Source organism: Physcomitrium patens, chromosome 9 (assembly GCF_059467195.1).
Source record: "Physcomitrium patens ecotype Gransden chromosome 9, ASM5946719v1, whole genome shotgun sequence".
Classification (NCBI taxonomy): domain Eukaryota; kingdom Viridiplantae; phylum Streptophyta; class Bryopsida; order Funariales; family Funariaceae; genus Physcomitrium; species Physcomitrium patens.
Window position 1 is genome coordinate 8,243,730 of NC_143418.1, and position 126,148 is coordinate 8,369,877.

Genomic DNA, 126,148 nt, shown 5'->3' on the forward strand with positions numbered 1-126,148 from the left:
AAGGAATAGATATTTATTCAAAATTAATATAGTATTGAAATTCAAATGACTATTGCCAAAGATAAGAAGACTAGAAAGTCTTAAAATGAAACTAAGGACTAGAAAAACATTGACAAGAGTGAAAAAGGCTTTATTCTTTCCTCCATATATACTATCTAACTAGGAGCTACATGGTCATATTCTAAAAGACCTTCGACAAATATTCAATTTGTGAGATACATGTCTTAACTTACAATATAAGTTTTCTACATATATGCTACTTAATTAGCTTGTACTACAAGCTATCAACATATGCAACATGTGGCAAATTTATCAGCCAAGTTTCTATCATATCAATCAATTACAAACATATACAATGTCAAAGCTATGTCTACAAAGCTTCTCTATAAGATTTTATCAAATTCATCTACTTTAATCAATTTTTATCTATTCATATTATTTAAATAATTATTAGAATCAGTAACTCCTTCTTTTGGGAACAAGTTTGACAAAGAGCGGTAATTGCATGTTGATGAAATATAAGATGCAACAAATTATATTTGCTACATATTTTGATCTTTGTTTCCTTTAAAGATAGTTGATAGGTTCTCTTAGCCATTGATAGTGTTCCATTTTTAGGTAGAAAGACCACCTTATTATTTGATTATTCTTGAGGTCTTTATAACTTCTTTTAAATAAAATATTTATAATACTATTAGAAGTCATTCATACTTTTAGTAAAATCATCAAATATCAAGTATCTCTTTCAAGGTTGTGATATCAAATATGTCATATCTTGCCATCTATTCAAACAAGAATATGTCATTCTTGAAGGTCTTCATCTTTATTACGTCATCTTAGAGATTATATGTCATAAATATATATATATATATATATATATATATATATATATATATATTCATTTCAATAATTATCTATATGATTGAATAGAAGTAGGTAAAAATAAATTAATTTCATAATATCTTTTAGAAAAGCTTCCTAGAAGCTTTATAGATGGTACTTTGACTTTACATGTATTTATAATTAATTAATAGACTAAAAACTTAATCAACTAATTAGTCACATGACATGTGTATTAGTAGCTTGTGAAACAAGCTAACTATGTGACACGTATATAAATAACTTGCCTTATAAGTTAAACCATGTGTCTGGCAAAGTCAACGTATGTTGGAGATCCTATAAAATATTGCAATATAACTCTTAGTTAGAAAATATAGATGGAACTAAGAATAAAGCCTTCTTTACTTTTCTCAATGCCTTTCTAGTTCTTAATCTTATTTTAAGACTTTTTAGTCATCTTATTTTTGGCAATAGCCATTCCAGTTCAATATATTATTATCTTTGATTAATTTTTTAGTCTTTTTAAATGACACAAGAATATATTGAGATTTTCTTTCTTTAAGATTTATTTCTTTGATAATTTTATAAGAGTATTAATTTACTATTCTTGTATTATTTTAAAACATAATTATTTATTTTACTTCTATTATTATATTTTAAAGGTTACAAATTACCTACCTTTAAATAAATAGTTTAATTTTCTATCATTGATTTTTTTTGTAAATAGAGTAGATTATCTTTTTTAATTTAATTTTTGAATTTGTTTAAATTATCTATGAAAGGAAAGATTATAGATGCTATTTTCAATAAAAGTGAGAATAGATTTGTAACTATTGCAAATCTTTGCAAACTTGTTAATACTCTAAAAGTAAAAATTTAATATATTTTTAATACAAATTATAGAAATACTATTCCTATATATTTGGAAGAGGTCTAAAATCTATGTCAAATAGTTGTATAATTGAAGGAAGCAAATAGATCAGCCTCACAACCAAATTCAAGAAGTCTCTCTTCTACAAATATAAGAGAGTAAGCATTAGTATGCCTAAGAAGTTTAATAGAACAAAATCAAAATTTTGAAGATTTTTGCAACAAGTGAAGGTCTATTTAAGATTGCACCCTTTCCAATACTCCAATGGATTTATTCAAGTTAGATTCATATGTGCACTCATATCAGAAAGTGTTCTCTCTGGATTTGCATCTTTAATGAATTAAGATTCATGACTATTCTATGATTTAAATTTATTCTTAAAAGTATTTATGGCTAAATTTAGAAAAAAATGATCAAAAAAGAGTAGTAGAGACCAAATTCATATCACTATGATAAGGATCACATTTAGCCACTACATATGTTGCTGACTTCCAAAATCTTGCTTATAATGTGGATTGAAATGAAAAAGCCCTTATCAATAAATTTTGTTATAGATTAAAAGATGATATCAAAGATTTATTATTGACAATGCTAAGAGAAATTTTACTAGAGTAATTTATTACTTAAGCTATTGCATGTGATAATTGACTCTTTAAAAGATGCTAATAACAAAGATTTGATTAAAGAATTACAAATCAAGCCATATTAACACCTTTTAAGTTTTTGAGAGTTTACTTATCCATATCAAATCCTATATAAATTAACATGATATATTTTAAATCTCTTATCGAGCAAGAAAAGACTTATTGATGACAAAAAGATTTCTACTTATATTATGGAGAATCCAAGCATACTACTCAATATTATCCTGAGAAGTAATACAATCACAAAATAAGGAGCATGGTTGCAAAAGAAGAAAATGTGTTATAAAGTAAGTTTCTTCAACTATAATAAGAATTGTGCTGCTAAAATCTTGGGTGATTCCTAATAGAAGTCTTATTTTTTCTTTAATTACCTCATCTTATTTTATAATAGAAGTTTATTCAGGACCAAAATATCACAAAGTCTTAGCCTTATTAGATTTAGGAGCCTTAGCTTATTTTATAAACAAAGACTTTGTCAAAAATAAGTAATATTGTAAATCAAGAAAATTAAATCTATACATATAAAAGTCATATATGGTCATTTATTATCTTTTGGAGATATTACCTATGAGATTGTTCTTTTAGATATAGCAATTAAATATCATAATGGTATAGTAATATTTAATGTAATAAGATCTTTCTTCAATTTAATAATTTTAGGATTATTGTAATTAAAAAAGTATAACCCTCAAATAGATTGAATTCTCATAACCTTAATTTTTCTTATAGTTTGATCCAAAATTCCTTTAATAAAGTAAAAATATATAATTTTAATATGTCCAAATCCTTATTAATAAGTAAAAAAGCTTTTATGATTATGAAATAATAAAGATCATCTTTTGCTATATATGCCAAATCTATTTTTGATAGTAGAAAGATATCAAGTGATATTCTTAACTAGTATCAAGATTTTAAGGATATTTTTGAAAAGAAGAATGCATATATTATTTTAGAGTATTGACCTTATTATTATTCAATTGATTTATAAGAAAGAGCTCAACCACCATTTGGATCAATTTACAGCTTATTACAAAATAAATTCGATGCACTAAAAGATTACATTGATAAGAACTTTGCTAGAAACTTAATATGCCATTTGAAATCTCCAATAGGAGCTCCTATCTTATTTGTGAAGAAAAATAATAGATCTTTATGGATGTGCATAGACTATCAAAGACTTAAGAAGATCACCATCAAGAATAGATATTTCTTACATTTGATTTAAAGACTTCTTGACCAACTCAATAAAGCAAAGATCTACATAAAAATATATCTACAAGAATCATACAACCTAGTTTATATTAAAAAAAGAGATGAATAGAAGACTAATTTCTGAACTACATATGGACATTTTGAATATGTCATGTCTATTAAACTCAAAAATACACCAATTACTTTTTAACATCTAATGAATGATATTTCTTGATGATTTTGTTGTCTGTTATTTAGACAACATTCTAATTTATTCTAAGAATACAAAAAAACATGAAGTTCATGTTTGTCATGTGTTACATAAACTTAAAGATGAAAGATTGTATACTAAGATGAAAAAGTGTATATTCTACATTACTCAAGTTAACTTCTTAAGATACATTATTTCTAATGAAGGATTAATAATAGATCTAAAAAAGATTCAGACTATCATGGATTAAGAGATCTAAAAAATAATTAAAAATGAGTAATATTTTTTAAAATTTGCCAATTATTACAAAATCTTCATTAAGAATTTTTCTCAAGTTGTGGCTCTTCTTACTTTTTTGACATATAAAGAAAAACTTTAGTAGAATAAAAAATTGAAGCATCTTTTGAAGCCTTGAAGACATCATTTATTTCTACACCAATTTTATATTTTATTATTTTTTTAAAAGCATTCTGTATGAAAATAAATACATCACACTTTACTATAGGTGTTTTTTTTGTCACAAATAGGAATAGATAATAAGCTCCACTTAGTAGCTTTTTATTCCAAAAAAATTCTAATAGCTAAGATTAATTATAAAATCTATAACAAAGGATTTCTTACAATTTTGGATTCATTTAAAAAATGACATCATTATTTAGAAGATGCCTCAAGTCCAATTACTATATATATAGATTATAAGAACTTCAATAATTTCATGTTGGTACATGTTTTGAATCATTGCTAAGTTTATTAAAGCTTGTCTTTATCAAGATTTCATTTCAAAATTACTAATCAATTCAAATAATAACAAGTTTTGTCAAATATCATTTTTAAGATTCTAAAAGTAGATATAAAGCTCTCTTTGAATTTTTATCTTGAAAATAGTAGACAAATGAAACAAATGAATCAAGTTTTGCATTAATATTTGAGGTGTATCATCAACTATCATCAAGATGATTGAATAACTATTTTATCATTTGTAAAGTTTGTGTACAATATTTTGGTACATTCTTCAACTCAAAAAATATTTTTTTCTAATTATAGTTATCATCCACAACTTGATACTTTTGGTTTTTTAAAATTTGATAATCTTAAGACAAAAGATTTGGCAAATTATTTATTAGAGCTTGATCAAGAATAAAGATACAATTAAAGAAAGCTCAAGAACAACAAAAGATTAATGCGGATGCCTATAGCAAAGAAAAATTAAAAATCACCATAGGTCATAAGGTATGGATACTTTATTATAATATCAAGACTTCTTATTTTTGTGAAAAGCTAGACTTTTTAACTTTAAAAAAGTCAAAAGCATCAAATCATGGATGATAACCATAATTAACAAAGAAATATATTTTTTTCTTAGAAAAATATACCATGTTTCTATAAACAAATTCTACCAACGATAAAAAAGTTGTCTAATCATCTTGTTAGTAATTGATGGTACACTTCAAATACTGCTAAAAAACTTCGTTTATGCATTCCATTTGTCTATTGATTTAAAGATGAAGAGCCAAAGATAGTTTTATGTCCACCTTTAAAATCTTACAAAGAATTTTCTAAAATCTTAATACAAATTAAGTTTTTTAATCTAATATAATATCCTTGAATAATCCATAACAGTAATAAATATTATCAATAAAAAGCTTAATTGTTTCTTCACTTGTGATAGATTTTGTACATAATATAAAATATATCATCTTGATAAAATATTCTATTATTATAAATATAGAATCATATAAATTTAAGATTAGAAGATCCATAATAAAATCTTTAGAAACAGAAAACTATGGTTGTTTTAAAATAGGTAATGGTTGAAGAAGTCCATAAAGTTAATAATGAAGAGTTTTTTTTTTTTTTTTTTTTTTTTTTTTTTTTTTATTTTTATCTTGAACAAATTTAACATGATTTTACAAAGTCTTTGATTACCTTTCATATTTGAAACCACCAAAAATCTTTGAATATTAGCTCCAAAGTCTTCTTATATTCAAAATATCTAATCGCTAAAAAATTATGATATGCTTGAAAAACTTGTAATCATACTTTGGCATTAAATATTATTAAACTATTATAATTTTTAGTTGCTTCATCTAAAATAACTATTTCATGGATAATATCTCTAAAAAATAGCAAACAATCATTTATAACTTTTATATGAATGGATTTATTTTTCACAATAAAATATATTTCTTATTTTTTTATAAAGTTTTTGTTTGTGAAACAAATCAAGGCTCCTAAATCTAACAAGGCAACAACTTTGTGATTTTTTAATTATAATTAAAATTATATTATAAAATAAGATGAGAGATTTGAATAGAGAATGAAACCTTTACTGGATATTACACAAGAATCCAGATGTATAATATCTATTGTAACTAAAAACCTTATTATTTGATACATTGTCTTTTTTGGCAACTATGTTTCTTATTCTGTGATTAAATTGCTTTTTTGGACAATATTGAGTAGTGTGCTCAAGTTTTCTATGATATAAGTATAATCTTTTTTGACAACATTGAATCTTTTTTTGCTAAATAAGAGATTGAAACATATTTTTCAAATTTATATAGGTTCCAAATTTAATGAATAAGCTTCTAAAAACTTAGAAGTTATTGCCATAATCTGACTTATTATCAAGAATATAAATCTTGAAGAAAGAAAATCCTCAATTCACTCTTGTATTACTCAAAAGAACTAGAAAGTCATTCAAAGATTTACATGCTAATTCAATTATAAGTAACTCTTAATTGAGGCCATCTTGTAATTTGGGGTGAAGAAAAAATTTACCTTCACATATTTCAAAGAAGTTTGATGGAATAAGATTAAAATTTTGAAAATTTCTACAGTTAATGAAGTTTTATCTAAGATTGCATCTTTTCCAATATCTTGATGAATTTATTCAAATTAGATTCATAGGTGAATTTATATCCAAAAGTACTCTCTTTTGATTTGTATTTTTTATGAAAAAAGATTTACAATTCTTTTATGATTTAAATTCATTCTTATAAGTATTTATGGCTATATTTAGATGATATAATTAAAAGAAGATAAAAAGACAAATTTCTATTTTTATAATTTGAATCATATTTAGCCACCATATATGCTATAGAATTTCAAAAATTTACTTACAACATAGTTTTATTATTAACAATGCTAAGAACAAACTTATTAAAATAATTTATTATTCAAGCTATTACATGTGATAATAGATTCTATAATAGATATCAAGAACAAAGGTTTAATTGAATAGATACAAGTATTATGGATATATTTTAGAAAATACCTATATGATTAGATAGAAGTAAGTAAAAGTAGATAAAGTAGGGTAATTTTATAATACCTTCTAGAGAAGTTTTTTAGAAGCTTCATAAATGCTGCTTTGACTTTACATATGTTTATAATTGATTGATAGATTAGAAATTTTATCAACAAATTAACCACGTATTTATAACTTATAGAACAAGCTAATTATATGGCACACATATAGAAAACTTGCATGTTAATTATGTGTCTTGTAAAGTCAACATGTTTTAGAGATTCTATAGGACATCATCACATAACTCCTAATTAAGAGTATATATGGAGGCAAGAGTAAAGCCCTCTTCATTCTTCTCAACACCTTTCTAATCTTTAGTCTTGTTTCAAGACTTTCTAATTCTTTTCAGTGATACAAGAATGTATTGAAGATTTTCTTTCTTCAAGATTCATGTCCTTGATAGTTTGGCAAGAGTGATAATTTATTAATCTGTCTTGTTTTAAAAGTGAGTGTATTGTCCTACTTCTATTGTTGTGTTTTGAAGGTTGCAAACTATCCTCCTTTAAAAAATTAATCTTATTTTCTAACATTGATCTTTTTCTAAAAAAATGGAGATCATGCCTCTTTGTCATTTGATATTAGAGGTTGTGAATTACCTTCCTTTAGTTTAACTTTTTGAACTTGTTTGAGTTGTCTATGGAAGAAAAAATTATGGATGCTACCTCCACAAAATAGATTTGCAACTATTGCAAATCTTTATGAACTTGTCAATACTCTAAGAATAAAAATTTCATGTATTTCTAATAAGAATCATGGAGGTACTATTCTTATGCCTATACAAGAAGTTCAGAGTCTACAATAAAAAGTTGTGTAGTTGAAGGAAGTGAGTAGATCAATTTCACAACCAAATCTAGGGAATTTTGCTTCGACAAGTATGATAGGGATAAGGATTAATATGTTTGAGAAGCTTGATGGAATAAGATTAAAATTTTGAAGATTTTTGTAATAAGTCAAGTTCTATTTAAGATTACATTCCTTCCAATATCTTGATGGATTTACTCAAGTTAGATTCATAGAGGCACTTCTATTAGAAAGTGCTCTTTTTTAATTTACATCTTTAATATAAAAGAATTTACGATTCTTTCATCATTAGAATTCATTCATAGAAGTATTTATGGCCATATTCAGAGAAAGTGATTGAAAAAGAATAGTAGAGATCAAGCTCTTATTTTTATGGCAAGGATCATAGTTAGCCACCATATATATTGCTGAATTCTAAAACCTTGCTAGTGATGTGGACTGAAATGATAAAGCCTTTCTCAATCAATTTTGATATAAGATAAAAGACAATATCAAAGATTTTTTTACTGACAATGTAAAAGGCAAAATCTTTAGAATAATTTATTACTTAAGATATTGCATGCAACAATCAATTATTTAAAAGACATCAAGAACAAAGATTTAGTAAGAGAAGAATAAATCAAATAATGATAGCCCCTTCTAAGTTTTCAAAAACTCATTCATGAAAGCTAGAACCAATGTAAATTGATACAATACATTTTAAATTTTCTATGGAGCAGAAAAAGATTCAACAACCTGAAAAGAACTTATGTTTATATTATAGAGAAGCTAAATAAATCATTCAATAATGTCTAAAGAAACAACACAACCTCAAAATAAGTATGGTTGCCAAAGAAGATGATGTGTCAAAAAGAGAGTTTCTTCATGTACAATAGAGACTATTGTTATATGGTATGATTTTGAATCTAAGAATACATAAGGTATCTAGCTTTAAAAAGTTTATTTTTAACTTATTTTCTAAGCTCTAAGAAGTCATTTGTTCCATCTTTAACTTGTGTACAATGTCTTGGCTTACAATAACCTCTTTACTTTATATAAAATATCCAAATTCTAGTAAAATCTTTCAAAACATATTTTTTCTATAAAAGATTTTTTCTTCTTGAATTTTAGAAATTCATATTTTTTTAATCCAATTTTTTAGTTTCTTTCAAATTCTAGATAGTAAAGCACTTATTCTTAAGCTTTAACACAAAAAATAAATCATAAATTTACTACTGATCTTTGGGCATCTTAGAAACCCTAATCTACAAGCACTTAAGTACTATTTTCTTTATATCTTAAAAATACGAAATTCAATACCACAAAATTTATGCATAAAGTTTATTAACATGTTCATATATATTTTTGGAAATTTTGAGCCAAAAAATTCATCAAATTACTCAAGATATAGCTCAAAATATAACTACTAGTAAATTATGTCACTTACTATGCTTAGATTTGAAGTGCTAACTTCAACTTCCAATATCTCTTTTATTTGTACTTAGAATTCATCAAATAATATTTAAAATATTTAGCCAAATTTTTTTTCTCTCCAACTTTAGTTTCCAATCATATATTTCTTATTGTACGCGTATGTTATATTGAAAAGAGTCATAATAGGTACAAAATCATCACCTTAACTTTGAGCATCCATATGTCTTTTATATAAACTCCAATTCACACAAAATTTGTACTAAAATCATAGTAAAAAACCTAAACTTATTGATCCTAGCCTCTAAAGCTCGAATGACCTCGAAAGAGTAACCATAATACCTAATAAGGCCTTAAGAAGCCTCCTTGAAGCCCATTGGATATGATTTTTGGCCAATAGGAATAGAAATTTTCATCATCTATCTCTATTCATCCATATAGATGCCATAATTTTTCTTTTTGCTATGAAGATTCCTCTCTAAGCTTTTTTTTAATAAGATTTACATAATACATGCTTTGAATATTAAATAAAAGAAACAAAATAAGACTCTAAAGATCACCAATATGTAACAAATGTAATTTTAAATATATAATAATTACTATCAATTAAAATTAATCTTAAAAGCTACTATCAAAAGAAAATAAAGTTATATAAATTCTAATAGTAGTTATTTTAAACAACTTCCTTTTAAAATAGTAATCTAATTACATTCTACAACCAAATAAAATCTACTAATATGGCTCTTATCATGTTGCTTCATAAATTGTATATCAAACTTATAAACACAATATTTTCATATGGTAGCCAAACTACAACACAATACCATGCGGCTAGAATCTTGTGTAATTTCTACTAGAGGTTATATTCTTTCTTTAGTTCCCTGACCTTATTTTATAATAGAAGTTTATTTAAGACCAAAAAATCACAAAGTCTTAGCTTTGTTAGATTCAAGAGCCTCAGTGTGTTTTATAGACAAAGATTTTGTCAAAAAATAAGAAATATTTTTAGTCAATAAAACTAAATTTGTACATGTAAAAATCATAGATGGTCGTTTGTTATCTTTTGGAGATATTACATATAAGACTATTCTTTTAAATATAGAAATTAAAGATCATAATATCATAGCAATGTTAATTTAATAAGATTTCTATCTAATTTTATTGTTTTAGAATTATCTTAGTTAAAAAAATATAATTTTTAGATAAATTGGATTTTTTATAATTTTAATTTTTCTAATAATTTAACCCAAAATTCCATTAGTTAAATAAAAATACATAAGTTTAGTACATCCAAAAGGATTATATATAATATAATTAGGGCTAGCAATTTTGGCTAGTTTGTACAATTGATGTAGCATCTATAGTTCAAAATTTGATATTGTTTGGATTATTATGTGTGCTAAGTGTATACAAAATTTTGTAATAATCTAATAGTGTGGTTTAGAGATATCTGATTTTTAGCACAAGAAGGTTTTGAAAGTTGTCAGTTTGGAGTTGGATAGGATTTCTATGATATCTGGAGATCTACTAGTTGGATCAAGGTAAAATTTGGCATGGTCTTGAAGGACTTAAAGATCAAGCTACAGACCAATTTTGATTTAAAGTTAATGGTTGGAGAAGGAGAAATCACTACTGGGATTTTTGCTTCACTTTTCAAGTTAGCGGCCAAGTGATATTAGTGCAATTTTTGGAGGTTTTTTCACAATTTGTAACTTGGATTGGGCTAAAATTTCTTAAGCATATAAAAGACTTATATTAAAAATTTCTTGCAAAATTTTACATCAAGTGAATGGTCAAATTAGAAGTTATAGCTTGTTAAAGCTCATTGATTAGGATTGGGGCTTATAAGAAAAATCTAAATTACTTAAATATGAAAGTAACAAGGTAATTGACATCTATATATGATTAAGACTACTAAGAAGAGTGTTTTTTAGTACTAAAAATAACCTTGATTTTACAAAGTACTTACAAATTCATTACAAATTCAAATTATTCAAATCTAATGCTTAAAAAAATTTTATAAAGTCTTTTCTCAAATTTCACTCTTTTATTTCTAAAAGAATCCTAGAATTGCTATAGATATGTGATTTTGTGCCTTGGAATTTGATTTCAATCCTAGTTGGCAACCAATCCTTTTTGGATATCAATTTTTATTTTTTGAGATAATTTATTCTAAAATCAACTTTTAACTTCCTTGTACATATACCTACATTCTTTATTTTTCTAATCTATTTTTTATTGCCTTATTTATGGGCCTAAAAAGTAAGTAGAAGCCTACTTTATAAAAAGATAATATTTTTATTTTTAGTTTTAATATCTTTTGACTATTATTTATTTTTCTCAGATAATTTTTTATAATATTTTGAAATAGGATTTTTAATAATATAATAATTTTACATTCTTTCATTTGATAGCTATATTATAATATAACAATGGACTATCCACCTTTAAACTAATATTTTAATTTTCCAAAATTGATTTTTTTAAAAAAAAGTAGACTATTTTTTTTTGTAGAAACTTTTATTTGGTCTTAAAAGTTATAAACTACCTTCATAATATTTAACTTGTAAATTTAACTGAGTTGTTTATGGAAGAAAGAATTATAGATGCTACTTTGAGCAAAAGTGAGACTAGATTTGTAATTATAGCACATCTTCACAAGCTTGTGAATACTCTAAAGATCAAAATTTTATGTATTTTTAATGTGAATCATAGAAGTACTATTCCTACACATATGCAAAAAAGTCAATAATGAAGTTCAAACTCTATGCCAAAAATTTGTACAATTGAAAGAAGCAAGTAAATCAAGTTTATAATTGAATTTAAGAAATTTTTCTTCTATAAATATGAAGGAGACAATGATAAGTATGTTGTGAGTCCCACCAATGGATCTTAATTGGTGGATTGGTTAAAAATATAGTATTGAATCATTTAATGAGATAAATATTAAGTTTAGAGAGTCTTTTTGACTATTTACATATTTATTAGAATTTAGAAGTATTTATAAGTATAAAAGTCTTATTAGAAGAAAAGTTGCAAAAATGGAGTCTTAGTAAGTCTTGGAGGCAATTATCTTTTTTGGTTTAGTATTTTCACTCATTATTGAATATTAATAATTAGTAATTGAGACCAATTTCTATATTGGCCTCATATCTACATGTATTATTTATAAAAATCCTATCAATGATTAGTTAATAGCTAAAAAAATTATGAAAAAGAACTTCATGTCTTTTAAGTTATGTATATAGAAAATAGGATTTAAATTTATTTTATTACTATAAAAAAATCAAAAAAATAAAAAATAAAATCTTATATGTATATCAGTATTACATAAATATTATAAGATTTTTTAAGAATTTATTTATGATTTTTTATGAAGTTTTAGAGAAAATTTCAAGACCTTGGTAAAATTGAGTTTTACCACCTTGAGAGTCACTATGAAGAAATGAAGCAAGATTTGAAGACTATACAAGGTTTTTAGGCTAATTGGGTGTTTTTGAACACCATGGTGAAGTCAAACATGCAAAAAAAGTAGTTTTACTAATAGAAAATAGGAGGACCAGCAGCTAGTGTAATCCTTGTTGGAAGAGAGGTGCACAATTCCCACATGGGTTGTAGCACCTTGGGTATAGGTAGGAAAATAAGACTAAGGCCTCAAGGCTTCTTTGGGCGACCAATATACACTACTTGTAAGCCTTGGTGAGGCTCGAGCTCTTGATTTCATAAGCAAGTTATCCTTGAGATAAAAATTATTCACTTAATTTTTCTATTATTTACATTCTATCTTTAATCTATCATAACTTATTCATAGTCAATTGGAATTATATGAGTTTTATGTCATTGGAAAGATAAAAAAAATTATCTATATAAAAATATATTTTTTACTTTATAATTTTACTTTTTTTGGGTGAAAATCTAGTGAACAAACTGTGACTAGTTTTATAGTGTACAATTGTTGGATTGCACTTATTTCACTTGTTTTGCGTTGTTCTTCTTCTGTTCTTATTTATTACTACTTCTACTTCCCAAGTTATTTGTACATGAAAATTAAAATTAATCAGTTAATAAAATAAAGAGATATTGGTATTAAAAAATTGGCATTAGGATATCAAGGATATAAATCTTGAAGAACTAAAAGATCAAAATATTTTTTTATTACTCATAAAGACTAGATAATTACTCAAAGTTAATATAATATTAAAATAAAATGATTATTTTCAAAGAAAATAAGGCTAAAAAATCTTTAAATAAGACTAAAAACTAGAAAGGTGTTAATAAGAGTAAAGAAGGCTTCACTCTTGTTTCTATATACTATCTAATTAGGAGCTACATGGCAATGTTCTATATGACCTCTAACATATTTTGACTTAACAAGACATATGTTTTAACTTACAAGTCAAGTTTTTTATATACATGGTACATAGTTAGCTTATTCCATAAGCTATCAATACATGTAGCATGTGATTAACTTGTTGACTAAGTTTTTAACCTATCAATCAACTACAAACATGTATAAAGTCAAAATCATGTTATCATATGGCATGATTTATAATCTAAGAATACATAGATACCTTACTATAGAGAATTTAGTTTTAACTTATTAATTAATCTCCAATAAATATTATTTTTAATATAAAAGATAAATAATTATAATAAAATAAAAATTCTATTAATAAAAAACTTTTATATTTAAAAAGGTTTATACATAAGGCTTTTTAAATAATTTAGAAATTTCTTAACATCCTTTATTATACCAAATCATAAGTAACTATATGTTGGTAAGTTAGATTTTCAATAGTTTCAAAGAAAATCCATAATTTCCTTTCAAAATTCATCATTATATCAAAATTTTATTATAGCTTTAAATATCCATTTTTGGCATATACATAAAGTCTTAACTTCCAAAAATTTCTTTATCTTTCATAAAATACTCAAATTATAGCAAAATCCCTTCAAAACATTTTTTTCCACAAAAGTTTTTTTTTTTTTTTTTTTTTTTTTCCTTGAATTATAGAATTTTATATCTCTTGATCCAACCATTCATTTTTTTTCAAATTTTTAGATAATGTAGCATTTATCTTTAAGCTATATTATAAAAAGAATAAACCATAAATTTACTGTAGATTATTTGGCATCTTAGAAATCCTAGTATATGCTTTAAACTCCAATTTATAAGCATCCAAGTATTATTTTCTTCATATCTCAAAAATATAAAATTAAAATACTACAAAAACTTGTATATAGTCTAATAGCATGATAATACACATTTTTTAAAAATTTGAGCTAAAATCTTATCAAATTGCTTGAGATATAATTCAAAATACATCCGCTATCAAATCAAGTCATTTACTACCTTTAGATTCTAAATATTGACTTCAACTTCTAATATTTCCTTCATTCAAATTTAGAATTCATGAATTAATATATATAAAGTCTAATAAAAAAAGTACTTTCTTCAACTTCAATTACCAATCCTTCATTGTTTTTTGTATGCATGTATTATATCTAAAAGAGTAATAGTAGGTACAAAATCAATTTTGAACATCTATATTTCTTTCACAAAAATTCCAAATTGTACAAAATTTATACCAAAATCATATCCAAAATCTAAACTTACTAATCATAGCTTCTAATATTTGAATTATTTTAAAAGTGTAATCCAAATCCCTAATAAGGCCTCAATAGCTTCCTTGAAGTCCATTAAGTATGACTTGTGGCCAATAAGAATGGAGATTTTTATTATCCATCTCCATTTATTTTTATAGATGGTCTAATTACCTCTTTTGATATCAAAATATTTTTTTAATCCTTTTTTTTAATAAATTTTACATAATATGTGCTTTAAATACCATATAAAAGAAAAAAAATTAAGATTTCAAGAATCACCAATGTCTAATAAAGATGGCTTTAATATATGAAAACTGTTATCAACATAAAAATCAATCTCAATAGTAGTAATTTTATTCTAACTACTTCAAAATAATAATTTAATCACATATTATAATCAATTAAAATCTAACAACGTGGTTCTCACCACATTCTATTGTAAATTATATATATATATATATATATATATAATTTATAATATAATATATATATACCTTATTTTCACATGGTAGTCAAACCACAGGATTGATGACATCTATGAAGCTTTTAAGAAGCTTTTTTAGAAGATATTATGAAATTAATCTATATTTATCTAATTCTACCTGATCATATAAGTAATTATTGGAATGAATACATATGTTTTTGATACAGGATTAGAAAAAGAGACCAATCAATTTTGAAGCAAATTATAAGGTTCATCTATTATTTGGTAAGTTCAATTTTTTTTCAAATTACTTGTGCTTGTTTTCAAATAATTTATTAAAAAGTATAATAATTTTGAATTAAAATCAATAGTTAAATTTTTACTTATTAAATTTTTAATTTACCATAAGATTTTATTAGGATTTAATTTTAATTTGATTTAGAATTTGAGATTTGAGTTGGATTTAGGATTTATAATTTATAATTTAACTAAGGTTTGAAATTTAGATTTTGATTAAAATTTGGAATTTAGGATTTGGTTAAAATTTGATTAAATTTTGTTGAGAAATTTATAGAAATTTATAGAGATTTATAGAGATTTAAATAAGATTTGATTAGATTTTGATTGAAATTTATTTTAAGTACATTTAAAATAATTTAAATATAAATTAAAATACAATAAGAATTTTATAGGATTTTTTAAAATTTAATAACATGTACTTAAGATAATTGTAAGCTTACTTAGATTTTTTAAAGATTACAAAAGATGTTTTTAAATATCTTATGCATTATTTTGGATTGTAAATCAAAATTCCAGGTAAATTCAAATCCTTCTATAGTCAAATGCATAGTACATTCTCAAGTTAGTTTTTAAATATCATGACAATGTGCATAAATATTTTTGCTCATAAAATTAGGATTTGGTTATTTTAAACTTATGACCTATGGCTTACTTGGAAATATATTCTTAAATATGTTATAAAACAATCAAAGTTACAAAAGATTTAAGCTATTTAGAAGTTAAACTTTCTTAACAATGATTGATCTAAAAAAATAGATTAATAAAAGATTTAATGATATTAAAGATTATTAAAAATTTCTTATAATTTTTTACTATATTTAAAAAAATTTATGAATACATCTCTAAAAGAAAAGCATTGATAATTTATGAATTTTACATGTATTAATTTATTTTTTTTTCATTGATAGTATTTTTTTATTTTTAACAAATGATTCATCTAGAAAACAAATGAAATTTTCAAATGTAATAAAACAAAGACTTAATGATTTTTAGGTCCTAGATAATTATCTATAATAAAGCAAAGAAAGAATTCTTTATAAGATATTACACAAAATTTTAATTACACTATTTCTATTGTAATTGGACAAACTTATTTTTGTCCAAGTAAAGAAACAATTAAAATGTGTCTATAGTAGTTAGACACATTGTTCTAAGAAGAAATAAAACCACACAATAACAAGCATGGCTATTAAAAATACGACTAGCTCTATTATAATTAAACACATTTGTTTCTTTAATTGTCATACTTATTATTACGTGGTTGCTTTGCTTCTTAGAACAATGTTGAGTGGTGTGTTTAGGTTCTTTGTAATAAAAAGATAATTCTTTTAGATAGAAATAACCTTCTTTTAAGATTAAATATTTTTATTTTTATTTTTAATTTTTTAAAAGTTCAATATAATTTTAAATAAATTAATTATTTTCAATAATTTTATACTAGAAATATGTGAAGGATGTTTTTGAATTAAATGTAAAATTTATTTAATTTTGATAAACTACATAAATAAAGAAATTTATAAAAAAATAATATTTTTGAGTTTCTTATATTAATCTTTTATTAAAATTTACATAAAAAATATACTTTAAATACTTATTATTACTTAGAAAATCAATTTTAATAAATTTTTATTATTAAAAAAGAAATATTTAATTTTAAAAGATATATATATATATATCTTAAACTATAAATATAATTAATATTTTATAAAAATAATCTTAAGATTAAAAATAGTAAAAATAATTTAAAGAAGTTTTTTTAAAAAGTATTTTTATAAAACATATTATACTTATGAATGTGATTAAATATCAAAAATAAATTATATATCTTAATGGGATGATATTTTTAATACAATAAGACCTTAGAATTAATCTTTGGAGAATTTTAGTGTCTTCAAATGTAAAAGGCACTTAAAGACTTTTTACAATCATGTGATATTTTTTTAAGATCAAAAATTTCTTGTTTTTGATTTTATAGACTTCTTAATCCATCACTTATTATCAAATAATTATGGTCTTTATTTCTATAGATTTTATTACAAATCTTTTAATCTTAAATTTATATGATGTTATATTTTTTATATTAGATTATTTCATCAAAATAATTCATTTTTTATCATGTACAAAATCTATCATAAGTAAAGAAAGATCTAAATGTTTTTGATAATATTTAATATTATTATAGATTACAAAATTATATTATTTTAGATGGAAGGACTCAATTTGTATCTAAGTTTTGGAGAATAATTTTTAAAGATATTAGAGGTAGAGATAAAAATATCTTTAATTTTCTATCTTCAAATAAATAGACAAAAATATGCATGAATCAAGTTTTAAAGAAATATTTGAGGTGTACCATCAACTATCGTCAAGATAATTAGACAATTCTTTTGCCATTGGCAAAGTTTGCCTATAATAACATGATATATTTTTCTATTCAAAAAAATATATATATTTTTTAAATTATGGTTATTATTCATAGCTTAATATTTTTGACTTTTTAAAAGTTGAGAATGTTGTAGCAAAAAATTTGGAAAATCATTTATTAGAGCTATATTCAACAATAAAGATATGATAAAAGAAAATTTAAGAATGACAAAAGATCAATAGAGATGCTTGTTTCAAAGAAAAATTCAATTCTGTATTAAAGAAAAGTATAATTATTTTTTTTAATATCAAAATTAATTGCCATTACCATAAGTTGGATTATTATAGACTTGAGCCATTTATTTTTGTAATTAAAGTAAAATATATCTTAGTCTAATATTTTAATATAAATAAGTCTTGAAATTTTACATTTTAAATTTTATACAATAAATTATTTTAAAATTTCAAAAATAGTGAAAAATATATAAATATTAAAAAAATGATAAATTATAAATTTAGATAAAAATATAAAAATTATTCTAAAATGTTTTAATTTTTAAATATTACAAAATATTTTTATCATTTACACGTTAAATATTCATTTCTTATTTATTTATTGTTATATAATTTTCTATTTTACTTCTTATTTTTTAATTAATTAGACATAAAATTACATGTTTATTGAAAACTTAATATATCATAGATTTTTTTTTATTAAAATCTAAACTAACATATATACAAGACTGTTCTACTATGCTGAGCACTAGAGCTGCAAAGATCTTCAAACAAAAATTAAAAATTATCCTCAACAATTACCAAATATGACATACATTGTATTGAAGAGGTGGTGTTTGCTTCTCCTTTTGAATCCCATATAAGCATTGGAGTAATTAGTATACAAGCTTGCCATACTATATATGTGTATATATATATATATATATATATATAGATTATAATTCATCTTCAATTGTAAGAGGTAATTTATGCCTAAAATCCCACTTTTAGAGCCATGGTTTGAAAGCCATACCAAGGTCCCTACTTGATTGTTTTATTAAAAAAAAAAAAAAAAAAAAAAAAATCTTTGACAGCAATGACCTTTGGATATAATACAATTTAATGGTATTTAAATGTTTGAATGTTTAATGTGTGCATTGGACTCAATTATGCATACTCAAATTTCAAAATATAGATATGTAAGTATTTTGGCAATTAAACATTACAATAAGTTTAATACAACATTCTAATGAATCCTGAAGTTCCATGAACTATATCTTCAACTGCGCATATCTTTTTGATATGATTGCAAATTTAAAATTATAAACCTAGAGAAGCATTCAATGTAATGTAAGTCACACATTGCAATAATGGTGATATTAAAGTACAACCCAGCTTTATAGGGAGGATCAGAATTGGTTATATATGTATATCCTTACATGTATGAATATACGTATATATATATATATATATATATTGAATACATACTCAGCTCTTTCACCAATTCAAAATGGGGTAGTTCACCCACTTTGATTTAGGTTGCTAAAAGAATCATAAAGTAACCAAAACATGAAAATAGTTTGTGCAGCACAACAAGAGGGTTTCATTACAAGCCGTGGAACAATGACCCACAATCAGAAACACAAACTACTGTGTAAGTAGAAAGCATTTATTTCTGTAAAGAGCTGACAAGTGATGGAGAAAAGTAGCTCAAGGGCATGGTGGTGGTGGTGGTGGAAGTGAAGGAGAAGAGGAAAAAGGGGGTGTTCTGGTCAGCCTGAAAGGCAATGGCAGTTAGGCTGCAAAGTAGTCAGGTGTAGGAATGGAGTGCAAAGAGGGCAGCAGGCTTTTGGGGGTCATCTGAGGGTGTTGCAGAGCAGGAGCTTTGTGGCTGAGCTTGTAGCAGCAGCTGGGTCCATGATTCCATTTCAATTCAATTAAATTCATTTCATGGCATTGTCTGATCCCTCTTCTGTCTGTCCCATTCTTCTGGCTGCATGCACTTTGGCATGGACCTAGCGCAGCCACAACACAAAACCCGAGGCTCTGCTCCCACTCTCCAATCAATTCACACCTCTCTTTCTCACTGCAGATGTGTCTTTGGGCTACCTAGCAACACAAAACAAGTTCCCATTCTCCATCTTGTGCTGTTCTTTCATTCTCCACATCTGGAATTATTTATTTCCCTTATTCATATTCTTGGTTGCAAGTATGAATTGGGGGAGGGGGGTGCTGTTGGTGCCAAAATCATAGCTTGAAAAAGCTTTTTGCCATGTGTGGGACAAACCTTAAGAATTTGAAAATAATTTGAAAATAAAATTCAATAAAAGAAAATTCTGTTGATAAGAAACTTGGCAATGAGAGCTTCATGAAAAGATTGTTACAAAGCTTCATGTAAATTCTATTTCCAGACATTAACACTTTTCTTTTTGTTACATGGTTGCAAATAAGAAGGTGATTACATTTGTTTGAAGTCTTACAAAAGGTTGTTCTTGTAGGTATAAATAGTGTGTACTCAACTTAGATTGCAATTCAAGTTTGATAAATAATTATTTGGATAATAGAATTTATCTTAAAACACTTATAAAATGGAAGGATATAGTCTATTTTTTTTAAAAAAAAATAATAATTACTTCATATATATATATAATTGGATACATTACTCCCTCCATTAATTAATGATATCCAATGCATGAAAAAGTATTTATTATTCAAGGTTAGTAGTTGTTGTTCTCGTTGTGTTCAAGCTTCAATATACCAAAGCAATTGAACTAATAGAGGTGGGTTCGAACATGGAGAAAGACTGGTTATATGAATTGGGTCTATTAGTGTCACAATTGACTGTACTCTAGCTATTTAAAATCAATTATCAAACTACAAAACACCAAGGCTTACTACTTCCATCTTAATTCAACACATAATCCATTCTACGACTATCAATTCAACAATACTTCCATATTCTTATCAATTCATCTCCCACTTACTCTCTTTGTGGTTTATATATATTCAATTACTGATCTCTAGCTTACTTTTTATAATCAATTTCTCAATTCATCTTAGAGAATTCAATATCTTCACTTAACACAACACAATTCGATAATCTCAATTCTCAAGGTCACAGATTTTCTCCAAATCGGTCAGTCCAAAGTCATATTCCACAATATTTTAATTACAATTTCAACAATACTTCTCTCAATCATAATTCTTCATAAGAAAATAATAAAAGCAAAAAAAATAAAGAGGTAGTACCAAGCTTACCCCGACTTACGACTCTCACAGTCTGGCACTAATCTCCCTTTACTCAACCTCTTTATCCTACCAAAAGATGGACCATCGGCGAGCAGATTCCAAAAGTTATGACCCTTTGAATTCTTAACCATTTGTTCTACTAACAACCTACTATTACCAACTAAAGTACCTAACTATAAGTCTAATTCTCAAGGTTGTCAATAACCAACTAGTAACTTATCACAAAATTTATTTACCTATTCTACATATTCCCACTCCTAATTGTGCAGCACCCTTGCAAACATTATTTAGCCTCAACTTATAAAGATGTAGTAGTATTGGCTTCTTTAGTCAATGGCGTTGGCTTACCACCCTTTGAATTGGTAACCTTCTCTTCTGCTACATCTTCATCGTCTGCCTTGGTAATCGATGGTTTTTCATCCAAACGTGCCATCAAATCTTCATTCAACAAACCCAATTCCCATATCTGAGAGTCAAGATGGCAATTTGGTTGTCGCGCTCTTCCAACATCTTCTGCCATTCTTCTGTCGATTTCAAAGGTATCTTCGAAGGTGTTGTCATTGAAACTGGTATATTGATCAGCACTAAATCATTGGCCTCCTTCTCTAATGCGGCAAGATTAGTCTACAATATCGCAACCTCTACTTGCAGCCGCTCTTGCCGTTCCTTCCTTACTTTTTCAGACACCATGTTCACCATCTTCTCTTTTTCCACCATCTACTTATCCTTAACCACAAAAAAAAACATGATACTTGTCAAGAGCCTCCTTCCTACTTCTTACTATAGTCCAATTAAGACTCCTCCTTTTGTAACAGAAAACTCATCCTGGATTTATGTATAATAAAGTTTAAGCCGATTGTCATTGATCTATGTCTTAAATTTAATATCCATAAAATCTTCCAATTGTACTGAACTATTTGGAAATCCGTCAACAACTCGATATGGCCCATGCCATCAAACTTGAAATTTTTCTAGAAAACTTTTAAATTGACTATTATAAAGAAGTATCAAATCATTTGGCATAAAAGCCTTTGGTCTAAGCTTACTATCATAATAAGTCTTTCTTCATTTTTGTGTAGTTTCCATTATCATTAATACATTGGCTCTAGTTTCATCCAATTTTTTCAATTCTTCTAAATGGTGCCGTAATAAATCATGATCTTTCAATCTATTATCTATACCAATTCATAAACTTTGGACTTCCAATTCAATAGGTAATATTGCTTCCTGGCCATAAACCAATTGAAAAGGGGTAGCATTGGTAGTAACTTTATACGCAATATGGTATGCCCATAAAGCTGCAAATAACTTAGTGTCCCAATCTGTTCCCGCTCCTAAAACTGTTTTTGTTAAGATTTTACATAAAATTCCATTAGTCTTTTTCGTTTGTCCATTGGCTCTAGGGTGATACGGTATAGTCTTCTGATGTTTTATCTCATATTTAGCCGTAAGTGCTTCGATTGTACTATTTATAAAATGAGTTCCTCGATTACTAACCAATTCTCGTAGACAACCGAACCGTGTAATAATATTTTCATACAAAAAGGTTGCTACTGTACTTGCACTATCGATTTTTGTAGCTACGGCTTCAGTCCATTTTGTTACATAATCCGTTGCTACCAATATATACCATTTTTGTCCATTTCTCGAGGTTGGTACAATAGGTCCCACAAAATCAATTCCCCATTTTTCAAAAGGTTCTTGAACCAGAATTGGTATCAATGGCATTGTTGAAGTTCCAGTAGGTCGATTTGTTCTTTGACATGGATCACAATGACAGACAAATTGGTGGGCATCTACAAACATTGTTGGCCACTAATAAGCAGCCTGTAAAGCTTTACGAGCCATGCTATCTCCCCCAAAATATCCACTACAATTGTCCAAGTGGCAACCTTCCAATATAATACTCACTTCAGTTTGATAAATACAGCATTGTAAAACTCCATCCTTGCCTTGTTTATTAAAGCTTCACCAATCATCATATAAAGTGCACATTTTAATATTAAGCATTGTTTAAGCTTTTCATTGAAATAGGATGAAAAAGTTTGAAATGTCAAGTATTGAATTATTTCACTATACTCCGGAGTAATTACATCTACCGCAAACAGTTTCGCATCAGGTAGTGCATCATTAATGGGTTAATTATCTAATATATTGGATAACGGAGATAAATGGTCCGCATTGGAATGTGATTTTCTTGATATTACCTGAATAGTAAAGTCAAATTCTTGTAAGAGTAAAATCCATCGTATAATATGACCATTCAATTGAGGCTTATTAATCATATATTTTAAAGCATCATGGTCGATATGAAAACAAATTTATAACCAAGAAGATAATGTCGAAACTTTTGTATGGAATAAATCATCTCCAATGCTCCTCTTTCGGTTGTTGTATAATTTCTTTCAGCTACTATCAATTGACGACTAACATAATAAATAGGGTAATCAAAACCTCGGTAATCTTTCTGGCTTAACACAGAACCAATTGCGATATTAGATACATCCACATAAATTTGGAATGGTTTTGTCTAACAAGGTGCTGCCAATATTGGTACTGAAACTAATTTCTGTTTCAATTTTTTAAATGCAATTGTATATTCCTTTGTCTAAAATAGACTGGTCCCATCAATTAGTGGTTTTTTCAAAAGATTTGTCAAGGAAAGGCATATAACTACGAATAGATAGATAAATCACCGATAATAACTAACATGGTCAACAAATGCTCGAACACCCGCAATAGTGTCTGGTTGCTTTAATTCTACTATAATCTTTATTTTATCCAGATCTGTAGCAATGCTTGCCATCGAAACTATTTGATCCAATAGTTTACCAGAAGGCTCACCAAATTGGTACTTTTTTGAATTTAAAGAAATTCCATATTTGGCACATTGATTCAAATATTGACCTAGATATTCTAATTACTTGACTCTCATACTAAATGTACAGAAATCATCTAGAAATATTTCTATTGAAATTCATAGATAATCTTAGAATGCTTGCGTCATTACCCTTTGAAATGTAGCTGGTGCATTACAAAGTCCAAACGGCATAACCTTATAGGCAAAGGTCCACCAATCCATAGTAAAAGTAGTTTTTAATTGGTCTTTTTTTGCATTTTTACCTTGATTATAACCGGAGAATCCATCAAGAAATGAATAACATTCATATCTAGCGACAACATCCAATATACTATTCATAAATGATAAAAGAAAATAATCCTTCTTGGTAGCCGCATTTAATTTGCAGTGTCATGTTGTAACACAATTGTATGGTGAAAATATAAATAAAAAAGATATAATTAATATTTAGTCATCTTGGATGTTAGAAACAGTGGCCAATTCTAGTGCCAATATTCAGGGTCAGTTAATGTCATCCTACCGGAGTCATCAAACCAAGTACCCTTCGTACCAACGGGACAACAAGGATTATTTTCCAATCCTACATGGAACAAGCCTAGTAGGTATATACAGGTGGAGACACCCAATATGCATGATGGGGGTGCAAGAAGACCACTTCAACGTTTCCATTGCAGACAGGTTGGTCATTATGTTACTGAATGTTCCAATCACAAAGCTATAGTAGAAGTTATGATGCTAGAGTAGATGACGACTTTGGTAGAAGTATAGAAATAAGTGAATTTTGGGCTTCTGCCATTTTTACAATGCAAAAAAGAAAAATGCCTCAGAAAGTGTTATTGAGGACTACAGCTACAATAAGACGTGCAACAGGTTGAAAAGATCTTGTTGAGTCTCTTTTAGTTCATGCATATATTGCTAAGAGCCAATAGGAAGCTTTGATGGAAGAAAAGAAACGAGAGAATTTTGATGATATAAGAAAAGGAAATTCTTCTAAGAGGCAAACTCAAGGAAACGAGGCTCGTGAGGCACCTTCACAAGAATTGCCTATAAAAGATACTTCAGCATCGTTAAAAGAAAAAAAAAGAAAAAAAAAGAAAACTAAAAGATAAAGATAAATCAATTGCTTATAAGCTACTTTCTGATATTGAAGCGGCAACAAATTTAAAAGGGGTGTTGGAAGAACGTATATTAAATGCTAAGGTGGAATTCACATTGAAAGAAATTTTGGGAATTATAAAGAAGGAGTTTCATGATGTTATCATTGATAACATTAAGCAAAAGAGGCAATTAATGGACGAAGCTAGAATGAGGCATGCTATTGATATAGGATTATATAAAGATGAAGAAGAGGTTGATAATGGTTATAAGCAATCAATAAATGAAAAGAATGGATATAATCAACGAGTACATTTCAAAGATTATAGTGATAAGGAAATGGAAGCTTCAAGCCATTATACTCAAAAATATTGGGCAAGGACAACTATTGAAGTATTGGTGAAAGTAGGAGATATAGAAGAACCAATTGTTGCTTTAGTTGACTATGGTTTTGAAATAAATCTCATGTCTAAGGATCTTTATAAGAAGCGGAAATGGCCAATTGATATGGAACATGGATGGACAATACGAGCAGCTAATAACACACGGGGCAAATTATATGGAGCTTGTTCAGATGTCAAAATTGAGATTGGAGATGTTGCGACAGAATAATATTTCTTTATTCAAGATACAATGTCTTATCCATTGATTTTAGGACAACCTTATATTACAGCAACACGGATGGAAATAAAAGTACTTGACAATGGTTCTGCTAATACAATGATACGTAATGAAGATGGAAGAAAAGTTGTACAATTTCTGACAGTACCTCCTAATCATGAACAAAATTGAGATAGGTTGAGAGAGACACCATTGCCAAGGGTTGTTACAAGATTTAAGGATTTTCAGGAAGTACCACTATAAAGCAAGATTATAGAGATAAAAAAGAGGAGGTACTCTCGCAAGATGAAGGTACCTTTGATGCAATTTTTATTAGTATTTTTAAGAATGGAAATATTATGTATAAGAAAGTTGATGATTTTAAAAGAAAAAAAAAAGAAAAAAGATTATATAATATTGAAAAGAAATTATGCAAGTTAGGGACATTGGAAGATGATGAAAAGATTTTAGGTATTTATGAAGAAAATGGATTGGAAGATTCTTTAAAATTAATTGCATCTATTAGGTTAGAAGATAATGTATCACAGACATACTCATGTAAGCTAGTAATTACATATACAAATGGGTGGAAGTAAGTAAAAGTAAGTACAAGTAAGTTAATTCTATAGTATTTAATATGAAAGCTTCTTAAAAGCTTCATAGATGCTGCTTTGACTTCATACGTGTCTTTAATTGACTTTTTGGATTAAAAATATGGTCAACAAGTTGGCTATGTGCCACATATGTTGTTAGCTTGAAGATCAAGCTAACTATGTAGTCCACATGTAGAAAAACTTGCCTTGTAAGTCAAGACATGTGTCCTACAAAGTCAACACATATTAGAGGTCCTATAGAACGTCGCCACGTAGCCCCTAGTTAGATAGTATATATAGAGATAAGAATGAAGCCTTCTTCACTCTTGTCAACTCTTTTCTCGCTTCCAGTCTAGTTTCAAGGATCTCTAGTTTTTATCTTTTGGCAATAGCCATTCTAATTTCTCTTTCAATATACATACTTATTTATTTATATTTTGTTACCTTTCTTTGAGTGAAGGCTGACTTGTCTGAATTGCTTTTTCATTGAGTTCTTGTCCTTGACAGATTGACAAGAGTACACCTACAATATCAGAGCTTTGTCTAATCTTGATTAAGAATGGATTACCCCTTTTTTTTGATAAGATAAAAGCATATTAGAAGTTGCGGATTACCCTCTTCTAAACTGATATTGTCCTTATTATTTTCTTTGTTCCCAAGTCCTCTCTTCTATTTGTCTTGAGCGATATTAGACATCTTCTCTCTTCTAAGTGTTATCATAGCAGAACTTGTTGAAATGAAGAGTGCAATGGCACAAATGCAAGAGCAATTGAGGGAGTTAATGCTTACAATGCATCAACTCAATTTACCACCACAAGGAGCAACAAGATTGGCAGGAAGTGAAGATATAGAAATGGTTGGAGCTGCTCCAACATCTGCACCAAACCATGTCCTTTCTCCTATGGTGGAACGCCCTTCAAATGTTAGAGAACCAAGAATTGTCCTACCCGAGGAGTTTGATGGTACCAGATCTGAGTTTCAAGGATTTATCAATCAAGTGCAACTTGTGATTGAACTTCAACCCCAAAGCTATCCAACTCCAAGATCGCAAGTTACATTCATTGATACACTTCTTTCAAGTTCAGCACTATCGTGGTTTTTATCTTTTCTTGAATGACGAGATTCAATATTGGATAATCTAGAGGCTTTTCTAGTGGAATTTCGATCCATGTATGGAGAACATGATGCAATTCGTGTTGCAACCAATAAGATCCATATTTTATGACAAGGCAATCGATCAGTAACGTTGTATGCTTCACAATTTTGACAACTTGCAACTGATATCAAGTGGGATGATGCTGCACTTATTAACCAATTTCTCTATGGATTACAATATGAGGTAAAAAAATTAATGCTCAACTTACTTGATCCTCAAACATTGAGTCAAGCAATTGACTTTGCTGTGAAGTGCGACAATCGCCTTTTTGAATTTTGATCTGAGAACTGTACAAGTGAACCTCAACGTTACTATAATTCAATGGCAACACCAATACCTCTTCAACACATACATTCGGAAGTAGATGATATGCAAATTGATGCAATACATTTCAAACCTCTTACTGAGCAAGAAAAGACTCATTGTCATCAAGAAGGATTATGTTTATATTATGGAGAACCAAAGTACACTGCTCAACAGAAAAAAAAAAAAAAAAAAAAAAAAAAAAAAAAAAAAAAGAATCTTAAATAAAATTTAAATAATTTATAATAATTCAATCAAATTTTAATCTATCAAATATTTTTAAGGACACAAACCTCAAAAAACTAAAATATCAATATACTCTTATGTGATTGAAAAAGATTAAAAAAATACTCAGAGATGATATAGTATTAAATTTGAATGGCTATTTCCAAAGATAAGAAGACTAGAAAGTCCTGAAATAAGACTAAGGACTAAAAAGGCATTAATAAGAGTGAAGAAGGCTTTATTCTTCCCTCCATATATATTCTTAAGTAAAAGTTATGTGGCAACATCCTATAAGATCTCCAAAATATGTTGAATTTATAAGACACATATCTTAACTTCCAAAGCAAGTTTTCTATATATGCACCATATAGTTAACTTGTTCCACAAGCTACCAACATATGATTAACTTTTTGATCAAGTTTTTAACCTATCAATCAACTAAAAATACATATAAAGTTAAAGTAGCATCTATGAAGCTTCTAAAAAGCTCGTTTAAAAAATATTATGAAATAAATCTATTTTTATTTAGTTTTATTTAATCATATAAATAAATATTAGAGTAAGTATTTATATTTGTAATAAATTGTCACATGTAATGGCTTAAGTAATAAAATCTTCTTATGAGTTTGTTCTTAGCATCATTAATAGTAAATCTTTAATAATATTATTTAATCCATATTAAAATTTATTAATAAAAGCTTTATTATTTCAATCTATATTATAAGTAAGATTTTAGAATTTAACAAAATATATAATAGTTAAATATGATTTTTATTATAAAGATATAAGTTTGATCTCTATTATTCTTTTTTAATCACTTTTTCTAAAAATAGAAAAAAATACTTCTAAAAATGAATTTAAATCATAAAAAGTTATGAATCTTTTTTTTATCAAAGGTACAAATTAAGAGAGAGCACTTCCAGAGAGAAGTACACCTATGAATCCAACTTAAATACAACCATCAAAATATTGAGAAGGATACAAGCTTAGATAGAGCTTTATTTATTGTAGAAATCTTCAAATTTTTTATCTTACTCCATTGAAATTCTCATGCATAGTTATATCCCTGCCTCTCTCATATTTGAAGTAGCAAGACTTTTTGGATTTAATTGTGAGTTTGATTTAATTACTTCTCTCTATTGCATAACTTCTTCACCTAAACTTTAAACTTTATTATTGATCTCTTCTATAAGTGTCAAAGTACTATCGATGTGGTTGATATTAGAAATATGTGAAATTTCCACCTTTAGAGTATTGACAAGCTTATGAAGATCTACAATAGTTACAAACATATTTTCACTTCTACAAAGAATAGCATTCATAATTTTTTTTTCTATAAATAATTTAAAATAAATCTAAAATTTAAGTTAGATAAAGATATTATACAATCTCTAATATCAAATAAAATTTTTTATAAAAAAAGATAGTCTACTATCTTTAAAGAAAATAAATAGTATTAAAAAATTAAAGGTGAATTTTAAAGTACACAGTCTACAACCTTCAAAATACAATAATAGATGTGATATAATCTACTCATTTCTAATGCAAACCAAGGACAACAAGTTAGCAATCTTATCAAATTGTTGAGGACATGAATCTCAAAGAGCTAAAAGATCAATATACTTTTGTGTCACTTAAAAAAATTGGAGAATCACTCAAAGATGATATAATAATCAATTAGAATGGCTATTGGAAGAGACAAGAAGATTAAAAAGACTTGAAATAATACTAAGGAATTAGGGACATAATCCTTAGAACCTTCTAGAAACAAGTTTCTAGAACCTTCTAGAAGCAAGTCTCTGGAACCTTCTAGAAGCTTCTTAGTTAGTAGAAGATATTAGGGACATAGTCCTTAGAACCTTCTAGAGATAAGTTTGTACAACCTTCTAGAAGCAAGTCTCTGGAACCTTCCTAGAAGCTTCGAAGTTGCTAGAAGTTGCTTAAAAAGCTTCCTAAATAGAAGTATATATTGGAATCAAGGCAGAAGAGCTCTTCAGTCTCGACAACACATCTCTTGGAGCTCTAGCTCACCTCTCTAGTGTTGTTCTCATCTGATTAATCTATTTCTTGCCAGTTCTTTTTGAACTTCTTGTTAGATCTCGAGTCTATATTTCTTTGTCTGTGACAGTTTGTCGAGACTGCACTCACCTCATATATCAAAGCTAGTTTCTTCTTTGTTAGAGTGTGGATTACTCCTCTGCTTGGAAGTGTACTAGCATTTTAGAGGTTGCGGATTACCTTCCTCTAAACTGATACTTCTTTTGTTACAATATTGGAGTCTTATTCTTCTTGGAGAGAGTGGATTACTCCTTTTCTTGAAGCTCTTAAGGCATTTTAGAGGTTGCAGAGTATCCTCCTCTAAACCAATATTATCTTCTTATAGAGTCATGTCTGTCCTTCTCTTAGAATGGCCAAGGGCCAAGACATTAGTATGACGGAAAGTTCGAAGTCCAAGTTGGATGCTATCATGAATGCCCTCGCTACGTTATCGCAAAGAACTGTAGAGATTGAAGGAGTCGTGGCAAGGCTTCATAATGATGGAGCATCTTCGATGGCACAATCTAGGTTGTACTAGCCTCAAACTTCTGTACTTAGAGAAGCAATTTTGCCTCAAGTTCAACAAGCACCGCTGGTTCTACAACATAAAAAGCTCCGAGTTAGCCTTCCGGACAAGTTCGATGGTACGCATTCCAAGTTTCGAGGATTCGTCAATCAAATCAGGTTGATAATAGTTTTACAGCCCGAACGCTATCCAACGGAGGAGTCATGTGTTGGGCTTGTTGGAACCTTACTTATAGGGCAAGCTCTATCATGGTTTGCTCCTTTGTTTGAGAAATGATCGTCCATACTAAACAACTTTGAAACCTTTTTGAACGTGTTTGCATGAGCATTTGGTGAACACGACAAGGTTTGATGGGCTACAACAAAGATCCGATCACTACGACAAGGGATGCGCTCTACATCAGTCTATACATCGGACTTCAGGTAATTAGTATGCGACATCAATTGGGACGAAGAAGTGTTGATGAATCAATTCTATTGGGATTTAAGGAACGATGTGAAGGATTTGCTGTTAACTCTTTCTGATCTGCAAACGCTCAACGAAGCTATTAGCCAAGTTGTGAAGTGCGATAATCGCCTATTCCAACGTCGCCAAGACCAACGTTCAAGACAACATATGGTTCGCTACACCTCAATTATGTCGGCAAGCAGCGTGAATTCACATTCAAAGGTAGAAGACATACAAATTGATGCAGTACGTATCAAATCCCTTACTCTAGAAGAAAAAAAGCGACGTATGGAGGAAGGTCTATGCTTGTATTGCGGTGAAGAAGGCCACAAAGTTGGAAACTGCCCCAAGAAGCAAAATCGACGTATTGTTAGGACTAGGGGTGTGTTTATTCAGGAAAACGAGGATGCCCAGCCACAATAGGAACTGTGCAGCTAGACAGTGAAACATCGCAACAACAACCAGGTTCCTTTCTTTCCGCTCAACCTGCCCTTTGTTTTACAATCCCTTTACTTATTGGCCCTCAAAAATTGAGAACCTTAGCATTATTGGATTCAGGAGCATCTCCTTGTTTCTTAGACGAAGAATTTGCGAAGCATCATACGATCCCTTTAGTACAAAAATCCAAACCTGTTCACATTGAGGTCATAGATGGGCGACCTTTATTGTCTGGTAGTGTCACCCATGAATCAGAACCTATAGAAGTGACGTTTAAGGGCCATAGTAGTCATATTATTTTCAATATTATTAGAACTCCATCAAATCTTGTTATTCTTGGTCTTTCCTGGTTGAAAAAGCATAACCCATCCATAGATTGGAAGTTGCGAAAGATGACCTTTCCCACAAAACCACCCAAGAGTAAATCTAGTAGAAAACCCCGAATAGAGAAATCTTTATTCATTGAAGCAAGAGCGTTTATAAAATCATCCAAGGAAGGCACACTGTTTGTCATTTATGCGGCTCCAACTACCGGGAAGAAGATCTCGACAGCAAGTATACCAGAGCAATATAAGGATTTTAAAGACGTGTTTCAAAAGAAGAATGTCGACATGCTACCGGAACACCCACCATATGATTGTGCCATAGACTTACAGGAAGGAGCACAACCGCCTTTTGGTCCAATCTACAATCTATCGCAGATGGAGTTGGCGGAGTTGCGGAAGATCACCGACGAGAATCTAGCCAAGAACTTCATCCGTCATTCAAAATCGTCAACTGGAGCACCCATCTTATTTGTGAAGAAGAGAGATGGGTCATTGCGGATGTGCGTGGACTATGGAGGCTTCAATAAGGTAACAAAGAAGAATCGTTACTCGTTACCCTTGATTTTTGGTTTCTTAGAACAACTTGGACATGCAAGGATTTTTACAAAAATTGATCTAAGAGGAGTTTACAACCTCGTACGAATCAAGGAAGGAGATGAGTGGAAGACAGCATTCCGTACAAGGTATGGCCATTGTGAGTATAATGTCATGCCCTTTGGTCTTACCAATGCTTCAGTGGTCTTTCAACATATGATGAATGACATTTTTTGAGAGTACCTTGACGATTTTGTTGTCATCTATTTGGATGATATTCTGATATTCTCCAAAAATGACAAAGAGTATGAAAAGCACGTTCATTTGGTCTTGGAGAAACTATGCAAGCGAGGACTATATGTCAAGTTGGAGAAGTGTTTATTTCACCAAATAGAGATGGAGTTTTTGGGGTTCGTTGCGACTACGGAAGGCTTGAAGATGGACCCCAAGAAGGTGGAAGCAATCGTGTCCTGGGAGGTTTCGAAGACGGTGAGAGACGTACAGTACTTTCTTGGCTTTGCCAACTTCTAGCGGATCTTCATCAAGAATTACTCTCAAGTTGCTGCTCCTCTCACTCGGTTGACATGCAAGGATAAGTTGGAATGGGGACCTCTAGCAAAGAAGGCGTTTCAAGACCTTAAAATCGCATTTACTACGGCTCCAATCTTAGTACATCCAGACTTTACAAAGGCCTTTTATTTAGAAACTGATGCTTCAAATTTTGCTTTGGGAGTTGTACTTTCACAAATGGAAGAAGATAAGAAGCTCCATCCGATTGCATTCTATTTTCGAAAGTTCTCTGCTGCTGAAATCAATTATGAGATCCACGATAAGGAACTTCTTGCTATAATGGATTCTTTTCAAGAATGGCATCAATTTCTTGAAGGAGCTGCACACCCTATGATCATATACATAGATCACAAGAATTTGGAGTATTTCATGTCGGCTGGAGTTCTAAATCGACGTCAAGCTCAATGGAGTATATTGCTATCTAGGTTGAATTTTATTATTACTTATGGACCTGGAAAGCAGCAAACACTATCTGATGCCTTATCGAGGAGATCGTATCTTGTACCAAAGGCTGGAGAAGTAGTGTTTGATCAACAATGTACAACGTTATTGAAGCCAGAGCAATTTTGGCTTTGCGCTATTATTGTGCCAATTAATGCTGACTTCTTGAATCAGGTACGTGTTGCGACCATTAAAGATTCAGTAGCCATTGATATCAAGCAGCATGCCAATGACGACAAATTCAAGGTGGAGGGAGATCTTTTATACTTTGAGGAGCGGTTGTATATCCCAAAAGGACCAGCACGACTCCGAGTTCTTCAATTTTGCCATGATTTTCCAGCTGCGGGACATTTTGGATTCAACAAGACCTTGCAGCTTATTTCTCAAGATTTTTGGTGGCTCCAAATGTGGAAGGATGTGAAAGATTTTGTCCTCTCCTGCGACATTTGTTCAAGATCCAAGAATCCTCGGCATCGCCCTTATGGACTTCTACAGCCATTGCCGATTCTATGTCAACCATGGTCTTCAGTTTCCATGGACTTCATCACGGACCTTCCACCATCGAACTCATTTGACAATATCTTTGTCGTAGTAGATCGGCTTACAAAGATGGCGCACTTTGTTCCTTGCAAGAAGACATCGTCTAGTGAAGTCACAGCACGGCTCTTTCTCGATAATGTGTATCGATATCATGGACTACCAGAAGATATCGTATCAGATCGAGGAACCCAATTCGTATCAAAGTTTTAGAGATCTCTCTTTGAGATACTGAAGGTGGATATCAAACTTTCTTCGACTTTTCATCTTCAAATTGACGACCAAACAAAACGGGTAAACCAAGTCTTGGAACAATACTTACGATGCAGCATCAACTATCAGCAAGACGATTGGACTACATATCTGCATATAACAACACCCTTCATGCGTTGACTCAATACACACCATTCTTTTCCAACTATGGGTATCATCCGAAGCTTGATTTATTGAGTCCATCAACAAATAACAATCCAACAGCTGAAGGATTTGCGAAACAACTATCAGAGCTTCAAAATATGTTGAAGCTTCAATTACAATCTGCTCAAGAATCCTACAAGGCATCTGCAGATAGATTTCAGAATCAAGCACCTACTTTCAAAATTGGAGATAAAGCATGGCTTCTTCGATGGAATATCAAGACCAAGCGACCATGTGATAAGTTGGACTATCGAAGATTGGGACCATTTATCATCCAGAAGCAAATCAATCCAGTGGCGTACCGTCTGGAATTACCGACTTCTATGAAGGTACATCCAGTCTTTCATGTTTCTCTGTTAGAGCCTTATCGAGAGTCGTCTTTTCCTGGAAGAGTACAATGTCTGCCACCTAGTATTGAGATCGAGAACCACGAGGAATACGAGGTTGAAAAGGTACTAGATTCACGGCGAAGGTGGGGCAAGTTGGAGTATCTTGATCATTGGTATGGCTACGACATTAATGAGCAAACGTGGGAGCCAGCTGAAAATCTCGCCAATGCGCCGCAAAAGGTACAGGAGTTTCATCAACAACATTCTCATAAACCTAAGCCGGTTTGATGATAGCTTCCATTTGAAGCTTGCTCACCCAAGAATATAAGAAAGGGGGAGACCACTACCAAAATTCGTAGTTGATGTAGTTATTTTCTCCAAGATAAAATAGAATTTTTTCAGTAGCCATAGTTTGGTCTTTTAATATGGATAGCCAAGAGATAGATACTATGTCAGTGAGATTATCTCAACTAACTAGCTCACGAAGGCGACCCCGAGATGAAGAACCGCTTACACCACGACGACGACGGAGGATACCGAGTAACCGATCACTGATGATTGTATTTGATTCCGAGCCTGCTTATGATGGTCAGCCAGAAGGCATGTTTGTAGGACAATTTCATAATGAGGACACGGAAGTTCATGCTTGGTCAAAAATTGAAGGAGTGGGCCACTATCGTTGGCTTCAAGGACTGATGAACCAGTTGCCTCGTGAACAACAGTTGAAGTTCATAGCAAACGCTATGTGACAAATCTTCATTTTCTTGCATTGGTACTGATCAACAACATTGCTTCTCAGAGACCTCAAAGCTAAATGAGGAGGTGATGTTGGAAATATAATCCTTAGAATCTTCTAGAGATAAGTTTCTAGAACCTTCTAGAAGCAAGGCTCTGGAACCTTCCTAGAAGCTTCCTAGTTGATAGAAGTTGCTTGAGAAGCTTCCTAAAGAGAAGTATATATTGGAATCGAGACTGAAGAGCTCTTCAGTCTTGATAACACATCTCTTGGAGCTCTAGCTCACCTCTCTGGTGTTGTTCTCATCTGATTAATCTAGTTCTTGCTAGTTCTTCTTGAACTTCTTGTTAGATCTCGAGTCTGTATTTCTGTGTCCATGACATAAGGACAAGAAAGGCATTGACAAGAGTGAAGAAGGCTTCACTCTTGTTTCCATATGTACTATCTAACTAAGAGCTACATTGTGATGTCCTATAGGATTTCTAACACATATCCACCTTGCAAGAAATGAGTCTTAACTTGCAAGATAAGTTTTTTATATGCATGCCACATTATTAACTTGTACTACAAGCTATCTACAATGCAATAAATGGCTAACTTGTTGGTCAAGTTTTTAACCTATCAATCAACTATAAACACATATAAAATCAAACACACATCTATAAAGCTTCTAAAAAGCTTTACCACAAGATAATATCAAATCTATATATATATATATATATATATATAAAGTGATTCACTATTTTTTAATTATAATTTAAAATAATAAAAAAAATCTAAAATGATGATTTTTTTATAATATAGAATAAATAATATTAGATTTCATGAATATAGTTTATTTTTAATCTATCATGATGTTTTTTCATAAGTTATTAAAACCAAAAAGACATATAAACCAAATGTATGTTGGATAGTATTTGTTAATGTTATAATCATTTTATGTAGAATATATTATATTAGTTTTGTTTCAAAAATTCTATTTTTTTAGAATAATTTATTTGATTTTGTTCTTAAACTGTATAAAAATCCAATGCATTCAAATGATCAAAGAACCATCAAGCTTATTTCAAAAAATACCTTCTATTCTGTATTAGAAGTTTGCTTTGAAATTGGTAGGACCAGAAAACTAAAATTCGTGTTTTAAATAATCACAACTTGAGCAATAAGTCATCTTTGAATATTTCCGTATTTGATCAAAGTAACTTATGAGCTCTCCTTAAATCAATCTTGATTAAAATATATGTTGGATAAACTTCCTTTTGAACTTCTGAAATTGATGCTAAACAATCAAGAATTATAAATTATTTATATTTGTACACATGGACCTGCATGTTTTATTTTATTTGAAAAAATGAAAATAAAAATACACCAAGCTTCAAAATTTATGAAGGCAATTTTTTTTTAAAAAAATACTGTATATATATATATATATATATATATTAAACAAAAGAATCTGCTGATATCAAAAAATAAAGTTACAAGGATCTGGAACAAGACAATAATGGATATTTCCTATAAATGTTGTTGACATAATTAAATAAAAATGGAATTGTAGAAGTCCATGTAAATTTTGCAATAATTTGTAGAAGATTTTCGGAGTCAATGAAATTTCTAATAAAATATTGAAAAATTAATTTTGGTTTTGGAAATTCACACAAGTTCTTAAAATACCTAAAGAATTTGTAGAATAGAGTGTGAGCTTTTGGAAGGGTATAAAAAAATTCAGAAATTATTTTAGAATAAAACATAAGATATCAGAATATACTTAGGCTATTAATGTGTGTTGTGACATATAGAGTCATGTAAAATAATCCTTCCAAAGAATTATACTTTACATCTTCTGCAAGATTCAAATAACATTGAAATATATTGAACACCTTTATTAGTTTCACATGTTTTTGTTAACCATATTAAAAAAATCTACACTTTTAGAAACCATGTTTAGATTCAAACTATGAAAACCAGGTTTTCAAGTTAAGCAATACCTTGTCATACTTATTATTTAAAATTGAAATTAGTTAGGTATTATTGTCAACTTAAAGTTGACAATAAAACCAGGTTTTCAAGTTAAGCAATACTTTGTCATAACAAATTTGATACTTTTAACTACCCATCAAAGACTACACTCAAATTTTAAAATCACAAATTGTGTATACAATTTGTGTACTTGTACTGTATCAGAAATCATGTCATAGAAGATGACATTGTCCAAATTATATATATAAATATATATATATATATATATATATCACATACATACACACACAAGCACTCTAGTATGCCTTATTTGAAGTTTTCACCATTATGCATTCTGACATGTAAAAACATTTGGTGCTAAAAGCCTATTTTAAAGATCTAGAATTATTTAATTACACAAACTGACTGTAACATTTTTGACAAGTTGGTTGAGACAGATCAAAAGTCATTCTAAGGTGCAAAAAAGTTGAAGACTTTGGAACAACTTGAGCTAAAGCATTGATCTAGATTTTCCACTAAATTAGTAACAGAACCAAAAACTAAACTTAACAACACAAAAGTGAAAAAGTATGTCAACATTGTCTGTAGCACATTGAGTCTATTACATTTAACAGCAATCTATAAAACATTTTGGCATTACCAATCCACACTTAGGAAATGACCACATTGTTCATGTGACTAAATAGGAGTTGTTTAGAAGCAACAACCATAAAAACAAGTACCAAAACCACTCCCTTGCTGATTTTAAAATATGAACTCAACATTACAAATCACTACTTTATCCTTTAAGTTGAGAAACAGTGGTGTGCTTGGTCAACGTATGCTTAACAGAATGGTTGGTCAACAGAAGTCTGACTATGGGTACAAATGGAATATCCATTTTGTCAGTACCTAGTAAAGGTAGCAGACATCTGAAACAGTATATTTGTGCATGGAAGATTTGGCCCAGAACTACAATAATGTGCTATAGACAAATAACCAAATTTTCATGTTGATTGTGAGTTAAAAACAATTGCAACTACCTCAATCAATTAAACTAGTAATTGATTCCAGCCACTTCTGTCTTTCTAAGTCAACCTCCCTTCCTGAAGAAAAATGATGAAAGAAATCAAAAGTGGAAAACTACAAAAAAAAAAAGCATATCAATGCGGTGGTAATCCAACCATTGCTTCAATGTGATGTTATGATTATATAAAGTCATCCAGAAGCAGATTTAGTATATACATTTACACATCAATATGAATGACTGTTTTTTTCATCTCATGTATGGTACAAAAATTTACTTTTCACACCTTGCATTGATGCATGTTATTCATGTTTGCATGAAGAACTTGATGGGTAAAATATATATATATATATATATAACCAAATAATTAACTCTACTGGATAATTAATAATCAAAATATTAAAAAAAAAAAACATCAAATACACCAAAAATATTAATATTTTAGCTGAAGATTCCTTTCAACCCAAATTTGACATATAAACCAATTCAATTCTAATAAATGGTGGGGTATAAAATTGAGAATCATTCTTTCTCGTAGTCAAGAAGTGTGGCACCTAATTATGCTACTAAGCTTCATCTAGCATTAATTCCATACTACCAACGGATGTTAATGTGTGGATGAGGTAATTGGAATTCAACTAGCTCCTGCTAAATTTGAATTCCACTCCAACTAATCAACAACTACCATCTAAATTGAAATGCACTTATTCCATCTTGTGGTACTTTTCCATCATTAGAAACATTGAAAACTTAACAAACATTGAACCTATTTTTCACCAAACGATTGTCAAAACCAATTGAAAATAGATGCCAAACTTGCAGGAATTCCCCACTTTATAGGTCGAAAATGGGAGGTGGTTGAAAATGGGTCAGCCACTATAAAAGAAAAGATTTGGCAAGAACAGTTGTAATCAACAATGACAATTAAGTAGTGAAGGAGAAAGGAAGCTTGAGCAAGAAGAGGGGGCTTGCAGGTGCAATGCAAAAAGCAAGCAGTGGGTTGATTTGATATTCCCCAAAATAAATAAATAAATGAATAAATAACTCATTTTGAGATCTTTCAAGAGATACCAATCATAGTGCCAAAGGCTCATTTTTGTGAGTCAGTCAATAATGCACCACATAAACGTTTACATACATGTACATGTACCATAAAACTATTCCAAAATGTAAAATTTGCTCCAGTACAACATATCTATGTTGTGTCAGTAGAGATCACAGTACAGAAAAATCAATAAATAATAAAAAGAAATAGTGTATGGTATAAGATCTCAAGACCCCATATAGTGTAATATCAAAACATAAATCCAAAACTTTACTGGTAGAAATGAACCCTTTCCATCGATTTTTTTATTATACATAATAATAATATCACAAACAATAAGAAAAATCTACAAACTGTGAGATCATATGCAAAATAAATACATGGTGACAAAAATGGTGCATGGCATCGTCGGGTTGGGACAGGGCTGGCACAGAATGTGGCCACATATAGAGTGCTTATTATTATGATGATGATGATGATGATGATGGTCTTGGCCTTCAAGTGGCTGAAACAAAGAGCATCTAATGGAATGGGGCTGTGGTTGTCCCAAGGTGGCTGTTCTGCAGACACACATCTGTCCATGGCATATTCTTCCACGGAACGGTCCTTCCCTCACCTCCCTGGTCAATATCAGTTGATTTCTGGTCCTTAGCTGTCTTGTGGGCTCACATTGCTCCAGCCCAGATACTGTTTTCTCTTTTATCTCTTTTCCTTTTTTTTTAATGTTTTTTATAAAACTTTTGTCATGTCTTTCTCTATGTTTGTTATCTGTGGGGAAAGAGGGCTACCGCCCCTCATTTAAATGCCACTTGGCCTGCCAACTCACCTGCCTGCCTACACATTGGCCACACATGGACTTTTGCTGACCCAATACAAGAGGAATATATACTCCTTTCCTTTCCTTCCATTCTTTATGTGTATGGGTATGCACACCACAGGCTATGAGTTGAATAATACTTATGTGCAAAAATAAAGGCATGAACCATTGTAGAGGATAGTAAACATTAAGAATATGATTAAGAGTCTTTCATTTCTAGAGAGAGCTCATTACTTTGTATGTAAGTCAATTTTTACATGGCATTTTGTCATGAAGTTAATATGCTCCAATTTCTTCACTAAACATGCAAAAAACAAATAAATTATAATTTTGTCATGATTATTTATTGACGTTTAATATTCTACAATACATTTTGCATAAAGAGGTGCCATACTTGCTTTTATCTTAAGATAAAAAGCAAGTTCTTAATAATGATCATACTTTTATCCTTTTTTTTTTATTATTATTGCCATGAGATTTTGCACACCATTCAATTATTCTTTTGGATAACACTGAAGCATAAATTTTAGCTATGTGTTTTTGTACATGGCTTTATGAGTCAATTTTATTCATTTGTGGATATACTTAGAGAAAAATGCAACATGTTTTGCTATTGTCATGTATATTTTTTCTTTCATCTTTCCATGCTAAAATTTATTAGATTCAAATAACGATTTGATTTTAAATTCATATTAAATTAAGAATAAAAATGTATATATAATTTTTTCACTGATATTTAATCAAACATGTCTTTACAACTTTATTCCTTATCATGAAATATTTTTAATGCTAATTTTTAAAAATGTAAAAGATTTTAATTTTTCAATGAATACATGTCAAATTCTCAATTTTTTTGAATTATTTTGACTTCAATAAAAATAAGTACATAGTATAGTACAAATTAATAAGCACATAATATAATACAAATTTTGATAAATATAGTATTTTAGAGTGATAATCATCTCATTATATTAATATTTATATATATTACTCATTTATATTTGTAAAAAATAAAATTTTAATATATATTTATTATTTTTAAAAATAATATTTTATTTTATAAGGAAGAAGATAAAGTTTTTTAATGCTTTATTAGTTTATATATAGAATAAAATTGTGTATTACAATAATGTGTGCATCCAAATTATAATCACATATAATACAATATTTAGAACTAAAGAAAATAATGAATTTATTATCATATCCAAATCTTATTAATGAATTAAAGTAACTTATTTATTTATGTGTATGTATGTATATATGTAAGATGTTGCTGCTGCCACTATAACTTTCCATTTGCCAAATGCCACCAAAACATTTGCTAACACCACCACAAGTTGCTCTAAACTTGCATTACACAATACATGGTGCTTTTTGAAACATTAAAATACATATATTATGAAGAATGTGCATTTAATCCATTGTGGTGTGTATTAGGAATGTTCCATAGAATGCACTAGAATGTGCTTCAGAAGTCTTAAGGTAACTTGTGGTGGGATTAGCTAAAATTGGTAAAAAAATTATTTATATATATATAATTGTTTTACCAATTTTAGCTAATGCCACCATAATTTTATATATATATATATATATATATATATATGTACACAATTATATATATATATATGTACACAATTATATATATATATATATATATATGTACACAATTATATATATATATATATATAATTATTAAAAAATTATATATATATATATATATATATATACACACATAGATTAAGGGTAAATGTATTAAATTTTAAAATGAAATATTTTTTAATTATTTTTTTTTATACTTTTCTTAAAAATTTTTAGAGATCATATTGTCAAATAACTTTGTATACTTGGAGTTTTCAAACACATTTCCTCTTTATTCAAGATTTACTACTGTATATTCAGGCACATTGAACAGCACTTATTTCTTAGTTGTGCCATCCAGATTTCAAACTCTACATTGGCTGATTTAGAGATCCACACACATTGAGTAAAAGTTCATATTGTAAGATATCAATTTACTTAACAAAAGTTCAAAATCGAAAACCTTTTAATACTTATGCATACATCACATCACATCATATCACAAAAACTTCTCTCCAACACCAATCTACGCATGCCTTGTGACAAATAACGGAATCACTGAAACAAGTAGTCATGCAATATATAAATATTTCCAATAAAAAATCTAGATGTATCCTGCAATGAACAACAAATTGGTGGGCCAAGTAATATAGAGTAAAACATAAATGGATATATAAAAAGGGGGAAAAGATAGCATGGGGAAGAGGTCAGGGGAGGAGGATGATGATGTGATTTGATCTGATATAGTAGCTCTTTGGTTAATCCAACCATGACATTTTAAGGTGGGGTTCAAGTTGGAAGGTATTGGTGGAAATGCTTGGTGGGAGGGATACAAACACAATTGCGTGGATATGGTGTCAAGGGATTTGTTTGTTATTAAACAAAAAGTTGCCTTTTTTTTTTTACTTTTCGATCAGGTGGGGGTGGGGAGTCATCAACAAACAACACCACCTTTTAACTTTTTTGGGGGGTAGTGTTTTGGATGGTGCATTTGTTTTGGCAGAAAGCTGTGCCTCTGCAAGTATTGCCCCTAAGATTCCCAGCCTTTTTCCATCTCAGCCATGAGATGACAATCAATTTTAGCTTTTTCACAAACAGCTTTAGGAGGTCATTGGCTGCCACAGGATGAGAACACAACAATAGCTTATGGGTGTAAAGGCTCTAAAGGTTTAATCAAGTAGATGAGCAAAGAAATGTTTGTTTTTGTTTTTTTTTTAAAGAAGAAACTATAACATAAATAGGTGAAACAAACAAAAGAAACCAAGAGGGTTAGAAGGAGTAGGGTTCCTTTAATGCCAACTTATGAATTGTCTCAATGAACCGTAATTTATTCCAATGGTTGATCTACAGTTCCCAATCCATATGAGCATAAATACATTCCATGAGATCATTATTTCGTTTGCCGAAAACACACTTGTATTATGTTTGGCGAAGCTGCAGAAGCAGGTATAAAGGATACATTATGAGTTGACCATCAACGAGGGGAGATTGCCTGTGCGCTCAGATTCTTACTAGATTCAAGCAGTGAATTTTGGTTTTTCTGAGAATTCTAGATGTGTAGTGTGAGTGGGGTTCTTTTGCTGTGTGTGACGTAACTCAGTGATTTTACAACACCATCGAAGGTTCAGAAACAAACCGCGTTATCAACCCATTTTTGTGTTTCACAGGTTGATCCCAAAGTTGCCATCGATTTTGCGACAGTTTTTGTCTGAAATGTGCGTGTGTGTGTGTGTTGTGGAGTGGAAGACTAAAAAAAATGGTAACAAGGAAATGAGTATTATTGGCTGGAATGAGGTATTAACGTCATTAAGATTCGGATTTGTCCCAAGTTTAAAATATATATATATATATATATATATACACAAAGGAAGCTGGAATCATGCTCACACACTCAACTTAAGAATTTTGTTTTCGGGAGGAGCGAAGCAGCAGCTGGAGAAAGGAAAATGGGTGCACCCCAATTGGTCACAAATTTCTCCAATTCTTGGCATCACAAAAGATCGTACTTAGAAATATACCGTACCAGATTATTTCGGTGCGTATTCTAGAAGGGCTTGTGTACCACATGTAGTGGGGATTAGAGCTGCAACACGGAATTTGAAGAGGAGGGGAGAAGAAGAGGAGGTGGAAGTAGAGAAAGAAGTGCCAGGCAGCAATCCAGAGGTAGCAGGGCAAGGGTGCCCATGGCGCAAGATTCTATGGAGAGGACCAGAGCTGGGCCTTCGTCATGTCTCGGAAAACAAGACGGATGCAGAAAAGCATGGAATGGGAGTCTGGGTCCCAGCAAAGACAAAGGCAGTGCAAATCGTTGCACAGCGACAGCCATCTCCGGAAGATCCACGGCGATTCCTCACAAAGATTTGGGGTCCCGATTTAGATGAAAAGGCATATAGTTGGTGCTCAAATTCTGCTGCTTCGAAAATGAAACCATGCCGATATGCACAATATGTTAACATGATCAACTCGTTGCTCGTTGAACCCACATTTCGCTCTTGCTTCTAAGTTACTAAGGAAATTATGCCCAGTTGTTAGCCTGACGCTTCACATGTGAAAGAGTATCTAGTCAATCACACCTTTGTACAGTAGAATTGTCTTTTTTTCATCGCTCATTGAGACATCAACCTGTGCCGTTGTACAGTGACTCGTTCCCATCGAAGATTCCACCGTTGTGCCGCGGCTACGTCACGACACTGCTACGGTGGTCCCCGATTAGCTACTGGATGCAAACCATGTACCCCCATCATCTGGATCGATCTACCACCGCACACCAGCCACGTACCGGAGGATCATGTTTGTGCGCTCCAGATGCGTCCGTCATTACACTGGGATCCTTCATTCTTCCATCTCTGACACACACAAAATGCCGCACGAGTGGCGGTAATCCTGCAAATCATCACGAAATGGCTTGGCATGTAACTAGCGATGGTAATCACACGCGTGGGGGTTCAGATTACCTCAGTGCTGGGTCGGAGATCAAGCAACTTGATGGGTCGGAAAAGGAGGAAGTGATCAGATGAGATATCCTGCATCGAGCCTTGTTCATTCAATTCCTAAAAATGGTATAGATCACCTGATTTGGGCACGAAGTCAAGTCAAGGCCCGCAGTCGCAGTGAGCACTGGCAATCGTGGGGTAGCCAGATGCGAAGGAGGGGTTTCTGCCAATTCCTCCCAAACCCCAAAAACCCATTTCACAAATAGACACGAGGGCAAGAATAATGAGTGGGAGAAGCAGCAGAGTTTCAGCACCAACTATGTCGTATTCTTCCTTTTTTTAATCCTCAGTCTCCTTGACATCTGGCAGTTTCGGAATTCTATCTTGCCAAGCTCGCCACGTGTCTTCGTCAAAACGATCGTGATGAATATCATTCTCCAGCCGATCGATTGATCTCACTGTTACACCTGCTTTGTTGACTGGCTACAACTCTAGCTTACACATCACAACAGAAACATATAAGATTCTATCGAGGGTTCTAATTTTGTCTGGGGGTGCTTAGCGGTAAAAGCTCAGGAATTTCTTCTTAAATCTCGTCGAGTTTATCCCCATCATCGGTCACACAGAAATCGTTCGGCACTTATAGTGGATCCTACCCACAAGCTAGAGTAAGTAGAAGCCAAAGCTCGAGTCGATCGTGTCCGGAACCCAGTGCACTTCTTCAGGTCGGAGCCGTAGAAGTGCCAGGAAAGTTACGATTCATTTCCGATCATGTTCGGAGACGATTCATTGCAGCAGTCAGATCATAGTTCTTACTAGCTACTTGCGGGCAGTCGCTATCAAAACTGGGCATTTTGTTGCAAGGAATATGCTAAGATGGAGCAGCAACCGTATGATCGTCGCTTGTGTACAGTACTGCAAGGATTATCAGCTTTAGCTTGCAAGAAGGGATGGATTCGACAAGGTCAGTGCCAGCTGACTGACACTGTGACAGGCAAAAACGCCTTGGGATGATAATCGTCACAGGACGGCTGCGACCTTTTCCTGCTGCTTTGAAAGTGACCGATCCTAGTGGCCGATCCGAAAGCTGCTGATGCTCTTTTCTGGCGAAGGTAAAATCCCACTGCATAAAAGCGATATTGATCGCACCAAGTCCTCAGTCAAGTGCGTGCATGCCAGACCTGCACCATGCTAATCACCAATTTGTAGCGAATTCGATTGTCATGCAAGTACTACGTCCAGTGATAGTTTGCTTTGAGTCGTGGAAGGCGCACCCTTCGTCGTTGAGAGAGATGTCCAACTCGCAGAAAGCCAGTGCCGTTCTTGAGATTATCGTGATGCAGCATATCTGTGTTAAGATGTTGTCCCGGCAGTTTACTATTGCTTCGATGCTAACCCAATAAGGCCGCAATTCTGAATACAAGTGATTGTCAGAAGCGCAGAGAAAGAGACAGTATATAGGTATGAACCTGCGCTTCGAAAAGAATTAACAGAAGAGAAGCTAATCCACGGTTGCCTGAAAGCTTATGACTGAATAGCAAACCTTGCTAATGAGTGAAGGCAAATGGTGGAGGCTGAATGGTGAGACAAGGCACTACATTCGAGCAATGCGTCCTCGATAGCATTCGTCATTTGTACACAATCTTACACTAGCTCCGGTCGATTCCCAGCCTCTTAACTTCACCTTGCGTTCTCACCTTACTTCGCAAGGAAACGTTGTAGCAGCAATTGTGATCATGGGAGGCACAACGTGTGCAACACAAGTGGCCCCGGCGTCTGGCGCGTGTGTGTCGACCAGCCCGGGGTTCGAAGGGTTCGAGAAGCGCCTGGAGGTCGAGTTCCACGCCGCGCCGGTGTTCAAGGATCCCAACGGACGCGGGCTGCGGGACCTGACGAGGGCGGAGTTGGACACGATGCTGCGCGTGGCGGAGTGCACGATCGTGGCGCAGATGAGCAATGCGGAGCTGGACTCGTACGTGCTGTCGGAGTCGAGCCTGTTCGTGTATCCGCAGTGCATTATCATCAAGACGTGCGGCACCACGAAGCTGCTGTGCGTGGTGCCGGTGCTGCTGGAGGCGGTGGCGCGGCTGGCGATGAGGGTGAGGCGCGTGAAGTACACGCGCGGGACGTTCACGTTTCCGGCGGCGCAGCCGTATCCGCACGGGAGCTTTTCGGAGGAGGTGGGGTATCTGGAGAAGTACTTCGGGGGCGTCGGGGACGGCGGGCGGGCGTACGTGATGGGGAGCCGGGGCAAGTTCCCGCATTGGCACATCTACACGGCGTGCGACGCGAATGCGGAGGATGCGAAGGCGGAGGAGGGAGTGTACACGCTGGAGATGTGCATGACGAAGCTGGACAAGTACGCGGCGGGGCAGTTCTTCAAGGGGAGCGGGAGGGAGAGCGGGTCGGAGATGACGCAGGCGGCGCGCATCCAGAGCTTGCTGCCGGGGTCGCGGATCTGCGACTTCGCGTTCGACCCGTGCGGGTACTCGATGAATGGGATCGAGGGAGCGGCGCACTCGACGATCCACGTGACGCCGGAGGAGGGGTTTAGCTACGCGAGCTTCGAGGCGATGGGGTACAGGGGCGGGGACGTGGACCTGGGGGCGCTGGTGGAGCGGGTGGTGGCGGTGTTCAAGCCCGCGGTGCTGGCGATGAGCGTGCACGTGAGCGGGTGGGCGCGCGGGCGGGCAGGATCGGGGTCGGGGTCGTGGGGGGCGTCGGTATGTCCGCGCGGGTACGTGTGCAACGGGAGCAGCCGGCAGGAGCTGGCGTGCGGGGGCGCGGTGGTGTTCCACACGTTCCAGGACGCGACGAAGCTGGGGCGGGCGACGGCGGTGACGCCGCTGGCTTTGGCGCGCGGGGCGTACATCAGGAAGCGGGGCTTGAAGAAGATGTCGATCAAGGGGATCAAGTTGAAGAAAGAGACGGGGGCGAGCGCGGTGGCGGTAGGCATGGTGAGCCACTTCCACTGTTGCAGGCTTGGCGAGGCTTGATTGTTGCGTGTTGCGTTTCGGGGTGCTGTTAGTAGGTGTTGGTGATCACGGGTTGGGTCACTTAGAATTCGCATTATGATTGTGGTTGTTTTCATACTTGCATCTATTTTCATGGGTCAATTATTTGTAGACTAGGAGGAATGATTTGCTTAGTTAAGACGTTGAAGGGTTGTTTTATGTTGTCGGTAAGAAATTTCTAGATTTGCTTATTTTTGTGAGAGATTTCCTTTGTTGACGTTTTGAAAATGTTTTCGTTCCTGTGCAGTAACAGTATGTAATGATCGGATATTTGTGAAGAATTTGTTTCACTTGGGATACTTCAAGTTCACCGTGTTTGGTCATCAGTTTCGAAATACCAAACATCATTGTACAGTCATCTAGATATTTTGGTATTTAAATTCAGGATCCAGCGGAGATTGTTGGTGGTTGTGGGTTTGCAGCCTTTTCGGGACATGGCGTCATCGTTCTTTAGGAGTACAGAAAGAATGCTAGCAATGGTCGACCACTGGTGGAAATTTAGTCGCTTAAACCCTGTCACATTCTTTAGAGTTAGGGTAAATGGACCCATTACAATTTACGAAGATTGCAAGAGGTGGCTGTTCTTAGAAATCCTAAGCCACAATTGATGGAGGGATCAGAAATCTGTCTTCAGTTCCTTGCAACGGTACACCTACATGAACATTATTAGAAACATGTTCTCTACTTGACGAGTTGCTTCTGTTGTGGCCCTGTCATTTAGAGTGCACTTGTGGGAGAAGTCACAAGTTCACCGTAGTCACCGAGTGGATTTGCCAGAAATGCCAGATGAAAGTGTAAGCAGATCTATTCATTGGCTAAAGTAGTTGAACAAACCTGAATCGAGGAAGTAGCCTCGATTAAGCATTTCTAATGCATTGTACAACACTGCGTGTAAACAAGGATACATTTCACAACACTTTGGCAAGACGTCGCACACTTTGAGAAGCCTGTTCTGTGAATTTGTGAGACGTGAGGTACCTCTGTAATCCGCAATTTGTTTCTCTAAGCCACTCAAATCGACAAGGTAAAACCCAAAACCTCACACGCACAGATCAGGGTTAGTATCGTGACCGAAAAGTTTTCTGCAACGGTGATGACAGGTGTATGTGGATTAGTGAGCCTATACATGCGGTTTATATGTCGATTCTCACTATATAATCTGTCTACGCAGTAAAGCCTGATTCAAATTATTCGCTGTATTGGCGCTGGTCGCGTGGGTCATGTCGTTTCTCCTTTCTGCCCTGACAAGTCGGGCAACATTTCAGGGACAGTTGAGAGTAAGGACCCTCCTCCCATCCAGACAGTTGATTTCAGGGCATCTGGAATCCTCTTCGGCCATAAGCAGTGCATTGGTGCGGTAAAGCGGAGTACCGAACAGCGTGGGAGCGTGGGATGATGCCTCTACATTAGCCTTGCTCTCGGGTGGATGCAATCTTGTCATCGTCTCGGGGTTAGGCGGTGCAGTACACACGGCTGCCGTCGTTCCATCGCTCTTGCATTGCAAAGCGACACATCCAGTGCCCAGGCGAAGGTTTGGAGCTGAAGGAGCCGCCATCAAATCGGCTGTGCATTCCTTGATCGTAGTAACTGTAACCCTATTGTCCTGATGAAGTCCTCCCATATCCCCACCAAGGGTCTCTGTCAAGGAAAAGGTCGCACATCTGCTTTATGAAGCCGGCGTTCTAGAATCTGTAGCAACGCCCCCATCTAATGATAAACGGTAATTTTAGTGTATGGAAAATTTATGTTGTGTAGGATCACTAGGCCGCCCTAAAACCACCTAAGCGTCTAGTTCGCAAGGTCTTTATCCAGGAACACAAGGTTCCTAAAAAAGAGGAATGGCACGACACTATGACGTCTGCAAATATGTTGTGGCTTTTGAGAAGAACGGTGAGGCACTGCGCACTGCAAAGTTGAAGCCAGACGATCCTGTTGGTCGCATGGCTGTTGGGAGAAAGACCAAAACCCTTGTAATGGAGCTAAACATGGAGCACTGTCTCGCATAATACATCATGCCTAAATCTTCAAAGAAGTATATCCACCACGCAGAGTGAAAACGAAACTCCGTTAGTGCAGATGCAGAATGCTTACACAATTATGTTCCAAAAATAATTACCACACCTATGAGGAAATTTACCAACCTCTCTCTTGCGGACTCTTTTTAGATTGCTGAAAAATGTAAAGTGCACATGTAGACAGACCTTGGGGTGCTTTCAGTCGTAAAGCACTGACACCAAATTTCTGGCATGTCAATCATTCCACCCCAATTGGCGACAGCATATCTGGGCATCCTGCAAAGGAATTGTGATTTCCACCCACATTGAAGGCGACCGAGTTGGATCAAGCCTATCAATCAGAGCAGCGATCGAGTGCAACTGAATGTGGACAATGTGCGAGACCCAAGTCTGAATGCGAGGGTCCAGCTTCACACCACCGTTACAGATTACCTCGCAACAAAGATCTTGAAGACGAGGAGGATGCAGGTGCCTGAACCAAAGACTGACAACACTGACGTCTTTGTGCGTAAGTGGATTCTCATTTGCTGGAAAGGTTGCAATTAATAGAATCACAACACTCATTCTATTCACAACATTTCTCACTCTATCAGTGGGCTGATTCCAATGACGCGCAATGGGAATCGTAAGGGAATGAATGAGTCCGCCAGTGGTAAGCCAGGCAGAAAACCCCAACTCCAGATGCCATGACTTCCCAAACAAATGATATCCCAGGTTAGTAGTAGCAACATAAGCGCAACAAAGTTGAGCAGATTCCTACCCTGCAAAGCAAGAGCCAGCCATGTAAAGTTAATTCGGCGTGTCTCATGCACCTGACTTGTCAATATCTGTTGTTGCAGGAACATGGAAAAACAACCACGATACTCTTGTGAAAGCAGAAAGTAATTTACATGTCGGCTTGCTTTGCACCTTTGCTGAAGTTTTCCTCTCAATGTCCATGACTTCATGAGTAAAAACTGGGTTGATCGCTCACATGCAGATCGATAGATACACACACACCAAATTGATGTTTAATAATTTGTAGAAATTATATGCCAAATTTATATGCATAATATAAATTGACCCACTCTTGATAAATGTGGTTGGTTTTCATTGGTTGCAAATCCAATAGTAGAGAAATGAATTTAGAGATGATTTTTATTTTTTTATATTTTATGATCGTTAAGATGGGCTGCTCAATTTAGTAAAAATTTGATTCTATTTAATATTCTCATATATATATATATATATATATATATATTTGTTTTTTTTTTTTTATTATGTAGTAAGTTAAGATAGGAGTAAATGACAAGGAAATATACCAAGGACATACATAAATCCTCTCATTAACCACAAGGATGTATGGATGTCATTTAGAAATTAGTTAAAATTTATTTAAATATTTCTTTATTAAAAATTAATTTTTGTACGAAAATAAAAGTGGATGTTGAATTCTACATACAAACTCCTCCAAAATAAGAATAAAGTAAGAATCATTTAAAATTTGAGCTTGCTTTGCAAACTTGAGTTTTTTTTACCTTTCAATTGACTTTTGGTTGCTATCTTTTCATACTTTGACTTTCTCCAAGCAAAGCAATAAAACTTCCACAACATTGACCTTAGGATTTGGATTCTTTTGTAATGGTTAGCAAAAGAATTTGTTTTGTCAAATTTTGATTTGTCTACAATGATTAACCTAAACATTTTGTTTTTCATAATTGAATTTGAATTTAATGCACAAAACTTAATTCTTAGTATAAATGCATAGGTTTGTTAAAGACAAAAAGAAGAAGTTTAACAAGCATAACGTTTGCATACATTAAATTGTATATTTTATTTAATCTTTTGCTACAAAAAAAATATTAAAAGAAATATGTATTTTATTTTTGTGAATATTGATGTTTTTAAGCATTTCAATTTTTTTACAGAGAATTAATATCTTAAAAAACCTCTCATTTCTTAATCTCCTATTTTGATTTTTGTGTGGTTCAACCTTTTTTACTTAGATGATATAAAATTCTATATAAGATACATTTTTATTAGTTTGTATAATACCATATTAGTCAAAAAGCATTATTCAAGTAATAAATTTTTTGGTGCCAAATTGTATCTTATTCCATAAATTTTGAATCCTTAAACCAATCACTTGAATCAAGTAAGTATTACAAATCATGATCTACCATTGCATGCAACTTACATTCTTCACCTTCTACCACATGCTATAGCTTCTATGCACAATACTAGACCTTGATTACTAAATTAGGTTTGACGTTTAGATCCATTGGTGTAGAAGATATACAATTAGCATTTAAAGATGAATTGCTTCACCAAGAGAAATACTTGGATTTGATGAACCACTCTCTCGCAGAACTTACAACCTCAATGGCTACTATTGTTGCAATTAGTGTTTGCTTTGATGGTGGCTTTGGCTTTGCCACAAGAATCCAAGATATTTCAGAGACATAATGAACTTCGTGGCTTTGAAGTTAATTCACACAATCAAGGATAGTTTTTATCCTTCACTTCATCAACTCCAACTCCAAAAAATCGAGTTATCATCCAGACGTCGACTCACTCATACAACTCACTTGTGAAATGCATGTGCAATGCATGTGAGGACGTGCATTGGCACAGTAAAAAGGCAACCCATCTGCACTTAGGAAAAGACACAACTAATATCATGCCCTACTACTTGTTGCTTGTCACTTGTAACACCTGTTTTGACTCACTAAAACATCCCAATTAATCCCAAGTGACTTTTAACCATGGATCTCGTTCCAGCAACGGCTGAAAATGCTTCCAATATGGTTTGAGGCTGTAGGTGTAATACTGAAAATGATACAGGTACCCTGCATCACAACTATGCCATTGCTGTGGAGCAATAAATAGACAACAGAGTTGTTGAAATTTCTGTTGAGTTGACTGATGAAACGTTCACAGCTCCAAGGTGTTAACACGTGAGTATCACCGAATTGCACAACTTAAAGGAGAACCGGAAGAAGTGTCAAAACTTACTCCTAAAGCTTTTTAACATAAGGTTAAATTTAACAAGAAAAGGACTTGGAACGTCTCCACTGATTTGCCTAGGACATAAAAGCTCAGATGAAAGAGAATCTATCCACTACATGAGTGAGGTGGACTCTCTAACTGTGTGTGATACATAAATAAAATATAAATACAAATAAATAATACATTATGCTCTTACAAACGGATGTGCTCTCAACTTGATATCAATATTGGCAATTCATATTGATACTCAGACCTTCATAACAAAAAGGAGTTTACAGTCATATCTGAAAGCAACGTTAGACTCAAAGTCCTGCTCTACATCTCTGCTTCCTTCCCTACATGAGGCTTGTGAGCGAACTCCTCCTCTTCCTTGGGCATGTGGATGGTAACCACATCTGGGAGTGGAGTCATGGGTCCTTGTTTGCCTTTGGGATCCCAGTCGAGCATGATCTTGACCTTGATACCCAACACTCCCTGCAAGAAGGAATAGCTTCAATTCAGGCTCAGTAGAGCCAACGGAATAATGAAACCTCAATTATAGAACTATTTAGTATAATGCAAGGATGGAAACAATCGAAGATTAATTCTGCACAAGGAGGAGTAAACATAGGGGTATCAAAAAAATCTGTTAATACCTGACGCAGCATAACGTGTCTAACGGCACTGTCAATATAATCATTGACGGGGCTTCCGGATGAGATCATGTAGCCATCCTTGAATTTCATAGACTTGGCCCTAGCGGCACGCAACTTTCCACTGACAATGACCTGTAAACCCAGCCCCTTGATTGTGTTACAAGCATCGCACATTCTGCTATATTCTACAAACGAGGGCTACTTCACGGCATATGATCACACTCAAATGCTTCTTCATACCAGATGATTACCGAGATACTAAACTAGAAATGAATTTCACAAGTAGAAAAAGAAAAACAAACTATGTAATCGGTTTACGTAAGGTTCAGCTCCTCTCATATGCATCATACCAAATCAGGCATTGCTCCTTGGAAGCTATGCAATCAACTGAAAAATACTGAACCTGGTCTAATCACTAATATATACAGCAAACTTCTAAGAACATTGAAATATCTGCCCCCAGCACTAGACACTAGAATTGTGAACGAAGCACAAATAACTAGTATTCTACTCGTGATGTTAGGACTTACTAGTAGATGACTTCTCAAAATCGCTCACAGTAATCAAAAAATTATAACATTGTGAAATGTACCTCACAGCCCTTGGCACCGCTCTCCATGATAAACCTCAGCACTCCGTAGCACGCCCTGTAACCACCACCCAAAACAGAATTTCATTAACCAAACATACTAGAGGAAATCGAAAATAATTATTGGACAAAAAAGTAAAAATCGCGTGAACATTGCACAGCGCCACCGCTACGGGAATTAGAAGATGAAAGAGGTGTCCTGGCATCGAACCTGCGCACGGCAAGCCCTCCAAGAAGCTTGTACCGCAAAGACTCGGCCTGAGCAATGGCGCACAGGCCCCTGTTGTTAACCTTTTCCGCGTACAACTCAACGGTACCCTCCGGGAACTGGAACCGCTTCTGGACAACGGATGTCAACTCCCTAATCCTGCGTCCCTTCTCACCTACATCAAAAAAAAAAAAAAAAAAAAAAAAAAAAAAAACCTAGATTCTCAGCACCAAAATTAACAGATTCAAAACCTTCCAAGAGTCCACCCGGCAAAATGCCCAAAACCCTAAAAGCCCACCAACTCATCGGGATGTCCAACGTACCCAACACGTTCTGGGTGCGAGTGGCGCGGATGATAATCTCGGTACGCATGGGGGTGACGCGCACCTCAACGCCGGAGTACCCATCTTCGGCGAGCTCCCGGGTGAGGAGCTCGTTCAGCTCCGCAAAGAAAACTCCATCCGCTACGAACTGCTCATAGAAAAAGGGAAGGGAGAACCAGCAGTGAGCAAGTGAACCAAGCAGGGTAGTATTATCAGATTTGCAGAAAAGAGCGATGATGGGTTACACACACCTTTCGCTTCTTGCTCATTTGGGTGGCCATTGTAGCGTCGAATTGGCGACCGAAGAAGGCGACCGACCGAGTAAGAGCCTGCCTGCGATTGAGAGGCGTGCGGTCGAAAGGCGGAGCTCGGGCTGGATCCAGTGTCCTGTATCCAAACCCTAGCCCTCTAGATGGATGAATGAAATTACGTCATCTATCCAAATCACATTCATCCTATTTCTCCTCTCGTTTCCATCTGTTGAATCCAGTTTGTTTGACTTTTCCTTTTTCCCAAAAAGTGCTGTTCTTAAAGGGTTCTTACCTTTTGTCCACATTTGGTCTTTGCTTCAATTTTTATTTCTCTTTCTTTCATCTTCTCATTGTTTGTGAATAAAACTTGAGATTGAGTGTATAATGTTCCTTGATAATAGGGGTGAAAAAGTATTTAGCCTATAAGTAAACAAAAAAAGAAAAAAGAAAAAAAAAAAAACACTACTACTATTATTGTGGAATCTAGAGCTGCATATATAGAATTTATCATTAATATAAGAATTTGGGAATGTGGGTAAATTGAGAATGGGAGAGATAATTTGAACGGGACAATGGTTCCTGCAAATACAAAACTTACTACATGTTGATTCTTTTAAAATAAAATAAAATAATAAAAATGTTTCCTTGGTGATGATTTAATCATTAAATATTTAAAGAAATATTTAAAGGAATCGAGTTTCAGAATTATTTCTTCATATAACTCTAACAATGATTTTAATATATGGAGTATGATTATTTCAATTCAATTTAATGGTCATAATTCCAAATAGATATATAGGTATAATTATTTTAATACATAAAATTTAAGAGTATAAGTTACATGAATTTGTATTATAAAATAATACCATAATATCAAACACAATGAGAATTTTCACATAAATTGTAAAAGCTGTGTAAATGTAAATATAAACATATGGTAGAATTTCTATCTAGGCAAATAAGACCATGTTGATGCTTTTGAATTTGAATGTTAAAAACTTAAGACAAATGATATAAGACTTCTATTAATTCTATATTTAGAATGTAATAATGTAATAGAAAAGCAATTGAAAATTTTAAAGTTGAAGATAAATATATTTTCATAATGAACATTCTCAATCGAATGCCAATGTATAAGGTTTATGAACAATTGGATGTTACTTTCATCTTTCTATTTTTATTTTATAACATACATATTATTTTTAGATATATTTAAGTGTTCTTATCAATCTAACAAGAATAAGAATTGCATGTTAAAATCTTGATCTTTTTCATACAGAATGATATAGATAGATAGATTATAAACATTAAAGTATTTTAGAGGTTGATATAGATAGATAGATTATAAACATTAAAGTATTTTAGAGGTTGATATAGATAGATAGATTATAAACATTAAAGTATTTTAGAGGTTGAGGATTATTCCCTTTTACAATAGTGTTTTCTTTAAAGTCATATTTTATGATTTATAATTTTTTTACCTTTTTTCTTATAAAAACATTTGATATTTCATGACCCTTTTATATCTGTTATATATGAAAAGAGTAATATATGAAAAATATAAAAAATTTAAAAGAAATAATGCTTGCAATGTGTAAATTTTGTTATTGTTACAACTAACACCTAAAGTGATTTTTTATGGAGATAGAGAAATGACCAAAATTTCTTTAATAATTGTTCCACCTCAAGTAAATATTTTAGTTGTAAATCATGAAAAAAAAAAAAAAAAAAAAAAAAAAACCTGTTAAAAAAATAAAAACTAATTATTTTCATGTATCTTAGTAACAAATTTAAGTTTTGTAAAATCATTAACGAAGATCAGCTTATTATTCAACTTTAACCCCATAATCACTCAATTCAAATTTACTATAAAAATATTTTATGAACCGAATTTATCTAACATTTTATGACTTTTGAGGTTAAATATCCAAAATTAAACAACTAAGATGTATTTAAAAAAATCATTATGTATATAATAAAAACATAATAGAATTTATGCAATAGCTAAAAAGATTTGGATCTTTTAAAAAATCCCAAAAAATAAAAATAAAATAAAAGTAAAAATCCTATACATATACATTTATTCTTTAGAACTATGAATTGATATCAAATAGAATGATTGTACACTTTTTAACCATTTTTATTTAAAATTATAATATAATAATAAATATGTTTTTTTATTTAAATGTAATTTTTTAATCCTAATTAAAATCAAAACAACCTTTTTGTCTCTTCTTTAGGAAAAAAAGTATTTATTTGTTGGAACAATGGAATTTTTTAAAATATAAAAGAAAAATTATGTTATATTTTTTTTTTATTTATGCAATATCTAGTTCTCACTCAAGTCAAGTTTTTGAAATTTTTCTATAACAATATAAAGACTTTGAAAACATATTGGAAAAAAAATGTAAATACTCTACTTAAATATTATTTTTATAAATATATTTTAACCAAAAAATATAAAATATAAGGTAACAAAGCACTTCTTTACTACCATTAGCATAATATAAGCTTACTATCTTTAACAAGACTAAAAGACCTTGTAATATTTTATTTAATTAAGCAATGTTTGTCATGGTTTGTTTTAATAACAAACATATCAACTAACACAATTTTTGTGGCATTATCATAACATGGCACAATATTAGTGCAAAACTAAAATCAGCAATTAATGTAAAGACAATTTTTTGTTTCATCCTCTTTGAACAATTTTAACTAACACAACAATTATCTCATCTCTAATGTAAAAATTTATATGTTTTATATGTTTTATATTTTTATTTTTATATTTCTTTTCATTGTATGTACAACTAAAACATTCTAACATGTACTTCAAAAGAGTAGCATCTAATAGTAGTATTTGCAAAAGAATTATAAAATTCAAGATTATTTTGCACTTGGTTTTAAAAAAAAAAAAAAAATTTAAAGATCCAATCCATCTTCAGTAAAACAAGTATTTTAAAATTGCTTTTAATGACAAATTTCTCAAAGTTGGAGCTTAGAAAAGATTTTAGATTTATATGTGTGAAAAGAATAATTTTAATCTTTATTTATTTTTTATTTTTTATTTTTTTGGTTTTTTTACTTAATAAACTATGCATCATCATATAAACCAAACATGAAAAAATCTTAAACTTTAAAATAATTGTTTAATAAAATTCTCTTATACTTACATGGGCCACAAAATAGCCTAACACACAACAAAAGAAAATTAACGAATATATAAAATTTGATAAATTTCTCATTTTAAAATACTTTTAGATCAAGTGCACAAAATTTAAATGGTTGTTACAACCAAATTTTATTACCATAAAACAGAAAAATCTCATTATATCTAAGATTTAGTCAAATTAAAATAAATTATGTGTATTATTGATAAACTATCACAAAATATAAGTTTTTACATCTTTAATTTGACGACTTAATTATTAAAAACTAATTTTATTTTCTTTATTTATTTTAATTTATACAAATAAATAGTATCTCAATTATCATATTCTTCTTTATTTGACCATAAATAGAAATTTCCTTCTTTATTAACTATGTTAAGGTCTTTAATGTCAAACTCTTATGTTTTATCAATTTTCACAATTTTATTTTATTAATTCTTATCATCTCTACCAACATAATGATATATATTCTTTGAACAATGTAATTAAATAGTTATAATAGAAATATTTCTATTGTAATATTACATTAAAAACTAACAACAATTATTTATTGTTCATGAGGTAAATGCAAGCATTGCAAATATGCACAATGTAGTGAGATATTTGCATTTATTAAAAGATAATCAAGAAATTAGTCAAGAGATTAGAAAGTATCACAAATCCATCCATTATTATAATATTGTATTTATGAACAAAGGTTTAGAATGCTTGGTATTGTAATACTTTATATATAAAACATAACATATCAAATTGGTGATAATATATTGGCATCTACTCTCAATTCTTATAATTTGCATACCAAACAATTCACATTGAAATAGCAATCACATGATCAAGTCTATTCTTAATTTTTTCTAATTTAAGCACAAAACACCTTCTATTTGAACAAAGTAAATTATAACACAATGCTAAACTTGAGATAGATAGCAAACTTCATTACAAAAACACATATACATATTTGTAATAATTAATTAGACCAAATATTAAAGAATTGGACAAAACATGCATTTAACTGAAGATCACAATATAATAAAAAACAAAGCAATAACAAATAACCAAAACAATAATAATTAATAACATTCACCTTTATTAAATTAAATAGAAAATGATTCTTTATTACAACAAAATATACTTGTTTTTTATTATTTCTATTATTAGTGTTTTCCAAAACTAAAAGAAATCTATAGATAGCGACTATAGATGAAACTCATAAATTTTAAACACACTCTTATTTATCTTCTCTAAAAATCATGCTTCATCTTTATCCTATTCATTCTCTACAAAACTTTCACCCACCTATTTAGACACTTCCTGTCGTTGACCGTACCTAAAATATTAGATTTTGAAATATATATTATCAATTAAAAAGACAATTAAATGATGTGCCATGACTGAATTCCCAACATTATGATATAACAAGATTGATATATTTGGGATTGATATATTTGGGCTCGTCAAATCTTCATGTGGGAGGCTCCAACATGTTGGTTAAGTCTATCGTGCTAGTATCACGAAAAAGCGTGGTCAAACAGGAAGGTATATTTTCATTTCAGTCAATTTGATGCAACAAAAACTAGCCATATTCCAATGCGATTCAAAATTGATACGAAAACAAAAACCATAATAACTTAAAATTGGAACCACCTACGAACCCAGGAGTTGAGTCTCTTGAAGGCTAGTGGGGACCACGTAGGAGATCTTGGCCAGAGGCCGAATTTTATACCTATTTGAGGATCGTCTGTTCTACACTTGGGTTGCTGTCTCCTCATCGCAAAAAATGTTTGCATAATGTCACCACACTCTTCACCCAACACACCTCGCCGCACAGTGATGGTTCTGTGGAACGGATGAAGGTAGTCCTTACATTTAGGTTCTTGTTCACCAGATGAGGACACAGGAAACAGCCTGTTGGAGTGAAATGCTCAATACGTTGAATGTTAGCAGCTTGCGAGATGATAAATCCAGAAATATTAGGGTTCAAGCACAGGACGACCGAGCGGCATGAATACAAAAAAACAACTCGAGATCAGGGAATCAACATTTGGATGAACAAGTGGGACGCAAACTAGATGAGAGATAAGGATACAGAAGGCAGAATGCCTACTTGATCCAGCTTCCGTCTGCACCAAGAAGCGAGTTGCGTGCACCCCAAACAACCTCGCTCACTCGACCTTGCAAGATGGCCCCCGCACACATAGGACATGGTTCTAGTGTTACATATAGAGTCACGTCCTGCGTCAAATAGACAAGTTTTAGACTGTGTCAGCAGACTCACTGTAGACACTTTGCACCAACCTGCCAACTAATCACAAATGTGCAGCATTTCATGTAGAACAAACTACGAACATAAATTGCATGCCTCTTAGTATTGTTGAAGTACAAAAAACAATTCATAAACTTCACGTATTTACAACGACAGCTGCCTCACATTACCACAACATAAACTGCCGAATGCATTCAGATCATCTAGAAAGAACTTTAATTGAAATGAATACCAGAAAAGGTGCAGGTGATACAGGTTGAGAATAACTTACCGTCAGTCGCCAGCCGCCTAATTGAGCAGCAGCGCAGCGAATGCAGAGCATTTCTGCATGAGCAGTGGGATCACCAGTTGTCTCCACTCTGCGCTCACACACTGGAAAATCAACACACCATTACAAGGCGGATAGCCATTTGCACATGAAATGCAAGATGGAGATGTGGATTGCTCGAATCATAGAAAATTTTCCTAGTAAGAAATTTTTTTAGATGCTGAAGTGTGCCAAAGATCTTCTAAGCCTTGACACTCCAGGAGAGGATTACGTGTGCACTACACCCAATTAGGCAGGTTTTTGAAACATGAACTTCTCAAGCTCTGATAACAAAGGTTACAACCAAAGACTGTAGAACCTCACTTTTAGTAGATAATGTGGAGCTTTCTAGGTCAACCTCAGTGCAGTGAGTGAAGAAAGACGCGCAACGTACTTACTCGTTGTGAAATCGGGCAATGATCTTGTTCTTGTGCACAAGAACAGCACCAACCGGAACTTCGCCTAGCTTCGCAGCTTTTTTAGCCTCTTTCAACGCCTCCTGCATAAAACCTAAATCCTCCTCGTCTGTATATAGCCTCTTTGGAGGCTTCGCGACTATTGCTTTCCTCTTCCTCTGTCCGCCTTGCAAATTTAGATCCATGTTCTTGAAAGTAACATCATTGCTGGAGAGAGTAGAAGTGGTCTTCAACTCCTTGGATACTTGCTCCATCAATCCCTGTTCCGTACTTGCGCTTGTTCCAACTTCCCCCTTGCTTGCTTCCACGGATTTTCGCTCCAAGTCATCCATACTGGAGACAACAGGGTTCACAATCGTAATAGACTCATCTTTGGCTTCTTCGCCAGTCGTCTCCTTCTCTAGACTAACAAGGTTGGAGACTGTGGGAGTCGATGTACTGGCGCAATTATCCTTATCAATTTCCTTATCAGACACAACCTTGAGACGCAGCTGTGAGAATGGAGGCTCGGAGGAGACACACAATCTTCGCAGTGAATTCTTCCGGCGAAATTGGTGAGCAACGATCAGAAAGGGACGATGGGATTCTTGGTGAGGGGTAAGAGGCGGCGTGAAGCTGCCCAGCAATGAAGACGGTGTGGGCAGGGAATTGCGAACAATCACGGATGCGTCCATCTTCAAGAACGCAAGCGAGGAGGAGAACCTGGCAATTAAGAAAGGGCGAAGATACATCGATGCGGCCCTCATAAGGTCATGCTTAAATGACACATTCTAAATCCGCTGTAGACCCCGCATTCTTCTATTAATGCTGGTGATGGAAGAACAAACTCCACAACAACAAACAAACATGGACATGTCGACATTCTGACAAACCTGTTTAGCACACACAACTTCCACGAATCAAAATACAAATACAGTTAGGGTTCAATATTCGATTCAAGTTTCGGTAAAGCACCCCACGAGTCCAATCTCATTCCTGATGCAATTCAGCAAACTATCATGCATTCTCAGTGTTACGCAACGTAAAAAAAAATCGAACTAAAAAAAAATTCATGGCCATAGCTTGAATAAAAACCAAATGCAAGTCAAATTTCAACCCTAAAAAGCTCAATAAGAATTGCAACAGTGATGGCTAATTCGGAGATGGCTTGCTCGACATTCAAAAACGATAACTGACCTCCAATTCACGCCCTGGTCATGGAAATTGCAACTTCATAATGACACAAATGAGATTAAAAACAAATGCCTAAGCCTCGAAGAATCAAAATCGGGGTCGGAGAAGGAGTGAAAACAATAGGCAAGCCTCGGGAATTGCCCTCTGTCGGAGCAGAACATTCTGGCTTTGCAAATCACACTCTTCTGGTGGAGTGACGACGAAACCGCGGCCTGCAACCGGCGCGTTCCCAACCACGTCGGAGAACGGATGGGAACAAGATCCCGTGACGACAAGCTTTGCTTCACACAAAAGTAGAGTCTTGATTGTTTTCGAATATTCCAAAGTAATGATATGTTTGCAAATATTATACACATTTTGCAACCATCATTATTTTACAATAATTTTATTATTAACGTGTAAAATTATTATTTTTTCATACATGCACAAATATTGTACATATTTGTAAATAGGATGTTTGCAAACATCATTACTTTACATTAGTTATAATAAATAGTTATTTTAAACATTTTATAATATAATATTGCAGATGCTGATATTATCATTTATGGTTATATTTTGATATAGAAAAAAAATTATGTATTTTTTTTTAGTTATAATGAATTATATGGATTATGATACATAGGGAGCTAGGGATTCACATGCACTCTGTGTAACAAACAGACAAATAAAAATAAATCCAAAAAATTAACAAAAGTTAAAGTTGTTGGATGGATATGTTTCACCCAACAATACATCATTTGTAAATTTACCAAAATTATATGAATACCAAGTTTGGTTTTTAAAACAAGTTACAATTGAAATACACAATGCAGTTAAATTTGTGCTGTATTGTGAGTTCAAACAATTTTACTTGCATTAATCCAATACACCATCATTTTAAAAAATATATATTTTCAATTCTTTTCTGAACTTTGATTAATACATAATGCTTTTTTTGTTTTTATAAGTGGATTTCTATTCTGAATTATTTTGATATCAAATAAAGAAAGAAAAATAATGATAGATTTTTAATTAATGCTCTTAAATTTGAAACATAATGTGGAATATTTAGAATTCAATGTCATTTGATTTCAATAAAAATAAATTCCATGCATTAACAATTGTATGTATAAGATGTATAAAAAAAGTTCACGTTTTTTACTATATAGAGATATTGTTTTACAATAATAAATATTATGTGTATTTAGCAGATTTTACATAGAAAATTAATTCTTTTTTGAATTGGAAAATGAAAATTATGGTTTTTTTTGTTGTATATACTATTGAGTATAAATTACTAAAGTTTTGAGACGAGTTTTATCCACATATACACTGTCACATACTTTATGTCATTTTTTTACATGTTTCATATAGTTATTATTTTTAATTATTCTAGAACATCAAATTATATCACTAACTCTTTATCATCTAAAGCTTTAAAAGTTAAGTATACTTTAAAAGATACCACATCAATAATGCAATGGCAAATTACTTGTTTTTGTTTTGTTTTGTTTTTTCTTTTACTGTTACCAATAACATAATGATAAAAAAATTTAGAAGTAGTAAGAATGATTTGTATTTAGGATGAATGACCTTTATCATGCTTTTTCATGTCTAAAAACATATGAAAGCATATATATATATATATATATATATATGTATATATTTATATGGCAAAAAGTTACAATTAGTCAAAGTCACAATCCAAAAATACTAAAAGTAGAAGTAAAGAACATTGAAAAATCATGACAAGTTCACCTAAAGCATCATTTTCAGTAACATCATGTTACTTTAACAATACCTCTTCCACCCTCAACCTTTGAATTCAATTCCTTCACGATGCTCACATATCCTCCATTGCCCCAATTCCAACCGTAACCCTCCACACCGAATATACTTCCACGCATATTGGCTTGGCGACGGTAATCAAACGATAAAAAGGAGTCGGCGACGAACGAGAACGGACGAGGAAGGACGAGAACGGACGAGGAAGGACGAGAACGAACGAGGAAAGACAAAGGCGGCGAAGGGAGGGGACGAAGAAGAAGAAGGCGGAGCTTTCGAGGTAGGGATAGCGATGAGGGAGAGACAGGGAAGCTGGAGCCGGGGGGGGGGATTACTTTTACCGGTACTGCCGGTGCCTGCCTGATGCGGCAGCCAGTCGTCGTGTCGATGCTGACGCACTTTCTCTCTCTCTTTCTCTCTGTTTCTCTCTTGTATCTCTAGTGTAGTGGTGTATGGCGGAGCTTGACATGCCTTAATTTAGGAAGGAGCCCACAATTAGAAGAGGCAGTGAGGGATAACGGACACGCAGCAGCAGCAGCGGGAGGAGGTGCGCATTTGGAGTCGTGGTAGGTGCCTGTCTGTCTGCCTGAGTCCCATGAAATTGGGAATGGGAATAGGGAAGGTTGGAGTCGTGGTGGGTGCCTGTCTGTCTGCCTGAGTCCGGTGAAAAGGCCAACTGGGCAGAAGGAAATTGGGAATGGGAATAGGGAAGGCGGGTCGAAGGTGAAGAAGAAGAAGAAGAAAGAGGGAAGCGGGTGTCGGTTGTAGCGGCTGTTGGAGGTCTCTGTGGGTTCTTGGTGCTGGGGGTGATTGACGCGTGAACGGGGGTTGAAGACTGGTTTATCGGTAGGCACGCTGGCGAGAGCAGCAGGGCAAGGGAGGCAGAATTGGGGGGAGGGGGTTGTAGTTCGTGGGTCTGCAAGGAAGTTTGATATTGTGGAGCAAGAGATGATGTGCTAATTCTTGTGGATAGACAATTTTGCGGTGGGCATCATTCGCTAAGTTGGGGGCAATTGTCGATACGTGGTAATGTGACGACGACGATGGTGATGTTCATGTGATTGTTGTTGTGGTGTTGGTGAGACGTTCCTCGTGCGGTGTTTGTTTGTAAGATCCAATCGTGATTGGATTGGATTGGATTGTTTTGGGTGCCTTCGAATGTAATTAGGCGGTGATGGAGAGGAATTAGGAGGGGTTGGGGGTCAGGTATGAGATTTTTGTAGTGTCTATGGTGATTTGTTGTTGGCAACAGACAAGTGTTTGGCTCGATCATGCGGCAACCAGGTTCTGTTTGGGAGCTGGGTTTCTTGTTGAAAATTGCATGAGTTGCGCTTCAACATGGTCTTCTTTCATATACCTGATTGACCGATAGAAGAACATCCCGTTGCGCATCTCTAGCAGTCTTTGCGAGATCGTAAGTTAGAGGAAACTGGATGGTAGATTGATGCTTGGTAGGTTAGGGTCCGTTTTATGAAGGACGCTAGTTCTTTGTAATTGCAATTGTGCTACCTATCCTGGTGTTGTTTTGTCATCCAAATGAAAATTTCTGCTATTCGATTTATTTAATCACGTATGTTTCTGGAGGGTGGGGGTATGTGCGATATATTCTCCTGTCGCCGATGTCGACGTTATCGTCCTGTGGCTGATGGTTTCATGTGAAGTGTATTTATAGGCGCCATGGAAAAGGAAACCAAGGAATGGGGAAATAAGGAGCAACGTACAATGTTACATATATTGAGAGTTATGTTTCCTGAGGTGAGAAATGAGTTTTCTTTGAATGGATTTCAATCAGGGTTTCCATTACCTAGGGATTCTTGCAACTTCTGTTTATTCTACAATGGCTGGGGTCGTTTGCCAGTTGCTGAGTTGTTGCGTGAGGTTTTCATACTTAGTTTGATGAATTACAATACTTGCTTTATAAGTGTATACATCACTCTATTCTTTAGGTGAGTTTCAATGACTCATCATTGAACTCGCACGTGCAGGTGGATATACGGATCATAAAGGCGACCGTGCTTGAAGGCAATGATATAGATGCAGCTGTAGAGTTTATCCTCACGGAAGTACTTGAGCAACCCTCGACTGCGAAAGAACTCATATCTGGATTCCTTAAGACGGCCGGGGACTCTAGTGGTAAGGATTCTATCGAAGTGAAGAGTGTAGACCATTATGAAGTCAAAGACCAGAAACTGTTTGACACAATGAGTGGTATGTCTAATGCTACTGTATCTTCTATTTAAGACGGAAATATTTTTGTCGATCAATAACCTCTAATTAATTTGCGGTCTGACAAAGCAGTCGAAGGTTCGAAATTGTCCTCCTCAGGATTACTGCCCATTTATATTCCATCTGGAACTGCCAGGACCGTGGTAGAGTCTGTAACCTGCGATGAAGTGCTCCATTCTCAGTGCATGAGCCTCCCACACCTGAAGCGACTTTTGAGCAGTATTGATACGCTGCTTTTAAGCGATATTTCATATTTTAACTTGTATTATTCAATTGCTATGATAATTTTAATTTTCTTCTTTTAGAGTTGTCTATGGATTAATTTTTCAGTATGCTGTCCCGCAGATGGTGAAATGACCCTTTCTGCATTTTTTCGTAAAGCTTCTGACGGAAACCAACTTGTCCAACCAAAATCTGAAGTGGAAGTTAAGGACGTGTCTGCAAATATGGATGCAACTATGGCAGAATCTCTCTATACGAGCGTCGTGGATGCTGACATTGAAACTGATCATCCAGGCACTGATGCTGGGACCAGAAAATTGGGAGATCCATGGTGTGAAGATGAAAAACGGTTGGAGAAGCACACTAGCAGCCAAGGAAGAGGATGCGATTACGACAGCGACGATGATTACTCAGATCTGCCGGAGTTTAAGAGCTTACTAATCCCCGTGCCGACTGAACAGTTCGACGGCATGTCAAGGTATTCATGTGAAGGCAGTAGTTTGGTGGCATCTTCAGTTCTGGAAGAGACATATGATGGATTGTTCAACAGCAGTTCTTACAGCGTGATGGATGGATCTTCACAGCAGCTTGGTATTGATGCGCTTGACGAACTAGTGAATAGCGCGAAGTCTGACAAGGTTTGTTTTTATACAATCTAGTTTTCATGAGTCAATGCATATTTCATGCTCTTAATTTTTTTGGGATGTTCCGTGCTATTGAATGTTTTGTGAGGTATTGTGGGTGGTATTGAGAAAGAGACAGATAGGCTGAAATGCCGGGAGTGCACCTAACTGCAGTAAGATTGGCTTTAGATGTCGTATAAAATGCCAGTATTTTGTTGCATTATTTTGCAACTCTCACAACCTGGTCTGTCTTGAATTGGTCTCAGGCGTTGAATATACGGTAGTTTTGTGTATTGTGTTGGTCCAGGAAGCTCTGGTCACAGCAATTGAAGCTATGAGAGCAATGAGATCTGCAGTTGAACAAGCTGAAGCAGCTGCACAACAGGCAAAGAGGGATGCCATGAATGCTGGTCTGGACGTACTCGCCGAAGTTGAAGAGATGCAAGATATGCTGGATCAAGCTCGGGGCGCTAATGAGAGGGTATGTTTCTCGTGTTCTTTTTCTTGGCGTTCAATACCAAACACAATAAGCAGTAGCCCAAACCTCTAAAACTGGTGAGGTAGATGTGATTCTGGATGCTGTGCTGCTTCATCAGAAGCCACATTACTAGATGCCATCGCTATTCTATTTTGTCCACTTCGTTGAACGATACATCCTATGCTCTTCAATTGGACTGAAATGTACTTCATCCACAAGCATCTCTTATCGATTTAACTTCTTGGCTATCTAGAATTTTAAAGTCTAGTCATACTTATGGTTTTTATTGATATTTGTAGAATTTCCTAGAAGTTTACGGAGAAAAGGCGGTTCTTAGAACTGAATCGCAAGGACTGCAGCGTCGACTTCAACAACTGAAGGCAGAGAAAGATAGAGCCTTAGCAGCTGTTCAAGAGGTATGTGTCATCTGGTTAGGGTTAACACGTATTTGTAGTTTTTGTCGGTGTTGTTAGTCTGTTACTTAAAGATGGGTGGAGCGCGGTTTACTTCGTACACTTGATCCAAGTACATAGTATGTTCACAAGCTCCATACTACGTAGGTGTTTTAAATATATTATTTATCTGTTAGTATGCTTCGTAGCACTTGTTTTCTGTAGATACATCTGGCAGTTCTGAAATCCGTTCAGAAATTTGACGGAATCACAATCAAGTACCCGAATCTTCTATCTAATTATGTTGAGCGGATTAATATTGGGAAATAGATGCGGGCAACTCTTCAAGCACGGATTGATCGTGCAAATGATGAGAGGGAGGCTGCTGAGGAAGAAATGCGTCTGGAAGAAGAAAGAGCTCGGGCCATGCTGGCTGTGGAGGCAGAGCTGACGGCTAAAGTTGCTGAAGAGTCACGAAGGCTTGATGCCGAAGAGGAGGCATGCACTAAGGTACAAAATCGTAGTTTTTATTTTGTTTTATTTTTTGTGGTTAAATATAAACGAAGACTTTTTCCTTCTGTAGGTCCTGAGGAATTGTTGACCTATTTAATTCGTCGACTAACATATGTGTATGTGTATGCTGTTGCTTCAGTTGCGGGATTTCCTCATCGACCGTGGCAGTATTGTGGACTCTTTGCAGTAAGTATTAGTCTGGGTTCTATTTGTTTGCTTAGAAGAGTATGGTTGTGAAATAATTGTTGGATGCACATTTAATTCTCCTTATTGAAGTGTATTCTTAATCCTTTTTAGGCGTGCCTTAGCGGACTGCATACAAATTGTGTTGTCGTTGAAGTAATAGTGCAGGATAAGTAATTGCAAGAAGACTGTCTGTCACGAACCAATGCTCCACAAATACATTTGCTGACTTGCATGCTGGATTGTGTGATACAGGGGTGAAGTGGCAATAATCTGCGAAGATGTGGAAGCTGTAAAAAAGCAACTGGATGAAGGTATTCTGTTTGGAGAAAGTGGCTTTTTGAATATGCTTGGCTCTCGCTCTCTTAGCAACTCTGGCAGTGTGAAAGCAGGTGACGCTGGTGACAGTCATTTCGGTGCTCTCAACCATTCTGGCAGCAGTTATCGGAGTGTTACCAAGGGCGGAGAAGGTGATGTTAATATTATGGATCTATCCACCTCAGACGTTGTTGACCAAGCCTCCAGGGTTACTCCTACCCATGCTGAAGAATACTGTAGGACTGGACCTACGGAGTCTGATACTGATTTAGGTGGTGATGACTGTTGGAATTTCGTGGTAACGTCATCTGGCAACAGCAATGAAACCTCCGACTCATTTCCAAGTTACGTGAAACGAAGCACATCTAATGCTGTTACAGCTTAAACCTTCAAGGTGAATACCATGATGTGATTTTTCAAGAGATAAAAGATTTATTTCGGTCTAGTTTTGGTAAGTTTTCTGGAAATAAACTCGTTGTAGTTCAACGGCAGTAGATGCTCCAACGTAATTGCGGCTTGCTAATGACGAGGAAGTTGACATTGGTGTTCCAAGTGCACGTTGGTGCAGCTCACTGGTGACCTCAGTATTGTTACGTCTTGTTTATATATTCACCTTCTCCGCTAAAATATATAAAGCGGGGAATGGTAGTTCAAGTTGTCTTCACCGTGTTAATAGTAACAGGCTTTTCATAGGGTTCTTTTCAAAATTTAAATGTAGAGACTTTCATTCAGGTAATTAGAACTTTGTGTCTGCTCATTTTGGGATGCATCTAAGGCACTTGTAGTGGAGAGGGCACCCCCTTTATTCAATATTTGCATTGTCCCAAATCTTGTAGACCTTGAGATCCTTAGCAGCTCCGCGTTGGAAGAAAACTTGGAGATTTTCATAATTGAATCCTCGAAGCTCAACTTGAGCATCACATTAAGCCCTTCCCCTTTCGTAGTCCTCTGTTTTTTTGTTTTGTTTTGTTTTGTTTTTTTGTGCCTACATCAACATTTTACTTAAGTTGCAAAAGTTCTGTGCTCCATTTTTACAAGCCCAAAAATTGAACCGTGTTCTAAAGATCTGAACTTCGATTTGAAATTTTGAATTTCATTGTTTGATAGGATGTTTTTGCACTCTAAATAAGTGTCATCAGTGTTGACAAAACTGATGTTAAGGTTGGTTATCCAACATAGGATACTCATTGCAAATATTTTGTGTCATTGAATTTATGTATTGCCACACTTTTGCTGTATTTTGCATTGGAGTAATTTGTTTGTTATTTTCAATAATGGGTCTTGGTTTTTATAATATTATATTTAATAAATGCCATATTAAGTACTTTAAGTTTAGATTTAATACCTTTTCTGATTTAACATATTTTTCTGAATGTAAATATGTTAATTTAAAACTTCAACCCTCAAACCTGAATTCATATTTTAAGAGCAAAACATCAAGCACGTGCAATTAAATACTCATGTGTTTACGTATTTATTATTATTATTATTAGTAGTACTTTTATTATTTTCATTATATTGATACACATAAATATATCAATTTACTATAATTCAAAGTGCCAAAATTAATTGTATTTCTTATTGAAAATACATGTGTTAGATTTTGTTATTTAATATGTTCGTCAAAACATTGATATACGTTTTATTTATGATAATTCTACTTGTTATTTATAAAATATCATGTAATGCATTTGCAATACTAAAAACATCATTTGGTAAATACAAATATGAATAACTTCTACTTGAAGATGCAAAAACACTTTTGATTTAGACCGTCTTTTGCGTTGATCGTTTAGATTTTGAATCAATCCTTTCAAAAAGCAGGAAAGCCTTTGCGAAGTTGATTGGGTTTTCGGAGATGGGCAGCAGAAAGATGTGGATGACGATGGGAGACGAGGCACAAAACAATATTCGCGAAGAGCTTAAAGTAAGTGCCGGAGAAGCGTCGTGAGTGTTTCGAGGATGATTTTGGTCATGTCATGTTTTTGTACTGGTAAACTGTGGAGGCTCTCGTACCTACAGCTGAACTGGGTGACCTAGGGTTTTTATTTTTTTTATTTTTAATATCCATGTAATACCGTCCTAGCTTATATCCATGGTGAGGGTGGTAGATCAAATTGAGATCGATTTCAATCAAGCTCACTGGATTGTCACGAATCCGTTGCCTGTGTCTTGCGGGGCTGTCCAGCTTCGACTTTCAAAGAAACACTTCTGAATTTTCTATTCTGGTTACTTCTGAATTTTTACTTTCGAGTTTAGGGTTCGCACGTCGATCAGAATAATGGGTTTGTATCATTTGTCTTTCTTTCTCGTTCTCTCCCGAAACAATTTAGGTCCACCACGTCTGCTTGATCACTCAGAGTCCTGTCTTCAAGTCAAAGAGGACACAATTTAGTGAAAACCAGATTACAAACTCCACAACTACGTGAGAAATCTCGACCTTGATTTTGGGCACAGTGAAGAAACAGTGAGACAAAATGCTTCCACAGAAAACTACGAAGCTTCTAAAACTCATCTACAGTGCATCGACGTTGCTGCTACTCTGCTACAGTCAACAACGTTCCGCAACGTGACTATCCTAACAGTGACTTAGCACAAGGTTTCTAAGCATAAACTAATGGTATCAGTGAACATTGTCAAGCTCTATGGTGATGAGCCCATTTGTCAAGGCGGATTAATAAAATTCAACCAGAACCACGTTTACCACAAGTCCCACATATGAAATATCTGCAATTGGCAGAGTAGGAGCTGTGCATTGTAATTGAAATACAACAAGGGAATACTTTGGAGTGATTCTAGCTTTCAGAGGAATTGGTAATCAAGATAATATGCCAAGAAAGCTGAAAACTACGTGTATACTCTTTGTGAGGTGATAATTCAGAATCTGTCCCAGAATTCCGACATGTTAAAAAATAAACAGTGTTGAATTTCTGCGTTCCTAAAATAATTGCGAGGCACTATTGGTGGTTGGAAACGTTCTGGTAAGATTGTCTGGACTTATTCTCTGGCTTTGGAGGAGCTGCTATTTTTAGTAGCCCTTGAATCAAGTTGACAGCAATTTTTTGATGCTGTTGTATTCGCTTGTGGACGACAGTTCCTTTGTCTTCAGTAATGCCGCAGGTGATGTGGGCTGGCTATGTCCCACTGGTTAAGGCATTAAGACATACCACTGTGGATGCCCTGTGCCTTGTCGTAAAACACCTTAATCCAGCTTACAGCAACACATGTCCCATCGGAATCAGTTAATTAGTAATATTCGAACTGTGAGCCAGCACTGAGCAATGCTCAACATTCAACATCGTGTATGGTAGAGGACAGTTGCTTCTCTTCCAAGATTAGCAAGTTGAATCAGTTGATGACGTCTTTTACAGGCAGTATGATATCAAAAAGTATAGATTGCATTTTTTTCTGCTTCATTTTTCACTTGGATGTAGCAACTGTTTCAGTTATACTTAAATTGAGTTTTCCAAAAAATAAGAAAATAGTAGGAATTACTTTATTTTGAATAACGGCCCATTTTAAAATAATAAAATAAAAACAACAATAACATTTACAAAATATCATTGAATTATGTGAATAAATTCACATGCATTTTTTAAAAATAAACCAACTAGATCTTAGCATGAATTCTCTTTAATGTTGAAACAATTTTTGGATGATTGAAAAATCGCCATCTTGGCAAATAGAGCTTATTTTTTAAGGTTTTAAGGGTTGTTAAGATTGTATTTCACTACAAGCGCACTTGTGGTTATATTGCATAGTAGCACTTTATTTAGAAGTTTACATAAGAGCTATTGGTCACAAAGTAGAGTGAAGAAGTGCAACTTGTTTTATTTTATTTTATTTTATTTTAATATTTTGAATTTGTTGACAATAATAACACTATGAAAAATGACAACTTATGTATAGTATATCAAAGATAATTCTATGACCACAAGGATTGGTCATACAAGGAAAAATATTGTTGCACAAGCCACCAACTTCAACTTATCTATGTTTACAAACAATGAAGGAGAGATAATTCCATCTTATTATCTATATTACTAACATAGTTGTTTGCACCCGACTAAGCATATTACAAGTGAGTCTCTATCTTTGGAATTTTTAAAAAGCTACACGGGTTTTCTCTTATGTATAGAACCACACAAAATAATTATAGACCAAGAGCTTATAAGAAATGCAATGAACCAACTATATTGCAATATTATGATTGTATGTTTTGTAGGTGGTAAAATAGATGATGTTGGATTAAAAAACTCAATAGAAAGGCCTAGAATTATTAATAAGAGAAGCTATCTTGCTTTAAAAAAATCTTGGTTGAAGCTACTTCTATTTGAAAACTACATCTAAAGAAGTTACTTGCTGAATTTTTATTAAATTTCTTTATAGATTAAACATTATTTTTTGCATGTTGTAGTTTTGATCCAAATTTTGACTTACTTGCTATTTAGAACCTACAAGAAAACACTCATTTAAATTTATTTAAGATGTCATAATAGATTGTTCTAAAAAGTCTTATAGAAGAAATACTCACTATTGCTTTATAGCTTATAGCTAAACTAAGACATATTTTGGATTCAAGTGCAAAAAAGAAAAAACTCATTTGAGCTGCATTCTTACATCATTTGAGCTTTTAGTATACTCTAAAGTCTATTAAAATTTAAAAATCTCAGATATATTTTATAATACTTTAATCAACCTCAAATAAAACTTAAATAAAATTTAATAATCCTCATTAAATCTTTAAAAAAAATCCTAACCACTCAAAAGAAATCTTTGGAAAAAATATAAAAACTTTAAAAAGAAATACTAAAGAAATCCTAAAAAAACCTTAGAAAATATTTTTAAAATTATAAAAAATACTAATAAATTTCTAAAAAATCTTTAAAAATTCATAGAAATTCCAACTATATTTTAATTGAAGCTTAATTAAAATTTATAGAATATTTAAGACTTTAATGATTACTAAATTTATTATTTATCTTGTCCCAGATACTTCAAAAGTCTCAATCTTCTAATTTGCAACAAGCACATAAAATTTGAAAAAAATGAAATTATCAATAAGAAAAAAAAAATACTTAATCCACTCAAATATTTGCCATCTTCCTTCTCTAGCCTTAATGTCAATCTTTCAACATCAATAGCTCTCTATTACACCTTTAAATTAATTTTAAATTTTTTAGAAGTGATATTATCCATCAGATTACAAAAAAATCATATTAATCCATTAAATTACTCAAAATTATAGAAATCCTTATTGTTTTTTAAATCCAATTTCTAAAACTATAATTTGCTTGAATTTTAATGACCTTTGATCTAATAGTTAGATCAAGATTAAATGCATAACATACATGCAAAAAAATTATATTTACAAACTTTTAAACTTTTATTAGTTAATCTGCTATAAAATTCACAAATTTTTAATAATATATATTTCTTTATTCTACAAAAAGTAAAGTTATTCAAAATTATCCTAACTTGAAAATATCTCAGAAATTTATTACATACTTAAATCACTCTCAACTAATTACCTAAAGAAAACTTATTAATTTTTTACTCAATCTTACTCTTTAATCAACAAAAGAACCTCATACTTACCATAGGTGCACAATTTTGTGCTTTGGAATCTAATTTCAACCTTGGTTCACAACCAATCTTCTTTAGATATTAATCTATGATTTTCTAGGTAATTTTTGCCAACGGTTACTCTTTATTTTCATCTAAAGTCACATATAATATAGATTTTTCTAGTCTACTTTGTTTTTTCATGTTTATGGTTCTATAAAATAAGTAGAAGTTGTTTTTACAAACACATAAAATTAACATTAGGTGTTTTACTACCTTCCTACCTTTTATCTAGTTTTTCAAAATAATTTTACTACTATATTTTTTATTGCATCTTAGAGTTATGGTATAATACCACAACTAATTCTATAGAGACAATGATAAAGAATTCTTTAAAGTAGTTAAGATACAACATCTAAGATCTATTAGTAAAAAATTATAAAACTCTTAAGATATTTGAAAAAAGAAGATATATAGATTTAAAAATATATATTTTAATTTTTATTCACTTATACAAAAATAATATACAACCATCAATTTTTTTTTTATGGTCCATCAATTTTTTCTATGGCCTAGCAAATGAACTAACTTTGATCATAATTCTTACTTTTAAGTAACAAAAAAAAACTTATGGCATATTTAGCCAAATTTAGGCAAAATTTTGTTCATTAAACTATTTCTACTACCAATTTAGTAGAAAGTAATATAATATCTTATTAAATCACGACTTTTTAAAAATAAAATGATATAAAGTCTAAATCTTACTTTCAAAAAGAGACAATGTCTATTTGGCTTGTGCGGCATAATAGAGTGGCTATTAAAATATAGACATAGCAACTTAGTTCACATATTGATATGCATTGTGTTTTATGCTCTCTACTAATGTTTAAGATCATATTATACAAATATTGATAGTGTCATCAAGCTTGTTAGATATTGAATTGGACCACCTTGCTTTTATATAAATTGACATTTAGTACTTAGAAATAGAATCCTTAAAAAGAATTTACATGGAAGTAAATTATTTTTGTAGAAATATCTCTCTTTAGTTTGAATGCTTCTACAAGACATGATCATTGTTAAGAGGACTTTGCCTATGGACCATTTAGATTTTTTTTTGAAAAGAAAATATGGAGTGACTTCCACATTAAAAGTATGATTTTGAGGAGCTAATAGAATATGGTCAAATTAGTTAGAAAGTAATAAAGATGAAATTAGAAAAACATCCAACACACAATATTTTTTTTGAAGAAATGAAACAAATCCTAAATGGTAAAACACCTAATTCATGCTAGTATGAACAAAGTAATTAATTAGAACTTTAAAGTACTGCAATGTAGCTTGATAATACACAAAAGTGTAAATAAATAAAGTAATAACAATTACTTCACATAGTACTCTCAACTCTACCTTCATAGGTATTAGGAATAAAGCTATTATTTTTGCACCATGTTTCATTCTATCAATGCATTGTATGTATTCCATTTTTGTGTAAAAAGAAAAAGAGAAAATAAACTTTTGGATGGCCTGTAAGATTCTAAGTTGTAAAAGTGGAAATTGTATAAGATGAAAGACAAAGATGTTTTACTGTGAGGTGATTATTCTATATAATCCAAATCCTAAATAGAAGTGGTGTAAACAACCATGTACACTTATATACTGCTAAATAAAGGAGATTAAAAAAAAATCTTCTTCTTTTCTCCTAGTAATTTATGGCGAAAATGTGTGTGTATGTATGTATACTTGTGTGAAAGTTTTAAAATAAAACAAACAAAAACAAAAACCTACTTCCAATGGGAAGAGCCCCATATGCATTGGAACCAGTGACCCACCATCACAGACCCAATTATACAGACCCACCTCATGAAGATCCTAAGATCTCTCCCCCAAGTTGTCAAGGTTCTTGCTTTACTTGCCATAATGTCTTATCTCGTAATACCAAACGCTTTAACTCATTATGTTTTCCGAAGAAACATTAAATAAAATAAATAAACAACAATTAAATACAATCGGGGGAATAGACGAGAGACGTTAGAGTGTCAGTAGAGCAGACACATACACTGTGCCGAATATTGCTTGAAACAGACCAGCGCTGTAGGAGAGAACAACGTCCTGTAACAAGGGAACAAATCACGGCACTGCAAAGCAAAGCAACGGAGGCGGCGCACACACCGCGTCTGGGATTCTGAACAGCACCCCCACCAGTGTCAGTTTGTCAGTTTTAGAGGGGCTTGATTGATTGAAGCAAAAGGGACAGAGAGACAGAGAGAATGAGAGGAATAGCTTGGGAGGGATCGACGACAACAAAAACGAGGACTAACTTAACATCGATTGGGGAAGACGATATAACCAAGTTCACGGGAGGGGTAGGTTGACGCAGGACCACCATAATAACTCGCAGCGTTTCGAGGAGAAGGAGCGACTGAGAGCAGCCCACAGAGAACCAACCCCATCGCAGCAGCGAGGGCATTCTTCTCTCCAGTGTGGGCCGATGGGGTAGGCATCTGGGATCCTGGCAAACGGTAACTCACTCCCGCACTCCTTTTGCCAGCACCCCAGCTTAGGAATATGCCACGATTCCGAGCTGCTTTTTTTACTGCCCCTGCGTTGCCGCCGCATTCTCTCTTGCTCAGTCTGGTGGACCAGCCTCAGATCGATGGCGGTGGTCCGAACCATGAGCACCAAAAGGGGGCCTGCATCTTCTACCACACAGGGTACAGGCAAGGTCGGTACCAACTAAGAACAGGTAAAACTCTTGAATAGGATTGGCGTTTGGCATCTGAGGGCGATGCAAGGAAACCAGGAGCACCGAATCCTGGCACCATCGCTTCCCAACTCCTGTTCGGGGAATTGTTTTTACTGGTGAGATGTGGACGCGGGATTCAGTTTTGCTTTGGGAGGAATATCCCGCCGCAGTTGCTGCTTCTGCTCTCTTACCCCGATACTGGATCTGGCGTCTACTGCCAACTTCCACTATCTGCGGTCGCCGTGGCCACCAACTCTGATCTGATTCTCGGTGACGTCTTCGTTTCGATCATCGAATACAACGCCACATCATGTGTGTGTGTGTGTGTGATGGTTCTGAATGTGTGTGTGTGTGTTTTTTTTGTTTGTGATTTTTTTTCATCGAGAAGGCATTGCAACATTGTTTCAATCCGAACCTCATCGCCAGTCTCTTACTGTTCGTTACTTTATGCATTGAGATTGATTTGTTCTCTGCAGGTATTGATACTGATATTCTGAATTTGCACTTCAAATAATGCGTGAATGGTTTGGGAATATGAGCTGTTACTGTTCTCAAACGTTTTTCTAGCATCATATTTCACATGAAATCACTGTCATGAATATGCATGTGTGTGTGTAACTATGTAGTTTTGGACACATAGAGTTGAATAAAAAAGTTTCTAAGTTCAATATAAGTTTTCTTTTAATAGAGAAACTGTTGATTATTAGTGTGAATCAATTTGTACATATGCTGTTTCTTAGAATGGCCATGATTGAGTTATAGTCTACTCCCATTTTAGTATGGAAGGCATAGACAGATTCATCAATTGAAGCCATCGTCTTGGACAATCCAGTAATCACATGCATCCCAGTTGTGAAAGAATACCATGAATTTGGTGCATATTTTGGCACTTCAAAATTGTTATCCCACAAGTAGTAATCACTATGCCTAAAGAATGATTTCTACATTTCAAAACATCATTTATTACTGTACAGTAATTGAAATTTTATTAAATTGCAACAGATGTTTATTCTATGTCTATAAGATCAAAATGATGTTATTCTTTTAAAAACTACAGTACACAAGCCTATGATTCATTTAAAATAAAACAAGAATTGTGCTTGTTATTAGTTATGAATGAATATTAATATTGAATCATTATTTATTTATTTAAAGATGCATATAGTGTTCTCTCCATGAATTAATCTTTAAAAAGTGATTAATCTCGAGTAATTTATTTAAAATTTTGAAATTGACTCTGTTCTATGGTGTGTAATTAATAATCCCTACTATCTAATAATTAATTTATTTTTATTAATTTTTCTTAATTAAAAAAATAATAAACAGAGACCATGTAGTTGGAAATGCCACATGACTACACATGATTGGCCAAAGCACATGGCAGAAGCAATTAACCTAGATTATAGGGCACTAAGAAGGATAATTTCTATCATGCCTTTAACATGCTACCTTAATGATTAATAATCTTTAATGGTTGATATTTTTATATAATTGATGAAATTACTACTTTATCTTTCACCAATTATACTATTTCTTTAATATTCTTTTGTCAGTTTATAGGCATCTTTGATGTGATGATAGTAGGAAAATTCCTTATTTAGTTCAAACTTTATGAACTTATGTGTGCATGTATTTTTTTATTTTTATTTTTATTTTTTAAAATTTAAAATATTTACTAAAAAATTGTTGGCTTTTAAATTTACACTTTTTATAACTTATTTTTTATTATGTGGTTTTTGATGATGGACACCAATTCTAAAATCAATTAATGTAGTAGGATTCTATGCTTGATTGTGGTGCTATGTCAATAGTGAGGGTATATTTCAATGCTTTGTATGACCATTGTAATAGGACATGGATAGGATATTTGTATTATTTGCACATAGAAATATATATATATATATATATATATATATATGGAGTCGTTTTTGAAAAAATTTCTAGAATCTAGGTTAAGATGTGGGTTTAAGTGGGATCCACCATAGAATTTTTTAGAAAGACTTAGGACGGTTATTGTGGTAGATCCCACCTCTAAAATCTTCTATAAGGGCAATTATCTTAGTCAAGCCTATCACTAGGGGCATTCTAAAAAATTTAAAGATAGTTGAACAAAGTATAAATAAGATTGACTAAGGCTATTTGAACATTCGATTAAGTATGGCTTCAAACTCTTTCTCTTGATAAAGTTTAGTTTACTTGTTTATTCTATTTGGTTCTATTTGGTTCTATTCTCTTTTATATAGTCTTATCTTTCACATTCCATTCCATTTAGTGACTTTTAATTTTATTTTGATGTACTCGATCTTACGTTGTGATGAGATCTTTGTTATTATGGATTTGATAAGGTTTTAGACCTTAGAGAATCCAATCTTGTTTCAACTATATGTCATATATATATATATATATATATATATATATATTTATCTTGATAATTATCTAAATAATATGAATAGGTAGAAGTAAGTCAAAGTAGATAAATATGATAATATCTTGTGGAAAGCTTCCTAGAAGCTTCATAGACGCTGCTTTGCCTTTATACATATCTGTAAGTGATTGGTAGGTTGAAAACTTGGCCAACAAAGAGGCAACGTATCAACATGTTGACCACTTGTAGTACAAGTTGGATATATGGTACACACCTAAGAAACTTGCCTTGCAAATTAAACATATGTCTTGCAAGTTGGACATGAATTAGAGGTCATATAGCATGTCGCCATATAGTTTTTAGTTAAGTATATAAAGAGGTAAGAGTGAGGCCTTCCTCACTCTTATCAACTTCTTTCTTGCCTTTAGTCTAGTTTCAAGAGTCTTATGTTTTCTAGTCTTTCGCAATAGCCATTCCAATTCTTCCTTGAATATACATACTTTCTTCTATTTTGTTACTTTTTTTTTGACACATATTCCACAAGTTTATGTAACTTCTTCTAGTTTGTATCCTTGATAGTTTGATAAGAGTACACATATAATATCAGAGCTTTGTTCTTTCTTGATTAAGAATATATTATCCCTTTCTCTTGACAAGACATAAGTGTATTAGAAGTTGTAGATTACTCTCTTCTAAATTGATATTGTTTATAGATTTTTTTTTTTGATTCTTGAATATTGTATTCTATAAGAATAGACACCTTACTTTTAATTGTGCTAGCATGGCACACCTTGCAGAAACAAAGAGTACAATGGCTCAAATACAAGAGCAAATGAGAGAATTAATGCTTGCAATGCATCAACTCAGTCTACAACCACAAGGAGCAACAAGATTATCAGGCAATGAAGATATAGAGATGATTGGAGTTGCTTCAACATCTACACCAAGCCATACTACTGCTCCTACAACACAACATCATTTAAATTTCGAGAAACCAAAATTGAATTGTCTAAGAAGTTTGATAGTAGATGATCTGAGTTTCGAGGATTCATCAATCATGTACAACTGGTAATTGAACTACAACCTCAAAGTTATCCAACTCAAGGATCACAAGTTAGGTTTATTAGAACACTACTTTCAAGTTCTGCTTTATCATGGTTTTGATCATTTCTTGAATGACATGATTTAAAATTGAGTAATTTGGAAGCATTCTTAGTGGAGTTTTGATCTATGTATAGAGAACATGATGCAATTCATGTTGTAACCTACAAGATTCATATCTTAGGATAAGATAATTGATTAGTACTATTATACGCTTTACAATTTCAACAATTAGCAATAGATATCAAGTAGGATGATGCAGCATTCATCAACCAATTTTTCTATGGTGTCATGTTGTAATACGACCATATGGTGAAAGATAATAATATGAATCTTATTATAGAAGAGCCAAGTTAAAAGAAAAAATAAAAAAATATGGATAAAAGATACAAAGGTAGTAAAACTTTTAGTAGTAATGTTGTTTTTTTACAAAAAATAGCTTCTACTTACCTTATAGGGCCAAAAATAAGGTAAAATAATGTAGATTGGAAAAATAAATGATGTAGATATCTTTAGAAGGAAGTTAAGAGTAAATTCTAGCAAAAATTATCTAGAAAAATTAGATATTAATATTAAAATTTTGTGGATTTTATTAAGGTTTGATTTAGGATTTACGATTAGGATTTGGTTAGGATTTGATTTAGAGTTAGGATTTGGTTGGGATTTGATTTAGGATTGGAATTTAATTTAGGATTTAAGATTTGGTTAGGATTTGATTTAGGATTAGAATTTGATTAAGATTTGGTTTAAGATTTAGAGTTTGGTTAGGGTTTGATTTAGAATTAGGATTTGATTAGGATTTGATTAAGATTTGGTTTAGGATTTAGGATTTGATTTAGGATTTAAGATTTGATTTAGGGTTTAAGATTTGATTAGGATTTGATTTAGGATTTAGGATTTGGTTAGGATTTGATTTAGTATCACAAACATAGAAATACAGGCTCGAGGTCTAACAAGAAGTTCAAGAAGAACTAGCAAGAAGTAGATTAATCAGATGAATACAAGAACAACACCAGAGAGGTGAGCTAGAGCTCCAAGACATGTGTTGTCGAGACTGAAGAACTCTTCAACCTCGATTCTAATATATATTCCTATTTAGGAAGCTTTTCAAGCAACTTCTACCAATTAGGAAGCTTCTAGAAGGTTCCAGAGACTTGCTTCTAGAAGGTTCTAGAAACTTGTCTCTAGAAGGTTCTAAGGACTATGTCCCTAACATCACCCTTTCCTTTAGCTTCGAGGTCTTTGAGAAGCAATGTTGTTGTTAATCAGTACCAACGCAAGAAAATGAAGATCTGTCGTATAACGTCTGCTATGAACTCTAATTGTTGTTCATGAGGTAAGTGATTCATCGATCCTTGAAGCCAACTGTAGTGGCCAATGCCTTCGACTTCTGACCAAGTATGAACTTCCGTGTCTTCATTGTAAAATTGTCCTACAAACACGCCTTTTGGCTGACCATCGTAAGTAGGCTCGAACTCAAATACAATCACCAGTGATCGGTTACTTTGTATCCTTCGTCGTTGTCATGGTGTAGGCGGTTCTTCATCTCGGGGTCGCCTTCGTGAGCTAGTTGGTTGAGATAATCTGACTGACATAGTATCTATCTTTTGGCTATCCATATCAGAAGACCAAACTATGGCTACTGAAAAAATTCTATTTTATCTTGGAGAAAATAACTACATCAACTACGAATTTTGGTGGTACTCTCCCCCTTTCTTATATTCTTGGATTAGCAAGCTTCAGAAGGAAGCTATTGTTGAACCAACTTAGGTTTATGAGGATGTTGTTGATGAAACTCCTGTATCTTTTGCGACGCATTGGCGAGATTTTTAGGTGGCTCCTACGTTTGCTCATTAATGTCGTAGCTTCACCAATGAATAAGATACTCCAACTTATCCCATCTTCGCTAAAAATCCAGCACCTTTTCAACCTCAAATTCCTCGTGGTTCTCAATCTGAATACTAGGTGGGGGACATTGCACTCTCCCAAGAAAAGACGACCCTCGATAAGGCTCCAACAAAAAAACATGAAAGATTGGATGTACCTTCATAGAAGCCGGTAATTCCAGACGGTACGCCACTGGATTGATTTGCTTTTGGATGATAAATGGTCCCAATCTTCGATAGTCCAACTTATCACATGGTCGCTTGGTCTTGATATTCCATCGAAGAAGCCATGCTTTATCTCCAATTTTGAAAGTAGGTGCTTGATTCTGAAATCTATCTGCAGATGCCTTGTAGGATTCTTGAGCGGATTGTAATTGAAGCTTCAACGTATTTTGAAGCTCTGATAGTTGTTTTACAAATCCTTCAACTGCTAGATTGTTATTTGTTGATGGACTTAATAAATCAAGCTTCAGATGATACCTATAGTTGGAAAAGAATGGTTTGTATTGAGTCGATGCATGGAGGGTGTTGTTATATGCAAACTCGACTAGCGATAGATATGCGGTCCAATTATCTTGCTGATAGTTGATGCTGCATCGTAAGTATTGTTCCAAGACTTAATTCACCCGTTCCGTTTGGCCGTCAGTTTGAAGATGAAAAGCTGAAGAAAGTTTGATATCCACCTTCAGTATCTCAAAGAAAGATCTCTAAAACTTTGATACAAACTGAGTTCATCGATCTGATATGATATCATCTGATAGTCCATGATATCGATACACATTATCGAGAAAGAGCCTTGCTGTGACTTCACTGGACGATGTCTTCTTGCAAGGAACAAAGTGTGCCATCTTTGTAAGTCGATCTACCACGACAAAGTTGCTATCAAATGAGTTCGATGATGGCAGGTTCATGGTGAAGTCCATAGAAACTGAAGACCATGGTCGACGTGGAAACGGCAATGGTTGTAGAAGTCTATAAGAGTGATGCTGAGGATTCTTAGATCTTGAATAGATGTCGCAGGAGAGGATACAATCTTTCACATCCTTCCACATTTAGAGCCACCAAAAATCTCGAGAAATAAGCTCCAAAGTCTTGTTGAATCCAAAATATCCCGCAACTGGAAAATTGTGGTGAGATTGAAGAACTCGGAGTCGTGCTGGTCCTTTTGGAATATACAACCACTCCTCAAAGTATAAAAAGATCTCCCTCCACCTTGAACTTATCATCATTGGCACGCTGCTTGATATCAATGGCTACTGAATCTTCAATGGTCACGGGACGTACCTGATTCAGGAAGTCAGCATCAATTGATACAGTAGTAGCGCAAAGCCAAAATTACTCTGGCTTCAATAACATCGTACATTGTTGATCAAACACTGCTTCTCTAGCCTTTGGTACAAGATACGATCTCTTCAATAAGGCATCAGATAGACCTTACTGCTTTCCAAGTCGATAAGTGATAACAAAATCGAACCTAGATAGCGACATACTCCACCGAGCTTGACGTCAATTTAGAACTCGAGTCGACATGAAATACTCCAAATTCTTGTGATCTATGTATATGGTGTCGTATTACGTGTTGTCTTGTTCGGGAATACACTGGGTATCTGGCTGTGGAAGGTATAGTTGTTTTTGCAAATAACAAAGAAACCCTAATAGATTTTATCCATGTATGAAGAATATAATTGAAATATCAATTTCCAAGTATTTAAAAACACTCCTCATAGTCATTTTAACCATACAATATTCCAATTGCTTTATTTCTTTTATAATTAAGTTGTTTTTGTTTTTCTTAACAAGCCCTAATCCTAGCCAATGAGCTTTGACAAGCTGTAACTTTTGATCCAACCGTCCACTTAGTGTGAAATTTTGCATCTAAATACCAGTATAAGCCTTCTATATGCTCAGAAAATTTCAGTCCAACCCAACTTACAGATTGCAAGAAAACGCCCAAAAAACCGCACTGATGACACTCGGCCGCAACCTTGAAATTTGATGTAGAAACTCCAGAAGTGATTTCTCCTTTGTCAACCGTTAACTCTAGCTCAAAATTGAATAGCCGCTTGATCTCCAAATCTTCTATTATCAAGCCAAAAATTACGTCGATCCAACTAATAGATCTTCAGATATCACAGAAATCCTATCCAACCCTAGACTGCCAACTTCTGACAACCCTTTGTACTAAAACCCAGATATCTCTTGATTGCATCGTTAGATTAATACAAATTTTTGTATACACTTAGCACACCCAACTATCCAGACAATATCAAATTTTGATCTATAGATGCTACACGACTTGCACAAACCGATTGATAATGCAAACCATCAATGTTTTATATAAAATCCGAAACACCAAAATAAACACTGACTTTGAGCAGCGATTGCTCTCCCCTCACAAATCCTAATGAAACCAAACTAGTGACCTTGAAAAGAGCTTGAAGCTAGCTCTTCGATCCAAAAAACCCGATCTAAAATTCCTCCCCCCCTCATTTCTTAACCTTCTTCCCCTTTAACCTTAATCCTCCCCTCTTTCAAACCCTAGCCTCTGATTTTCTTCAATCTTCCATCTTGGATCCGGAATTGGCTCCTTCCGTCTTAGATCCAGAATTGGCTCCTTCCGTCTTGGATCCGAAATTGGCTCCTTTTGTCTTGGATCCAAAATTGGCTCTCGCCGTCAGAGCTTTCTCCTCCGTTTTTACCTTTAAAAGATCCTTTTACCAAAAACAACGTTCCCTGAAACGGCACAGAGAACAGGACAGTCTGAAACAGAATCGAAACCCCGTAATCGGGACCACATTGAGTCGCCCGACCAATTCAGGTCTCATATCGGCTAAGAGTCTAGTAGTAAGACCCGGATGTTCCCGTAATTGGATCAAATTGGTCCTTCGCGTCAGATTGGCTGAGGCCCGTAGTAAGACCTAGATTTTCCCGTAATTAGACTGCATTGGGTTGCCCGACCAATTCAGGTCTCATATTGGGTAAGAGGACCCGGATTGGATTCTTGAAATTGGATCCAATTGGCTCTTCGAACCAGGCTCACCTGTCGTGTGAATTGGTCCTTTTCCTTCCTGCTGACTCCCGTTATTGGAATAGAACGGAGCATTTCAGTATGCCCCGGCTAACTGTAATGGGGTGATTGAACCTAGCCTCTTAGTATTTGCACTGGAATTGGTCGTTGCTCCCAATATTCGAGGTAATTAAACATTAATACAAGTCTTCTTTCTTTATATTTTCACAGTATACTCGTGTTACAACATGACAAAGGTCATTGGGTGTACAGCTCCTTCAAGAAAGTGATGCTATTCTTAGAAAGAATCCACTATAGCAAGAAGTTCCTTATCGTAGATCTCATAATTGATTTCAGCAGCAGAGAACTTTCGAGAATAGAATGGAACCGGATGGAGCTTCTTGTCTTCTCTCATTTCTGAAAGTACGACTCTCAAAGGAAAATCCGAAGCATTAGTTTCTAAATAAAAGATCTTTGTAAAGTCTGGATGTACGAAGATTGGAGCTGTAGTAAATACCGTCTTGAGGTCTTGAAACGCCTTCTCCGCTAGAGGTCCCCATTCCAGCTTATCCTTGCATGTCAACTGAGTGAGAGGAGCAGCAACTTGAGAGTAATTCTTGATGAAGATCTGATAGAAGTTAGCAAAACTAAGAAAGCATTGTACGTCTCTAACCGTCTTTGGAACCTCCCATGACACGATTGCTTCCACTTTCTTGGAATCCATCTTCAAGCCTTCCGTAGATGCAATGAACTCCAAAAACTCAATCTCCATTTGGTGAAATAAACATTTCTCTAACTTGGTATATAGTCCTCGCTTGCGTAGTTTCTTCAAGATCAAATGAACGTGCTTTTCATGCTCTTCCTCATTTTTGGAGAATATCAAAATATCATCCAAGTAGATGACAACTAAATCGTCAAGGTGCTCCTGAAAAATGTCATTCATCATATATTAAAAGATCGCTGGAGCATTGGTAAGACCAAAGGGCATGACATTATACTCAAAATAACCATACCTTGTACAAAATGTTGTCTTCCACTCATCTCCTTCCTTGATTCGTACGAGGTTGTAAGCTCTCCTTAGATCAATTTTTGTAAAGATCCTTGCACGTCCAAGTTGTTCTAAGAGATCAGAATTCAAGGGTAACGGGTAACGATTCTTCTTTGTTACCTTGTTGAGGCCTCGATAGTCCACGTACATCCGAAACGAGCCATCTTTCTTCTTCACAAATAAAATGGGTGCTCCAGCTGACGATTTTGAATTATGGATGAAGTTCTTGGCTAGATTCTTGTCAATGTACTTCCGCAACTCTGCCAATCCGTTTGCGATAGATTGTAGATTGGGCCAAAAGGTAGTTGTGTTCCTTCTTGCAAGTCTATGGCGCAATCATATGGTCGGTGTTCTGGTAGCATGTCGGCATTCTTCTTTTGAAACACGTCTTTAAAATCCTTATATTGTTCAAATATACTTGTTGTCGAGATCTTCTCCTTGGTAGTTGGAGCTGCATAAATGACAAACGGTGTGCCTTCCTTGGACAATCTTATAAACGCTCTTGCTCCAATGAATAAGGATTTCTCTATTCGGGGTTTTTTACTAGGCTTGCTCTTGGATGGTTTTGTGGGAAAGGTCATCTTCGGCAACCTCCAATGTATGGATGGATTATGCTTTTCCAATCAAGAAAGACCAAGAATAACAAGATTTGGTGGGATTTTAATAATATTGAAAATAATATGACTACTATGGCCCTTAAACGTCACTTCTATAGGTTCTGATTCATGAGTGACACTACTATACAATAAAGGTCGCCCATCTATGACCTCAACGTGAACAAGTTTGGATTTTTGTACTAAAGGGATCTTTTGACGCTTTGCAAATCCTTCATCTAAGAAATAAGCACATGCTCTTGAATCTAATAATGCTAAGGTTCTTAGTTTCTGAGGGCCAATAAACAAAGGGATTGTAAAGCAAAGGGCAGGTTGAGCAGAAAGAAAAGAACCTAGTTGTTGTTGCGATATTTCATTGTCTAGCCGCACGGTTCCTATTGTGGCTGGGCATCCTCGTTTTCCTGAACAAACGCACCCCTGGTCTTGACAGTGCATTGATTTTGCTTCTTGGGACAGTTTCTAACTTCGTGGCCTTCATCACCGCAATACAAGCATAGACCTTCCTCCATATAGTACTTTTTTTCTTCTAGAGTAGAGGATTTGACACGTACCGCATCAATTTGCATATCTTCTACCTTTGAATATGAATTCACACTGCTTGCCGTCATAGTTGGGGTGTGGCGAATCATATGTTGTCTTGAACGTTGATCTTGGCGACGTTGAAATAAGTGATTATTGCACTTCACAGCTTGGCTAATAGCTTTATTGAGCATTTGTGGATCAGAAAGAGTTAACAGCAAATCCTTCACATCGTCCCTTAAACCCCAATAGAATTGACTCATCAATGCTTCTTCATCCCAATTGATGTCGCATGCTAATTGCCTGAAATCTGATGCATAGACTGATGTAGAATGCATCCCTTGTCGTAGTGATCGGATCTTTGTTATAGCCCATCGAACCTTGTCATGTTTACCAAATGCTTTCGTAAATGCCTCTAAAAAGGTTTCAAAGTTGTTTAGTATGGACGATCATTTCTCAAACAAAGGAGCAAACCATGATAGAACTTGTCTTGTAAGTAAGGTTCCAACAAGCCCAATACGTGACTCTTCCATTGGATAGCGTTCGGGCTATAAAACTGTTATCAACCTGATTTGGTTGACGAATCCTTGAAACTTGAAACGCGTACTATTGAACTTGTCCGGAAGGCTAATTCGAGACTCCTTATGTTGTAGAACTAGCGGTGCTTGCCAAACCTGAGTCAAAGTTGCTTCTCCAAGTGCAGAACTTTGAGGCTGTTGCAACCTAGATTGTGCCATCCCAAATGCTCCATCATTATGAAGCCTTGCCACGATTCCTTCAATCTCTGCAGTTCTTTGCAATAACATAGTGAAGGCATTCATGATAGCATCCAACTTGGACTCCAAACTTTCCGTCATACTAATGTCTTAGCCTCCGGCCATTCTAAGAGAAGGACAGAAATGACTCTGCAAGAAGACAATATTGGTTTAGAGGAGGATACTCCGCAACCTCTAAAATGCCTTAAGAGCTTCAAGAAAAGGGATAATCCATTCTCTCCAAGAAGAATAAGATTCCAATATTGTAACAAAAGAAGTATCAGTTTAGAAGACGGTAGTCTGAAACCTCTAAAATGCTAGTACACTTCCAAGCAGAGGAGTAATCCACACTCTAACGAGGAAGAAATTAGCTCTGATATCTGAGGTGAGTGAAGTCTTGACAAACTGTCATGGACACAAAAATATAGGCTCAAGATCTAACAAGAAGTTCAAGAAGAACTAGTAAGAACTAGATTAATTAGATGAATACAAGAACAACACCAGAGAGGTGAGCTAGAGCTCCAAGAGATGTGTTGTCGAGACTGAAGAACTCTTCAGCCTTGATTTCAATATATACTCCTATTTAGGAAACTTCTCAAGCAACTTCTACCAATTAGGAAGCTTCTAAAAGGTTCGAGAGACTTATTTCTAGAAGGTTCTAGAAACTTGTCTCTAGAAGGTTCTAAGGACTATGTCCCTAACATCTTCTACCAACTAGGAAGCTTCTCAAGCAACTTCCATCAACTAAGAAGCTTCTAGAAGGTTCCAGAGACTTGCTTCTAGAAGGTTCTAGAAACTTGTCTCTAGAAGGTTCTAAGGACTATGTCTCTAATATTTAGGATTAGGATTTGGTTAGGATTTGATTTAGTGTTAGAACTTGATTAGGATTTGATTTAGGATTAGGGTTTGATTTAGGATTTAGGATTTGGTTTAGGGTTTAGGATTTGGTTTAGGATTTAAGGTTTGGTTAGTATTTGATCAGGATTTGATTTAAGATTTAGGATTTTATTTGAATTTTTTTAGGATTTAAGATTTAGTTACTTTTTGGCCTAAAGTTTGAATGAAGTCCAATAAGATTTCAACTTGGATTAAATTAAGATTGAATTAAGATGTATTTGAGATATGTTTGTAATCATTCTAATATTTCTTTGAGATTTCTTATTGTTTCTTTGAAATTTCTATGAGGTTTCTCTGAATTTGATTAAAGCTTGCTTAGCATTATTAGTGTTATGTTAGAATTAGGATTTTGTTGTTGCAATTTCTATTCTACCTTCCAAAATTAGGTACCAGGAGTAATCTCAAGTAAGACTTCACATATTACTATATATTTGGTGAACTTGGCATAAAAAACTTGAAGTAGAAGGTATTTGATTAGCTTGGATTATTTGAACTATAGAAAAAAAATAAAAAAATAAAAAAAATCAAGAGAGTTGAAAGAAGATATATTGGAGCAATTTAAAGTATCAAAAGGTATTTATTGGAGCATTTCAAGAAAATTTTTTGATCATTGTGGAACAAAATGGAAGATGTATCATCAAGGTCTTTGGATAGATTGAATATTTTGGATGGATCAAATATTAGTGAGCTTTTAACGTGAGATGGAGATATGCCAAATCCTTGAGGCAAAGATGATCTCAAGCTTCTATTTGCCTATTGAATCTAGATTTCATAAAAAAGTGAAGACATTGCTTGGTGAAGGTGTAGAAACATGGTCAAAATTTCAAGAACTTTTGAAGGAAGAATTTATTGATGGAGATGAAGATAGGATTACAAAGCAAAAGTTTTTGGATTGGATAGAATTGCATCCAAGCAAGTATATGGATCTTTATGAATTCTTGAAAGAATTTGATAGGAAATTTTATCAACTCTCATTCTCAAAGAGACGATTATTGGGTGCTTTAAAGATAGAGTTATTTTTAAATGGACTTGATGATGCTTTGAGAGATGAGCTTTTCATGCTTCTTATAGATGAATCTATGGAGAGAGATTGTACTAATAATAAGTAGAAGTTGAAGGAAGTAGTAGTTGATTTAGCAACACAACAAGAAGCAGAAGCTAAATGGGTTGTAATATGGTTTAAGAAATCTTCTACTTTGGCTTCTATGTCAGCTTTATCAATACAAGGGACTAATCTTAAAAAAAAAAAATGGAAGAGCAAGTGGGGGACTTTAATGGAGAAGCCAATTCTTTGCAGATGAAAGAAATTGGATCTTATATTGAAGGTGGTGAAGGAGAGAATAAAGACTTTTTTCAAACCATTCCTATAAAAAGCCAAGGTATCTAAAAATTTGATGATAATATGAAGATCAAGGATTTGGAAACTAATGACAATGCAGTTGGAAGCTATGGCTATTCTACATTGAATAAGCTTATATAAGGTAGTGATGGAAATTTAGATGGAACATCTCTTGGTGATCAAAGGGCATTTTCTACATTAAAAAGAGGTGAAGTTTTTTTGTCTAATACTTTAGAATATATTGAAGAGTTTAAGATTGAGCCTTCAAAAGAGATGGATTATGGATCTATTCAAAGTTATAATCATAGAAGTTATGTGAATTCATAACATTATGATGTCAGAAGTGGTGGAATTATGCATAGAGATGATGATGAAAGTCAAATTACATATGGCTATGAGACCACATATGAGTTGGATGAAAGAAGTTATGAATTTTTACATAATCATTATAAGCAGGGTTATGAGATTGTATAAGGTTATAATACTAAACGTGGTTGTGAAACCACAAAGGATTATCATGAAAGTTATGAGACTTTTCAAGAGCATGAGATTTTGAAAGGGTATGAAATTTCTCAATATTATGGGGTTATACAATGCTTTCAAAGAACAAAAGGTTATGATTTTTCACAAAGATGCATTCAAGAAGATATGAAGGATGTTGTACAAGATTATGTAATAAATAAAGATTATGGGACAAAAGATAAAGATGCCAAATCATTGAATATGATTAAGTTAATTGTGAGCACTTCTCTTTTGGACCAAGGTCAAAGTTAAATAGATAATACATATGTAATAAAAATACAATTGGATTTTGACAAAGATAAGATTCATTATCAAATATGGAATTCAAAAGTGGAAAATCTAAAAATCTTCAAATATAAAGACATGGGCAATGGATTTAAAGATTATATGGACATCTTAAATGGGACTTGAAATCAAAGAAATAAGAAAAAAGATACAAGCAAGATGTATGTGGCTATATGCCAGAGATTTAGATATAGTCTTTTTATTTCAAATTTTGTACCTTGCCAATGGTTTGGTCATGTGCAAAGGAAGATATTTCCAAACTATTTCCACATGGAGAGTAAATAGAAACACTGATATTGAAAGAAAAAAAAATAAAAAATAAAATAAAAATTGGAGAAGTATTACTATAAAGTAAGACTATGGAAGTATAAAAATGGTGGTACTCTTATCAGATATAGGTGCCTTTGATATAAAAAAATAAATAAATTGAGAAGTATTATTATAAAGCAAAGCTATAGAGGTATAAAAAAAGAGATATTCTTATAAGATATAGGTACTTTTGATTCAAGTTTTATTGGCATTCAATAAAAAAAAAAAAAAAAAAAAAAAAGAATTATGTGAGTTAGGAACAATAGAAGATGATGAAAGATTTTTGGTATTTATCGAGAAAATGGATTGGAAGATTTTTGGAAAAAATTGCATCTATTGAATTTAAAGATGATGATAAGGAAAGCAAGTGAAGATATTGAAATAAAAGCAAATATAAATAAATATAGAAGACTTTGTCAAAGACATAAATCATTCAAGTCAACAAGAGGATTTTGATTTGAATAACAAATACGAAGAAGAAGAATTCGATGAGGACATTGAAAATATTGTATGAATCAAACAAAGTTGGATTATTTGGCACATACCAGAGGATGCATAAGTTCAGAGGGGATGGATGTCATATTGTAACATGACTATATGGTAAAAGATGATAATATGGATCTTATTATAGAAGAGCCAAGTTAAAAAAAAAGTAAAAAAATATGGATAAAAGATAGGAAGGTAATAAAACTTTTAATAGTAGTAGTGTCTTTTTAAAAAAGTGACTTCTATTTACTTTGTAGGGCCATAAATAAGATAAAATAAGGTAGATTAAAAAAATAAATAAAATAAGGATCTTTAGAAAAAAATTAAGAGTAAATTCTACTAAAAATTATCTAAAAAAACTAGATATTGATACCCAGAGAAGGCCGGTTATGAACTGGGGTCAAAATCAGACCTTGGGGCACAAAACCAAGCCTTGAGGACGATTCTAGGATTTTTTTGTGAATCGGAGAATAAAGATTGATAGTAGACTAGATAAGGTTTTTATGAGCATTGGTTTTGTGTAATTTAAATTTGTAATGACTTTGTAAAGGCTTTGCAAGATTAAGTTTGTTTTAGATGACTTGGATTTTTGTGAAATAAAATAGGATTGATATTTTGGACGATTTTGAGAGTTCTATAATAGATCTACAAGTGAAAATTTGTAAGATAATGTTTATAATTTTGCTTAATATGTATTGTAAATTTTAGCTTGATCTAATGGCTAAATTGAGGATTATTGAGGTTTAAGTAGATTAAGATCTTAGAAAGTAGAATTTTAGATCTAGTGAGGATTTTTCAGATTTCTTGCCATCTACTAGATGGATTGAAGTGAACTTTGTGTATAAAGATAGTAGGCTTTTTTTAATACATATATAAGAATTTTGAGATCAATCGAATGGTGAAAAGAAGAGATATTGGCTCTAGGAGATTAACATCAAGGTTAGAAAAGGAGGCCGACCAATACCCGAGCACGTTTTTGAGGTTATCATCTATTTGGTTATTCCGATTCTTTTTATTATTTTTTGTGCTTATTATCAATTTAATTTTTAAGAAGTATGCAAATTTTGAGTTAAAATCAACAATTCATTCATTAATTATTGAGGTTCAAATCTATTGTAGGAATTACTTGAGATTTGTTAGGGTTTGATTTAGGGTTTAGGATTTGATTAGGGTTTAGTTTAGGATTTATGATTTAGATAGGATTTGATTAGAATTAGGATTTGATTAAGATTTGGTTTAGGATTTAGAATTTAGTTAAGACTTGCTTTAGGATTTAGGATTTGGTTTAGGATTTAGAATTTAGTTAGGACTTGCTTTAGAATTTAGGATTTGATTAGGGTTTGATTTAGGAGTCAGATTTGATTAGGAATTAAATTTGAGTTTAAGATTTGATTAAGATTCAATTTAGGATTTTTGATTTGATTAGGGTTTGATTTAAGATTAGGATTTGATTAGGAGTTAATTTAAGATTTAAGATTTAGTTAGAATTTGATTAGGATTTAGGATTTTATTAGGGATTGATTAAGGTTTGTTTAGAATTTATTTAGGATTTAAGATTTAGTTAGTTTTTGGCCTAAAGTTTGAATGAAGTCCAATAGGATTTTAACTAGGATTAAATTAAGATTGGATTGAAATATATTTGAGATATATTTGTGATCATTCTAATATTTCTTTAAGATTTCTTATTGTTTCTTTGAATTTGATTAAAGCTTGCTTAGCATTGTCAGTATTAAATTATAATTAAAATTTTGTTGTTGCAATTTTTATTCTATCTTCTACAATCAAGTGCCCAGAGCATTCTCAAGCAAGATTTCATACATTACAACAAAAATGAGTGGACTTGAAGCGCCTTCTAATAATGATGCCAGTCCTGAAAAGAATCCATAATTGTAAGAAGTTCCTTATCGTAGATCTTATAATTAATCTTGATTATTAAAAATTTTCTTGAATGAAAAGCTACTAGATGAAGTTTGCCATCCGCTCCTATTTGTAATAAAAGTGCACTCAAGGCAAAGTCAGATACATCTGTCTCTATAAAAAATGCTTTGGAAAAGTCGACGCAATGCATGATTGATATACAAGTAAAAGCTTTCTTCAAAACTTCAAATAATGCTTTTGTTTTTTTATTCCACTCGAGCTTGTCTTTATAAGTTAAACATGTAAGTGGCACTGCAACTTGAAAAAAGTTCTTGATGAAGATTTGATAATAATTAGTAAATCTCAAAAAGTATTATACATCTCTTACTATTTTTGGAGTCTTTCAGTCTATGATTGTCTGAAATTTTTTAGGATCCATCATTAGACCATTGTTTAAAACGATGTATCCTAAGAAGTCAACTTAGATAGTATGAAATACACACTTTTTCATCTCGGTGTACAATCTCCCATTTCTAAACTTTTGTAACACATGACAAACATTAACTTCATATTTTTTTGTATCCTTAAAGTAGATTAAAATGTCGTCTAAATAACAGACAACAAAATCATCTAAAAATTCATGAAAAACATCATTTATAAGATGTTGAAAAGTAATTGGTGCATTCGTGAGTCCAAATGGCATGATATTATATTCAAAGAGTCCATACCTTGTTCAAAATGCAGACTTCCATTCATCTCCTTCTTTAATGTGAAGTAGATTGTATGCTTTTCATAGATCTATTTTTACATAGATCTTAGATTGATTTAATTGATCAAGAAGACTAGATATCAAAGGTAGAGGATATATATTCTTGATAGTAATCTTATTGAGTCTTCAATAATCCATGTACATTCGCAATGATCCATCTTTTTTCTTCACAAATAAAGGTAGGAGCTCTTGCACAAGATTTTGAATGGCATATGGAATTCTTGGCCAAGTTCTCATCAATGTACTTTTTGAATTCAGCCAACTTATTTTGTGATAAACTATAGATTGGACCAAATAGTGGCTAAATATTAAGAACAAACATATTTATCTTAATAATTATTTAGATAATATGAATTGGTAGAAGTAAGTCAAAATAAATAAATATGATAATATCTTATGGAAAGCTTCCTAGAAGCTTCATAGACATTTTTTTGTCTTTATACATGTCTATAAGTGATTTGCAGGTTGAAAACTTGGCCAACAAGGAAGCCACATGTCGACATATTCACCACTTGTAATACAAGTTGGACATATGGTACACACCTAGGAAACTTTCTTTGCAAATTAAATACATGTCTTGTAAGTTAGATGCATATTAGAAGTCTTATAGCATGTCGCCATATATTCCTTAATTAAGTAGTATATATAGAATCAAGAGTGAGGCATTCTTCACTCTTCTCAATTCCTTTCTTGATTTTTTGTCTAATTTCAAGAGTCTTATATTTTCTAGTCTTTTGCAATAGTCATTCCAATTCTTCCTTGAATATACATACTTTCTTCTATTTTGTTACTTTTTTTTTGACACATATTCTACAAGTTTATGTAACTTCTTTCAGTTTTTGTCCTCGACATTTTGACAAGAGTCTACATACAATATCAAAGTTTTTTCCTTTCTTAATAATGAATGGATTACCCCTTTTTTTTAACAAGACATAAGTATATTAGAAGTTACAGATTACCCTCTTCTAAACTAATATTATTTCTAGAATTATTTTTTTTCTTGATTATTAAGTAATATATTTTGTAAGAATAGGCATCTTTCTTTTTATTGTACTAGCATGGCACACCTTGCAGAAACAAAGAGTGCAATGGCTCAAATGCAAGAGCAAATGAGAGAATTAATGCTTGCAATGCATCACCTTAATCTACAACTACAAGGAGCAACAAGATTATTAGGCAATGAAGATATAGAGATGATTGAAGTTGCTTCAACATCTATACTAAGTCATACTACTGCTCCTATAATACATCATTTAAGTTTCAAGGAACCAAAATTGGATTGTCTAAGATGTTTGGTAGCAGAAGATCTAAGTTTTGGGAATTCATCAATCAGGTACAACTGGTGATTGAACTACAACCTCAAATTTATCCAACTCAAAGATCACAAATTAAATTTATTAGAACACTACTTTTAAGTTTTGCTTTATCATGGTTTTCATCATTTTTTGAATGACATGATCCAAAATTGAATAATTTGGAAGCATTCTTAGTGGAGTTTTGATCTATGTATAGAAAACACGATGCAATCCATGTTGCAACCTACAAGATTCATATCTTGGGACAAGGTAATCGATTAATAACAATATACATTGTCGTATTATAACACGTTTATATGATGAAAATATAAATGAAGAAGATTTATTAATATTTAGTCACCTTGGATGTTAGAAGCGACGGCCAATTCTAGTGCAAATATTGAGAGGCCAAGTTCAGTTACCCCGTTACAGTCAGCCAGGGCATACACACCAATAATGAAAAGCTTTGTTCGATTCCAGTAACGAGAGTCAGTAAGAAGGGAAAGGACCAATTCAACATTGGGTGAGCCTGGTTCAAAGAGCCAATTGGATCCAATTTCAGAAAACATCTAATCTAGGTCCTATTATGGGCCTCTTACCTAGTATGAGACCTGACTAGGTCGGGCAATCCAATACGGTCCAATTACGAGGCTTCAATTTTGTTTCACGCTGTTTCGTTCTTTGTGCCGTTCCGAAAATGTCCTTTCTGTAAAATGATCTCTTAAAGGTAAAAATGGGGGGAGAGAAAGTAGGGGGTCGGCTGTTCCAATTCGAAGAGTCCAAGGCAGAAGAATAGGATCTTCTTAGGATAAAAGAGGAGAATAGGTTAAGAAATGGATTTTTTGAGAATCAGGATTTTAGGTCGGAGAGCTAGCTTCATACTTTCGAAAAAAGATGGAGAATTGGAGTTTTTTTTATATATAGGGTTTTGGAGAGACTGAGAGGATGGTTGCTGAAAGTCAGTGTTCTATGGGTGAACTGGATTTTTTCATAAGAGAGGAAAGGCTAGTACTCTTGATTGTTGATGGAATGGGAGATACTTCTATGGTTGAAATTCAGAGTTGTCTAGAAGGTTGAGTATGCTGAATGCATGCGTGGTTGTGTTAATCTGATTATACGGATAGAGGATATCTGCCAACAGTTTAAAGACGTATTGGAAGTTGGCAACTTGGGGATTGTTTAGGATTTCTATGATAACTGGGGACCTACCAACAAGGATAAAGAGAATACCAGCGAACGGCCAAGGGACATCGATGTAGATTGCAGCATAGCCTCACATTCTATAAGCGGGGTTGAACTGGAACTTCTTGAGCATTCGAAAGCATTTGCAGAGACACTAGCGATAGATGTTTGACAACAAGTGAGAAGGATAGATTGAGGATCACAACTTGCCGAAGTTCACGATCTAGGTTTAAGGTAATTAACGATAAAGATAAAATAAAAAACATAAAATAAATAAATAAAATAAAAATAACAAAAGAGATTGAAGTTATATAGGGTCTCTAGGTATTTTATATTGGAATTAAGCTTTTACATTCCAATCCGATATAGATTGTATTTGGGTAGTCAAGAATCTGATAGACTATTTGAGTACTAGCGAAACACCATACTACCTCCTACAGCTAGATGCTGGCGCATTCTCAAGCAAGATAGCATGTAATACGACATAAGTGATGAACCCGACGTGAAAGCTTGATGTAGAAGGTATTGGATTTTATTTGGTTTTATTTTTATTTTTATTATTATAGAGAATGAAAATAAAAATTTTGAAGGATCTTTGAGAGGAGTTTCCGGTGGAGGTTCTTCTAAAAGACAAGGTATGCACATGGATCCGTCTATTGCTAGTATGTTTCAAGCCTTTTCATTATCAATGCAGCAATAGCAAAGCAATGATCAAAATGAAGCTATGGCAACCAAAGCATTGCAAGCAGTGGTCAATAAAATTGATCAATTTGATGGAAGGAATATTTCAAGGTATTTAAGATGTTATGTTCGTGAAATGGAATTAAATCGGATTTTTGAGAAGAAAATGGTTGAATTATTTGGACTTACCACGATATCGAAGATAAGAGACCATATTACATCGATTACGGATCGTTATGGGAATTCACGGGAGGTTTTTTCACATGCATTGAAAGAAAAATATTTCTTGGAAGATGCTGATCGTATTACTAAGAAGCTATTTCTGGAATGGATTGAACAACCTAATAAGAATTTGCAAGCAACAGAGCTATTAAGAGAATTTGAGAGGTAGTACTCTCAATTATCGAAGGTAGAAAAATTGACATTGGAGCCGAACAAAGTTGATCTATTTCTTCAAGCTGCTGATATAGAATTGCAAAGAAAATCGGAACTCCTTCTTGAAGACAAAGAAGAAGATGAAGGATTGACAACAAAGTGGAAGAACGTTGAAGATGCGGTGGAATTGCTTGCAAAAAGAGAAAGGAGGAAGGATAGGAGCAATATTTCGAAAACAATATAAGCATCCAAAACTCCAGTATGTACAACACCATTAACAATGCCTACAATTCAACCTTTGACATCCTTATCAAAGAAAGCAGATATGGGGATGGAAGAAATTACATGAAGAATGCGAGATCTTCAAATCAAATTGCCAAGACTTGAAGAGAATACTTCTACAAACAATTTGAAGAATGTTTCAAAACAAGGATATGTATAAAGATGCATTTGGTCTGATGACGCTTCACACACTAGGAAAGATTGCAATGAATTTAATAATATAATTCGGCAAGGAATTATTTGCTGGAAAGATGGGAAGATAGCATTAAAAGATAGGGAGGATCTTCTTCAAACCAATTTTGGCAAGGGAGGAATGAGAGTATTCGTTCAAGATTACTTAAAAGAGCATGAAATAGCAGCATGAGAAAGTACAAGTTATGGTGCTAGAGTAGATGATGACCTCGGTGGAAGTACGGAAACTAGTGAGTTTTGGGCTTCTGCCATTTCTACAATGCAAGAAGGGAAATTACCTTGAGAAGCATTATTGAGGACTGCAACTACAATGCGAGGTGCAACAGGTTGGAAAGATCCTGTTGAGTCTCTTTCAATTCACGCATATATTGCTAAAAGCCAACATGAAGCTTTGATGGAAGAAAAGAGACGAGAAAATTTTGATGATACGAGAGAAAGAAATTCTTCTAAGAGGCAAACTCGAGGAGACAAGGTTCGAGAGGCAGCTTCATAAGATTTGCTTGTAAAGGATACCTCAGCATCATTGGAAGAAAAAACAAGGGAGATAAAAGATAAAGGCAAATCAATTACTTATAAGCTACTTTCTGACATTGAAGCGGCAACAAATTTGAAAGGGATGTTGGAAGAACGTATATTAAATGCTAAGGTGGAATTCACATTGAAAGAAGTTTTGGGAATTACAAAGAAGGAGTTTCATGATGTTATCATTGACAGCATTAAGCGAAAGAGGTAATTAATGGACGAAACTGGAATGAGTCATGCTATTGATACAAGAATATATAAAGATGAAAAAGAGGTTGATATTGGTTACAAGCAACCAACAAATGAAAAGAATGGGTATAATCAACGAATACGTTTCGAAGATTATAGTGATAAGAAAATAGAAACTTTGAGCCATTATACTCGAAAGCATTTGACAAGGACAACTACTGAGGTATTAGTGAAAGTAGGAGATATAGAAGAACCAATTGTTGCTTTAGTCGACCATGGTTTTTAAATAAATCTTATGTCTAAAGATCTTTATAAGAAGCAAAAATGGCCAATTGATATGGAACATGGATTGACAATACGAGCAGCTAATAACACACGGGGTGAATTATATGGAGCTTATCAAGATGTCAAAATTCGGATTGGGGATGTTGCGACGGAGCAACATTTCTTTGTTCAAGATACAACATCTTATCCATTGATTTTAGGACAACCTTATATTATGGCAACATGGATGGAAACAAAAGTACTTGATGATGGTTTTGCTTATGTAAGGATACGTAGCGAAGATGGGAGGAAAGCTGTACAATTTCTAATAGTACCTCCTAACCATGAACGGAATCGAGATAGGTTGAGGGAGAAACCATTGCCAAAGATTGTTGAAGGATTTAAGGATTTTGGAGAGGTACCACTATGAAGCGAGATTATAGAGGTACAAAAGAAGGAGTACTCACGCGAGATGAAGGTGCCTTTGATGCGAGTTTTATTGATATTTTGGAAAATAGAAATATTATGTATAAGAAAGTTGATGATTTTAAAAGAAAAGAAAGAAAAAGATTATATGATATTGAAGGACAACTACGCAAGTTAGGTACATTGCAAGATGATGAGAGGATTTTAGGTGTTTATGAAGAAAATGGATTGGAAGATTCATTGGAATTGATTACATCTATTGGGTTAGGGGATAATGATAAGATTGTTGAGATTCATTCAAGAGAGGTTTATACCATACTTGAATCTTTTCAAGCACTAGAAGTCACTATAGAAACGAGATATAAAACAGTGTCATATTGTAACACGAGTATACCGTAAAAATATAAAGAAAAGAGACTTTTATTAATATTCAGTTACCTCGAATATTGGGAGCAACGACCAACTCCAGTATAAATACTGAGTGGCTAGGTTCAGTCACCCCGTTGCAGTCAACCAGGGCATACTGAAATGCTTTGTTCGATTCCAATAACGAGAGTCAGCAGGAAGGAAAAGGACCAATTCAAGCGACGGGTGAGCCTGGTTCGAAGAGCCAATTGGATCCAATTTTGAGAATCCAATCCGTGTCCTCTTACCCAATATGAGACCTGAATTGGTCGGGCAATCCAATGCAGTCTAATTACGGAAAAATCCGGGTCTTACTCTTGGACTCTTATCCAATATGAGACCTGAATTCGTCGGGTGACTCAATATGGTCCCGATTACGGGGTTTTGATTCTCTTTCAGGCTGTCTTGTTCTCTGTGCCGTTTTAGGGAACATTGTTTTCGGTAAAAGGATCTCTTAAAGGTAAAAACAGGGAGAAAAGCTCTGACGACAAGAGCTAATTTTGGATCCAAGCTTGACGGTGGGAGCCAATTCCGGATCCAAGACGGAAGATTGAAGAAATTCAGAGGATAAGGTTAGAGGAGAGAATAGTTTTGGGAGGGGAGTTTTTGAAGATAGGAGAGAGCTAGCTTCATGCTTCGGAGTCAGGGAAGAAAAGACTGAGAATTGGGTTTTTCTTCTTTATAGGATTTTGAGAAGACTGAGACAATCGTTGCTGAAGTCAGTGTTGTAATGGTGAATCAGGATTTTTAATGAAGTGGGTGTGATCACTCTTGACTGTTTTGTGAAATCGGAGTTACGTCTGTGATTGGAGAATTAAAAGGGTGTCTATAGGATTGAGTATGCAGAGTGAATGAAATTTGTTGGATTAATCTAACGAGATAGTCAGTGGATACAAGATCGTGAGTACAAAGTGGTATCGTATTACGTGCTTTCCTGCTCGAGAACGTGCCAAGCGTCTAGTTGTAGAAGGTAGTATGGAGATTCACCAATAGTCAAGTAGTCTATCAGTTTTTGACTGCTAAAATATAAACGACTTTAAGAATACACCGTAAATCTATATGAATGTCCTTCGACTGCTTGTCGAAGTCCTTTTTGCCCCAGTCGGTAGGTCTCTAGACGCTGCAGAGAACCCCGAACAACCCAATCTGCTAATCTCCGATACCGCTTTGTACTTACGATCTTGTATCCATTGACTGTCTTGTTAGATTAACCCAATAAATTTCATTCACTCCGCATATTCAATCCTATAGACATCCTTTTAATCCTTCAATCACAGACGTAACTTGATTTCACAAAATAGTCAAGAGTAATCAAACCCACTTCATTAAAAAATCCCGATTCACCATTACAACACTGACTTCAACAATGATTGCCTCAGTCTTCCCAAAACTCTATGAAGAAGAAAAATCCAATTCTCTGTCTTTTCTTCCCCGACTCGAAGCATGAAGCTCCTCTCCAATCCCCTTGATCTTCAAAAACCTCCAATGAAACCGAACTAGTAACCTTGAAAAGAGCTTGAAGCTAGCTCCTTGATCCAAAAAAAAATCCCCCCTGATCTGAAAAAAAAAACCTCCCAAAAACTTATTCCCCCCCCTAACCTTATCCTCTGAATTTCTTCAATCTTCCGTCTTGGATCCGGAATTGGCTCCTGTTGTCAGAGCTTAGATCCGAAATTGGCTCTCGCCATCAAAGCTTTCTCCTCCGTTTTTACCTTTAAGAGATCCATTTACTGAAAACAACGTTCCCTGAAACAGAGAATAGGATAGCTTGAAACAGAATCGAACTCCGTAATCGGGACCACATTGAGTCGCCCGACCAATTCAAGTCTCATATTGGATAAGAGTCCAGTAGTTAGACCTGGATTTTCCCGTAATCAGACTGCATTGGGTTGTCCGACCAATGCTGGCCTCATATTGGGTACGATGCCCATAGTAACCTGAATGTTCCCGTAATTAGACTGCATTGGGTTGTCCGACCAATGTAGGTCTCATATTGGGTAAGATGCCCGTAGTAACCTGGATGTTCCCATAACTAGACTGCATTGAATTGCCCGACCAATGCAGGTCTCATATTGGGTAAGAGGACCCGGATTGGATTCTTGAAATTGAATCCAAATGGCTCTTCGAACCAGGCTCACCCGTCGCGTGAATTGGTCCTTTTCCTTCCTGCTGACTCCCGTTATTGGAATCGAATGGAACATTTCAATATGCCCTGACTGACTGTAACGGGGTGACTGAACCTGACCACTCAGTATTTGCACTGGAGTTGGTCATTGTTCCCAATATTCGTGGTAACTGAATATTAATAAAAGTCCCCTTTCTTTATATTTTCACGGTATACTCGTGTTACAACATGACAGGGATATCAAAGATTAACAGTTTGGGTTGTTCGGGGTTCTCTGTAACTTTTAGAGACCTACCGGCCGGGACAAAAAGGACTTCGGTGAGCAGTCGAAGGGCATCCGTATAGATTTACGATGTAATCTTGTAGTCGTTTATATTATAATAGTCAAAAATGGATAGACTGCTTGACTATTGACGAATCTCCATACTACCTTCTACAGCCAGACGCCCGACGCATTCTCGAGCAGAAAAGCACGTAATACGACAACGGCAGATAAGAAAGTAAAGCCTGTTACCAGACTATTACCAGAAGATTCTTAGGAACAAATGAGAGAAGCATCAAAAGAAGCAAGTTTAAGAGATCCAATGAGAATTGGACATCAGTTTACTAAAGAGTCTTTTGAAGAATTGAAGATTGGTTCTGATGGTTCTTTATTGCCGAAGGAAATTACTTGCTTCAAAAAGATGTTGGCTAAACAAGGTAGATCGTTTGCCTTCGAATCTCATGAAATTGGATGTGTGGATCCAAATATTATAACACCTATAGTTATCTTCACTGTACCGCATGTACCTTGGAATCTAAGACCGATTCCAGTATCGAGGGCACATTTACCTAAATTGGTGGAACTATTAAAAGAAAAGATAAAGATGAAAATATTAGAACCTTCATTTGCGTCGTATTCTAGTCGATTGTTTACGGTACCTAAGAAGAATGGGTCACTACGGTTTATTCAAGATATGCAACCGGTGAATGCAATAACTGTCAGGAATGCAGGAATTGGACCTATTGTAGATGAATTTACTGAGGCGTTTGCAGGAAGGACGATCTATTCAATGGGTGACTTGTATTCAGGTTATGATCAATTTCAACTTGTCGAAGGAAGTAGAGATATGACAACGATGAGGATACCACTTGGATTGGTTAGAATGTACTCTATTCATCTAGGCGCGATCAACTCAGTTACGCATATGATGAATGGAATGAATAAGGTATTGAGAGATTTTATTCTGGAGAAGACTATGCCTTTTCTGGATGATGTTCCTATAAAAGGGTGCAGAGAAGGAGACAAGGATGAAACTTTAGATAAGAGGGGGTGTCGCAAATATGTTGTTGATCATATACAAGATTGTGAAAAGATTTTAACTTGACTTGGAGAAGTTCATCTTACATTATCAGGTATGAAGTCCGTATTTGGAGTACAAGAGGTTGTGATTGTTGGACATTTATGTGGATCTTATGGAAGAAAACCAGATCCGACTAAAGTTGATGCAATTGGAAGGATGAAAGAGGATTGTGATTCTTTAATAGAGGTTCGCAGGTTTTTAGGTGCATGTGTATTTTATCGAATCTGGATCCCTCATTATGCTCACATAACAGATCCATTATATGAACTGTTCCGCAAGGGCTATCGATTTAAATGGAAAGAAAGGCATATTCAGGCAATATAAAGATTGAAGAAATTATTGATGTCACCTCCAATATTGAGGAAGGTTGATTATAAGTGCAATAGATCAGTGATTCTTACTATGGACACTAGTCCAATTGCCATTGGATTGTCTGTGGGTCAAGATGATTCAAGTGGGAATAGATTTGCAGTTCGATTTAGAGCTAAATTTTTAAGTATTCGTCAACGTGCATATTCGCAAGTCAAAAGAGAACTTTGGGAAGTTGTTTCGACTATGAAAGCTAAAAAGGACTATAAGATTGGGGCAGTAGTAGTAATTGAAACAGATTGCTTACCATTGCTTGGAATGATTACTAACTGTTCAACGCTAGATATTACAATGTTGAGATAGATTGCTTATATTAAGTTACTAAATTTGGAATTTAAGCATATTACTGGGAAGGACAATTTAGTAGCAGACATGCTATCTCGAGTAAGATACGAGAGGGAGGACGAAATCGTTGAAGATATTAATGACATTGGATTGAAATTCTATTCAATATCAAATCTCAACAGAGAAGACAAGCTATTTCTTGAAGAATCTTATGAAGGAGAATTATTGGATATTGGTCATTATTTGAATACCTTGACTAAGCAGGGGAATTGGTCTACAGAAAAATTCAAACAAATAAGAAAAAAAGCATATGGATTTTTGCTTCAAGATGGATTTTTATGGAAGAGACCGAAGAAAGGAATTGGGATGCCACAACGAGTGATAGGCAAAAAGGAAGAAAAACTAAAATTATTAAAGGAGTTTCATGATAGTTTATGGGCAGGGCATAGAAGAATTTGGGCTACTTTTGCTAAACTCAAGGAACTATATTGGTGGAAAAATATGTATCAAGATGTGCTCTCATTTGTAGAGTCATGTAAAATCTGTCAATCGTATTCTAATATCCGACATCGAGATAGTCTTCATCCTACGCATCCTTTGGCTATTCATTTTAAATGGGTTGTTGATTTGGTTATTATGCCGGTTGGGTTATGGCAGATGAGATATTTAGTTTTAGCTCGTGAAGATTTATCAAATCAAGTAGAAGGAAGAGCATTGAGGACAAAATCTACAGAGGGGATTTGTAGGTTTTTGCTCGAAGATGTCATTTGCCGTTACGGGTGCGTAGGAAAAATCACTGCAGATCGTGGAGAATTAAATGCACAAGAAGCTCGTAAGTTCTTTGAAAGATGTGGAGTTAAACTATCACTGATTACTGCTTATAATCCAGAAGGGAATGCAAAAAGCAAATGTGGTCACCCACCGATTGTGAAAGCATTAGTTAAAGCTTGTAATGGGAAAGTTAGAGAGTGGCCACGGCTTTTGTCATTTGCATTATGGGCTGATCGAACAACACATAGTTCGGTGACAGGATATATGCCAATAGAACTTATGACAGGTCGAAAACCAATTATGTCGATTGAAGAAAAGGTACTTACTTGGAGTATGCTACCATGAGAAGATGAATTGACAAGAGAAGAACTTCTGGCTATTAGGATTCGACAATTGGAGCAAAGAACGGAAGATGTGCAGATAGCATTGGAAAGGTTAAAAAGAGCAAGGTTACAAAACAAGGCACGATTTGATAAGCAACATTGATTGAGACCTAAAGTAATTGAAGAAGGTGATTGGATACTTGTTTATGATAGTAGTCTGGACAACCAATATAGCACTTTACGAAAGTTTTCAAAACGTTGGTTTGGACCGTATGTGGCAACAACAGTTCATGATAATGCGACTTACTCATTGCAGGAATTAGATGGCAGAAGGTTAAAAATACTAATTGTAGGGAAGAGAGTGAAATTATTTTAACAAAGATATGCAGAAATAAATATAGAAGATTTTAATGAAGACATAGATATTCCGCAGTGGGAAGATGAAATTGATTAGATAGCAGAGATGATGAAGATGGACCAGACGAAGATTTGGAGAATATATTATGAATCAAATGGCAACTAGGTTAATTAATGCATATCGGAGGATGCGCAAGTTCAGAGGGGGTGGATGTCGTATTGTAACACGTCTATATAATGAAAATATAAATGAAGAAGATTTATTAATATTTAGTCACCTTGGATGTTAGAAGCGACGGCCAATTCTAGTGCAAATATTGAGAGGCCAAGTTCAGTTATCCCGTTACAGTCAGCCAGGGCATACTCACCAATAATGAAATGCTTTGTTCGATTCCAGTAACGGGAGTCAGTAAGAAGGGAAAGGACCAATTCAACGTCGGGTGAGCCTGGTTCAAAGAGCTAATTGGATCCAATTTCAGAAAACATCTAATCTAGGTCCTATTATGGGCTTCTTACCTAGTATGAGACCTGACTAGGTCGGGCAATCCAATACGGTCCAATTACGAGGCTTCGATTTTGTTTCACGCTGCTTCGTTCTTTGTGCCGTTCCGGGAACGTCCTTTCTGTAAAAGGATCTCTTAAAGGTAAAAATGGGGGGAGAGAAAGTAGGGGGTCGGCTGTTCCAATTCGAACAGTTCAAGGCGGAAGAATAGGATCTTCTTAGGATAAAAGAGGAGGATAGGTTAAGAAATGGATTTTTCGAGAATCAAGATTTTAGGTCGGAGAGCTAGCTTCATACTTTCGAATAAAGACGGAGAATTGGAGTTTTTTTTATATATAGGGTTTTGGAGAGACTGAGAGGATGATTGCTGAAAGTCAGTGTTCTATGGGTGAACTGGATTTTTTCATAAGAGAGGAAAGGCTAGTACTCTTGATTGTTGATGGAATGGGAGATACTTCTATGGTTGAAATTCAGAGTTGTCTAGAAGGTTGAGTATGCTGAATGCATGCGTGGTTGTGTTAATCTGATTATACGGATAGAGGATATCTGCCAACAGTTTAAAGACGTATTGGAAGTTGGCAACTTGGGGGTTGTTTAGGATTTCTATGATAACTGGGGACCTACCGACAAGGATAAAGAGAATATCAGCGAGCGGCCAAGGGACATCGATGTAGATTGCAGCATAGCCTCACATTCTATAAGCGGGGTTGAACTGAAACTTCTTGAGCATTCGAAAGCATTTGCAGAGACACTAGTGATAGATTGAAGATCACAGCTTGCCAAAGTTCATGGTCTAAGATTAAGGTAATTAACAATAAAGATAAAATAAAAAACATAAAATAAAATAAAAATAACAAAAGAGATTGAAGTTATATAGGGTCTCTAGGCATTTTATATTGAAATTAAGCTTTTACATTGCAATCCGATATAGATTATATTTGGGTAGTCAAGAATCCGATAGACTGCTTGAGTACTAGCGAAACACCATACTACCTCCTACAGCCAGATGCCTGGCACATTCTCAAGCAAGATAGCATGTAATACGACAATGCTTTATAATTTCAACATTCAGCAATAGATATCAAATAGGATGATGCAGCACTAACCACCATTTTGTCTACAGATTACAATATGAAGTAAAAAAATTGATGCTCAATTTACTTGATCCTTGGACATTGAGTCAAGCAATTGACTTTATTGTAAAATATGAGAATCAACTTTTTGAATTTTTGATTTGAGAATTGCACAAAAAAACCTTAAAGTTATTATAATTCAATGATGGCACCAATGACTTCTTAATCTAAGCATTTGAAAATAGATGACATGCAAATTAATACCACATATTTTAAACTTCTTATCAAACAAGAAAAGACTCATTGTCGTGAAGAAGGACTATGTTTATATTATGGAAAAGCAAAGCATATTAGTCAACATTATCGAAAGAAATGACGCAACTACAAAATGAAAAGTTCTATTATTGTAAATAAAAATATGTCAGAAAATACATTTGTCTATTTAGAATAAAGAGTGTGCAATAAGAATCTTGTACAATTCTTAATGAAGATCCTATTTTCTCCTCAAAATCCTATCCTTGTTTTACAATAGATGTACATTTAGAATCTAAGAACTCCAAAGCCTCTGCCTTAATAGATTCACGAGCCTCTCCTTATTTTTAAGATGAAGAATTTGTTTAAAGTCATAATATACAATTAGTACAAAAAACTAAACCCATACATAAAGAAGTCATAGACAATCATTTGTTATCTTCTAAAGATGTTACTCATAAAATACTTCCTATAGATGTAGTAATAAATGGTCATAATAGTTGCATAATTTTTAATATAATTAAATCTCCCTCTAATCCAATCATTTTAGATTTATTATGGCTAGAAAAATATAATCTTGTGATAGATTGGATATCTCGTAAACTTGACTTTTTCACAAACATTATTTAGAATTCTTCTAATTCAGTAGAAAGTTATGAGTTTAGTGTAGCCAAATTTATACTTGTAGGTGTAAAAGCTCTTTTGCATGCTGCAAAAAAAAGATCGTCTTTTATTATTTGTGCCACACCGATTTTAAATAATGAAAAGATTTCAAGTAAAAATCTAAGTCAATATCAAGATTTTTAAGATGATTTTGAGAAGAACAATGTAGATATTGTCTCGAAGCATTGTCTATATGATTGCTCAATCAACCTTAAAGAAGGAACTTAGCTGCTATTTGGTCCAATCTATAGTTTATCACAAAATAAGTTGGCTGAACTCAAAAAGGACATTGATGAGAACTTGGCCAAGAATTTCATATGCCATTCAAAATCTTGTGCAAGAGCTCCTACCTTTATTTGTGAAGAAAAAAGATGGATCATTGCGAATGTACATGGATTATTGAAGACTCAATAAGATTACCATCAAGAATATATATCCTCTACCTTTGATATCTAGTCTTCTTGATCAATTAAATCAATCTAAGATCTTGTCACGGACACAAAATACAGACTTGAAATCTAACAAGAAGTTCAAGAAGAAGTGGCAGAACTAGATTAAACAGATGAGTACAAGAACAACACCAGAAAGGTGAACTAGAACTCCAAGAGATGTGTTGTCGAGACTGAAGAACCCTTCAGCCTCGACTCCTATATATACTACTGAATAGGAAGCTTCTCGAGCTACTTCCGCTAACTAGGACGCTTCTCCAACAACTTCTACTAATTAGGAAACTTCTCGAGCAACTTCCTAGAATCTATCAGAATATTCTAGAACCTTCTAAGAATATTCTAGAACCTTCTAAGAGAATCTTTAGAGAATATTCTAAGAATCTTCTAGAACCTTCTAAAGGAATCTTTAGAGAATCTTTAGAGAATATTCTAAGAATCTTCTAGAACCTTCTAAAGGAATCTTTAGAGAATCTTTAGAGAATATTCTAGAAGAATATTTGAAGAATCTTCCAATGTATGTCCATGACAGATTTATATAAAAATAGATCTATGAAAAGCATACAATCTACTTCACATTAAAGAAGGAGATGAATGGAAGTCTGCATTTTGAACAAGGTATGGACTCTTTAAATATAATATCATGCCATTTGGACTCACGAATGCACCAATTACTTTTCAACATCTTATAAATGATGTTTTTCATGAATTTTTAGATGATTTTGTTGTCTGTTATTTAGACGACATTTTAATCTACTTTAAGGATACAAAAAAATATGAAGTTAATGTTTGTCATGTGTTACAAAAGTTTAGAAATGGGAGATTGTACACCGAGATGAAAAAGTGTGTATTTCATACTATCCAAGTTGACTTCTTAGGATACATCGTTTTAAACAATGGTCTAATGATGGATCCTAAAAAAGTTCAGACAATCATAGACTGAAAGACTCCAAAAATAGTAAGAGATGTATAATACTTTTTGAGATTTACTAATTATTATCAAATCTTCATCAAGAACTTTTTTCAAGTTGCAGTGCTACTTATATGTTTAACTTATAAAGACAAGCTCGAGTGGAATAAAAAAACAAAAGCATTATTTGAAGTATTGAAGAAAGCTTTTACTTGTATACCAATCATGCATTGCGTCGACTTTTCCAAAGCATTTTTTATGGAGACAAATGTATCTAACTTTGCCTTGGGTGCACTCTTATTACAAATAGGAGTGGATGGCAAACTTCATCTAGTAGCTTTTCATTCAAGAAAATTTTTAATAATCAAGATTAATTATGAGATCTACGATAAGGAACTTCTTACAATTGTGGATTCTTTTCAAGAATGGCATTATTATTTAGAAGGTGCTCAAGTTCAATTACTATATATATGGATCACAAGAATTTTGAGTATTTCATGTCTATACATGATTTGAATCATCGCCAGGCTGGTTGAAATATGTCTTTGTCAAGATTCAAGTTCAATATCACTTATTGGCTATGAAAAAAATAAGGTTTGTTTGATGCCTTTTCTAGACGTTCTTATCTTACACCAAAAGAATGAGAAGCAACTTTTTATCAACAAAAGAAAATTTTATTGAAGTTAAAATAATTTCATCTCTGAGCTATGAAATCAACATTGACTATTGATTTGACTTTTGTCAAGTAGATCCAAGCGAATATGTCCTTAGACCTTTTTATTTATGATATTAAAAATAATTCCTTTAAGTCTCAAATTACTTCAAAATTTGAGTTTAAAGAAAAACTACTCTATTTTAAAGGACGCTTATATGTTCCAAAAAGAGAAGCATGATTACATGCTCTTGAAACTCATCATTATTTCTTTGTAACAGGATATTTTGGATATAATAAGACTTTGGAGCTTATATCCAAGGATTTTTGGTACCCTCAAATGTAGAAGGCTGTTGAAGAATTTGTACAGAAATGTAATGTTTGTTCAAGATCAAAAACTCCTCGTCATCGATCTTATAGACTCCTCCAACCATTACCTATATCAAAACAACCATGGTCTTCAATTTCTATGGATTTTATCACGAATCTTCTAATTTCAAGTTCATATGATTCTAGATTCATGATTGAAGTTTGTTTCATCAAGATGGCATATTTTCTATCATGTATAAAATCTATCACATGTGAAATAACATCTAAACTCTTCCTTGACAATATCTATTGCTATCATGGATTATCAAGGGATATTATATCAGATAGAGGAACATAGTTTTTATGGAAATTTTGAAGAATTCTTTTCAAAATATTGAAGGTGGATATAAAACCATCTTCAGCTTTCCATCCTTAAATTGATGGACAAATAGAATAGATAAATCAAGTTTTAAAGTAGTATTTGAGGTATACCATCAACTATCTACAAGATGATTGAACAACACTTTTGCCATTGGTAGAGTTTGTTTACAATAATTTGGTACATTCTTCTATTCAACAAACACCTTTCTTTGCCAATTACAGTTATTATCCACGATTTGAAACTTTTAACTTTTCAAAAGTTGATAATCCTGCAGTGAAAGATGTCGCAAATTGATTGTCAGAGCTACATGCAACAATGAAGGCACAAATAAAAAAAGCTCAAGAACAATAAAAAGCCAATATATATATCTGTTGCAAGGAACAATCTCAATTCCATGTAGGGGATAAGATATGGTTACTTTGTCGTAATATTAAAATGATTTGTCTTTGTGATAAGCTGAATTATCATAAGCTTGAACTATTTTCTATTTGTAAATAGATCAATCTACTTGCTTATTGAATATACCTATTAGAGTCTATGAAAATCCATCATGTATTCCATGTATCTCTACTTGAACCATACAAGACAATGGATATATAAGAAAGAAGATAAATGCAACCACCTCCTATAGAAGTGGACAACAATAAAGAATTTGAAGTAGAAGAAGTCTTAGATTCAAGGTGATGCTCAAATAGGTTAAAATATCTAGTACATTGGTGTAGATTTGGCATTAATGAATGCACATGAGAGCCATCCAACAATCTAGCAAATGCATCAGCCAAAGTAAAAGCTTTTCATCAACGACATCCATCAAAACTAAGATAGAGAGTTAAGAAATTCTTTGCTATAAAGCAAAGCAAGCCCAATAGAGATTTCATTCTATCTTGTATCATTGTTTCTTTGTATTTTTTAGTGCTTAGGAGATGGAAAACCAACAACTAGCAGATTTAATTTAAGAACAATCATTTGCTTAGTTACTAAACTAGACATTGCAACTATTACAACCTTTGAAATAGAAAAATTGATATAAATATTTTAAAAAATTACATGTTCTTCCTTGAAGAAATGGAAAAATACAATGCATTTGGTACCACGACCTTGGAAGGAACTCCCAATATTTTGTAATACTTTTGGAGGTAGAAACCATTCTTGATGGTATTACTAATTTTTTGTTTGAAGGAAGTTATGAAGGCCTCAATAATGATCAAATATAAGGATAGTCTTCTCACTTTGGTATGAAATATTATTGATGGTTGAAGGGACCTATCAACTACCTTCGAAGGGAATAAAGATTAGAGTACGTGGTAAATACAGTTTGATGCATCTTTGACTTCATCTACATGTAATTACCGCTTCTCGTGGAATTTGTCCCTAAAAAGGGAGATAATATCATAAACATACATATTTATCTTGATAATTATCTAGATAATAAAAATAGATAGAAGTAAGTCAAAGTAGATTAATATGATAATATCTTGTGGAAAGCTTCGTTGAAGTTTTATAGATGCTATTTTACCTTTATATATATCTATAGGTGATTGATATGTTGAAAACTTGGCCAACAAAGAGGCCACATGTTGGCATATTGACCACTTGTAGTACAAGTTGGACATATGGCGCATATCTAAGAAACTTGCGTTACAAATTAAACATGTGTCCTACAAGTTGGACGCATACTAGAGGTCCTATAGCATGTTGCTACATAGTTTTTAATTCAATAGTATATATAGAGGCAAGAGTGAGGCCTTTTTCACTCTTATCAACTCTTTTTTTGCTTTTAGTCTAGTTTCAAGAGTCTAATATTTTCTAATCTTTAGTAATAGCCATTTGAGTTCTTCCTTGAATATACATACTTTCTTGTCTTTTGTCACTTTTCTTTTGATAGAGATTCGACAACTTTATGTATCTTCTTTCAATTTGTGTCCTTGATACTATGGTGTACTAGATTCTTGAGAATAGAAATAGTTATTTTTATAATTAAAAATCCTTTTTTTATTCAAGAATGTCATAATTCTTAAGTACTTTACAAAGCGACAAAGTCTTCCTTGTTGCAGTAATCAAAGTTACATACATTACTTTTATTAATAGAATAGAAATTAAAGATTGTTTCTTACTTGACCAAGTGATAATTGCCCCCTCAATATAAATGCATAGCCTCTTATTTAATAGTGTCTTTCGACACAATCTACTCTATTTACATTACTATAGCCTATAAATTATAAATTTGTTTCTTTTCTTCCATATTATAATATCAAATATTTAATTTTTTATGTAAATAAAAAAATATTTTTTTGATTCCTTATCAATGCAAAACATATGGATGTACCATGTATTAATCAAAGTAATGATAAGAAAATACAATGTCATACCTTGTACCATTTGTAATATACAATAATGAACTTAAAACTTTTCAATAAAGCTTTATATATTTTGCATCTAGAAGATCATTGTTTACATGTATAGTGACATGACTTTATACCAATGGTGTAGCAATTGCTTTTGTATCTTTTATTCCAAAATTCTTCAAACTTTCAATAAATATACTTAATTTGGCTCAAATTAAAAGTATTATTTTTTTGTTTTACAAAAAACTAATGCAAAAAAAATCAAAAGGCCACTAAGGTCTTTCATCTTATAGCATTTTTGCAATTTATTCTTTCATTTCACAAGGATCTCAAAGTTCTTGCCACTAATAAGTATGTCATTGACATAGATAATTAGTGAATTTAAATTAATAAATTTTATATTAATAAGTAGTAGTATCCTACTGCCACTTATAATATTTTTCAAATCAATGCCACCTACATAATGACATCTTGATAGTAGAGCCTAAGTGATTGTCTCTACTTTGGGTAGATGGAATTCTACTACTTCTATTGATATTAAATTTACTTCCGCTTCAACCATTTTTCTACCTAATCCATCATATACATATAATCTTAAAACTTAAGGTTAAAATATTTCTAATTCACTTAGATGTTGAAAATCTATCAAAATAAGATTATTTCTATGATCCATATCTTCTCAAAAATTTTCTTGAAGAATTAGTGGCTCACCAAGTAACTCATTCTTATTATGAAGAAAAATCACATATCAACTAATAATCATCTATTTTTCTTCAGGTAGAAAAATTTCATATCTTTTTGCTATTTTTGAATATTCAACAAAAATATCCTTCTTATCTTTACATTGAACTTTTGATATTTTTCTTTTAGTATGTGATATCAAGCAATAAAATCAAAATAATAAACATTTTGAAGAGAAGCTTTTTCACCATAAAAAACTTTGTGTGGTGTCTTACCACCAAGTCTTGCAAATTGAAGGTGATTGCAAGTCCAAGTCATAAATTTTGCTTCAAATGCTTGATATTGATGATCTAACTTAGCATCATCTAAAAGTGTTTGTACTCTAAAAATAATCCATATTATATGCTTTTTATGTTGATAATTTTATATATATGTGTAAGAGTAATCATGTACTAAATGCCTTTAGTTTTAAAGTAAAGATTAAGCTTATTATTCAAGAATTTAGTATCTTGATCAATGTTAAAAGTTTTTATTATTCTTCTTCTTCTTTTTTGTGCCTTTGTTTCCCAAGGCTTATAAGTAAAATATACTTGGTTTTTAATTTGAAAAAATATAAGGCTACAATAACCATAATATTCATTAATCTGCACAGCTAATCATTTGGCACCACCAAAGCTAGGCGTATTAGAATAACAAAGGTCAAACACTATTATATCTAAAATACTAGTGGCATGCTTGTGCTTGTGTAAAAAAGATTACCTATAGACCTTGCCAATAATAGAAAATTATAGTAATATAGTAAGTATAAAAAATGCCATGCTCTATTTGCTCATTTCACTACCAACTTCAATGTACTGATCCCTAAGATAAAAAATCTCTCCAAAATTAATTTCCATAAGCTTTCCATCCACATATCAAAGATTATGCAATTTCTTGATTAAAAATATCTTACTAATAATTCTTAAGGGCTTACAAATCTTAGCCAATATGCCCCACATCTCTTTTGTAGCATTACATTTGCATATATGAGTTAATTGTGAAGACTTAACATTAAGTGCAATCAATGTTTGTACTTTTACTTCACTTAATTCTTATTTTAATTTTTTTCATCAATACCTATAGGACATTCTAATGTCTTGCCTACATACATGTAGATCTTATAAATGCACATCAAGTGTTTCATAACAAATGTCCATGCACCATAGTTTTTCTCATCTAATTAATCAATGTAATGATACATTGAAGATGATGCCATTACTAAATACAACTACTACAATAGCAACAAATAACTAATACAACTAATACAATAGCAATAAATAACTATAAGTGAATAATTAACAAATGGCCTACAAAATACAATATTTGAGGAGTAGTAGTAGTATTAAGCTATATTGGAGCAAAAAAAAACTTTTCACTACGAACAATATATAGAATTCAATTAAATAAAAATCAACATCAATAGAATTAAATTCATCTAGCAATTCTAACAACTCCTCGACTTCAACAACATTCCAATGGAAATGGAGCTCTAGCAGCAAGTACATCATCCATAGAATACTTCCATCCAAGTTTTCACCTACAAAAACATCCAATCCGTTCATCCAAATTCGATTCAGACAAATCTCATCCACAACACTGTTCATCCAACTCTGATACCATGTTATGAAAACATGATGTGTTATGAAAATCGGATGGACATCATTTGTTGTAGGAAGTCAAGCAATGAAAGGGATGGGCAATTCCAGTGTCTTATTTAAGAGCTGGATAAGTTACAGCTTTCTGTACATATAATATGGGACATTCAACAGAATCTGATATATCTATTAATCTATATCTATCTATCTTGAGGCTGATTCATGTTGACGCTGCCGTGTGCGTTGCATTGAAGCACAACCATTTGAGGTCGTGACGCAGGCCCACCTCGGCCACCCACAAGTCCGCAAAAGCGCTGCCGCAGTGCCGGGGGTGGGATTCGAAATTCGAGCTGTGAGTACTCATGGTGGGCGTGTGCTTTTCCGTTGCTGATCCTTTCAGAAAATTTCGAGGATAACCACTGCGCATCTCGCCTTCCAGAGCATTGGAGTAATCTACGGTGACATCGGGACATCGCCACTGTACGTGTACGCAAGCACACACGTCTTGAATAAGACGGACGACGCAGGCAATTTCATCCCTGCGTTGAACGACGACATTCTGGGTGTGCTTAGCCTCATCATCTACACTTTTACGCTCATTCCCCTCATCAAGTATTGTTTCATTGTCCTTCAGGCCAACGACAACGGCAATGGTTAGTCTCCACCTGTGGGTTTTGCATTCTCCAAAAAAAATAAATAAATAAATAAATAAAATAAACTTATCCTTAACTCATTTCCCCTAAGTGCTCTACCAATCGCGCACTTTAAGGGTCTGCGATATTGATATTCAGTTAAATTCAGAAAGACGGGCAATTTGAAAGGAAGACAGTCAAATAGGTTGAGCTGTCTCGTCTGCTTGAAGAGCTCATTTGAAGTGACATTCTGCAAGTATTTAACGAATCCGCACACTGAACAACTCGATGGCACGGGTAACTGCAGGTGGGACGTTTGCTCTCTACTCACTGATATGCCGCTACGCGAAGATCAACTTGGCCACCAATCAAGCTCCAGAGGATCGAGTTCTTTCCACTTACCAGCTGGACCTCCCAACGCAAAATGCGAAACGTGCAGCAAAGATCAAGGAGTATCTCGAGAGGAGCAGGTTCTGGAAGAATCTCTTGCTGACTGTGGCACTGGTCGGGACGTGCTGTGTCATCGGCGATGGCGTCCTGACCCCTTCCATCTCAGGTACACATCCATCGCAGTCTTGGGGGCTAAGTTAAGTCAATCTTACCAAAAATTATCACAAAATTAATGTCTTCACTCCCATGTGTGTTGGTTGCCTTCAGTGCTCTCAGCCGTGTCAGGACTCAAGGTCAACACACCAACAATATCAAACGGTTAGTACAGCAGCTCCAAGCTCTGCTATCTCTCAATCAATGCTCTACCTCATCCCAGCATAAGAAATCTGTTGAAGATTATTAAATAAGATGCCACAAGCTTCGTCACTGTCTGAGTATTTCGTGTGCAGATGTGGTGGTCGAGGTGTCCGTCGCAAGCTTGGTGGTGCTGTTCGCCATTCAGAGGTTCGGTACGCATAAAGTGGGCAACAGCTTTGCGCCTTGCATTTGCTTGTGGTTCGCCTGCATTGCACTCATCGGCATTTACAACATCATCAAATTTGACCCCTCCATTTTCAAGGCGTTCAACCCTTACTACATCAATTCGTTTTTCAAACGCAACAAGAGGGACGGATGGGTCTCGCTTGGAGGTGTTGTTCTTGCAATTACAGGTATGGTTGTCAAACAACAGCAAGCGTGAAATCCTACCAATTTATTCAATCCTTCAACAGCTTGATGTGATAGGATAATGGACCTTGGACATGCTGATGGACACCGCGTCTGCAGCTTGCCGATTGTAAGCCAATCATTGTGGGCACTTTCCCAATAAGCTTTGTCTGAAAATGCAGGGTCGGAAGCCATGTTCGCCGATCTTGCTCACTTCTCCGTAGCATCAATTCAGGTAGAATTTAAATTCGATACTAACTCTCGGTCTTAACCGCTATACATTAACTTTTTCTTAGTAAAATGTCTGAAATGATTAAGGTGAGATGCTCTTGCTGAGGGATGTAGTTTTCAATCGAACACTGAAAATTCAAATTCGTGAAGCAAGCGCATGTTTCTTCGTGTCAAGTAGGTTTAGCGTTGCACCCACATGGACAACCTTCGCTTACATTGACTACTTTTGCAGATCTCTTGCACCATTGTGGCATACCCTTGCTTGATTCTAGCTTACATAGGCCAAGCTGCATGGCTCATGAAGCATCAGGATATGGTTAGCACCACGTTCTATTCCTCAATTCCAAGTGAGTACTGCCCACCAACTCCCCTTGTCTCGTTTTCCCTAATTGATTTGCGCAATCAGTTTCAGTAGGGATTTAATTCAACGACGTTGAAGCGATGTTTGAACTTAGATAACATGGTATCTTTGTTCATATCCAGAGCCCGTGTACTGGCCCATGTTCGTAGTGGCGACTGCAGCTGCCGTTATTGCTAGCCAAGCCATGATTTTGGGAGTCTTTTCCATTGTTGTCCAATCAATGGCTTTGGGATGTTTCCCACGATGCAAGATTGTCCACACATCTCCCAAGTATGAAGGCCAAATCTACATCCCTGAAATAAACTGGGCCCTCATGGTAATGTGCATAATTGTTACTGCGGCGCTTCAAGACACAGCCAAGATCGGCAATGCGTATGGTGTAACTGTGGTGGCCGTTATTTTCATGACAACGTTCTTCGTGTCGTTCATCATGCTCATGATCTGGCAAAAGAACTTGTGGCTTACTCTCGCTTTCTTTGATTTCTTCGGCGCCATAGAGTTGGTATATTTCTCTTCTGTGATGTACAAGATCCCGCAATATGGTTGGATTCCAATTGCGTTTGTGACAGGGCTCATTTCAATCATGTACACTTGGTACTACACCCGGAAGGAGGCATTCAAATATGAAGTCAACAACAAGCTATCAATGAACTGGTTGCTGGGGCTCGGCTCAAACCTGGGCATTGCTCGTGTTCCGGGGATCAGCCTCATCTACACCGAACTACCACAGGTACCTAGTCAAATTCAAATAATGAAATTTCTGTACTCAAAAACCGTCATAGGCTTTACAAGGAAAACTATCTCTACATCTATTAGCGACAGTGGCTTAACGTACTTTAAATTGAGTTAACTTCTAGCCCTGAACATGTACAACACAGCTCCGAGATTACTCACATTCTGTCCTCCTGTTGCAACCCATAGAACTAACAATTGAGTTCACTGTTAATTAATCCATCCTTTGCCTTATTGTGGAATTCTCAGGGTGTACCTGGCATATTTGGGCACTTGATTAGCAACCTCCCCGCCATGCACTCCACCCTGATTTTGGTCTGCATCAAGAATCTGCCCATGCCTACAGTTCCTGCGGAAGAACGCATCCTGCTCCGCCGAGTGGGTCCCCCAGCCTATCGTATGTACCGGTGTGCTGTGCGATACGGCTACAAAGATGATGATGGTCGTGGTGCCGAACTTGAAGACGAACTCATGAGCAGCCTCGAGGAATTTCTTCGAGCTGAGGCCGCAGGAGCATTGCAACTAGAATTGGCCTCGAATCCTGCCAATGAAGATTGCAGAGCACTCGAAGACTACCAAGCAGGAGGAAGCCTTGTTACGGGTGCCCACGACAAGGGGCGGAAAACTGACCACGACATTGAGATTGACAGCAGGGCGCAAAGGAAGATTGAGGGTCTGCAGCAAGCCAGACAAAACGGTGTAATTTACATCCTTGGGCACACAAATTTGCGGTGCAAGTCGGAATCAAATTTCCTTCGAAAGTTCATTATTGACGACTACTATGGATTCCTGCGTCGCAACTGTCGAAGCATCATCGATACCTTCGATATCCCCCACACTAATTTGTTGCAAGTGGGTATGGTGCACTATATCTGATGCCATTGCTTGTGGAAGCGGAGACCCTTCCAAAAAAGCACGTGGAGGAACCTTCACGTGTACTTGGAAGGGCTTTCGCTATCAGAAGTCACGCATTTGGATTGTTTGGCTATACTATCAGCAATTGTGAACTGTAAATGGGTTTTCGGACTACCCAGAGTGGAGTGATGTATCATTTCCTTTTGAAATCAAAGCAAGTTTTGTGCAGTGCAATGTACTTGTTTCTCACGTCTCGCTCCAACCTCCGTGCAATGTTCAAAGACAAGCTCACTTCTAAATCCATACTTATCTTTTTGAACACACCAATGCTGGTTCCTATATTCCGCCTCTACAACCAATTTATAAGTCTATGAGCAGTCCGCTCAGATATCATAAAATCTAGTAACCCTCGCCTCATATATAAATGAACCAAGACACCCATGAAAAGAGATGCGGCATTGGTGTTCGAACCATGAATTTGAAATGCGAGTGCAGTTGTCCATTCCAGAAAAATAGATACGGTGAAAAAATGGTTGAAACGCTAAATTGAAGAATTAAATTTAAAAGAAAAACACCATACCATACAAAAATCTCCACGTAGGCCTTGAAGGTCCAAAAATGGCTATAACAATAACTTCGAAGGACAGCATAGTGCAGTAATAGCCAAATACATTCAAATCCTCATTGCCTGTTGAAGAGACTCTCGTCAATCTCCACGTTGATGAACTCGGTATCCTCAACCTCCTTCTTGGTCCGTGGTGGCAGCGGCGTGACGGCCAATCCAGTCCCCTTGGAGGAGTCCTTAGGGCGGCAGTTGCCGAATGAGCCGCGAGCGCGCTTGCCCTTTGCAGTGCGCCTGTCGCCCCGGCCGCACACAATGGCGGGCAGCGAGACGGACACACACGAAGACGCGGACGCCGCTATATTACTTAGCAAGGGAAGAGCAGTAAAGAAGGTGGAGGAAGAGCAGCTCAACGAAGAGGGAACCACGACGAGCGATGCCATGGCCATGACTCCTGCCTTCCAAGCTTCAGTAACGAGACCCCCTCAACCTTAGAGGCTTGCAAAGACAGGGGCACAACAATTCTGAGAAGATGAAGGCAACGAAACATGACGAGGGTTCAAAAGCAAAGAACCAGCGCAACGAGAAGAGGGGTGATACCCGGGAAGAAGGGATAAGGTTTATACCCGGAATAACCCCCGCCTCGCCCTCTCGGGAAACCAATTACTGACACAAATTTGGCATGTTGCCGTAATAGGCTTGTGATTATTTGGCCTTGCAACTTGCTTGACATACCAGGCATTGACAATAGATAAATGAGTGAGTTGATAAGTGTGGGTTGTATCTGCGACAAGGATGTGTTGCATTCTTTTAAGTAAATTGTGCCACTCAATAAAACATTATTGATTTCTAATATTTATTTTATAATATTCTACTTTTGATTTATTTTTCCAATTTTTTTTAATAAAAGGATAGAATTCATTTGAATCTTTTTTTCTTTACCATGTTTGAATAAGATTGAGCTTAGTTTAAAATTTTGATGTATTTACTTTCATATAGCTTAGATTTGAATGTATTTTTTTAAACAAAGATTAAAGATAAGAAAGAGAATATTGATATAAAATAAATCATAATGATACATATATTAAGTAAAATCCACATCTATAAGGCTTCTCTATAAGATGTTATCTAATTTGCCTACTTTTATTTATTTCTACTTAATTCTTTTTATTTAGGTAATTTCTATTGTCAATTATGTCCATGATATTAACTATCTTTCTTAAAACAAGTTACACAAGAAGTGGTAGTCACATGTTAAGGAAGTCAAAGATGCAACATATTATATTTACCACATATTTTGATTTTTATTCTTTTTAAAGGTAATAGATATGTCATCTCAACCATCGATAGTGTCTTATACTAAAGCGGGAAGACTATCCTATTATTTGATCATTCTTGAGAGCTTCATAACTTTCTTCAAACAAAAAATTTTGGAACACTATCAAGAGTAGTCCTTATCTCCAACAATATCATTAAGCATTAAAAGTCTTTTTCAAGGTTGTTTTACCAAACATATTGTATCTTGCTATTTAATTGAGGAAAAACATATTGTTCTTAAGGGTCTTCATCTATATTATGTTGTCTTCAAGATTATAATAGATGTCTCTTAAAGTATTTTATGTAATTTAAAATAGATGTGGTATAAATAACAAAATATAATCTTTCTTATACAATATGGATAAAAGTTCTTACACTTATAAAAAAAGATTTGATTATACGAGACTTATGACTTTATATTTGATAAAAAAAGTCTTAATTATATTTTGAAAAAAAATTAAAACTACAAGAAGTCAAATCTATCTACAAATTATAACTTTTTAATCAAGATAAATCTAAAATAATTAGGTTTGATGTAGATTCAATAATATTCAATATCATTAAGCTGTTATGACTATTTATTGCTATATCTATAAGAATAGTTTTATAGATAATATCTGTAAAAGACAATGAACATTCATCTATGACTTCTTTGTGTACATATTAAGTTTTATTTATGAAGAACATTTTATACCTTTTAACAAATTCTACATTTAAAAAAAAAAAAAAAAAAAAAAAAAAAAAAAAAACTAAGGCTCTTAAATCAAGCAAGGCAAATGCTTTGTGATTTTTAGATCTACAACAAATATCTATTCTAAAATAAGAAGAAGATTTTGAAGAGATAATTAGACCTTCATCAAATATTGTATAAAATTCTAGGTGCATAATTCCTATTTTAGTTAAAAAAATTATTTTTTAACATATTATCATCTTTAATATATGTACTTATTTTGTGGTTGTATTGTTTCTTTGAACAATGTTAAGCAATATATATAGGTTTTCTTCAACATAAGCACAATCCTTCTTCATCTCGTTGTCATGTTGTAACACGACTATATGGTAAAAGATGATAATATGGATCTTATCATAGAAGAGCCAAGTTAAAAGATAAAGTAAAAAAATATAGATAAAAGATAAGAAGATGGTAAAACTTTTAATAGTAGTACTATCTTTTTATAAAAGTGACTTCTATTTACTTTATAGGACCATAATAATGCAAAATAAGATAGATTAGAAAAACAAATGATGTAATTATCTTTAAGAAGAAGTTAAGAGTAAATTCTAAAAAACAATACCTAAAAAAACTAGATATTGATACCTGATGAGGACCAATTATCAACTTGGGTCGAAATCAAACCTTAGGGCAGAAAACCGAGTACCTACGGCAACTTGGAGGTTCTTTTGCAAATCAAAGAGTGAGATTTAATAGCAGATTGGATAAAGTTTCTATAAGCATTGGTTTTGGATGATTTGGATTTGTTATGACTTTATAAGAGCTTTACAAAGTTAAGATTGTTTTCAGATGACTTGGATTTTGTGAAATAAAATAGGGTTGACATTTCTAGTGATTTCAAGAGTTTTGTAACAGATCTACAGGTGAAATTTTGTGGATTAATGGTCATAATTGTGCTTAAGATATGTTGTGAATCTTAGCTCGATCTAATGGTTAAATTGAGGATTATTGAGGTTTAAGTGGGTAAAGGTCTCAAAAAGTAGAATTTTAGATCCAGTGAGGATTTTTAAGATTTCTAGCAATCTACTAGTTGAATTGGAGTGAAATTTATGTGAGAAGATATTAGACTTGTTTTCCTATGTGTATGAGAATTTTGAAATCAATCAAACAGTGAAAAGAAGAGATATTGGCTCTGAGAGATTGGCATTAAGGTCAAAGAAGGAGGCTGGCCAATATCCAAGCACATTTTTGAGGCTATCGTCTATTTGATAATTTTGATCCTTTTCTAAATTTTTTGTACTTGTTTTCAACTTAATTGTTAAAAAGCATGCAAATTTTGAGTTAAGATCAATAGTTCATTTGTAATTGAGGTATAAATCTGTTGTAGGAATTACTAAGGTTTGGTTTAGGATTTGGTTAGGGTTTAGGGTTTGATTAGAGTTTGATTTAGGATTAGGATTTGATTAGGGTTTGATTAGAGTTTGATTTAGGATTAGGATTTGATTAGGATTTGATTAGGATTTGATTTAGAGTCAGGATTTGGTTAGGATTTGAATTAGGGTTAAGATTTGGTTAGGATTTGATTTAAGATTAGGATTTGGTTTAAGATTTAAGATTTGCTTAGGGCTTGATTTAGAATTAAGGTTTGATTTAGGATTTAGAATTTGATTAGGATTTGATTTAGAGTTAGGATTTAATTAGGATTTAGTTAGGATTCGGTTAAGATTTAGGATTTGATTTAGGGTTGATTAAGATTTGATTTAGGATTTAGGATTTGATTTAAGGTTGGTTAAGATTTGATTTAGGATTTAAGATTTGGTTAGGGTTTGATTTAGGGTTTAGAATTTTATTTGAGTTTGTTTAGGATTTAAGATTTAAATAGTTTTTTGCCTAAAGATTGAATGAAGTCCAATAGGATTTTAACTAGGATTAAATTAAGATTGAATTGAGATGTATTTGAGATATATTTGTGATCATTCTAATATTGCTTTAAGATTTCTTATTATTTCTTTGTAATTCCTTTGAGATTTATTTGAATTTGATTAAAGCTTACTTAGCATTGTTATGGTCTAATTAGAGTTTAGTTAGTATTCTATCAAAATTAGGATTTTGTTGTTGCAATTTCCATTCTACCTTCTACAACTAGGTGCTCGGAGCATTCTCAAGCAAGACTTCTCGTATTATAACAATGTCTAGTCTTTTCTTGTTCAATAAGAGGTTCAAAACATATTATGTCAATTTATATGTCTTTTACTTCCAAATGTATCTATTCATAATACATTGGTTCTACCATTAAATAGTAAAAATATTGAGTCTTACTTATATTGCATAAGTAATTTTTAATGAAAATCAAAAAAACTAATTTTCACACTTTATAGCAAAGTCAATTGCTTGAATCAATGTTTGAGGATTAAACAAGTTTGGTATCAATTTCTTTATCTCATATTATAATTTGTAGAAAAATTGGCTAATAAGTGCAGCATCCTCCTACTTGATATCAATTGCAAGTTTTTAAAATTATGAAACAAATAATGTTACTAAATGATTGCATTAATATAAAATATAAATTTTATTGGTTGTACTAAAAATTGCATCATGTTCCATATATATGAATTGAAACTATGCCAAAAAAATCTTTAAAATTATCTAATATTAAATCACATCATTTAAAAAAAATAAAAATCAAGATAAAATAAAACTTGAAATTAGTATTTGAATAAACTTGACTTATGATTTTGGAATTGAATAGCTTTGATATCAAAATTTAATCTTAAGTTACATTTGATTAGTAAATCTTCAAAATTTTAATCTTAAACCATTAAATTTTTTATGTAAGACAACTCTTGGTTTCATAATTCTTGAACAATATTCCATAGTGGGGGTAGAGAGAATTTTCCTTAAGAAAATGTTGGACTTCTAGCTATCACTAATTATTCAATCAAGCTTCAAAATAAGAGAATCCCTAAGTTTATATGTAAATTTTTTCTTTTTGATCAATTACACCACATATATAAGCCTTAAGTAACAAATGACACCCAAAATATGATAAAATCCTCTAAAACTTTGTATATCCTTATGTCGAAATTTTTTCAAACTTCATTGTATCATATCTTGTAACTCGACTGTCTAAAAAAATTCAAATTTTATATGAGGTATTGATGTATTCTTATTAACTTTTATAATAAATTTCAAACACAAATTTATTGTGGATCTTGAGATATCTTAAAAATCCTAATAATCAATTTAAACCCTTGTTTTTATACACCCATGTGCAATTTTCTTCATATCTCACAAAATATAAGTTTAAATGCCACAAAATTTATATGTATAGTTTTTAACACAAAATGATACATTCTCCAAAAAGTTTGAGTCAAAAATTTGTCAAAAAATGGAAGTTATGGCTCCAAACATTCTTATAAATAAAACCGCTTACTTACTACCTTTGATTTAGAAGTGTCGCCTTCAACTCCCTATAACTCCTTCATATAAACTCCAAAAGTAACAATTCCTTTATAAAAGATGTCGGTCTTGAAATTACCATTTTAGCCACATCTTTTGATCTTCAAAAG

The 126,148-nt window shown here is 33.5% G+C and overlaps 6 protein-coding genes across 6 annotated transcripts; 3 read left to right on the forward strand and 3 right to left on the reverse strand.

The window, feature by feature from the left end:
* Positions 1–44,162: 44,162 nt before the first annotated feature.
* On the forward strand, positions 44,163–48,672 carry LOC112286818 (S-adenosylmethionine decarboxylase proenzyme). Its single transcript, XM_024529125.3, has 2 exons — positions 44,163–47,699; positions 48,004–48,672. The coding sequence occupies exons 1-2, from the start codon at positions 46,479–46,481 to the stop codon at positions 48,004–48,006; spliced, it is 1,224 nt and encodes a 407-aa protein (XP_024384893.1). The 5' UTR covers positions 44,163–46,478; the 3' UTR covers positions 48,007–48,672.
* Positions 48,673–52,964: 4,292 nt separating this feature from the next.
* LOC112286820 (small ribosomal subunit protein uS3x) lies at positions 52,965–54,864 on the reverse strand. The gene is made up of 6 exons (XM_024529126.3): positions 54,766–54,864; positions 54,515–54,662; positions 54,195–54,366; positions 53,987–54,041; positions 53,395–53,526; positions 52,965–53,233 (listed from the first exon to the last, which is right to left on the reverse strand). Exons 1-6 carry the CDS (start codon positions 54,793–54,795, stop codon positions 53,075–53,077), a joined length of 696 nt encoding a protein of 231 aa, XP_024384894.1. The 5' UTR covers positions 54,796–54,864; the 3' UTR covers positions 52,965–53,074.
* Positions 54,865–59,456: 4,592 nt separating this feature from the next.
* Positions 59,457–62,255, reverse strand: LOC112286335 (uncharacterized). The gene is made up of 5 exons (XM_024528121.3): positions 62,098–62,255; positions 60,904–61,793; positions 60,470–60,557; positions 60,040–60,167; positions 59,457–59,840 (listed from the first exon to the last, which is right to left on the reverse strand). Exons 2-5 carry the CDS (start codon positions 61,665–61,667, stop codon positions 59,564–59,566), a joined length of 1,257 nt encoding a protein of 418 aa, XP_024383889.1. The 5' UTR covers positions 61,668–61,793; positions 62,098–62,255; the 3' UTR covers positions 59,457–59,563.
* Positions 62,256–64,302: 2,047 nt separating this feature from the next.
* Positions 64,303–69,747, forward strand: LOC112286879 (uncharacterized). Its single transcript, XM_073536317.2, has 9 exons — positions 64,303–64,427; positions 65,523–65,616; positions 65,847–65,994; positions 66,433–66,947; positions 67,240–67,413; positions 67,710–67,826; positions 68,133–68,312; positions 68,455–68,501; positions 68,754–69,747. Exons 2-9 carry the CDS (start codon positions 65,539–65,541, stop codon positions 69,199–69,201), a joined length of 1,707 nt encoding a protein of 568 aa, XP_073392418.1. The 5' UTR covers positions 64,303–64,427; positions 65,523–65,538; the 3' UTR covers positions 69,202–69,747.
* Positions 69,748–77,037: 7,290 nt separating this feature from the next.
* LOC112286294 (potassium transporter 1) lies at positions 77,038–120,255 on the forward strand. Its single transcript, XM_024528048.3, has 11 exons — positions 77,038–77,106; positions 77,268–77,439; positions 116,376–116,473; positions 116,522–116,774; positions 117,061–117,309; positions 117,411–117,461; positions 117,593–117,853; positions 118,031–118,083; positions 118,312–118,426; positions 118,563–119,170; positions 119,422–120,255. Exons 1-11 carry the CDS (start codon positions 77,038–77,040, stop codon positions 120,046–120,048), a joined length of 2,556 nt encoding a protein of 851 aa, XP_024383816.1. The 3' UTR covers positions 120,049–120,255.
* Positions 120,256–120,557: 302 nt separating this feature from the next.
* LOC112287031 (small ribosomal subunit protein bTHXc) lies at positions 120,558–121,146 on the reverse strand. The gene has a single exon (XM_024529631.3). It carries the CDS (start codon positions 121,036–121,038, stop codon positions 120,709–120,711), a length of 330 nt encoding a protein of 109 aa, XP_024385399.1. The 5' UTR covers positions 121,039–121,146; the 3' UTR covers positions 120,558–120,708.
* Positions 121,147–126,148: the final 5,002 nt, after the last annotated feature.

Bases quoted from the DNA above. Each gene is read 5' to 3' on its own strand.
- LOC112286818 (XM_024529125.3), top strand. From the start codon at position 46,479: ATGGGAGGCACAACGTGTGCAACACAAGTGGCCCCGGCGTCTGGCGCG.
- LOC112286820 (XM_024529126.3), bottom strand. From the start codon at position 54,795: ATGGCCACCCAAATGAGCAAGAAGCGAAAG. The intron at 54,042-54,194 runs GTTCGATGCCAG...TGGTGGTTACAG, and splicing joins GGAGGGCTTGCCGTGCGCAG to GGCGTGCTACGGAGTGCTGA. The intron at 53,527-53,986 runs GTACATTTCACA...CTGGGTTTACAG, and splicing joins GCGGTGCCAAGGGCTGTGAG to GTCATTGTCAGTGGAAAGTT.
- LOC112286335 (XM_024528121.3), bottom strand. From the start codon at position 61,667: ATGAGGGCCGCATCGATGTATCTTCGCCCTTTCTTAATTGCCAGGTTC. The intron at 60,558-60,903 runs GTAAGTACGTTG...GTGTGAGCGCAG, and splicing joins ATTGCCCGATTTCACAACGA to AGTGGAGACAACTGGTGATC. The intron at 60,168-60,469 runs GTAAGTTATTCT...TATTTGACGCAG, and splicing joins TAGGCGGCTGGCGACTGACG to GACGTGACTCTATATGTAAC.
- LOC112286879 (XM_073536317.2), top strand. From the start codon at position 65,539: ATGGAAAAGGAAACCAAGGAATGGGGAAATAAGGAGCAACGTACAATG. The intron at 67,414-67,709 runs GTATGTTTCTCG...TGATATTTGTAG, and splicing joins CTCGGGGCGCTAATGAGAGG to AATTTCCTAGAAGTTTACGG. The intron at 67,827-68,132 runs GTATGTGTCATC...ATTGGGAAATAG, and splicing joins CCTTAGCAGCTGTTCAAGAG to ATGCGGGCAACTCTTCAAGC.
- LOC112286294 (XM_024528048.3), top strand. From the start codon at position 77,038: ATGGCGGTGGTCCGAACCATGAGCACCAAAAGGGGGCCTGCATCTTCT. The intron at 117,462-117,592 runs GTTAGTACAGCA...TTTCGTGTGCAG, and splicing joins CACACCAACAATATCAAACG to ATGTGGTGGTCGAGGTGTCC. The intron at 117,854-118,030 runs GTATGGTTGTCA...CTGAAAATGCAG, and splicing joins TGTTGTTCTTGCAATTACAG to GGTCGGAAGCCATGTTCGCC.
- LOC112287031 (XM_024529631.3), bottom strand. From the start codon at position 121,038: ATGGCCATGGCATCGCTCGTCGTGGTTCCCTCTTCGTTGAGCTGCTCT.